At 36.3% G+C, this 138271-nt stretch overlaps 20 protein-coding genes, 1 long non-coding RNA gene and 1 pseudogene across 31 annotated transcripts; 16 read left to right on the top strand and 6 right to left on the bottom strand.

Annotated features, from left to right (window-relative positions):
• LOC18793168 (mitotic spindle checkpoint protein MAD2) lies at positions 14539 to 16328 on the top strand. Its single transcript, XM_007226488.2, has 7 exons — positions 14539 to 14757; positions 14875 to 14890; positions 15022 to 15152; positions 15335 to 15455; positions 15572 to 15675; positions 15771 to 15892; positions 15999 to 16328. The coding sequence occupies exons 1-7, from the start codon at positions 14685 to 14687 to the stop codon at positions 16053 to 16055; spliced, it is 624 nt and encodes a 207-aa protein (XP_007226550.1). The 5' UTR covers positions 14539 to 14684; the 3' UTR covers positions 16056 to 16328.
• LOC18790676 (putative disease resistance protein RGA1) lies at positions 21053 to 25835 on the top strand. 2 transcript variants are annotated; one of them, XM_020559874.1, is made up of 4 exons: positions 21053 to 22288; positions 22987 to 25201; positions 25443 to 25527; positions 25705 to 25835. In XM_020559874.1, the coding sequence occupies exons 1-3, from the start codon at positions 21152 to 21154 to the stop codon at positions 25508 to 25510; spliced, it is 3420 nt and encodes a 1139-aa protein (XP_020415463.1). In that variant the 5' UTR covers positions 21053 to 21151; the 3' UTR covers positions 25511 to 25527; positions 25705 to 25835. The 2 variants fall into 2 exon arrangements, with proteins under 2 accessions (XP_020415463.1, XP_007226821.2); XM_007226759.2 differs by having other exon boundaries at positions 25436 to 25835.
• LOC18789321 (mitotic spindle checkpoint protein MAD2) lies at positions 35535 to 37374 on the top strand. The gene is made up of 7 exons (XM_007224205.2): positions 35535 to 35814; positions 35934 to 35949; positions 36089 to 36219; positions 36392 to 36512; positions 36641 to 36744; positions 36847 to 36968; positions 37081 to 37374. The coding sequence occupies exons 1-7, from the start codon at positions 35742 to 35744 to the stop codon at positions 37135 to 37137; spliced, it is 624 nt and encodes a 207-aa protein (XP_007224267.2). The 5' UTR covers positions 35535 to 35741; the 3' UTR covers positions 37138 to 37374.
• On the bottom strand, positions 38076 to 42373 carry LOC18792114 (trihelix transcription factor GT-1). 2 transcript variants are annotated; one of them, XM_020554348.1, is made up of 5 exons: positions 41438 to 42373; positions 39667 to 39705; positions 39111 to 39257; positions 38713 to 38934; positions 38076 to 38534 (listed from the first exon to the last, which is right to left on the bottom strand). In XM_020554348.1, exons 1-5 carry the CDS (start codon positions 41982 to 41984, stop codon positions 38332 to 38334), a joined length of 1158 nt encoding a protein of 385 aa, XP_020409937.1. In that variant the 5' UTR covers positions 41985 to 42373; the 3' UTR covers positions 38076 to 38331. The 2 variants fall into 2 exon arrangements, with proteins under 2 accessions (XP_020409937.1, XP_007222850.2); XM_007222788.2 differs by having other exon boundaries at positions 39111 to 39242.
• On the top strand, positions 42537 to 44429 carry LOC18792285. Of its 2 annotated transcripts, none has more exons than XM_007225678.2 (2): positions 42537 to 42799; positions 43246 to 44429. In XM_007225678.2, exons 1-2 carry the CDS (start codon positions 42655 to 42657, stop codon positions 44250 to 44252), a joined length of 1152 nt encoding a protein of 383 aa, XP_007225740.1. In that variant the 5' UTR covers positions 42537 to 42654; the 3' UTR covers positions 44253 to 44429. The 2 variants fall into 2 exon arrangements, with proteins under 2 accessions (XP_007225740.1, XP_020411279.1); XM_020555690.1 differs by having other exon boundaries at positions 42538 to 42799; positions 43262 to 44429.
• On the top strand, positions 44931 to 45489 carry LOC109946772. Its single transcript, XM_020555524.1, has one exon. The coding sequence runs from the start codon at positions 45160 to 45162 to the stop codon at positions 45343 to 45345; it is 186 nt and encodes a 61-aa protein (XP_020411113.1). The 5' UTR covers positions 44931 to 45159; the 3' UTR covers positions 45346 to 45489.
• Positions 46555 to 51024, bottom strand: LOC18791552 (F-box protein SKIP14). Its single transcript, XM_007222190.2, has 2 exons — positions 49345 to 51024; positions 46555 to 48205 (listed from the first exon to the last, which is right to left on the bottom strand). The coding sequence occupies exons 1-2, from the start codon at positions 50272 to 50274 to the stop codon at positions 47654 to 47656; spliced, it is 1482 nt and encodes a 493-aa protein (XP_007222252.1). The 5' UTR covers positions 50275 to 51024; the 3' UTR covers positions 46555 to 47653.
• Positions 52684 to 57123, bottom strand: LOC18788147 (signal recognition particle subunit SRP72). Its single transcript, XM_007225087.2, has 6 exons — positions 56733 to 57123; positions 56508 to 56644; positions 55060 to 55412; positions 54397 to 54493; positions 54035 to 54316; positions 52684 to 53914 (listed from the first exon to the last, which is right to left on the bottom strand). Exons 1-6 carry the CDS (start codon positions 56869 to 56871, stop codon positions 52916 to 52918), a joined length of 2007 nt encoding a protein of 668 aa, XP_007225149.1. The 5' UTR covers positions 56872 to 57123; the 3' UTR covers positions 52684 to 52915.
• LOC109946535 lies at positions 57330 to 61209 on the top strand. The gene is made up of 3 exons (XR_002269669.1): positions 57330 to 57404; positions 57491 to 57769; positions 60738 to 61209. It is a non-coding gene; the product is annotated as an uncharacterized LOC109946535 (long non-coding RNA).
• LOC109946890 (protein ALP1-like) lies at positions 74784 to 81018 on the top strand. Its single transcript, XM_020556064.1, has 3 exons — positions 74784 to 74898; positions 80105 to 80330; positions 80436 to 81018. Exons 2-3 carry the CDS (start codon positions 80228 to 80230, stop codon positions 80888 to 80890), a joined length of 558 nt encoding a protein of 185 aa, XP_020411653.1. The 5' UTR covers positions 74784 to 74898; positions 80105 to 80227; the 3' UTR covers positions 80891 to 81018.
• Positions 76926 to 82473, top strand: LOC109946887. Of its 4 annotated transcripts, XM_020556054.1 has the most exons (3): positions 76941 to 77443; positions 81165 to 81526; positions 81670 to 82473. In XM_020556054.1, exons 2-3 carry the CDS (start codon positions 81167 to 81169, stop codon positions 82189 to 82191), a joined length of 882 nt encoding a protein of 293 aa, XP_020411643.1. In that variant the 5' UTR covers positions 76941 to 77443; positions 81165 to 81166; the 3' UTR covers positions 82192 to 82473. The 4 variants fall into 4 exon arrangements, 1 of the variants encoding a protein (XP_020411643.1); XR_002269969.1 differs by lacking the exons at positions 81165 to 81526; positions 81670 to 82473 and adding an exon at positions 78368 to 78984 and having other exon boundaries at positions 76926 to 77443; XR_002269967.1 differs by lacking the exons at positions 81165 to 81526; positions 81670 to 82473 and adding an exon at positions 78363 to 78984 and having other exon boundaries at positions 76926 to 77443.
• Positions 83904 to 92118, top strand: LOC18789331 (probable thimet oligopeptidase). 2 transcript variants are annotated; one of them, XM_020555861.1, is made up of 20 exons: positions 83904 to 84162; positions 84292 to 84413; positions 84648 to 84811; positions 84995 to 85085; positions 85307 to 85486; positions 85778 to 85858; positions 86026 to 86106; positions 86535 to 86627; positions 87296 to 87376; positions 87481 to 87643; positions 87737 to 87857; positions 87950 to 88022; positions 88392 to 88499; positions 89424 to 89521; positions 89608 to 89653; positions 89911 to 90007; positions 90848 to 90921; positions 90996 to 91100; positions 91285 to 91365; positions 91630 to 92118. In XM_020555861.1, the coding sequence occupies exons 1-20, from the start codon at positions 84009 to 84011 to the stop codon at positions 91738 to 91740; spliced, it is 2124 nt and encodes a 707-aa protein (XP_020411450.1). In that variant the 5' UTR covers positions 83904 to 84008; the 3' UTR covers positions 91741 to 92118. The 2 variants fall into 2 exon arrangements, with proteins under 2 accessions (XP_020411450.1, XP_020411449.1); XM_020555860.1 differs by having other exon boundaries at positions 84995 to 85121.
• Positions 93245 to 97668, top strand: LOC18789328 (serine/threonine protein phosphatase 2A 57 kDa regulatory subunit B' theta isoform). 3 transcript variants are annotated; one of them, XM_020555074.1, is made up of 3 exons: positions 93245 to 93476; positions 93725 to 95428; positions 97015 to 97668. In XM_020555074.1, exons 2-3 carry the CDS (start codon positions 94220 to 94222, stop codon positions 97366 to 97368), a joined length of 1563 nt encoding a protein of 520 aa, XP_020410663.1. In that variant the 5' UTR covers positions 93245 to 93476; positions 93725 to 94219; the 3' UTR covers positions 97369 to 97668. The 3 variants fall into 3 exon arrangements, with proteins under 3 accessions (XP_020410663.1, XP_020410662.1, XP_007222861.1); XM_020555073.1 differs by having other exon boundaries at positions 93337 to 93476; positions 93720 to 95428; XM_007222799.2 differs by lacking the exon at positions 93245 to 93476 and having other exon boundaries at positions 93485 to 95428.
• Positions 98162 to 102292, top strand: LOC18793908 (serine/threonine protein phosphatase 2A 57 kDa regulatory subunit B' theta isoform). Its single transcript, XM_007222795.2, has 3 exons — positions 98162 to 98619; positions 98786 to 100519; positions 101432 to 102292. The coding sequence occupies exons 2-3, from the start codon at positions 99314 to 99316 to the stop codon at positions 101786 to 101788; spliced, it is 1563 nt and encodes a 520-aa protein (XP_007222857.1). The 5' UTR covers positions 98162 to 98619; positions 98786 to 99313; the 3' UTR covers positions 101789 to 102292.
• On the bottom strand, positions 102404 to 103973 carry LOC109946641 (annotated as a pseudogene). The gene has a single exon (XR_002269740.1). The product of XR_002269740.1 is annotated as a vinorine synthase-like (transcript).
• Positions 105205 to 106788, top strand: LOC109946640 (deacetylvindoline O-acetyltransferase-like). The gene has a single exon (XM_020555075.1). It carries the CDS (start codon positions 105223 to 105225, stop codon positions 106549 to 106551), a length of 1329 nt encoding a protein of 442 aa, XP_020410664.1. The 5' UTR covers positions 105205 to 105222; the 3' UTR covers positions 106552 to 106788.
• LOC18788965 lies at positions 106941 to 108689 on the bottom strand. Its single transcript, XM_007226393.2, has 3 exons — positions 108167 to 108689; positions 107743 to 107831; positions 106941 to 107257 (listed from the first exon to the last, which is right to left on the bottom strand). The coding sequence occupies exons 1-3, from the start codon at positions 108194 to 108196 to the stop codon at positions 107101 to 107103; spliced, it is 276 nt and encodes a 91-aa protein (XP_007226455.1). The 5' UTR covers positions 108197 to 108689; the 3' UTR covers positions 106941 to 107100.
• Positions 115238 to 118184, top strand: LOC18788518 (glyceraldehyde-3-phosphate dehydrogenase, cytosolic). The gene is made up of 12 exons (XM_007222412.2): positions 115238 to 115396; positions 115518 to 115550; positions 115678 to 115778; positions 115886 to 116001; positions 116131 to 116230; positions 116619 to 116765; positions 116859 to 116919; positions 117004 to 117101; positions 117227 to 117369; positions 117493 to 117576; positions 117677 to 117766; positions 117864 to 118184. Exons 1-12 carry the CDS (start codon positions 115393 to 115395, stop codon positions 117907 to 117909), a joined length of 1023 nt encoding a protein of 340 aa, XP_007222474.1. The 5' UTR covers positions 115238 to 115392; the 3' UTR covers positions 117910 to 118184.
• On the top strand, positions 120117 to 123732 carry LOC18788787. The gene is made up of 2 exons (XM_020554177.1): positions 120117 to 121469; positions 122107 to 123732. Exons 1-2 carry the CDS (start codon positions 120765 to 120767, stop codon positions 123388 to 123390), a joined length of 1989 nt encoding a protein of 662 aa, XP_020409766.1. The 5' UTR covers positions 120117 to 120764; the 3' UTR covers positions 123391 to 123732.
• Positions 125541 to 128288, top strand: LOC18790681 (lysine histidine transporter 2). The gene is made up of 6 exons (XM_007222220.2): positions 125541 to 125716; positions 125860 to 126243; positions 126475 to 126974; positions 127052 to 127143; positions 127254 to 127322; positions 127427 to 128288. The coding sequence occupies exons 1-6, from the start codon at positions 125541 to 125543 to the stop codon at positions 127523 to 127525; spliced, it is 1320 nt and encodes a 439-aa protein (XP_007222282.1). The 3' UTR covers positions 127526 to 128288.
• LOC18790173 (DNA polymerase alpha subunit B) lies at positions 128826 to 134134 on the top strand. Its single transcript, XM_020555038.1, has 16 exons — positions 128826 to 128987; positions 129073 to 129148; positions 129415 to 129546; positions 129843 to 130206; positions 130285 to 130380; positions 130486 to 130565; positions 130934 to 131009; positions 131106 to 131282; positions 131898 to 132002; positions 132102 to 132197; positions 132291 to 132383; positions 132489 to 132527; positions 132639 to 132680; positions 132929 to 133059; positions 133144 to 133270; positions 133444 to 134134. The coding sequence occupies exons 1-16, from the start codon at positions 128912 to 128914 to the stop codon at positions 133600 to 133602; spliced, it is 1869 nt and encodes a 622-aa protein (XP_020410627.1). The 5' UTR covers positions 128826 to 128911; the 3' UTR covers positions 133603 to 134134.
• LOC18789231 (TLC domain-containing protein At5g14285) lies at positions 133983 to 135199 on the bottom strand. The gene has a single exon (XM_007223693.2). It carries the CDS (start codon positions 134914 to 134916, stop codon positions 134179 to 134181), a length of 738 nt encoding a protein of 245 aa, XP_007223755.1. The 5' UTR covers positions 134917 to 135199; the 3' UTR covers positions 133983 to 134178.

The raw sequence follows: 138271 nt of genomic DNA, 5'->3' as shown, positions 1-138271 counted from the left end.
AAAATAAATTTAAAATTAATCCGAAAAATGAACGGCCTTACGTTCTTAATCCGAAAAATGAAGTTTCCGTCGTGGAATATTAAATTTACGTCGGTACTTGTAGAACTTTCGCCTTGGTTTTTCTTTCGACGTTTTATAACGCGCGCGCTCTAAAAATTTTCGCGCGACCTAAATTTTTTTAGATTTGGCTCTTAGTCTTATACTTTGATCCCTGAAACCTAAAATTTCAGATTTCACGCGACATAACATTTCGCTCTCTCACTTCTGCTCTAATTAAAAGTTGCACTCTCCAGGCTCGTCGAATCTGTGAGCTCGTCCAACCTGTAAGTACAAACCCTATCTTCCCCTTGTAAATTCATTGAATGATATTAGGTTGTTTTGTTAAAGGGTTTTAGGTATATGCTTTGCGATCTGTTAATAATGTGCTTATAGGTATGGGTTCATGGATTTTCTGTTTAATGGGTTCATGACAAGATCAAATAAAGGTGTACTTTTGCTGGAAATCAACACAAAAAGACACATCACCAACTTCCAAATGATTTCCAGCAAAAGGACACCTTTATTTGATCTTGTCATTTTCCGCTCTGGAGAAGGTGCAAAGTGCACCAATGCTTATAGGTATGGGTTCATGGATTTTCTGTTTAATGGGTTCATGGATTACATTATCTGTTATGTTGAATTGGGAATGGATTTAATTTTGTCGTATCTTTTAATCACCCTATGTTATGTTGAATTGGGAATGGATTTATTGTTTTCATGCTTGGTTTCATGTATATGTTGGTTTCTTGCTTGGTTTCATATATATGTTGTGTTCTTAATGGGTTTTGTGTTCTTGAAAATAAACTGAGACACGACGAATTTTAAGGCGTACGACGACGATTACACGACGGTGTTTTTAAACTACCGTCGTTGTATTACTTATACACGACGGTTTTTTCATAAACCGTCGTTTGTATTACGTATAATAGACGACGTCTGTTGAAAATCCGTCGTCTATATATGCCAAATACGTCTGTTTTTGATTAAAACCCGTCGTCTCTGTTGTTTATTACTTGCGATTAGATCATTGTATAATCTGCTATAGTGATGGTCATTGCCTGTATTTTCACTTTATTATAGATAATAGGTTATAGTGTCGGAGATGGATAAGTCATGGATGCACTCGGATAGAAGATCGAAGGCATATGAGTTTGGGGTGGAAGCATTTTTGAACTTTGCTGTAGAAAATCTTCTAACTACAACACATATCCGTTGTCCATGTGTTAAATGTGTTAATTTGAAGTTGTTTGGGGTTGGAATTATAAGGGATCACTTATACTTTAATGGAATTGACCAAAGCTATAAGAATTGGACATTTCACGGAGAACCTTGGGAAGCAACTACTAATGCTAGCAGAAATGTTGAAGAAGATGATGGCCATAGTAGGTACAGTTTTGTGTCTGAAGAAATTGATATGGATGATAATGATTTTGGTGATTTTGGTTCGGATCCGTATGAGTTTGCCAATGTGATTGGGGATGGAGATCAACCAGTGTACCCTGGTTGTAGAAAGTACACGAAGTTATCGGCATTAGTGAAGTTGTATAATTTGAAGGCAAAACATGGGATGAGTGATGTCTGTTTTACAGAATTATTGATACTTCAAGGCGATTTGCTTCCAGAAGGAAATACAATACCAACCTCCATGTATGAGGCTAAAAAGACTTTGTGTGCATTGGGGCTGAGTTATGAGAAAATGCACGCATGCCCCAATGATTGCATCTTGTATAGGAAGGAGTATGAGGATTCAACTAATTGTCCTACTTGTGGTATCTCAAGGTGGAAGGAAGGCAAAGATGCAATCTTGAAAGAGGGTGTGCCAGCGAAGGTGGTGTGGTATTTTCCCCCAATTCCAAGGTTTAAAAGGATGTTTCAATCACATGAGACAGCTAAGAGTTTGACTTGGTGGCATGTTGCTAGAAAATCAATTGACGGTCAGATGTCTCATCCGGCGGATTCCCCGTCTTGGAAACTTCTTGATGATAAATGGCCTGAGTTTGGTAATGAGCCGAGAAACTTGAGATTGGCTCTTTCATCTGATGGATTCAATCCCCACAGTTCTCTAAGTAGCAGATATAGTTGTTGGCCGGTTATCTTAGTTACATATAATCTCCCTCCATGGCTGTGCATGAAACGAAAGTTCATGATGTTAACCTTATTGATTTCCGGTCCTAAACAACCCGGAAATGATATAGACGTCTACTTGGAGCCTTTGATTGATGATTTAAAATCCTTGTGGGTTGGGATTAGAGGAGTGTATGATGCACATAATGGAGAATACTTTACACTCAGAGCTGCATTAATGTGGACAATTAATGATTTCCCCGCCTATGGAAACTTATCTGGTTGTGTTGTTAAAGGATATAAAGCTTGTCCAATATGCGGCGATGATACACCTAGTCACAGGTTGAAAAATGGCCACAAAATTTGTTACATTGGGCATAGAAAATGGTTACCAATCAATCATCCATATAGGAGGCAACGTGCAGCTTTTAATGGGAAACCTGAATATGGCATACCTCCAGAGCCATTAACCGGAGAAGAAGTGCTGCATATGGTTGAAAATGGTGACAGAGTTTGTTGGAAGAAGAAATCAATATTCTTTGATCTCGAGTATTGGAAATACCTTCCTGTGAGGCATGCCCTAGATGTTATGCACATTGAGAAGAATGTTTGCGATAGTATCATTGGTACATTGCTGGAGATCCCTGGAAAAAATAAAGATGGGATTGCTGCTCGATTAGATTTATTGAACATGGGGGTCAAAACTGATTTGCAACCCGAGTATGGAGAAAGACGTACTCGTTTGCCTCCTGGGCCTTGGAATTTGTCAAGAGCAGAGAAGAGAGAGGTTTGCAATTCTTTCTATGGTATGAAGGTCCCTGAAGGTTATTCTTCAAATATTAAAAATCTTGTATCTGTACAAGATTCAAGACTTCTTGGCCTTAAATCACATGATTGTCATACCTTAATGCAACAATTGCTCCCTGTGGCAATTCGTTCTGTTTTGGAGAAGCCTGCAAGGTATGCAATAACTCGTTTGTGCTTCTTCTTCAATGCTATATGTGCAAAGACTGTTGATGTTTCCAAGCTAGATAAGTTGGAAGAAGATGTAGTAGTTACTCTGTGTTTGCTTGAGAAGTACTTTCCCCCTTCATTCTTTGATATCATGGTTCATCTAGTAGTACATCTTGTCAGAGAAGTTCGTCTATGTGGGCCAGTATATTTTAGGTGGATGTATCCGTTTGAAAGATATATGAAAGTGCTGAAGGGGTATGTTCAGAATCGTACTCGTCCCGAAGGTTGCATTGCTGAGCGGTATATAGCTGAAGAAGCGGTAGAGTTTTGTACTCAGCATTTATCTGATGTTAGTACAGTTGGAGTGCCTTCAAGCCAAAAGATGGGAGTTTCAAAGCCATTATCAGGTTGCACAGTGAGCGTAGTTGATCAGGACCTGTTGAATCAAGCACATCTATATGTCTTGGAGAATACGGAGGAAGTCCTACCTTATATCGAGTACGTATGAGTTTTATTCTTTAAGTTTCCATTTAAAATTATTTCTTATGTTTATCTTATATATTTGGGACCGTAATGCTTGAATTTTTCGTGTCATGTAGGCAACATATGATCCACATCAAGACTGCTTATCCAAAATTTAGAAAGAGAACAAAGTGGCTGCAGGATAAGCACAATAGCACTTTCATTCAATGGCTACGCTTCAAGGTATATGTTGTTGAATAACGTATTTCTCTTTTAATTTTCTTCTTATTTATATGTTAGGATGAATTAAGATATGATTAATTTGCAGGTTCAAAGTGAAGTTGAGGAAGACAATCATGGCGTATCAGAAAATTTAAGGTGGCTAGCAGCTGGTCCAAACATGTCAGTGCCATTATATAGGAGCTATCTTATTAAAGGTATTAAATTCAATATCAAGGCACAAGATGATGTGCGGACAACTCAAAATAGTGGAGTTTATTTACTTGCACATACCATGCAAGTTGCTAGTGCCAAGGATAAAAACCCAATTCTCTCAAATATGGGTTTCTATGGTGTCATTCAAGAAATTTGGGACCTTGACTACCAAAAGTTTACAATCCCAGTCTTTAGGTGTGATTGGATAGATAGTTCTGGTCTTGTAGTCGACGAACTTGGATTTACCCTTGTAGATTTGAGTAAAATTGGACATAGGAATGACCAATTTGTTTTGGCTTCTCAAGTCAAACAAATATTTTTTGTTGACGACCCGATGCATCGTGGTTGGTCGGTAGTGTTATCAATGCCTAGTAGAGAATATAATGATGTTATTGGTGATGAAGTATTAGGTGATGTGATAATTGAGTGTGAGCCATTTACTAGAGGGATGCCAAATGTTGACACATTTGATGAACTGGTAGGTGAGTTAGGCGGTCAAAATATTCGAGATGGGTGTGAAGATATATGGATTGAATGATGCTTATGTAATTGGCAGTGTATGACATTAATTTTGTAATATATTGTAATGTGATTTCTTCACTTTCTACGTTCAAATAAAACACGACGTTATTGTGAATCAGTTATTCAGCATATTTACCGACGTCTTAAAGCAACGTAACAATGAAGAACCACGACGCTATTGTGAAGCAATTATTCAGGATATCACGTCGGTGAAGGATAAAGAACCGCCATGTAATTCAAAATAACACGACTCCAATCCCATAATACCGACGTCTAAAAAACGAGATATGTAATCTGAACGTTAAAAAATACGACGTCATCATACATTTTCCACGTCGCAAGTTCTTTTATAAACGAAGAGGAACGAAATTAATTCCGACGGAAATTCATTATAACCGCCGTCTAATAACAATTAAACGACGTTATTTGTAATACGGCTCCCATCATAATCTACGCCGTCTATATGTTCTGTAATACGGCTCTCATTTATTTGGAACCGACGTTGTTTAGACGTTCAACGTCGTCTATATTATTAAGTGCGTCGTGAGTAATGAATACATATAAATACAACGTCGACTATATAAATGTATACGTCGTAAATAATGACACTGACAACTATTTCCACGTCATCTTTTTTAGATAAAATCGAAGTGGAAAATTTATTTCACGACGGTTTTTTGTAAATAAGAGACGTTGTAGAACTTTAGCAGACTAAACACGTCTGTTTTTATTGTTTTCCGACGTTGTTGTATTTAACAACGTCTAATATTTATGGTCGTTGTTTGTTTCTGAAAATAGGACGTATAAATTTTTTAATACGACTCTCATATATTTGTAACTGACGTTGTTTAGTTTTTCAACGTCTACTATAGAAACACATACGTCGTAAATAATGACACTGACAACTATTTCCACGTCATCTTTTATCAAAAAATCGAAGTGGAAAATTAATTGTACGACGGTTGTGTTTATATGTGCGACGTAGTAGGTATCAATAACGTCGTCTTCTAATGTATTTAAAGACGTCATATTTTTTATTGTCGTGAAAATTATATTTAACGTCGGCGTATTTTTATTGTCGTCGTTGTATGTCTATCTTGCGGCCTTGTTCTCTTAATATGTGTCATATTTTCCCTTTTTAACGACGGTCTTTTTAGAGAATTGGTCGTCTATTATCATCATCGATTGCTTTTTTTAGATCTTTTGCAGTACAAAGACGTCGTTTTGTATTTTTTGATGACGTTGTATTGTTTAACAACGACGGTTATTTAGCGTCGTGGTTTATGAGGGAAAAGATGACGGTGGATTCCACGACCATTGAAAAACCAAATACACGACGGTGATTTACCGTCGTCTTTTTGCTTTTTTGTAGTAGTGATTGAAGCAAAGAACTTTCACTTCAGAGAGTTCAAGGAAGAAGAAGAAGAACCAGCAAGAAACGTATGGCGTACGTTGTGAAGTTTCAAGTTGGTAAAATGTACTATAAATAAGGAAAGAAGCCACACCCACATGGTTGTGGGCCTAGGGACGAGGGAGGTAGAAAAACAGTGCAAACCCTCTTGGCCATATGACAAACTTCCTTAAAATTATGAAACATTAGTTTTCACGGTATGATACCCCCCAGTCGCCAATTTTATATCATGTCTTCGTATTAAATTGGGATTTTCCCTCCCTCCATTTTAAATCTTTGACTTGTTGTCCACGTCAACATTTCGTAATTTAGATGAATTTATATGCGAATGTTTTATTTGTTATTAATTCCTTTCCCATTTTGTTGATGAGTTACTATTATCGAATCGATAGTTTATTGGTGGATTTTAGGGGTGGGCACTCAAACCGGCAAACCGGAAATCCAAACCGAACCGTACCGAACCAAACCGGAAAAAAACCGAGTTGACCAAAAAGTCAAAAACCGGTCAAAAACCGAACCGGACCGGTTTGGACCGGTTCCGGATCCGGTTCCATGTCTTCAAAAACCGAACCGGGCCGAACCAAACCGGTGAAACTAACAATATATATAATTTCAATATATATTTATATTTAATGCTATATTTTTAATTTCACTAAAAAAAACTTAATATTTATCCAAGTTCAATGTCAAAATATCTCTCTTTTCTAACTTTAATATTTATTTTTTATATGAAATTGAATAATTTGTTAATTTTTAAGTAAAAAAATAATATCTTAGTTGAGAATTGTATTAAATAATAATTTAAAATAATAATTTTTATAATTCGGTTCAAAACCGAACCGGAACCGGAACCGGACCGAAACCGGTTCAAACCGAACCGGACAGTTTTTGAAATTTTTTTTATTAAAACCGAACCGAACCAAACCGGATGAATAGTATCGGATCGGTTCTAATTTGAGGCAAAAACCGGTCCAAACCGAACCGTGCCCACCCCTAGTGGATTTGGCGGGTTTTCGGTTGAAAATGCTAGCCATAAGGCAATATGACATTTTTCTAAAATGATGAAAAATCACACTTTTCATGGATGCTATCAAGCTACCCCTTCAACAGCAACCCCTAGTCCCACTCCCACGTGCTACTTTTCACAAAATTATAATTCTTCCACTACAACAAAGACAAGGGAAGCTGACCATCTTGTGTTTGGATCTAAACTCAAGTTCACTGGCAAACTTTTTCCTTAGAGCAGTTCTAGCGGAGAAGCCAGGGGGCGGGTCAGGGGTGTTTTGAGCTTAAATTATGTTTCCAACAGCAAAGGTTTGTCCGGGCAGGAGGTGGGGGCCACGAGTCTGGACTGGCCTGAGGGGGAGTTCAGCCCAAGTGCGAGCCCGAGTTTTGGGCTGATGTCATCGTTGACGCCAAGCTGGCATCAGCCCACTCATTTGAATTTTTTTTTCTGTTGCCACTTGACGTCGTTTGAGCTCTCCGATCGGATTTTTTCCTCCAATCCAACGGCAGCCAATTTTTTTTGCAATAAAATACTAAAAAAAATTCGGAAAAAAAGTTTAAAAAATACCCAAAAATTAATGAATTGTTGTAAAGAAGAATAAGTAAAGAAGAATAGGTGAAGCCCACATAGCCAACTAACACCCACTAAACCTAACCACACACCCACCAAACCAAACCACTACCCAATTGATTGAAGAATATTAATGATGTTTTTGATTGAAGAATATTAATGATGTTGTTGATTGGAGAATATTAATGATTTTGTTGATTGAAGAATATTAATGATGTTGTCTACCAATTATATTGTGAGGTGAACAACCAATGTCTCTTAGGCCTATAAATAGATACCTCCATCAAGAGAAGTTTACACATATAGAAGAGGAAGAGAAGGAAGAATGAGGGTGAGTGAGTTGAGAGGAAAGAGAGCAAGAGAGAAATTCTCCAAGAAAGAAAATTGAGTGAGCCATACATATTGTAAACACAAAGTTGTAGCCCTATTATTTTACATAGTGGAAAAGTTACTGCTGCTGCTCTCCGGGGATGTAGGTATAGCCGAACCTCGTTAAATACTGTGTCTCATCTACTTTACGTGCAGCTCAATATTCGCACATATACCAGTTCATTTTATAACACGTTATCAGCACGAGAAGCTCTCAGGTATAATTTTTGTGTTGCACTATTATCTATACTACTAACCCTTATGTTGATGTAAGGAAGAAAAGTAGTGGAGGAGCTGTGGTCTGCAAGAGAGATATACGAGCAAACCAACTATAAGGATAAGCTCTATGCCTCTTACTTTTTCTATTATTTTATTATCTCTCTACACAACAAGTTCAACTTAATTGCAAGTGAAAAGAAGAAAAGCCAACATGATATGTCTAGCTTTCCACTAATATATTAGTATAATAATATCATATTATTTGATTGTGGTGTTGATATGAACCCACAAATAATTGTCTTTACTTTATCCACACATTTATTTTATTTACTGTATGATGTAGGTTTATTACCCATATAACAGTATTTATTTAAAAGGGTGGTGCGGGTTTATCGTCCACGCCTTTATTTTTATTTAAATGTATGGAGCAGAATTAGTGCCCAGACAAGCACCTTTACTTTACATTATTTACTGTATGGTGTAGGTTTATTACCCATATAACAGTATTTATTTAAAAGGGTGGTGCGGGTTTATCGTCCACGCCTTTATTTTTATTTAAATGTATGGAGCAGAATTAGTGCCCATACAAGCACCTTTACTTTACATTATTTACTGTATGGTGTAGGTTTATTACCCATACGACAGTATTTATTTAAAAGGGTGGCGCGGGTTTATCGCCCATGCCTTCACTTTTATTTAAATGTATGGAGCAGAATTAGTGCCCATACAAGCACATTTACTTTACCGCACATTTAATTTTATTTAAGGTATGGTGCGGGATTAACGTCCATACAGCAAGCAATTTAATTTATGAATTTACTTTACCGCACATTTAATTTTATTTAAGGTATGGTGCGGGATTAACGTCTATACAGCAAGCAATTTAATTTATGAATTTATTTTACCGCACATTTACATTTATTTAAAGTATGGTGCGGGTTTATCGTCCATACCAGTAATTTATTTACCAGTAATTTATTTTATGGATTAATTGTGCTGTATGATGAGTTTTTTACAGTATGCAGATCAGGACCAGAAGTTCCTTGATCCTCATCATACAATTACATCAGGACTTGAAGATTCTTGATGATGATGTTAATATGAGAGCTGGCAGTCTCTCCGGTACTATATTTGTAAACATGTAATTGGACTTGAGGGTCCTTGATCCCTGACATGTAAATAAGGACCTGGGGTTCCTTAATGATGTAACAGTACCGTATTGGTTCATAATGCCGTACACATGGATGATAACTGTACTGGAAAATGTATTGTACACATGAATAGATACGTATTCATGACTTGATGAATAGTACCGGATATATGAATAGTGACGTATACATAAATATTAATCATTTTGGGTAAACCATCACTATTCAAAAAAGAGAACCTGCAGTTCCTTAAACTCATGGATGAGCAATTAAATGAGATGCCAGAAGTTCCTCAAAACATGGACAATTATGTAAGGGCTTGAAGTCCAGAAATATGTACAGAAAATTGTAAAAATGTCCATACCATGAGAATATGTGATTTTGACCCGAAGTTCAAAATCTAAGGGGATTGAATGTCCATACCATGAGAACATGTGATTTTGGCTTGAGGTTCAAAATCTAACAGTGTTGAGAACCTGAAGTTTCAACAATTAAATGGACAACCCTTGAGGTATTATTGCAAATTGTGGTACGCCACATATTTCTTTGGCATAAGAGAATGATGAATTGAGGCTCCCCTCACATTTTGTTATATCTGGGCCAGAAGCTCATGAACCCAAATATATAAGATATTAGCGTGGCTTTTACTCAATTCATATTTCATGTCTATTTGAAAAGGGTGAATAAATTCTGAGTTTTGCGTTTAGCCCAGGCCAAAAGTTCCATACGTTGAAATATGAAATTTGGGAGAGTCGATGTGGTTATTTGAACCTATAAGGCACAAGGTTCCAAACCGTCATTTTGAAAAGACGTAAAAACCACAAGTGCAAGTTTAAGAATGTGCGCAATTATTATAACAGGAACATACAACAGATAGATTTTTCCACCTGCAATGAAGGTGCAGGCCCTGTAAAATCTATAAAAATACATTATGTTCTGGAAGCCTCTGAAGGAAGAGGACGACGCCTCTTAAGCTTAGCCATGAGCCTCTCGTGGTCTCCCAAAATTCTTTCATTGGAGACCTGCAGCATGTCTAGCCTTCTCAGTGTATCAACAGAGTACGAACTCACCAGTTTCAACAAGGCATTATTCTCTCCTTTAAGTTTCTCAACCTCCTGTTGAGACTCATGAAGCATTCTTTGGAGAGACGAATTTTCAGTTGTTAAAATCTGAACCTCGTTTGCTCTAGCACACAAACGATCAGCCATGTTAGAAACAGAAGCAGCACTCTGAATGCTAAAAGCCATCGAGTCATCAATAGCCTCTTCCTCTGATCTCCCTGTCAACAACATTTCATCCATTGGAATAATGAAATTCCTAGCTACTATGACAGTAGTAGCATCATTCATCATCACAGAATCATTAACTGTGAGATGACGATTTTTGGATACAAAGGATGGACGCCAAACTTGGGCGTCACTGGTTGTTGTGGGAGTATCATTTAAATTGAAATAATTTGGGCAGGAAGAAGAGGAAGCCATTTTTAAGAAGGTTTCGAAGAAAGTCTTAAGAAAACTAAAGTTTCAGAAAATGAAGAAAGTTAAGTTGAAACGCAGTTGCTCCAATCAAGTTTTGCAAAGGCAATATCTATAGGAGGAAATATGGCTACAGTTTCCAGGATCCCAATATTATCTCAGATCCCCATATTCTCTTTTTCTTTCCCAGATTCCAAAACTTCACGTGGCCTCTATTAATGTTTGTCGGCACTTTCGGCGTTTTCAAAGTATTATTTTCGTCAAAAGCCGATCTTGCTTTACGGATTTCACGGAGCTACTTTTTCAAAAGTATCCCGAGAATCTCGCAATTTTCCTATGGTTAATTTGAAATTCACCGGTTCTACCTATTCATTGTATTTGTGTATAAATGTGTTACTAACGAAATTTTCTTTGCAGAAGACATCCAGTTTACTCCAAACCTAGTGATGCGATATCTACTTATTTTTCTTATCAGTGAGCACTCAATATGCCCGAGAAGCAAGACTATCTCTGATCATCCATTCAGGAAGCAAGACTATCCCTGATCACGTTTCCGCTACATCAGGAAACTGTGAAGGCGATCTTATGCTCTAATCTCCGGAAGTCCTTCTAGACTAGGAGATATGAAAGCTTATTGTCTGCTCCCACCAGCTTCCTTCCCTGATTGCTTACCTTCTCTTGCAATCAATATCACAATTTTATTTTTTTTGCATTTTTTCTCTTTTTGTAACTCTCTGAGGGTTATTTATTTTTTGACAGAGAAAAGAGTTGTGATTTTGCTCTTGCAGGATAAAACTAGATCATCAAGCGCTACGTTATATTTACTGGGCCGATACGAGCTTGAATGATACTTGAGAAAAATTTCTCCCACCTAAGGATGTAAGCAATACTTGTATTATTTTTATGCTTATATACTTATTTGATATTTTATCTTGAAAGGTAACCAAATGGGGAGATAAGTCTGTTCCAAAAGAATGGCTTGTATGTATCCATGAATTATTAATGCAAATTTTACAGATTGCAAGTTGGATACATTGATAATACACTGCACAGATTAAAGTCCCATAAGAATAGAATATGGGTATAGCAGTGATCAATATGATGCACGCCTGTTGCGTAGCAAATGATGTGGATTGAAGTCCCGAAAGGACAATCCTTTGACATGTCAATATTGATATTATGCATGCCTAATGCGTAGTAAATTATATGGGTTAAAGTCCCATAATATGGGTTAAGGTCCCAGCAATTAATTGACATGAATGTATTAATCTGTGGCATGCCTTCAGTATGACAGATATATGGGTTCTAAATGTTCCAACTCCCTAAATGGAGATTATCAACGCCCTACTGCTAAATAACGCTCCAATGGAGGTTATAATCCACATTCTCACATAATAAAAGCCCCATGAAGTGGCTTGGGTACCCAAAGGCAAATAAATGCTTATAATTGATGCATGCGCATGCACATGAGAATGGTGGGATCATGAATTGATGAATGACAATTTTTTTTTATTTTGGAGTAGCTACTCAAATCATCAATGGGCTGTGTTGATTGGAACCACGTTCAATTATTAAATGTCAACAATATTATTGGCCAAAATGGAATGAGGTAATTCCATTATAGATGAGAATGAACGTGAAAGAACAAACCCACAGTACGAATCCCAAAAGATGTTAATACTGAAATTTATACTTGGGTGTTCGGAATAAAAGGGAATATACCTGCTTTGTATGACACACTGTTTTTGGCAGAAATAAGGAATGTTGGGTTTTTCTCCATATTTACAGATTCAATTGTGCCCCCCCTTATTACACAATTACGGAGACCAACATATTATCTTTAAGGGTTATTAAATGCACGGAGCATATCGCCAGAAGCGATTTCCTAAAGATGTATAAATAGCTGGGTTAAAGCTATATAATGTGTCATAAAGTTTAATCCCTTTTAAACAAAATCCGTTGAGAGGATTGACATTGCATAAAGCAAGTCCCTAAAGGACATGTGCTTGAAGCACAAAATTTGTACTCAATATTAATATGCATAAATTACCTCAGTGAGTACATTGATTATAATGTGATTGCAACACATTAAAGCTTCTGCAGAATTCACGAAATATTTGTCTCGACTTAAGGATTGAGCATTATGCCAACGAGATTCTTGCTTATACTAAGAAAGTATTGAAGCATTTTTATGAGGATTATCTGTTGGACACTTTAATGATTTTCCGGAAGTATATTGGACCGGACATCATATTTTCCAGATAGGGCTCAACTCCATCACCATCATTTTGGGATGATGTGAGGTATATTTGATGTTATCTCCGCATAACACCATGTACGGGCATATTCTTTCAAGTGAACTTACAAATAGCCCAAGTTTTGTTAGAAACGCGGACTTTGAAAATTTCTATGATTTACATAGAGATAGCTCACTGGAAATATATTTACTTACTCAACTACGAGAATTATTAATGGCTATATCCTCCACTCACTCCGAAAGATTCTCACTCCAAAAGATAGTCATGAAGACATCAGGGGGAGATATTAATCAGGGGGAGCATCCAGAAGTATGCTATACAGATTGCTGTACTCTTTTTTCTTCTTTCCATCAGTTTTCTACCTCACTGGGTTTTTCTCCAAGCAAGGTTTTAATGAGGCAACCAATCTAGGGACATGTGGTCTCCAAGGGGGAGTGTTGTAAAGAAGAATAAGTAAAGAAGAATAGGTGAAGCCCACATAGCCAACTAACACCCACTAAACCTAACCACACACCCACCAAACCAAACCACTACCCAATTGATTGAAGAATATTAATGATGTTGTTGATTGAAGAATATTAATGATGTTGTTGATTGGAGAATATTAATGATGTTGTTGATTGAAGAATATTAATGATGTTGTCCACCAATTATATTGTGAGGTGAACAACCAATGTCTTAGGCCTATAAATAGATACCTCCATCAAGAGAAGTTTACACATATAGAAGAGGAAGAGAAGGAAGAATGAGGGTGAGTGAGTTGAGAGGAAAGAGAGCAAGAGAGAAATTCTCCAAGAGAGAAAATTGAGTGAGCCATACATATTGTAAACACAAAGTTGTAGCCCTATTATTTTACATAGTGGAAAAGTTACTGCTGCTGCTCTCCGGGGATGTAGGCATAGCCGAACTTCGTTAAATACTGTGTCTCATCTACTTTACGTGCAGCTCAATATTCGCACATATACCAGTTCATTTTATAACATGAATTTTTTTCTATAAATACCAGCCAATTTTTTTTTAAATTTATCTGAAATTTAAAACTGAAAATTTTATCCGATTATGAGATATGAATAGTATAGACACGTAGGAACCCGAAAATCTTATCAGAAAATATTATCCAAATTAATTATTGAGGTAAAAAAATTTGTGAAAAAAATAAAAAAATGAATAATAATTGCCATTTGCCATGACAACAGGTGGAAACGGAAATGACTTTTTGCAAGGACAACCACTATTCAAGTGAATAGTGGCTGCCCTAACCCCCCCTTGCCATGATAAAAGACAAATTGGTAGAGTTGCTCTTAGTGATAATTGAATCATTCTGTTGAAGGAAATTTAAATACAACAAAGAAAAACAGGCACGGGTTCCATTTATTTGATGTCGTATTCGTCTAATCTGACCAAACGCTAGATGTCGTTTTCCTTTTCACCGGACAACACATGATCTCGTCTCAGCGTTGCTACGTGGCAGCAAATAGGGGCCGCTGACCCGACTTTCATACCGTATAAATGGTGCAAATTTAAAGAAGTTACCGTTGCGTGGGTCCGCCTGATGGAGCCCAAATTTTTTAAAAACTAGCCGTTGCAATTGCACTACTTTCGTTGATTTTCTCAATCCCCAAATCTATTTCTTCAGCCTCCTCATCCGACGAAACGTAAAAACCCCTTTTCTATCTGAAAGTTCAAATTTTTCTTTCTTTCTTGTCTATTGGTATTGGATAGAATCGTTACTGGGTTTGGACGTGCATAGTGATGGCTTCAAGAACTGCGACCAAAGACATTATCACTCTGCGTGGTTCCGCGGCTATCGTCAGCGAGTTCTTCGGTAATTTTATTGTCTGTTTTATTTGATTGTCATTTGTCTTCGTTGGGTTTTGTTCGGTTTCTAAGAAATCTTTCGCTGATCTCTGTATTTCGTATTTCTTTGCAATTCCTCTTTCAGGATATTCAGCGAACAGGTAATGATCACACGGGATCTTGATCTTTGTTCTTGTTCTTTATGTTATCTTTCGGGGTTTTTCCCCTTTTGGCGATTTACTTCTTGGATCTTGAAACTAATTGTGGTTGGATCATGGGTTTTTTCTTTTAGCATTCTGTACAATCGAGGAGTGTATCCTGAAGAAAGCTTTGTAAAGGTGAAGAAATATGGGCTGCCCATGTTGCTTACTCAAGATGAAGGCCTCAAATCCTTCATCGCCAACCTAACTGCTCAGCTTTCTGGTAACTAATACCTATTTAGGGTTTTATCGTTTCGGGTCTGTTTGTGTCTAATTCTTAATTTAACAACTCAACTTTGAAAGTATGAAACGATTTATTTTTCTGCACCAAATACAATTACATGGGTTGATTGAAATATGTTGTTCTTGGGTGACTGATATTTTATATTCTTCAATCTTGTAAAGAATGGCTGGAATCTGGCAAGTTACAGAGAGTTGTTCTGGTCATACTGAGCAAGGCGACTAATGAGGTTCTAGAGAGGTGGAACTTCAGCATTGAGACTGACAATGAGGTCGTTGAGAAGGGGTAATTCAATTCAACTCTGGATTTTTTTTTAACTGTGTCCCTCATGTTGCATACAGTTATCAATTTTTCTATTCTTTTCTAATCTCTTCTCACTGTTTTGTTTGGTTTGATTGAAGGGAGTCGAGGGAAAAGAGTGACAAGGAAATCATGAGGGAGATTCAAGCAATCATGAGGCAGATTGCTTCAAGCATTACTTACTTGCCGTGCCTTGAAGAAGCCTGTAAGAGCACACTCATTCATCCAATTGAAAAAAATGGATTTCTTTGACATTGGTGTTTGTCAGGTTCATGAGTTCTGTTCTATTGTTTGCTTTAGGTGTGTTTGATGTTTTGGCATACACGGATAAAGATCTTGCAGTCCCATTCACTTGGGTCGAGAGTGACCCCAAACTGATTGCAAATCCACAAATTGTGAAATTGCATTCCTTTGACACCAAGGCAAGTTCCAGAAATTGAATCCCATTTATTTAATCCATTTAGAAATCTCTTACCATAAAAAAAGGGAAATGGCTGCTGACAATATTTTTGTTTGCTGATCATGCAGATTCACAAGGTTGACACACTAGTGTCCTACAAGAATGACGAATGGGATGAGCAGTAGCGGAAGGAGAGGGGAGGCGATATCCATGTTTGCTTGACTTTTGGAACTGTGAATCTTTTATTCACATTTGGTTAGAAAAACTAGTTGGAAAGAGAATGATGACTTGATCTTATCAGTAAGATCTTTTCCGTCTTGGTGTTTGCTACCATTGGATGTTGTATAATTTGTATGTGGTGGGAGGAACTTGTGTTTGAGTTGTATTCATTTCATATAAGACAACTATCTGGCAGTTTTCATATATAAAGGATCTTGTAGTTTCCGTATTCTTCAAAATGCATTCGCATGATTCATGCCGAAAAAAATAAGTTTAATCTGTCCAAAAATGAAGCATAGCAGAAACATGAGAATCACGTATATACCCAAACATAAAGTTTGAATAAAATGCAACTCTGCAATGCCATGGAACTGTACACTTTATGGTATAGCTGTTTAAGCTCGTGCCTCATACAAAACGATATAGGGAAGATCTCCTCAAGAATTCCCCCACCAATTTGGAGAATGCAGAAGAACTATCCTCAAGTAACCGAGCTGGAGAATCATACTCTAAAACCTTGCCTGTATGCATCAAAGAGTTGATAAAATCAGTTCAAATCATGTCACCCAATCAATATCAATCATCCGTAAATGTTATTTCTGAATATTCTTTGCCACTAGATCCATGTTCCAATATTAATATGCTTCAACTATAGTATCTGCTAAAGTGGAATGTTCTATCCATTTTGGAACAAATCTAGAGAGTAGGTTATACTAACAGTACCTTCATCAAGAACCAGAACCAGGTCATCGTCGATAACTGTAGGAGTCCGGTGAGCCACAGTGATCACTGTGCATCCACTCGTTTCTTTCCTTATCATCCCCTGAATAAGAAAATCTGTTGTTGTATCAATAGAAGCTGAAGCCTCATCCAACACAAGAATTTTCCTTTTCTTTAAAAGCACTCGTGCTAGGCAAACAAGCTGCCTCTGTCCAACACTCCAGTTTTCTCCATCTTCAGCTACTGTTTCTGTGTTTGAGCGAATTAAACAAGTTGGTGAATGAAACAAAAACTAATAACTGAACTGCTTATATGATTTAGTAGATTTCTAGATCTTCATACCAGGTCTATCAAGAAGCCTTTGGTCCTGCCTAATGATCTCCGCCATTCGACACTGAACCTGAGAGTTACTGAATCATATAAGACTTTGATCCTAACCTCCCAGATTTCTGGATCAGAATGTTGTTGCGAAGGATCCACATTGGTCCTCATGGTTCGTTGAAATAATGTTGGGTCTTGTGGAATAATTCTCAACCTTGACTTTAAGTCCTGCAGACCTATTTTAGCAATATCAACGCCATCAATAAGAATCCGTCCTCCTGAGGTTCCACTATCCTAAAGAGAGCTTGGATCAAAGTGGACTTTCCACTCCCTGTCCTGCCCACAATTCCTATTTTCTTCCCTCCAGGGGAGGTGAGAGTCATCCCTTTTGAGGACAGTCGGGAGAGCTGGATTATATTGCACACGAAGGTGTTCGAGTTCAATTTTTCCAGCCATTGGCCATTCAAGCACAGCTCTGGAGCTTCACTTGGTATATTTGTGAACTGAAGAATTCTCTCCACTGATATCATTTTGTTTTCAACATGGCATGTATTCCATATCACCCAAGCTTGCAAGACATTTAGGTTCAAACCATAGCTAGCAGCCAAACCTGCCAAACCTGAGACCAAAGCAACATTGACAGTTAACTTTTAAAGCTTACGGTGTTCATATTTCCTCATAGCATAATTGTGAAATACTATGCGGGAATAGTCATCAATCAAGTCCATTGTTTTCATCATAAACCTATCTTCTTGATTGAAACAACGAACTGTTCCAGCACCTGCAATTGATTCTGAAAAATGATGCAGAATGGGAGCCTTTCGAATTTCAACCATCCTGGTGAGTTCTCTGGCAGCGGTAATGTAATAAGCGTGCAAAAAATATAAAACAAGATAAATACCTGTGCACCAAAGTACTTGAATATGAGCTCCAAGAAACATTAACTACCAAATTTCGAAAAAACAATAAACCATTATATTCTTTACGTTGCATGATGCACGTTGGGAAATATGGTTAAGATTCTCCTTGTAGGTAGAAGGAATTTGGTTACAATCTGAAACATGGAAAAATAAATTCAAAATGGGGTTTTCTTACTTGATACCACATGGAGAGTGCAATCACACCAAGGCAAAGAATGAAAACTTGCCAGGCCACTTGAGACATAAGGATGCTGCTGCTTATTTGCTGGATGAGGGCAAATACCAATCCAGCTAATCTATACAGAATGTCGGTTTCTACTGTGCTTTGATCCGTGGAAAACTGCAACCATTATTATTTTTTCAGACAGGAATTTATTGACCAGTATAACTTGATTTATAGTTTTATACTTCAAAGAGTTAATCAAACAGGAAATAAGTTTAAAACTCACCCTATTTAGTATTCGACTAGAAGGTGTGGAATCGATATGTGTGTGTGTGTGTGTGTGAAGGTGTGGAATCGATATGTGTGTGTGCGTGTGTGTGTGTGTGTTAAATGGAATAATAGTTGGATTATGTTGCCTTCGGAGATATTGATGTCGACGGACATTCTGGTTGCCTTCAGAAATATTGCCGCCTTTGAAAATATTAATGTCTACGGACATCCTGGTTGCCTTCAGATTATTTTGCGTTCTTAGGTTGAGTATATCTCCCTGAGTCCTGTGCGGGGAATTGACGGATTTGTCTACGCGTGTATGACATTGCCCTCGAGTATCGGGGAAGCCCGAACAATGTGGTGCGAGGATTTGTGTTCTCGGGTTGAGTGTATTTCCCTGGGTTCTGCGAGGAATGCATCTCAGGCCGACCATGGGTCCCCTAAGTTATGCGAGGAATGCATCTACGGCTGACCTCATGTCCCCCGAGTTCTGCGAGGATGTATCAAATATGTGGCCACATGTGTGGTACTTGGAATTGATGAATTATGTTTGAGGTACATCTATATGGAGATTAGTGCAGTACCAACATGTGGTACAGTTAATAGGATATTATTCACCACCATGCTCTTATTATCTGCACAGGGTTGGCCAGGATCCCTTGCCACATGCCCGACTTGTCTACGCAGGTGGTTAACTAGTTTCTCTTTCCCCTGCTGCCTTTGGATTTGATGGTGTTCCCATATACCCATTCGTGCGTGATTATATGATATATGTACTATGCGCATGATTGCAGGTATGGCTTTCAGGTAAAAGGGTTGGTTATGTAAGTATTTGGATGTACAATGATATACTAATTGAACAGTTAAGTACATAATTTCATGACGTGATATTCAATTATATAGCTGGTTGAAAACAAAGTAAAGAACGATTCTAGAATTTCATCATTGGTTTCACTTTGAATATTTCTGTATTATCTTAATTATGATTCATGGTTTTTTTAAAAAAAAAAAAAAAAAAAAAAGCAAATTATTATTTTCTTTTCAAATAATTTAAATGTTATTTTTAAAAATATATTAAATAACATTTAGAGAGAAAAAAAAGTAGTCAAAAAGAGAAGGAAACCTTCGGAACCCTCAATATTCACCCAACCCCACGACGTCTAATTTGCATCCGTATATATGTTTCAGTCATTGTGGGAAGATATGAATTCTCAGCCATTAAAATTAATTGCTTTAAACATAACACTCTGCTATTACAGTCTTTTTGGAATAACACTTTTGAATTTCGATGAAAATTATGTGTTAAGTAACGCAGAAGACAAATTACTACTTAGAGAACAGGGGAGGATAATTCAGCTCTTCCAAGATTTCATGCCAGCTTTTCAGATCAGCAGACAGTTGCTTTTGAGTCCTTAATTTCACATTGTTAGTTTTGTTTGACAGTCTTATAAATATATGATTGATTACAAAGGCCATGCTGCTTCTCGGTATCCGCAGGTTCTCTATCAAACACTCCTTAGACTCAAATTATCAGTTGGCAAATTCAACAAAGTAGAATATGTGAGTGCATTTGAATTTCTCTATAATTTCCTGGTGGATTCTTGTTCTTTAGGGTTTTTGATTGAAAACCTATTTGCTTGTGCTGCGTCATTAGGGCATACTAGCGCATAAGGGAAGGGAGACAAATGCAATGCAATTGGGGGCTGGCAATAATCTTTACATTACACCTGGGTTGGAAGAGAAATAGCGCATAAGGGAAGGGAGACAAATGCAATGCAACCTGAGATCACTCTTTCGACTTGGAGTTGGAGAGCAGCCCAATATGCATTCTTATCTTCACTTGCAGGAGCAGCCTAATTTGTTGAAGAACTGTCTATTTGCAGTTATTAATTGATTTTTAGTTCACGTCCTCAGTGCATTCCTGGCACTGGTCATGGACTCTTTGCATGGTTGCGTATGATCACACAGAACAGAGGCATCTGTTCCTAAAGTTACAGGACAAAATTTCACCAACATTGGCGAGTCTCAATGGATAGCATGTCATTTACCAATGGGAATCTCATCCAACAATAAAGTATAAAAACACTTTATTAAAGTTCAAAGGATATACTCTAATCAATAAAGAAATTCTGCTGGGATTGCTTTACACATTATTAAAATCACCGGAGATTCTTTAATAAATATTTTATGTTAATGATTATTTACATATTTCTAATCTTAACCGTTGGATTGCATTCATTATCTAATACTTAACCGCTATCTCTTCCGAATAAAGCATTCTTTCTTCAAATCTGAGATGTTGTAAGCACGACACCAAAAAGCAAGGCCTGACAACTTTAGTGATTTCTTTATAATGGAAGATGCCTTGCGTTTGTGGAATCGACAGAAGCTTTAAAAAGCATCGTTTTTTCTTTCCCTGAAGTCTAGAGATAAAGGCATGAAATTTGTTAAATAAAAGCCATCGAAAGTAAACTAATAATGAAAAAGAAGGTGACTGTTACCTCTGAAATGTATTTAAATATGTCATTCAAATTTTAAAGCACATTTTACGATCAACGGGGGAGAGAGAAACACTCAAACACTCAAACACTGTACGTGCGTCTTCAATCATCTGGTTTCCTTAGCTATCTTTGCATTCTCTGCTCTCTCATCTCTGTCTCGCGCGAGTATGGAAGCTGGAAAGGTGTTAGAAGTTCTCTATACTTTTCCTGTCGAGGGAATACTGAACAAGCTGGCTTCACTTGCTGCTCGAGAAATAAGTCTGTTCCGGGGATTCAAAAAGAAACTAACAAAGCTTCGTCAATCGTTACTCGAGATTCAAGAGTTCTTAGGCGATGTTGCCCACCAGCCACAGCAACGGGGCAAGGCAGTGGAGGACTGGGTGAGGAAACTGAAGGACATAGCTGATGATGCTGACAATGTCTTGGATGAAATCAACTATGAAGATCTCCGCAGGCAAGTAGAACTGCCAAACCAAAAGAGGAAAAAGCTAAGCAAATTCCTTTCAAACTCCTGGTTTCGTCGAAACATGGCACATAAAATCAAGGACATCAAGGACTCTTTGGTATATCTCAAATCTGAGGCATCTTTCATTGGACTAGTTGCCAAGAAAATAGATGCAACCCCTCGAGGGATTGCAGGGGATAGAGAAACCAACTCATTCTTTGATGAAGATGAAATCGTGGTTGGAAGGAAGGAGGATCTGTCAAAGATAATTACAATCTTGACTAACTCCAACTTGGATCAAGAAAATCTTTCAGTAATGCCCATTGTAGGAATGGGAGGCCTAGGGAAGACAACTTTGGCTAAGTCAGTATTCAATGATGATTCTATTGGTAGACATTTTGATAAAAAAATATGGGTATGTGTATCTAACACTTTTCAGGTCAATTCGATTTTAAGTTGGATATTAGAATATCTTAACCCAACAAAGGCTGGGATACAACGCCAAGATGCATTGCTTCAAAACCTAGTAGAAGAATTGAAAGAGAAGAGATATTTTCTCGTGCTTGATGACGTCTGGAACGAAGATCCTCAAAAATGGAGCAAATTGATGACTTGTGTGTCAAAACTTCATAGTGCCCAGGGAAGCGTCGTTATTGTCACTACGCGCAGTGCCAGTGTTGCATCAATCACGAAAAAAGTACTTCCAATGTATGTTTTGGGAGGTCTATCTCTTGATGATTGTTGGGACATATTGAAGAAAAGAGCATTTCCGTATGGTAATGCTCCTACTGCAAAAGATCTAGAAACAATTGGAAAGGATATTGCCATAAAGTGTGCTGGTATACCGTTAACGGCAAAGGTACGTAATGATGATATATCAATTTGAAGTTTGTTCCGCATGCATTTCTTTATTTGTTACAAGTACTAAAATATTCAGATCAAGGGCCATTAACAAATTGATATATCAATTTGAAGTCTCTAGTTCTGATCAAGTGCCATTAACAAATTCAAAACATCATTCAATTTGATGTCATTTAATTATTTACCTATCGTTTGAATGCGTGTTAATTTACATGTATGCTACTTTATCAGTATTTGCAAGTACCATGATTAGCATATGTACTTAAAAAGTATAGGTAATTTAAGGTACCAGCATAATATAAGGTACATTTCTCACATAAAAATAATAGGTATGTACTAAGAAAATACTAAATGTTACTGGAATTGGCTTGCAAATAATTTGTTGAAAAAAATGTAATTAGCATCGGGTTTTACTTTAAAAAATTGGGTTTTATTAATGGAAAAATAAGGTGATGGGTTGTAGGTAAGAAAAAATGTGTTTGAAGTGGAAAACCCAAATTTACTATTTACACGCATGAACATTGGCTTAGGATTAAACATTCCAACAAAATACCAGTTTTTGGTGCAATGTTAACATTTACTGGTAACATACAACTAAGTTTATTGAAAAACCAAATTATGTTTCTTGTTAATATTATAGCCAAGTCACCTACTTAATCTTTAATATATACACTAATTTATGTACCAACACAACAGGTTTTGGGAAGCATGTTGCGTTCTAAATATAGTATCGATGAATGGTTGGAAATTCAAAACAGTAGGATATGGGAATTACCAGAAGGAGATGAAAGAATTATCTCGGTTTTGAAGTTGAGTTTTGATAATTTGAAATCACCTTCTTTGAAACAGTGTTTTGCATATTTGTCAAAGTTCAAGAAAGATTTTGAAATGGAAAGAGAAGACTTGATCCAGCTATGGATGGCTCAAGGATTTCTCTGTTCTTCTCCTAACAAAGATATGGAGGATATAGGTCATGAATATTTTGCAATTCTGTCGCAAAACTCCCTCTTTCAAGAAGTTGAAAGAAGCTATCCCCACTTTGGTATATTTATTAAATGCAAGATGCACGATCTTGTACATGATCTTGCTAAGCTTGTATCAAGATCTGAAATGGAAGATAAACTTGAGAATCAACACGTGGCATGGGATCGTTCTAAAAGTTCTGAAAGAAATGCTGAGAAACGGCGATCACTGTTTGTGAATGGTGATCAAGCCCTTAGTAATAATACATCACTTATAAGCTTTAAGGCTTTGCGTGTTTTAAATTTGTACAGGGCTGATATTGAGGAGCTGCCAAGTTCAATTGGCGTCTTGATACATTTGAGGTATTTGAACGTTTCTCGAACAAAAATCAAAGAACTCCCGAAGTCTATTGGCAAGCTTTATAACCTACAAACGTTAAGAATGGAGGATACATGGAATCTTGAAACGTTTCCAAAGGAAATGGAAAATTTGATCAACTTGAGGCATGTTTATTTCCATCGTCGTGATGAGGCAGTTTCATTTGGGATGGGACGATTGAAACATCTGCAAACAATATCTCCTTTTTTTACTTTGGACAAGGAAAGTAATCGTAGAATTGACGAGCTGGGTGGCTTAAACCAATTAAAAGGTGAACTAATTATTAGTGGTTTGGAACATGTGAGGGACGGAGGCCAAGCAAGGGCATCAAATTTAGTTGGGAAAGCAAATCTACGAAGGTTGACATTAGAATGGGGGGAGTATGACGAGGAAAGAAAAGAGAAAGACAATGATGTACTGGAAGGCCTCCGACTCAACTCTGAGTTAGAATTCTTAAAGATTGACAAATTCATGGGTTCTAAATTAGCATCATGGATGATGAGTGGTTTGTTGCCACTGAATTTGACAGAGATTCGGTTAATGAGATGCATAGAATGCGAACAAGTCCCGTCACTTGGCCATTTACCAAATCTTAGGCTTGTTGAGTTCAGTGAAATGTCAGAGCTTAAATGTGTGGGAGTTGAGTTTTATGGTTATAACCATGTTAACGGTGCGGCGAAGAAGAAAGAGACTTTGTTTCCAGCATTGAAAAGCTTAACTATTTATTATTGCCCAGCTCTAATTAAATGGGAGGAACTGCCACCAACAGATGAGAAAGTAGCGGTGTTTCCCCGCCTTGAGGAGTTGACTATAGAGTCTTGCGACAGTCTCGAGTTCATTCCAATTACCCTGGGCAAGGGGAAGGGAATGCCATGCCTCCGCAAATTGCAGATTGAGGATTGTGAGAAATTATCAAGCTTGCCGACTAGCTTAGAATATTGCATCTCTCTTCAGGAGTTGAGTATCAAGGAATGTGATGGATTGACAAGTCTACCGAGTGGGCTACCATCCTGCACATCTCTTAAGAAGTTGAGAATCGCGTCATGCCACAATTTGATATCTCTGGCACATCTCGATGTATCCAGGTTGCAGTCTCTTTCATCTTTAGAAATATTTTATTGTTTGAAATTAAAATATTTGTCATTGGAGGGGCTACGCTCTCTTACGCGTTTAGAATCTATGAAAATTGGTGCGTTTTCGGAGGAGCTCGATTCTTTCCCTGATTTTGAGCTTCCATCACAAATCCAAACTCTAGAGATCGAAGGGTGGCCTAAGCTCAAGTCTCTACCTCAACAACAAATTCAGCACTGCACTTGTCTACAAGTAGTGTCCATAGTCTCTTTCGACAGCGTGGAGGCTCTTCCAGAGTGGTTGGGTAACCTTACATCTCTTACCACCCTGAGTATCCGTCGGTGTAAAAATCTGGTGTCTCTTCCTGCCGTTGAAGTTATGCAACGCCTCACCAAACTAAAAAAGCTAGTGATTGATACATGTCCCCGTCTAGGGGGAATATCCACCCTCAAGAGCGGCCCAGAATGGCACAAGATTTCTCACATCCCACGTATAGATGGTAATTACAATATTCTCAAATGAAATCATTCAATTCCCTTTTCTCACTTAATTTCCCAACGAGTACAAGTTAAGAATTGGGTATATACTTCTGATATCGGATTGCATTCATTAGATGTGTTGGTAGATTTAATATAGAGTTTAGAAATTGTAACCCAATCCTCTAACATAAAATATTTATTGAAGAATCTCCATTCTTTCTTCAGTATTATTGACCAAACACTTTTTTAATTAGTTTCCAGATGAGAATCATCGGAATCTTTTTAGTGATGATGATTCGACCAATGCAACCCCTTCACAAATTAGCTAGCACAGTTGGCGCACAAAGTGAGTCTACTCTTCTTCTCTCATCAGATTAATCGTTAAACTAGATTCTTTTCCAGAGGGGATGAGGATGTGCATGAGGTAGGTGAAGGTGTTCATCAGATGGATTTGTGAAGCTGATCAACGACGATGTGTCATGGCAAGCACAAACTGATAAGGATGAAATATGGTGGTTTGCAGGAATCATGGGATAATATTGATACAGACCATTATGTGTTGGTTGCCAGTGGTAGTAATCTTGTATGAGCTAGTTCTTTGCTTGTTATGGCTGAAGATCACAGGGTAGCCAAAGCTCAAGTCTCTACCTCAACGACAATTTTACACTACACTTGTCTACAAGATTCGTATATACAGGTTTTCGACAGCGTGGAGGTTCTTCCAGAGTGGTTGGGGTAACCTTACATCTCTTACCCATCTGAGGATTAAGGCGTGTGAGAATCTGGTGTATCTTCCTGCCGTTGAGGTTATGCAACGCCTCACCAAACTTGTTACGTGTCCCTGTTTAGGGGGAAGATCCACCCTCCTGAGCGGCCCAGAATGGCACAAGATTTCTCACATCCCATGTATATCAGGTAATTATATTCTCAAAAGAAATCCTTCATTGTTTGTTCAATTCCCTTCTCACTTTTCTTTTCTTCAGTGTTGACCAAACACCTTTTTTAATTAGTTGACCAAACATCTGAGATTGAGCCTACTCTTCTTCACTAACTAATAATGTTCTTCTCTGATCAGATTAATCATTAAACTATATTTTCAGAGCAGATATTCCTGCTCTTCTCTAGCCTCTGCTTAATGTTTTCCACATCTTCCTGTATATGTTTGTGTTACTGATGGCATTTACTATCAGTTGAATTTGGCACAATGTGTTGGATTTCACTTCCGGAAATAGATGATGCGGAATAGGTGCAAACTTAGTCCAGGTACTTCGCTTCAGTTCCCTTTCCCTGCATCATTATTTACTCATTTCTTTGGATATAAATGCAGAAGAAGAAAAAATGGTGACTGGGATTGATTAGAATTACCCTAATAATCATATCATTCATTCACATCTTGTAATCATAAGATCACTTTACTAGCATGGAGAAAACAATTATTCTTCGAAATCATACAAAAACTTTTGGCTCCTTGATCATTTGTATGATATTCCTTCTGTTTCAGAAAAGATTATGTACACATGATATGTTATCGGTAATTAGATGCTAACCTCTGCTCATTCTTAATGCCCTTAAGTTTGATGCTCTTACATGAATGTGAGTTTATTTTACATATCGGTTTCATATGTTTTATTATTGTTGAAATGTAAGTGGTGAGCTGATAAGAATGTAATTAGGCCTCTAAGCTAAATGGTGTATTCACTTGGTCACTAAGTTAGACAAGTGTTAGGCGTTAGTCACGTTAAGTGGTTATAGCCATGTGTAAAAATCCTAGAGAGCAGTTTTGGATGTAAGGCTGTGATTCTCAGTGATGTAAGAGAATCCAGCTATTCTTTCTAACGGTTATAGCTCACACTGAGCTTGCTCTAATTTAGACAGAGCATGCAATAGAAAATTACACATTCGTTTTGATTCAGTAGTGCTCTCTTCTCTCTCTGCGTTTTTCTTCCTTCTTCAATCTATTCAAAACTCTAACAGTTATCACTTCAACTTTTTATACTTTTCTGGGTCAGGTTTTGATCAGCATTCATTTTGCATCTGCTTCAATCAGTGGAGGGTTAGAGGTGCGTAAGCGGGAAAAATAGCAGCTTGTTCAGGTACTTGAGATCCATTTCCTCTGTTGTCCTACATTGGCCAGTTACTTATTTCTTAAGAATTATGTATGTTTGAATTATTATTAGTGAATTGATGTTAACCTTTGCTCATGCTTTAATGGTATGTCTTTTCTTTCAATAAGAATTGTGTTGGCAGCAGCCTTTTGTAATTTGTTTGTTTCATTATCTTACCACTGGATGTATCTTCCACCTCTCTTTGCTTGTTGTGTAACCATTTCTGCAGAACCTGTGTTATTTATGAAATTGATGATACTCATTTGCAGATTTTTGGGACAAGCATCCATTTGAAGTTTAAAGAGTCCTTAGAAGTTGTTTATAAATATTTGATGATCTGGAGGATTTACTCGAGCGATGAGGGAACCTTGCAGCTGTTGATGAACTATCTATTTGTATCTGTGAGGATTTACTTGAGTGATGAGTATCTACTGGTAGTTGAAGGCTCCGAAAACGTCCCCAAAACAAAAAGATGCACCGAGAAGAGCTGCCCAAGTCAAGTGGCAAAGATTTTCTCATATTTCCAAGAGTCAAGTGTACGTTTCATTTATAGTTAATTAACTTAGTGGCCATTAAGTATTTTCTCTACTAAAACACAGAAGAAGAAGAAGAAGAAGAAGAAGAAGAAGAAGAAGAAGAAAAAGAAAGAAAGAAAGAGAAAAAGGGAGTAGTTTTACCACTACTACTATACCCAAAAAAAAATGTTTTGACATTACTATACATTGCAGGAATATGTTGAACTCTTTAGTGGTTTGTTTTCAATATCTTAGACTTTCTTGCATCATGGAAGAATAAAATTTATTGCTTTAAATATGACATTGTGTTTTCAATCTTTGTGGGATAACACTTAAGATTGTTGAGGAAAATTAGGTTTGCTAGTATAGAAGACAAACTTATACATACAGAACAGGCAAGACACTTCAGCTCTTGCATGATTTCATTCCAATTTTTTGGATCATCGAACAGAAGCTTTTAGTCATTAGTTTCACAGAACTGCTTTGTTTTTGTGGCAATCTATATAATTGCAGGTGTTTATGAGTCCTTGGTGTCGTTGCGGCATCTGTAATTTTATGTTTCAAATTTTAATTTTTCTCTTTTACAGGCAAGGAGATACTGCAATCAATACTCATATGCTGTCTAACCTTTTGTGTACAACGTGTGGTTCATAATGCAGGTTTCTGCTACATAAATGGTACATCATTTGTTGATGGTGAAGTAATTTTTTTACTTACATATCTTAGAGTACCCTAAAACAATCATAATATATACGTGTAGTGTAAAAAAATTACTATTTCTGGAAGGTGTTGATCTATTTTCCTTTTTCTTGTTTCTGCAATTAAGGTCATGGACTCTTGCATATCACACAGAACAAAGGCCTCTGTTCTTAGTCTTATTTGATAGCATGTCATTTACCTATGCTATTGCAAGACTCAGGTAAAGGAATCTTCAGTTATAAGCTTTTTACCACCATTTGAAAAGTTGAAGGTTATTTTGAACATTTCTTGCTAAGTTGGTCTTGGTGTTATATTGACCATGCAGAGTCAAGATAGAAAGAGAAACTCATGCATGCGAATCGCGATGTGCCTGTGGTCTAGAACTTATTGTTTTGGACAAAATGGTAAGCTTTTATCCCTTTAGTTTGTCTTCTTGACACTCAGAATCAAATCTGAGTTATATTCTTATGAATTTTGCATCATAGGGTCAACTTTTGTTTGTTGTTATACAGTTTAATGGGGAAAAGTGCTTTAAATCAACTTCTAGAGGTGCAGCTTTATTAAGAGAAGCACTCCTTGTAGAGAAGTCAAGCTCTGCGTCCTGTCTCTTCGAAGAAAGATAGTTGAAGTGCTTTTATGAGTGACCTTTTATGTACTTGCTACTTGGGGTTCTATTTCTATAGGGAATAATGGGATGAGAGAAGAGAGATAAATTTAGTTTGATGGTGAGAACCTATTTGTTTTTTTTTTTGTCATACTCTTGGTACTCTTTTTCTTTTGATTAAGTGAATTATCATTGGCATTGTCACCCGTAGATGTAGTCCAACTTTGAGTAAACCATGTTAAATATGGTGTATCATTTTGTGTTTACTTTTCTTACATTTGGTTTGTGGTCTCGAACTAGAGAGTTAAATTAAATGTGACAAATTCCTTACTCTGTTTGGCATTGACACATCAAAAGTGTAATTGCAACTTGCATTGGGTTGTTTTCAGAATCACAAAAATGACTCACGTCAAACTTATTAGCTTATATAGTCCTGACATAAAACTTATCTACAGATTGCTTCAAAATCTCCATTTATACATACATTATAAATGGAGAAATAGGGGGTCACTACATACATTATACATACATGATTTTACTTGTTATCTATCTATACGTTCACGTTGAAAAGATGAAAAAAAATGCTGGTTTTTTTGTTTTTTGTTAGAAGATAAAAAAAATGCTCGGCCCACAACTCACAGAACCGGTGGCATTTATGTGGCCCAAATAGAAAAACTACAACCTTCACTTTTACTCGCCCTGCATTCGACTTGGAGTTGGAGAGCAGCCCAATAAGTATTCTTTTCTTCTGTTGCAGGAGCAAGTTTTGAAATTGGAGATTACAGTGTTAAGCATTCTTCCCCCGGTAAATTTACAAATCCTAAACAATACAAAATTCTTTTACTTTCTATATCTCAGAGTAAAATCAACAAGGTAAATCATTTAGGATTACGTCAGTTATTCTTATTGAACTGCAAATGAACTTCTTATAACCAACGACAATACAAATGAAAGTCTAAATTAAAAAAAGGAGGGCGTTTATCATAAACATACTATCAATGTGTCATGAGAGTTCGAACCTAAGACTACTACTATGTAAATCAAGGCTCTTTTCCATTAAGCTAAACACCATCAGCCTTATTACAATAATTTTTCGTTACTAACTAATTTTTCCACTTCTCTTTTGTCCACTCACACTCATTTTTAATAATAATTATAAAAGTAATAAAAATCATAAAGCAGTGTAATTGGAAAGAAAAAAAAAACTCCCATTTTTATGTTGTAAATAAATAATTTTCACATTGAGTCTAGTCATGAAATAAATAAATTACGGATACATTAGTTAGTAACCAAATTTTGCAATAATAAACAAATTGCAGGATATTTCTGAGTAATAGATAGTAAAATCATGCACCGCAATAGCAATAACTGAAGTAAATCCTCCTAAATCATAGTTGGTAATGAAAAACTAAACTAAGAAAAGTATGACTAGTTGCCACATGTCACACACCCTTTGTTCCTTACTCAAATAGGCAACAACCCCAAATACACGAACCATATAGGTGACATGCAACTAATTCAAAAATTCCAAGTCATGGCCTTGCTCTTTGTCACATGACTCAATACAAAATAACCCTTAACAATCTATTAACAGAAAATTAACTATGCTAATCACTTTTTGTCCACAATTACATAAGCTTGGATCTTGAGATTAGAAGACAAGATAATTGTGTTTTTTTCTTCTCTCATTTTTCTAGTAATAGAGAGCATGAGATGAGAGAACATATCGTGTGCCACTACCATACAAAAAATAAATAATTTAGTAAAATAAAATATTTGAATCATTACTTAAGTTAGGTCAAAACAATCCAAATTCCAATAGAATATGTCGTGAAAAATTATATGTGTTTTTTTAAAGAATTAGTTTCATGTATTTTAGCAAATTAAAAAGAAGATAGGCCCCTTTTTTTAATACTCAAAACTCGGATGCAAGAAGGGAGAGAGAGAAGCAAAGTTTGGATTGGATTATTATAAATAAACAAAACCCAATTTAAAAAGTCACTGTATTGATGCTACACACTTTGTCCCACTTTGTGGACCTTTCTTTCTCATGCATTTTTTTTCTTTTAAACATCGCACCGTCAAAAAATAACTTAACACAAAAGCTTGCTCTTCTCTTTTTTTTTTATTTTTCAACTATTGGACTCTAACTCATAGGCTACAACATTATGGTTTGTGGTCCACATGGCTTGTTCACACTGAAGGTTGTTTGTATGAGAATATACCCTAAGTTTGCTTTCATATACAAAATTTTTGTAACCAATTTCGCCTGAAACGGATGTCTGACAATGACGAAATTACCGTTGGAAATTTGCTGCCTCACGCAGATGAGATAGAGAGAAGAGAGGCACGTGGAGAGAGAGAGAGAACTTATATGTTTTTAATCTAATTTCGAAAAAATTACAATTGTGCCACTGCACTTTCGTTGACCACAACTTCTTCATTAAAACTCCAATTTGGGCCCACGACATGTCTACCAACTCATGAGAGCAAGCTCTATGCAATGGTGCTACTCATTTTTCCAAAATCCTTCTATGTTAAAAAGTGACCAAAGTACCCCTACTCCCAATGGCAAAATTGTAATTTCACCAAAGAATGAAATTGGATTAAATCGATTAAATTGGGTCAGGGATGTTGCATAAATTGATTAGGAATAGAATACCAAAGAAATTGGAGTGAGATGCCAAATTGCTCTGCCTTCCTTGCAAAGCAAGGGACATGTGGTTAAATTGATTAGTTTCGGAATGTGTGCATATTAACCCTCCAAAGATGCCACCAAATTGATCTCCATGATCCAAGGTTTTGCACCATCCTAGCTGGACCAATAAGGTTCAGTTAGAAAAGCTTTTGACTTTAGATCATTACTTTTAAATTGCTACACTTGTTTTTCAAGTTTGATTGTTTGTTTGCACAAAACCTTAATAGATGATTGAGACTTAATAACAACTAAATTATGAAATACGGGCATGAAAAAAAGTCAAAGGGCCTTCATTAAAATTTAAAATTTTCAAATGTTTAATAATAAAATAAATAAATAAAAGGAAAAATTCTAATTTTTTAGCACTTGGGATGAATTAGACAGTGAGAAGAGTGTTGTTGGAGGAGAGAAAGAGAGGGAAGGGAGAAGAGGAGTGGCTAGGTTAGAATGTATTAATGCCATTGACCTATAATGCCTCATTTTATAAAAACAGGTATCGGGCTAGGCCTTCTAGGGCTCAAATAGGCCGGCTGGGCTTTAAACACCCAAGCCCAAGCCTAGTCCACTGAACAATGGGTCGGGCCAGCCCATGTCCCATAACTAGTCAGGCGGGGCTTTTTCTCAATGGGTCGGGCTAGCCCCCATTGGCCCATGAGCCCGTGGGCCAAATGATGACCCCTAATTTTATACATTAGTTTCCACTTTCATATATTTTATACATTATCTTTCAAATAATAGGACATTTTTAATAGGGTTTGAATTCCATAAAATAATAATAAAAAAAAGAAGGAAATAAAGAGGATAACGCATGTGGGTTTGAATTTATTTCTAGTCTTTCTTGGATTGGAACAAATGACGATTTTGGCCAAAAGTTACATGTGGGTTAAATTGATTAGGTATAGAATACAATTGCTTCCCTTTCTTTGTTGTATTGGAAGAATTTATGATTTTGGTCAAGTGTCACATGGATTAAATTGATTAGGTACATAATACAAAAGCAATTGGAAGGAGATGCCAAATTGCTCTGCCTTCCTTACAAAGCAAGGGACATGTGGTTGAATTGATTAGCTTCGTAATATGTGCATATTAGCCCTACAAAGCTGTCACCAAATTAATTTCCATGATCCAAGGTTTTGCACCATCCTGGCTTGACCAATAAGGTTTAGTTAGAAAAGCTTTTGACCTTTGGATCCTTACTTTTAAATTGCTACTCTTTCTTTTTCAAGTTTGTTTGTTTGTTAGAACAAAACCAATTCTAGTCAATTTCAAAAATAATACGGGCATTTAGATTTAGGTGTCTCAGTTTTAGATGGATTGAGACTTAATAACAACTAAATTATGAAATGCTAATATGAACAAAAGTCAAAGTGCCTTCATTAAAATTTAAAAATTAAATTTGTTTAATTATTATTATTACATTTAAATAATAAAAAAAGAGGTGGGGGGGGGGGGGGGGGGGGGGGGGGAGGAGAATTCTAAGTTTTTGAAAAATAGCACTTGAAATGAATTATACAGTGAGAAGAGTGTTGTTGGAGGAGAGAAAAATAAGGGAGGGAGAAGGAAATGGAAAGAGAAAAGGATGTGGCTCAGTTAGAATGTATTAATGTCATTGACCTGTAATGCCCCATTTTATAAGAAGAGGTATTGGGCTTTATTTATTTTTTTTTTCTCGCCAAAGAGGTATTGGGCTCTAAACAGCAGCACTATTATACATATATACTGGCCTATTGGCCGGGCTTTGATGGGTGGGTCGGGCTGGGCCTTCTTGAGCCAAAATGGGTCTGCCCTATGGGCCTGGCTAAGGTTTAAACACCCAAGCCCAAGCCTAGCCCACTGAACAATGAGCCGGTCAAGTACAAGTGCCATAACGAGTCGGGCTGGGGTTTTTCTCGATGGGCCCGACGAGCCCCCATCGGCCCATGAGCCCGTGGGCCAAATGATGACCCCTAATTTTATACTTTAGTTTCCACTTTCCTATATTTTATACTTTATTTTTCAAATAATAGGACATTTTTAATAGGGTTTGAATTCCATAAAATAAAATAAATAAAAAACAAGGAAATAAATAGGATAACACATGTGGGTTTGAATTTATTTCTAGTCTTTCTTTTATTGGAAGAAATGATGATTTTGGCCAAAAGTCACATGTGGGTTAAATTGATTAGGGTTAAATTGATTAGGTATAGAATACAATTGCTTCCATTTTCTTTTTTGTATTGGAAGAATTTATGATTTTGGCCAAGTATCACATGTGGGTTAAATTGATAAGGTATAGAATACAAAAGCAATTGGAGGGAGATGCCAAATTGTTCTACCTTCCTTGCAGAGCAAGGGACATGTGGTTGAATTGATTAGCTTTGCAATGTGTGCATATTAGCCCTCTAAAGCTGCCACCAAATTAATTTCCATGATCCAAGGTTTTGCACCATCCTGACTGGATTAATAAGGTTCAGTTAGAAAAGCTTTTGACCTCTGGATCATTACTTTTAAATTACTACTCTCTTTTTTTAAGTTTGCTTGTTTGTTCACAAAACTAGTTCTAGTCAATTTTAAAAATAATAGGGGCATTTAAATTTGGGTGCCTCAGTTTTAGATGATTGAGACTTAACAACAATTAAATTATCAAATGCTAACATGAACAAAAATCAAAGTGCCTTTATTAAAATTTAAAATTACAAATGTTTAATAATAATAGAAAAGAAGGAAAAATTTCTAATTTTTTGAAATAGCACTTGGGATGAAATGGTCCCTATGCTTTACCTCATCGGCCAATTTAGTCCCCGTGTTATCAATTTGGCTAATTTAGTCCATTTGTTTGTATATTTTAGCAAATGTGGTCCTTTGCGTCCAAATTCTATTGAAACGGGAGGAAAAAAAATATTTAAATTGATTATAAATATTCAAATTCAAATAATAATAAAAACTTAATTATTAAAAGACATGCTCTTGCATTCTATAGCAAAGAAAGTTATTGAGTCAATCATATTTTCTTGCTGTAATCATCTTCCTTCTCCACCACCAGCACACAATGTGTACTTTTTGGAGTTGAAGTGGGTGTAGTGAGAGTAGCTATGGGTTTAGGAGATGGTTGAGGTCCCAGTGTGAAATTGAGGGTGACAAATTTTTTTATTTTTTATTAATTCCATTTTTAGATTGAATTTGGATATTTAATAATTAATTACAATTTTTTATTTATTTTTAGTTTTAACAAAATTTTGACGAAAATGATCACATTTGCTAATATATACAAACACAGGGACTAAATTGGCTAAATTGATAACACGGGGATTAAATTGGCCGATGAGATAAAATACAGGGACCATTTTGACATTTAAGCCAAAAATTTTTAATTATGTCAGCCCATTAACAGACCTACATATAAATAAGGAGGTGCAGCTGCACCTTTCATAGTCGAAAAATCCTTTGAGGTGGTCGGAATAAGTGTCATATATGTGAAACCATAGTATTACAACTAATTAATAAACCTGGGAGAACGAGGGTGTGGATCCTCTGGAAAAATTGCTTTCTTTATGGAATTTGGATTATTAGTTTGTTGGTTACTAATGGCATCATCACGTATCTTACATGCAAGTTTAATTTGCTGGTCTGTCTCATCACCGGACAACACATCCCTTCTCAGCCTTGCTACGTGGCAGCAAATGGGGGCCGCTGACCCGACTTCAAAACCGTAATGGTGCAAATTTAAGGAAGTTACCGTTGCGTTGGCCCGCCTGACGGAGCCTAAAATTTTTAAAAACTAGCCGTTGCAACTTGCAATTGCACTACTTACGTTGATTTTCTCAATCCCCAAGTCTATTCTTCGTCCTCCACATCCCACGAAACGTATAAACCGCTTTTTGATCGGGAAGTTCGCAATTTTTCTTTCCTGCCTATTGGAATTGGATAGAATCCTTACTGGGTTTGGACGTGCATAGTGTGATGGCTTCAAGAACTGCGACCAAAGACATTATCACTCTGCGTGGTTCAGCGGCTATCGTCAGCGAGTTCTTCGGTAATTTTATTGTCTGTTGGATTTGATTGTCATTTGTCTTCGTTGGGCTTTGTTCGGTTTCTAAGAAATCTTTCGCTGATCTCTGTATTTCGTATTTCTTTTTGCAATTCCTCTTTCAGGATATTCAGCGAACAGGTAATGATCACATTCACACCGGATCTTGATCTTTGTTCTTGTGCTTTATGTTATCTTTTGGGGGTTTTCCCCTTTTGGCGATTTACTTCTTGGATCTTGAAATTAATTGTGGTTGGATACATGGGTTTTTTTCTTTTAGTATTCTGTACAATCGAGGAGTGTATCCTGAAGAAAGCTTTGCAAAGGTGAAGAAATATGGGCTGCCCATGTTGCTTACTCAAGATGAAGGCCTCAAATCCTTCATCGCCAATCTAACTACTCAGCTTTCTGGTAAGTAAGGGTTTTATCGTTTCGGGTCTGTTTGTGTCTAATTCTTAATTTAACAACTCAACTTTGAAAGTATGAAACGATTTATTCTTCTGCACCAAATACAATCACATGGGTTGATTGAAATATGTTGTTCTTGGTTGACTGATATTTTATAATCTTCAATCTTATAAAGAATGGCTGGAATCTGGCAAGTTACAGAGAGTTGTTCTGGTCATACTGAGCAAGGCGACTAATGAGGTTCTAGAGAGGTGGAACTTCAGCATTGAGACTGACAATGAGGTCGTTGAGAAGGGGTAACTTGGGATTTTCCCTTTTTATAAGAGCCCTTTTTTTTAACTGTGTCCCTCATGTTGCATACTGTTATCAAATTTTCAATTCTTTTCTAAATCTCTTCTCACTGTTTTGTTTGGTTTGATTGAAGGGAGTCGAGGCAAAAGAGTGACAAGGAAATCATGAGGGAGATTCAAGCAATCATGAGGCAGATTGCTTCAAGCATTACTTACTTGCCGTGCCTTGATGAAGCCTGTAAGAGCACGCACACTCATTCACCCAATTGAAAAAAATTGTTTATTTCTTTGACCTTGGTGTTTGGCATGTTCATTTGTTCTGTTCTATTGTTTGCTTCAGGTGTGTTTGATGTTTTGGCATACACGGATAAAGATCTTGCAGTCCCATTCACTTGGGTTGAAAGTGACCCCAAACTGATTGCAAATCCACAAATTGTGAAATTGCATTCCTTTGACACCAAGGCAAGTTCCAGAAATTGAATCCCATTTATTTAATCCATTTAGAAATCTCTTTACCATCAAAAAGGGAAATGGGTTTGGCTGCTGACAATATTTTTGTTTGCTGATCATGCAGATTCACAAGGTTGACACTCTAGTGTCCTACAAGAATGACGAATGGGATGAGCAGTAGCGGAAGGAGAGGGGAGGGGATATCCATGTTTGCTTGACTTTTGGAACTGTGAATCTTTTATTCACATTGGGTTAGAAAAATTAGTTGGAAAGAGGACGATGACTTGATCTTATCAGTAAGATGTTTTCTGCCTTGGTGTTTGCTACCATTGCATGTTGTATAATTTGTACGTGGTGGGAGGAACTTGTGTTTGAGTTGTATTCGTTTCATATAAGACAACCACCTAGCAGTTTTCATATATAAAAGGATCTTGTAGTTTCCGTATTCTTCAAACATAGATCACTTAATTCGCATGAATAACCATGCTTAAAAACAGAGATATCTGCAACTGTTTGATTATTTATGAGGAAATCAATGGACTTAAAACATTTTAAATGGTTTGATGGTGAGATTGAACCCCTCAAATAAGTTCCTCACTCCAAACTCCTCGTTGTAGAAGTTCTTGATATTTAAAGATCGTTTATGAACATTCACCATAGTGTTCGGCCAAATAAAATGGGCTGGCCTCAATTTGGTCTGGTATTTAAAGATCGTTTCTGCATTCATTCACCATAATGTTCGGCCAAATAAAATGGGCTGCCTTGGTTTGGGCTAGGAGAGTAGAATCAAGTTTGGGCTAGCACGAACCCCTAAAGTTCACAAAAGAAAAAATATTTTGGCATGAACAATCTGATTCCCTTTGCCTCCTGGAGTAAGTGGAATGGAATCACTCCCATTCCCTTTAGTAAACGTGCCCTAAGACTTAACCATGGTCCCTCATCAGCAGAAGAAAAATAATACAGCGCCAATATTAGTGGTAGAGAAACGGAAAATTCCATCACTTTGGTCAAATCAGTGCACACAAAAGATACATTGTAATTAATATAAAATAAAATGTTTAATCTGTCCAAAAATGAAGCATAGCAGAAACAAGAGAATCACGTATTTACACCCAAACGTAATTACTAGAAAACGATATTTTTAATCTGCCCAAAAATGAATTGTAGAAGGCTTGAAACTTCTTTATATTTTGAAAAGTACATATTTACAAACATCAAAGTCCAGGCCAGTATGTGCAATATTAAAATCTGTGCCTAAGTGCTTTGTCCTTGTCCTTGTTCTACCATAACATAAAGTGCAGCATTAAACATGACTTAACAATACGGATCATCCGCACTTACATTAAGAAGGAAACGTGATAAAGACCTGGTTCCCTCAACTCACACCACGGTATATTGCACCAGGTCGAAGATCATCCATATTTTCAATATTTCTGTACCCATCAAACTCCCTCAGACATGACCACCCCCGGCGGGTCAGAAAATCACGATAATCATCTTCAGTGTAGAAAATCTTCTCCTCTGTATGTACTGGTATATGGTCTGACTCATCATAGAGGCACAGTTTGATGGCCACCCCTGAAATTAGGACTCTAGCATCAAGTTTTCATTATAAAAGGGGAAGCAGAACATTATTAATTTTTATGAAAATTCTATTAAATACTGTGAATAACATTTGCTACTTTTGTACCACTTTTTCATTTAGCTGATGTCAAAGGAACATTTTAAATCATTATGGCCATTACGAAACCTATACCTTCATCAAGATGAAGGGTGTAATTCCCCAGAGGCATGTCCCTGTCAAGACTGCGGACTATCTGGTCTTCATCCTCCAACCAGAAGGCACGTTTTGTTCTCAACCTAAAAGCAGACTTAATTGCCTCCTTAATGGCATCGGCAGTTCCATCAATACCAATCCTTCTAGTATAATCACCCCAAGTGACTAATATGACTCTACCACATGATTGACCCTCCCCACCTGCCAAAAAGGCGAAAATAATTTCAAATAAGTGAACCATCTTACCAGTGACTCATATCTGAGTAAGAAAAATGAAGATTTGAGTGCTAATCATCCATACAAAACATTTGGAGCATAAACACTCAAGACATATGTTGAGAAAATTTCACAACTACAATTCAATTTAGTTTTCTTACCATTTCCAGGGGTTTCTCTCCAATTCCAAGGTGGAACTCCACTCGCTGTAACTGCATCAGCTGCAGTTATGGCAAGAGGATGACCATCATGATCCAAACGTCGTTCCAGATTGAGCGTTGGCCTCCCACTAGCTGCACACCAAGGAACTTAAGAGAGGACAGACACCTCTTTGAAAGAAATTGACTTTTAAAAAAATATGATGAAGCAGAATATAGAAGTAACATGCAGAAGAGTTCATATTATCCTATTTTGCCTTACTCCTTGCACTTCAAGAACTTAGCATTTCCGGCCAAAAGGAAAGTGAAAAACAGAATTGGTAATTGAATCATGAATTCTATCTATTATGCTAATATCCAACATTAGCCTTGAGATCAGCCATTTGAGATGCTTGTACCTGAATAAATTGTTCATTCCTCAAAAGATGACAAGTAATAAGTAATCATATTCTAACAGATTCAAACAGTGGTCATGAGTTATCCGGCAAACTAATAATTAGGAGATCAAATGGCATAAACATTAACCAGAATACAAAAATTCAGATTACATTAATAATACCTTCAACAGGTGCAAAAGAAATGCTTGCATCTTCAATACCTGCATGGGCAGAAAATCAGTCAAATGGTTGTTCTAATGTTATCAACACAACATAGATAAAGGATGGGTGGGGCAGAAGGGTCACTTATGAAACTAGGAGACAAGAAAGCAGCGGTTTCAAAATAAAAAGACTGGAGAACAATAATGCACTGCCCAAGTGAAGGAAAAGAAAAGGAATGACTTGGAACATAAAAGGACATTCAAGTGAATCATCTACAAGAATCCCCATGCAGCATTTGATGCATAGGGAACGGGGACGGAACACTTCCTTCTAACAAGTGGCTGCAAGTTAGCAAGCAACCTTGGCCTCTTGGCTGTAATAATAATTGGGCCATGAGAGACCTTATGGCAGGGCTCACCTGCGCTGCAGCCCACCCCAAATTAGACACAAAATGGAAGAAACCTCTACGAAATTAAGGGAAGGGGGAGCGGGAAGGAACGAGTCCACCCAGGCCACCCCATCCCTAACCTTCCCCACAGTCAGGGCCTACCCCGAATTGCAATGCTGGTTGTTCCTGATAGGGAACATTAAAATAGCATAACTTAACTGCTAAGTATCCCCATGGTCAGTTACAAAAGCTAAACATGACAGGTTTTCTCCTAACTCCAAGACACGTGTAGTTATTTGATAAAATATGCACAACACACTGCAGAAAATGTAACAGGAAACGGTTTTTATACAGTCTATAATGTGTCAGGAAAGACTGCCAGAGTACCATGAGAGGGGGAAAAAACAACTAAGTCACAAAATAGTGTAACTACACCTGAAAACTTCCTCGTGTATAAGATTTGTTTTGTACGAAGCCATATCATCGATATTTTACAAAATACTATGCAACTCTCATGCATGTTCAACACTCTATAAAACCTAGCATATGACATCTCCATAATCAACAATTATAAGCAAAAGGACAAATTCAATGCTTTACCACATTAAGCTAGTACCTTATCCATCTTTTATTATATCATGCAATTGCAAATGGAGTACATTTCCAAAACAAAACCACTTGACAATCCAAATATTCTTTCTTGCTTCTTCTCTCATCTTTCCGTTCATTTAAGTTAAGCACTAGATTTAGGGAGACAATTGCTATTAAGTGCATTTCCAGTCTCAACATAAGTCTAGGAGAAATTGACTATTCACTAGGTTCCACTAATCTGTTAATCACCATCCACTGGTTTATAAGATCATGACCCCAAGCCTACCCCAACTAGTATTCTAGATATCTAAGCAATAGGTCTGCAACATCCTCAAAAGTAACTTACCGTACAGTCCTGTTTTCCAGATAACATCAGATTACTTATTGAGATTTTTGTATCTTCTATTTATCTTTAACCACACTCCAAGATGTTCCTGTAGATTTATCATATCTGTGTCTAAACTAAATGCCATTACTGCAGGAAGCACTCAAATCAGCAGTTTGAAGAGGATGACTTTATTAAGGTAAAAAGGACTAGAAGTTTCCTCAGTCCTCAATGATCAATTGTTACAAACCTTTTATACTCCAAATCCCAAATAATACCCATTTCCAGATACAGAAACATTTATAAATTCAAAATACTAAATGAAACCCTCTAAATTTAGCTTCTAATACATTAATATGGTACCCATCTCTTTTTCAGGGAAACAGGTAAGACTACAAAAATGGAAAACTAATGAAGACCAACATATACATAAAAGGTAGGCAATCATATTTTAGTCAGAAACCAAAAATCCAGAAAAAGCAAATACCTTTGTCCGAGAATTGCATAAAAGAATCAACCTTTGGAGGTGTGGGACTTTTGTACTGCGCGTTCTTGTTTCGCTCTTTCAAAATCTCCTCAATCTCCTTGTAATATGACATCTTAGCTGACCCACTTCCCCTGTCATGGTGCTTAGCCTTTTTGAACTCTTTAAGCAAGTTTCTCCACTTGTCGGTGCACATAGTAGGAGACCGATCGAACCCTTTCTCTCTCATCTTAGCCGAAATCTGCTCCCACAAGTGCTTGTTAGACTTGGAAGTGTTAAACAAACCGTCCATTTCACGGCGCAGAGCTATCAAACTCCGAGTCTCGTCTTGGACCCAAGTCTCGGCTCGCTTCTTCGGGGCCTTAACTTCATGGTCCTCGCCGCTGCTTTCCCCCAAAAGCATCTGCTGCTGCTGCTGCTGTGGTTGATGGTTGGGGTGATGAGTTTGAGATTGAGAGAGGTCGTCATTGGAAACCACCTCAATCATCATGTCTCGGCTGCCTTCCTCTTTGTAAAAATCGATTGCTCGAGGCTTTTCCGACAAGTACATGGTGGTTGGTGACTGGGTGTTGAAATTGAGAAACTGGGTTTACTCAAAATTGGGTCTTTAAATCCGTTGGGCGCGCGCTAGAAAGAGAGAGAGACTGTGAGACAGAGTTTGATTAGAAGGGGATGAGGTTCAAGAAGAAAGTGAGGGTCTCCATGAGCAGCAGCAGCAAGCCCATTATTAGAAGGTCTCTTGTGCTTTCTTCAGCGAGAAAGAGATGGAGACTTGGGCCTTGCTTAGGATTATTGCTTCCCTTTTGGCAGACGGAAGTTTGGGTTTTTAGCTCAGACAGAGAGCTAGAGAGAGAGAGCTAGAGAGAGAGAGCGTGAAGTAAAAGCTTTGCTTGTTATTAGCGAAGAAAGGAGAACGAACTCAGCTGGAACTCTCTCTCTTCTCTCTCTTCCACTGTGGTTAATGGGCTTTTATAGTTAGTTACTTCTACTCAAAGTTCCACACTCTAAACGCTGCGTTTGGCAGCCGTTTTATACTTTTATAGTATCCTGTAAGACGACGACGTTTTGAACTAGCTATAAAAGACGTTGCATCTTGTAAAATGAAATGTTATCATTTGCTACCCGCCTTTCTCTCTCTCTCTCTCTCTCTCTCTCTCTCTCTCTCTCACACATTGTGGAGTAGCAAAACCCTAGTAATGGTTGCCGGAAATTTGTGATAGATGAAGCTCCTTCAAATTTCTTCCTCTCATTCCGTTGCTTCTCTTAAATGTCTCCATGGAAGAGTGCCCTCTCATAATATCAAACCAGCTTCTGCTTCCTTCGCAACTCACAAAGTTGGAGTCTTTAATTCAAGCCGTCTCTCAGGTATAAAATCAAACGCCTTTGGTCTCAATTTTCCCCCCCATTTTTGAACCAAGGCATGCCAATGATGTGGGTTTTTGTCACTCAAATTGAATTGGGTAAACTTAATGTTGAGGCCTAAAGTTGTACGTTTGGGTTTTCTTTGTTTCCTCATTGAGCTGAGCCATCTGCATTTTTTTGTGTTCGAGCGTTTTGCCACCCACATAGGGTTGGCATAATGCAGTGAGTAGGAAAAGCATTGAATTTTAAGTTCCTTCTTTGATAGAAGGATCAATACTTGTCCTGAAGGAGGAAGAATAGAATATGCTTCCCTTTGAGTTTTTGATTAAGGAGAATATCACTGCCTGTTTGTGTAATGTTATATGTGTCCAACAGCTTTTGTAAACAAATAGCTCAATATTTTGCATATGAAAATTTAAGGAGGTTTCTTCAACTAAACTTTCAAGCAGTGTGTGGCTTTTGCAGGACCTCTCGTCCAAACAAAGTGGCCATGGGTGCCATTGTCATATCAGCAACGAGCAATACCTGCTGTACCAGATTCTGCAGCTTTCACCAGAAAGCTGTAGAATTTCTATCTTCAAGGAAAATAGGTGCAAATGTGATTGTGAGACCTTTTTCCACATGCACCTCACCGGTGATCTCTCCAATTTTCCCTCTTGTCATGCGTCCCCCATCGTCCTTAGTGATGGCCACCCAGCTTTCACCATCTGATGCTCCCCAACGATCAGAGGAGTGGTTTGCTCTACGAAGGGACAAGCTCACCACAAGCACCTTCAGCACTGCCTTGGGATTTTGGAAAGGGAACCGTCGGCCGGAGCTCTGGCATGAGAAGGTATTTGAATCAGAGAAACAAATTGTGGAAGCTTCTAAAAGAGCCATGGAATGGGGCGTACTCAATGAAGAAGTGGCCATCGGCAAGTACAAAAGCATCACAGGTCGTGAAGTGAATTCATACGGATTTGCAACCCACACAGAGGAGCGACTTGGTTGGGTTGGTGCCTCCCCTGATGGTCTTCTTGATGGTCTTATCGATTGCTTTCAAGGCGGTGGGATACTGGAAGTGAAGTGTCCATATAACAAGGGCAAGCCTGAGAAGGGTCTGCCCTGGTCAACCATGCCGTTCTATTACATGCCTCAGGTGCAGGGTCAAATGGAGATAATGGACAGAGAGTGGGTTGATCTGTATTGCTGGACACCAAACGGAAGCACCATATTCCGTGTGTGCAGGGACCGTAGTTACTGGAACTTGATGCATGGAATTTTAAGGGAATTTTGGTGGGAAAATGTGATTCCTGCAAGGGAAGCTCTGTTGTTGGGGAAGGAAGAAGAGGCCAAGCAATATATCCCAACTTCTACACACAAGCAAACAGGGCTTGCAATTGTTAAGAGCTTGAAGTTAGCCAGTGAGGCTAAGTTGTTGTGTAGAGAAATTGCAGGTCACGTTGAATTTTTCTAGTGATGATGCGCCTCGAAGTAAAAGGATGAGTAAAGCTTACCCTTCTCTTGTTGTCCCTCCCCTTGAGGCTTAGATTGTAGTCCATTGGTTCCCAATGTATTTGTCAATTGAATTAGATCTCATGGTGTATTTATACAGTTCGAATGTTTTGATGCATAATATACTTTTGATCTGCAATCTTTGACTGCTTCATCTGCAACTTGCTTAGCCAAAAAAAAAAAGGGGGTAAAACTTATGGTTCCTGATTTGCAGTGTGATTGTTAATGACATCACTTCACTGGTGCTTGAACCTATTACATGTAAAACCTAGTGCACCGAAGGTCCTAAGTTAGAATCCCCTAACCTCAATGTATTGTTTGTTATAAATAATAATAAAATGGAACTAAAAAAAACCATATTTGACTGCCTAAGAGGAGACGATGTGCATATCAGACAATAAGAATAACAGATTCTCCAAAAATGTGCATTGACTGAATGGCTATAACTTACAGGGCTTGGCATGGCATGCGTATAGATTTTAGTCTTGACTTGACTGCTCGTTGCCTCCTGTGAGACTTGGTCAACAAGAGGTTATTTACCAAAATATATCCCGGCCAAAAAGAAAAAAGACCGAATCTCTTACTCTAGTCAAAATAAAGGACATAACCAAATTAAGAATCGAACTTGGTTCGAGAAACATCGAGCTACATAATAAGTAAAAGACCGTTAGACAAATTTCTAAACTTGTTCATCAGAAATAACTAACTTCTGCCAAACCTGTCCTTTCACTGAAATTTTAAGGAAAAGCAGATTTGGATTAAAATAAGCAAATAACCCTTTTGCAACACATTGCCAAAGCTTTGTATCTAAAAGAAGTTCCAAACCAAGAAACGCAGAAGAGAAGAAAAGAAAAGAAAAGAAAGAGGACATGGATTCTGGTTTGTCCTGGGCTGATCAATGGGATAACAATCCCGACCCACCACCACCGGGATCATCAGAGAATGACAAGAAGAAGGGCAAGGATGGATCAAAGAGCAGTTTCGGGAAGGCAATTTTAAGCTTCAAGTGGGTGGAAAAGCTCCGGAAGAAATCTGCGAAAGAATCAGATTCATAGAACACTACATGTGTCGAACAATGTAGCCTCTTCCATCTCCTTGCAGCAATAATATGCCACTAATAACCAGTTTAATCCCATTTGTCTTCATTTAGTTTTGCACTTTTATGGCTGCATTTGTCACCTCAACATTGATTTAATAATAAAATTTACAGTTTTCTCATTTATTCCTTCACATGGTACATAATTATTCAAGAAGCCAGATGAGAGAGGGCAAGATTTGGTTAACGATTCGTCAAAAGACATGTATGCAAAATGAAGATTTGCAGGAACCAAAATGCCACTGGCAAGAGAATCTGATAGCAGAGTTAGCACACGAAAGAAATGCGAGCATATAATCATTGTCTTTGATGTGCTGGGACTTGGACCATGCATGCCATGAATGACTCTCATTCTCAGCACAGCAGATTTCTGAAGTGCTAAAGAGAGGGGCATTGAAAACGTGACTTATGGTTTTGGATGATGACTTGATAACCACTTTTTTCCGAAGTTTGCATTCTCGTTTCTAAAAAGAGCCTTTGAAGAAGAGAGGAAGAATGCTGCCTTAGGGAGGAAACAACACAACACTTTAATATAACAATTAAAAACTCATATTCAAAAGCTTTTCGATATATGAACAAGATTACTATAAAAGAGTTGGTGAACATTGTTCCGACTCATAGCTCTAAGATGACTAGCATGAATAAGCCAGCTTCAACACCACCTATACTCTTAATCATCTCTTAATCATAGACAGACTTGCACCGACCTCAACATAAAAGGATGAGCCCGGCCTGTCTATTTATATGCATTGGCTTAACTCATTCCTATACACTGCAAAGAACACATAATTAAAACAGCCTGGTAAGGGCTGTACAAGGGAACGAAAAAGGAGTTTGTTTGATAAGAAAGAGTTTGTGCTTAGTTAACAAACATCGAGTTTGGAGTGAAAAAAAACCTTTCAATAAAAATGACTGCCCATCAGGTCAGGACTCAGGACAGACAAACATGCACCATCCACTTCAAAGTTGAACAGAGTCACAAAACATACTTATCTGCCATGCTTTGCAGAATAAAGTCGAGGAATGAAGTCAAAATCATTTCTTAAATAACTCTATTGAGACCTATCTGTCAATCCCACAATACAAATACAAGATCAACAATGCAAGGAGCTTGTGGTCTGATTGAATGATAAGTCTTAAATATGTGACTGCACGCATGCTCAAAAAGTTTATGCAATGGCTTTCTCCACTTGAAATTAAAAGCACAAACTGATTATCAAGTACATTTTACAACATTCAGATGCATCAAAAGAAGCATACATAACTTGTGCTCAGTGCACAGAGTTTTAACTGCCAGTAACCATAACTGAAACCAACAAAACCCTCATCGAAAGAAATAACATGGTACAATTCCCATTTGAAAATAATACAATTCCCATTTGAAATCAACTAAGTGTTTCCGTTGAAGGAAACATTCATAGCTACATCCATGCGCTAAGCAAGAACGAAGCCAGGAAATTACATTAAAAATGACACTGGAAAAATATCAGAGTATATAAGCCAGGTAGAAGAGGAGCGGTCCTCTGCATGGGGCTTTAACCCAAATAGCGAGTCACAGATGACACTGCCACTAGAACAGCAATCTTCATAAACCGCTGCACAGCTGGAACACTGATCGATAGACATAATTCATCACATGACTGGAACAATCAACACAACACCGCTTCAAGGCAGCATATGAGTGCTTCCATGGGCCAGCAAAGAGTTTATGGAGCACGATGGCAAATGCTTAGTACAACAAATAAGTCACCTTTCCACTTTGCTCTTTACAATTAGTTACTCCTACTGTTGAATGCGCTGGTAGGCTACCTCACATCTGAGTCAGATGCCAACAAACTTCACAGCCTAATATTCACAGGCGAATCACCCAACAAACTCATAAAACTTTTATTTGTGCCAGAGCCAACAAAAAGAATCACCATTAACAAAACTTCATGCCCCGGACGATGGATGCAGAACTTTGCGTATAATGATCCTTCATCCCTCAAATTTCCATCTCCTTTGTTTTTATTTTTTACAATATTTTTTTTTCTATTCATCTTGAAGCAATAGCAGTGGGCTCAGAGCTTCAGATGAGATACAAACAACCAAAGTTGAAGTCAACCAATTGGGCTAGACCCAACAAAGTCACTTGACCAAGCAATACGAGGTAAAGGAACCATAATCTTAAAGTTTGTCATGATTTTTCTTGGTCAGATGCCCTAGTTACCACTTGCAATTTTCTTTTCCATAACATGAAACCAGCAGATCTACAAAACGAATAGTATCTAGCCATGTTGACCAAAGCCATAATTCTGTTCATGGAGAATGACAGACTTGGATGGACCATACTTTCTATCCTGCCTCTCTTGAGACTTATGCCCCTTCCCACAATCTGAGCAAAGCTTTTCCAGACAAAATGTTTCCTCATACTCATCATCCGTAATGCACCGACCACACTGAACACACCTCCCTATGCAAAGTGTGCAAGCCCTGCATACCTGAGTTGGATGTCTTTTCCCTGGACAAACCTCAGCAGGGCAATCATAAACCAGCCTCAGGTTCTGACATCTAGGGCACATTTCAATATCAATGTCGCTATCATCATCATTGGGCAGATAAAAGTTCCCTCTGTGATAAAAATGCAGCTTTCGGGGATTCTGCTTCATTTGGCTATCAGTGCCCAACAAAAATTTCAGCTCTTCAAAATGCTGCTGTGTCACACCATAGAGTCCACCAATTCGTAAATGCTTCAGATCTTGTGCACCCTTAGACTTGAAAGCCTTTAAGTTATTCACGATGCCCTCAATACTGAGTTTAGTACACCCAGGCACACTCAACTGCATAAATGAAGGAAATGCTTAGGAAGGTCATTGAATGAACAAAACCATTATGTAGAACTAGAAGAAAGTACTCCATTCTCATAAAGAATGATAGAGTGAATTGAGCAGAAAAAAAAGAGGTTCTGGATTTAGGCATAAGAAAACCTGAGCTACCAAAAAAATTCAGTGCCAGAATGGCTAATGGGGTTTCAAACCATAAGGAGCAAGATACAGAAAAAGAATGGGAGAGAAAATAGAGAATAAAACACAACCCAAAACAGTCGTCAGAGCATTAGGATAGTACACTACTTCTTGGTTTGTTCCATTTAATAACTGCTAAGCCAAACGCAACTTAGCACCAAGATCTTAGTTTGGTATATCTTCCATGTATGTCTTGTAACAACTCCATTTAATATAGTCATGAACAGATGACTCAAAACATTAACAAATGAGATTTGACCTTCAAACTTGGTCATGAACAGATGACTCAAAACATTAAAAAATGAGATTTAACCTTCAAATCCAGAATAGGGAAGGGGAAAAAGTAAACCTCAGCTAGGGATTTATTCGATTTAGTTTATTTCAAGCTTACTATCATATTGGGGTTAAGATATGACACTGTCAACAAGAAATGAGTGGATCTCTATTCCTAACTGTACATTCATGTGGAGGTAGAATGCAGGCACATTTGCTTGAAAATATAACTAACCATTGGTTAAAAAGTGTATCACATCCATTGGTAAAAGACAAACTTGCAGGCAAAAGATACCACGACCTATCATCTGGACAACTTGCAAAAGCAATTACTCTAAATTAAGTATTACGCATAGCAAAAACTACGATTCCAACTTCATCAACGCAAAGAACAGAGGATAACCACCTCTAGGGGGACTAAGCTGCATTTTATAGATAAAAGAAAATATAAAATATCTCAGCAACAAACTGTATACAGAAAGTCACTTTGAGCACAAAGACCATGAAGTCTAAGGTAGAACATTAATAACAAAAAATGATTTCTTTTAGAGAAATGTGGTCTGGAAAAATATACTTCCTATAAAGAGACAATAATTAATAAAACACTGACAACAGTTAAGGTAAAACGGACCAAACATTTAGGAGTCAGTCCATAAGCCATCAATGATAAAAGTCATACTAACCTTGGCTAGCCTAGGATTACTTTCAAGCACACGCTTCAGACCATCATCAGTGATCTTAGAGCACTCCACCAGGCTCAAGCACTGCAGACTTCCTTGAGCCCTGTTCGTTAACTGCAAAAGAATATCATCGGTAATCTTCTCATTCAATGGTTGATCTATGTGAATACTTCTCCACAAAAGGGGGTCACCGTGAACAGTTGAACGGAGAGACCTGCAAACTTTTTCTACAACAAAGAGATCCCGTACACCCAGATAACCAAGGGCAAACATCAAAGCACAAGGAGGAGTTCCTCCATCTCCATCTTCATCAGTTAAAATCCCATTTCCATCCTGAAACTCTACATTTTTCTGATTGGAAAACCCACAACTTTCGTTGCCAAAATTCAAAATGTCAGCCACTGCACAAGCTGATCCGAAACCACCGTGGCAGGAAGCATCACCAACTCCCTTCTCTTTTGAACACCCAGCAAATCCATTTGCTACATTAGACTTGTGATCAACCCCAATATTCCCAGGGAAAGCGTGGAACCTCATAGCATTATTCCAAAAAAAATTCAATCCTGCAAAAAGTTCATAATTACCATTACTTGTCCCCACATGGTGCCTTCCGTAACCACCATAGTCCACTTCCAAATCCTCAAGCCAGCCCGATATCGCCGTAAACGTGGTACTCATATCCATGCCGAATGGGTCCGAAGGCAAAAGATCAAGAATGTCATTTGAAACTGGGTCCTGTAAGCCACCCCTATCACATCTATCAAAGAAATCTTCCACTTGCCTGTTCGAATGCCATGGCCTACCGAAACCATCTCCATTCCTTTCTGGCATACCCTCCACGAGGTACCCATTGGCAATCCTCATTGGTGAAACCAAATTGTCCTCAGACAGATGTCCGGGAAAGATTGGTCGATAAGAAAAATTCAAGGCCATTGAATATACACCACAACCCAATTTCTCTACTATACACAAACCCTAGATATCCTAAACACTTTTTCTCTCTCTCTTTTTTTTTTTTTGGTTGGTTTTCTCTGGAAAGAAACAAGGGGAAGATCTAACAAGCAAACCCTCAATTTCTGATGGCAAACTAAAACGACGCCCAAAAATTTCACGGAGTTTCTTGAGAAGAACCTAAAAGCAGCTAGAAGGAAACGAAAATGAAAACAAAGGTACCGAAATTTATCTACAGGATAAGAATCAAAGAATTTACTCTTTTTTTAAATTTTTTTACTCAACTAACCTAGGGTTTATACGAAACAAGGAAAACAAATATTGAATATAGAACAGATCAAAGTAGCAATATTTTAACAGAATGAAAGCAGAAATTAATAATACGAGGGATAATCAAATGAATAAAAAACGAATCGAAACAATTACCACAACCCTAATTTGCACATACGAACGCAATCGACAAAGCCAAGCCTCTTGGTACGGAACCCTCACAGAAGAAGAAGAAGAAAAAGATAAAAACTTTTTGTTCGATTCGACGGAAACTCTAGTGTTTAAGAGATTTTGGTCTTTTCCTGAGGTGGGAATCGATCCGAATAGAGGACGAGCGCTTGTCGATCGAGTTCAGGGAGAGAGACAGAGAGAGAGAGAGAGAGAGAGGGGACGAGAGGGAGACGAGGACGAGAAACGCCGAGAAAATTGAATAAAACTAAAGAAATAGTAAAAGCCCGAGAAAAATATTGAAAAAAGAGAGATAAAGTGAAGGGTAACGGTGAATTGTCCAATTTAGGACAGAGGGACGTGGGGAGAAGGACACGTGTCGGTTACGGCGGGAGAATAAATTCTTGTTGTTTCGCTCTGATTCTGAAGATCACAAAGCCACAAGAGCCTCCCCGTCCATTTTAAGTCTCTCCCCCCTACCCTTTAAATTAACTTTTAACTAAATTAATCACTCACTTTTTATTTATTTTTAATACAAGCGATATTGTGATATTCTAACACGGGACTGTGGTTAGGACCGGCACTAAATTGATACATATGGGAGAGCCAATTGGCATAATTTTCCAACCATTTGTGAATTGTTACATATTATATATTTTCTTTTAGACAAACTATTGGTGGGATAGAAAATCAAACCTAGAAAACTTTGCCTCTTCGAGTCAAAAAATAATATTCTTAGTCACATGAGCTAAAAACTCTTGTTTCTTAATCTATTCTTTTGTTTTGTAGGATTTAGATTTGAACTTGGACTTGTATTTGTGGCCGTCTGATCTCGATCGTGTGGAGGGTAAATGGGTCATTGTGGGTTTACGGTTTGGTGGGTGAGTGTGACTTGGAGAGGGAAGATAGAGGAGGTTGTGTATGTTTGGGAATGCGTTGGTAGAGTTGTGTTTGGGTCTTTGTGTCCAAGCGGTCAGGGTTTGGTGACGTGTGACCGGGACCCACTTTTACGCGTGGTAGATTTGATTGGGCTTCGTTGGCTTCAGGATAATCCGAATCCGACTTCTTTCACAAGTTTTTTCTTCTTCTTTTTTCCCCTTGGTCATATAAACCACTTTCGCAAGTCCTTTTCTCTTCTGGGTCATAAATGACCCCTTCCACAAGGTTTTTTGCTTCTTCTTTTTTCGTAACCCCCTTTCAGAAGTTTTTTTTTCTTCTTTTGAGCAAATCCCTTCCAGAAGTTAGGACCTTTTTAAAAAAAAAACCATTTTCTCTGTTAATTAATTTATTTGTTTCTTTATTTATTCCTGCGGTATTTTTTTAATGAATTCGGATCCGTTGCTCTCATAGGTGGGGTTTGAAAATAGAGTACACGCTTAATAACTTAGTTGTATATAGTCTAACCAGATATAACTAAACTACGTTGAGTTTTGTATAATTAGAAGGAGAATCTTTATGTGAAATGTGATATACAATGTCATACGTGTATTATTTACTCAAATCAACGTGTTCTAGGAGGTTTTGAGCCAAGATCAAAGGGACTGTACAGATATTATTTTTTTTGTTGATTGGTCATTATGATTGATCTTCACTTAAAAGAGCAAAAATTAAAGCATATAAATAAATATAGAATATTTTATTCCCAAGCAAACAGAACACAGTGCATGAAGCCCAAGTGCCAAGAATTCTTCATAACTTGGTGGAGTTCTCAAAGAAGATGCTCCTCCTCTCCACGCATCTCTCAAGGAAATCCATAGATACAAGGCATCTCACATTTTATGCCAATAAACAAGTCCATTCTCCGTTGAAGCACCAAAAATGCTTGTGTCATTTCTGGTACATTTACACGGCATATAACGCATGAGAGAGAGAGAGAGAGAGAGAGAGAGAGAGAGAGAGAGAGAGAGAGAGAGAGAGACAGACAGACAGACAGACAGACAGACCGAGTTGGAATAAACAAGAGAAATTATCAATAGAACAGCTGAATTTCAGAGTCAAAGTCTGAAACAATTTCACTATCAAACTATTTCGTTTTTTATTGTCTTGAATCAGAAGTAAGCAGCAGCAAAAAGGCCGAACATTAACTACCAAATCTCAGTTTAGTCACTAGGGAACCAAAATTAAATCATCTAAAATTCTGCAACATTTAAAAAGAGAAACCAACCAAAAAATTGGATCCTTTAAGCTAGTTCCTAGACTTTTTTCTCGACTTAGATGAAGAAGGCTTGGATGGCTCTGCAACTGCATTCTGAGAGGCTCCTTTGGAGGTAGTTGTTTGGTTTGATTTTGAATTTGAAGTGTTGGATGTGGCACCAGCTTCATGTTTATCTCTAGCTACGGAACCCTGAGAGCCTCTTACCTGAGCCGCTCTCTTATCCTTTCTCTTAGGCCTGTAGCTTGACCTTTCTCTCTTGGGGAGCCACCTTTCTGGATCTGGTGGTGGCCCTGGGTTTGCAGGGTCAAACCCTTTAGGATACTTTGGCTTTCTCTTTCTCTTTTTCTTTGACTTGGCCTTACTCTTCCCCTCTTCATATGTCTCAGTGATCCTAACATGAGAAATTCCCTCATCATGTTTAGCCCCAGATGTCTTCTCCAAACTATTCACATCGACAGCCTTCAAACCTGGTAAAGGTTTCAGCTTCTTTTCATAAGCTTCTGCTTTCTTAACATCCACACGAGCAACTGTAGTTACAAGCCCAACCAATGCTTCCACACTTCCATGGCTTTTCACAAGCTCCTCATATAGACGGGCAGCATCCTCTTCTCGGCCATGCCTGAGCTTGAAGGAAGCAGCCTCTTGCATTAAAACAGTAAGTTTGTTGTCCTCGGTCATGGCATTTGACCACCAGTTGATTGCAGCATCAAGCACGGCAGCTGCACCATCAATGTCGCCGGCACGCTCTTTAAGAGACACAAGAGTAGCAACAGTCGCAGGCATGTGCTGGATATCAGGTATCTTAGCAAGGGACTCAGCTGCAATATGAGGATGGCCAGCAGCAGCTGCAACCTGTGCCCTCGCCAGGAGAACAACCTTGGACTTGTCAGGAAACTTCTCTGAAAACTGCCCTAAAATGTCTTCAGCTTTCCCAGCCTTGTTTTCTCTTACAAAAACTGCAGCCTGAAGTAATGCAGGCGTCACACTGTCAGGAAACATGTCTGGCAGTGCAGCAACAAGTTCTCGAGCCTGGAAATTTTCAGCAATAAATAGATGTCAGCAAGGGGAGCTGGGGCACCCACAACGGCTTACTTTTGTTATATATTCACTGTATAGTGCTTGAAAAACATAAAGAGCTAACAGAAAGACCTGATCCATTTTATTTGCATGGAGAAGTAAAAGGACCCGATTCACATATATTGATTCTCTTTGTTTTGAAAAAAGCTTCAAGTCTACTCCAGGAGCAAGGTGGAAGTTTTGTTTGTCTTTTTCTCTTAGTCGATCAAATTTCCTTAGGCCATCAGAAACATCTCTTGGACCTCTCAAAGCAATGAGGTTGTTGACTGCCACAGCAAGTGATAACTCATCTGCCAGATCTTGTTTAATAATGTCCGTGTAAGCTTCAATGGCCTCTTGTTTGTGCCCAAGAAGCTGTTGGAAGAAGCTAATTTGCATTAATGGCTATTGAATTTTCAACTTTGCAACAAGTACAGAAATGAGTACAAAATTACCTGCTGAACATAAGCCAACTGGACAGATATCGGCGCCAATTCATTTTCTATTTCGTCTTCAGGGAAGTTATCGGAGACCATTGTTTCCTGGCCAATTCTGAGAAACCAAGTGCATTACTTCCACCAGTTCATTCTCACTTTAACACAAGAGTTTTTTTAGCAGAATAGGTGAGATGGCATAAATACAAATAAAGGGTGCTTGGTAATAAACTGATTTGTGGTTATAAGGACATCATTAAAGGGTGATGTCAAACTAACATACAAAAACAATTGATGAGGAAGGGCATAATCAACATTTGAACATAAATTAAGTCTTTATAAAGGGCTTAGTGGAGAAAAAACAAGATCCACACAGCAAACCTTAAGCAGTTGTGACGCTAGGTTGAGTTGAGAGGATAAGTCTGTATGCCTTAATGCTGTCGAGTAAATCCATTGGGCTAAATTTTTCATTAAGAGATAGTCTTTATAAAATAATAATAATAATAATAATAATAAAAGTCAAATAAATGAAAAAAAAATTGATGCCCACCCAAAAGTTTAAAATGTTGCAATAAAAATTAAAGAGTGAGAAATAATACTAATAAACATAATACAAAGCCGTTACTTCCTGAAAATATCTCCTCAGTGTATCATCAATTTCAATAAACAAAAATGGCATATTACCTTCTGGCTACAAGCAGGAGCTGTTCAGCATCTGTGTACTTATTCAGTTCAATGAGAGAACAGGCACTGTTGTATGCCAGCTCAAAGCTGTTATTTGCTTTAACCCCAAGTTTGTCCATCATGCGTTTCACTTCAGAAGCCCTCCCAGCTGCAACCAAACCAGCTACAGAATTTACCTCTACAGACTCAATCTTGGGCTTCGGAAGGTTCTGATATATATCAATGCAAGCATCCATCTTGTTTAAGCGAAATAATATCTGGGATTCTAATAACATGGTTGCAGAACTTCTCTCTTGGCTTTTCAAGGACTGAAGAGCTTCATCTAACTTGTTTTGTCTGTATAAGCAGTACGCCTATTTAGGAATAGAAAAAGTAGAAAAGAACATTAATGAGAGACATCATGTATGTATTTACAGTATTATACACAAGTAACATGCAACCAGGACCATTGGATAAATTCGATAATGGAAATCCTTCAGATAAGTGGGATGCATCATGTAACATTGTTTTTATCAGAATAACCACTTATTGAGTAAGAGAGCAGGCATTTAATAATGTGCAAACAGAAGAAGAAGAAGAAGAAAAATAGACAAACATGCTAATTGGTTTTCAACTTTGAATAAATTCCTTTTAGTAAAAACAATTGCAAATCATGCATCACAAGAAAGCACAAACCTAAGAACAGAAACACTCATACTTAATTTCTAGGAAATATTCAATCTACCGACTGTCCAGCAATAAAAAAAACACAGAACCTGCAACCGTCTGAAGAGGACTTCTATGTTTATTCAACTCAACTGAACAAAGCACCAACCCACATCTTGTAAGCATACATAACCTGCCATTATTTTACTTTATTTCCTAAACATTTCAGCACACGAGAATGTCTTTAGAAAGTTAGAATTGTGATAATTTTGTTGAGCATGCATAACCTGCCGTTATTTTACTTTATTTCCTAAACATTTCGGCAGACGATAATGTCTTTAGAAAGTTAGAATTGTGATAATTTTGTTGAGCATGCATAACCTGCCGTTATTTTACTTTATTTCCTAAACATTTCGGCACACAATAATGTCTTTAGAAAGTTAGAATTGTGATAATTTTGTTGAGCATACATAACCTGCCGTTATTTTACTTTATTTCCTAAACATTTCGGACCAAGGTACAAGTATTCATCATGCAAACAAAACAGAATTGCAGCTCAACAAAATAATCACAATTCTAACTTTCTAAAGACATTCTCGTTTGAAATCTGAACCAGACCTCGATTAATATTCTCATGCACATTCACACAACTGCACCCCTGAAAATTTTTATCATATCCGTACGATAATTGTCCGAATAATACAATGCAGCGAAAGTGTCTCAATAATAAACCAACATTTACACACACAAATATGCATAAAGATATACAGCTAACTGCTACGGAGTGGTTGAGGTTACTAAACCTCGAAGAATCTGAAATCCGCAGGAGGACTCTTAGAAGATCGAATTGTGGAAAGGGCGCCATCAACGTCATCGGCCTTCACCAAGGCCACGACCTTGCACCGAATCGCGTCCTCATCGCCACGGGAAATTGAGAGAACTGCAATTCATTTCGAAAATCAAAATTACGTAATGTAATGAAAAATGAAATTTCAAAATTCGGGGCAAAAATACGAAATTAAATTAACCTTGATCTGCAACTCTGACGGCTTCTTCGAATTCAGATCGCTCGATGTGCCTATTAAGAGAGGCGAAAAGATCTTCCAGTGAAGGCGGAGGCGGCTGCGGCGCGGGGGCCTTCTGCTTGTCTCTGGCTCTCGGAGGCATGGATTTTCTCGCTGGCCAAACAGAAGAGGGAAAGGTGTGCGGATGTGAAGAGAGGTTTCGGCTGAGTTTTGGTTTCGACTAAACTCGACTGCTCTTTGCAGGTGAGGTTCCCAGCGGGTCGGGTATGGCCCAATTAAACTAACCCATTCCAGATGAGGAAGGGAGAGTCAGCCTTTAGGCCCAATTTGAGGCGACTGTCTGCGAACAACACGGCCCGTGTAAGAGTTCCTTTTTTAAATGGAAAAACTACATGAACTTGGACCAAAGTAGAAGCCGATCTTTTACGGAATTACACTGATGTTGTCTTCCACTTATAATGATTTAATATGAAATTTTGACGAATTTATAAATTGTTATATAACTAAGGAAATTTGTAGAGAGAAATAATGAGTACCAGAAGACAATAGAAATTCTATATGTACTAGAATCCAACTTAACTGATCACTGTAGTTAAATACAGTGAATTTACGAAAATACCTTTATTTTTAACTGTTCAACCAGCTTCTTATCTTCCATTGCATAGTAAAATCACGGTTTTACTCTTGGCTGATTGTTTTGTGTTTTCCTATTTTGCCCCATTTTTCCTTCAAATCTAATGATGCGGCTGTTTCTTCTTCAGAGGCATCTGGTTTGATTTCAACTAGCTAGTTCGACAACTTCAAGGGTAAAGATGGGAGAGCTGGGTTGGTTTTTCGATGTCTACATCTGGAGGCTTCGACTTTTTTACAGACCCATCTACCCAAACCATCAGTTTTGGTTTCCATTGTTCACCGACTTCCTTGTCTTCTTCATTTTCGATTTGAAGATCAATCTCCATCTAAACTCATCTCCGTCTGCTACTTGCCTGGCCTTAGCCTCTGATCTTTCATCCGTGTTTTCTTAATCCCCTGCTTCTGTGGTTAGTTCTTTTATCTTAACCTCTATTGAATTTGATTTTCATTCATTGTCTTTTTCCTTTTTTATTATTGGGGTTTTTGTCAATCTATGAGTTAATAATCATGTTATTTGGGTTTATCAATTATATTGTTTGATAATTAAAATATAAAAAAAAAGAGCTTTCTAACCCTAAACCGTCTAATATCTGAGTATGTTGTTGAATCTTTTGGGTGTTTTGCCGAGGTTAATTTTAGGGTAGAGCAATAGATTGAAACATCTTAGCATGTTGTTGAATGTTTTGAATGTTTTGAGTTATTGAGCTTTGTTGAGTGTTGTTAGAATATAGATTCGAACCCCTGTGTTTTTGTGAATACAGGCAAATATAAAATAAGTCTAATGACGTTGATGACTGATGGAGAGAGAAACATATAGGAGAATAGTATCTGTATAGAGTTCTTTTTTTAATTGAAATTATGATTTGGATATGTGGTAGGATTGATTTTTGATTCAATTGATGAACTGAGTATGTGTTATATTAAAATTGTCACTATGGTTATGAACCAAACATCTTCAAGCTTTAGTAATTTTTTTTAAAGAAAATTTATGAACTTCACATGTTATTTTTTTTGTTAACCAAACTTTTGTAATGTGCATTGTCTTTAATTCTTATATACTATCATGGCTGAATGTTGAGAATAGTATCTGTATAGAGTTCTTTTTTTCATTGAAATTATGATTTGGATATGTGGTAGGATTGTTTTTTTATTGAATGGATGAACTGAGTATGTGTTATATTAAAATTTTCACTATGGTTATGAACCAGACATCTTCAAGCTTTAGTAATTTTTTTTAAAGAAAATTTATGAACTTCGCATGTTATTTTTTTTGTTAACCAAACTTCTGTAATGTACACTGTCTTAAATTCTTATATACTATCATGGCTGAATGTTAAATGATTTACTCTGTTTCATACATTGGGATTGCCCGTTTTATCGTATAGTTATGACATGTCAAATGTAAGTTTATCAGTTTCTAATTTCTAAAGGCAAAAGTTATGTTGCATGGTAAATTTGTAGTTCAACTATTTCATTTCTGTTTTTGAGATTTTGGAAGTCATTGTTTAGACTGTTGTTTATGAAAAGTTTGATGATTTGCAGCATTAGTGATTACAGACAATTAAAGCACCGTGATTATCATTTATAGTTTTGTCTTTGGTTTTTCCTTTTGTATTTTGTAAAAATTTATTTTAGTTAGAAATCTTGATTTCCATTTTAAAAGTTTTGTTATAGAAAATACAAAATCAAAAACTCATTTGAGCCTTTCTAGACACCGCCATTCTTGGTGTGCCCAAATGGTATACTCTTGAACTTATTGGAATGGTTGTGGTCAGGGCATGCATTCTTCTGTTGGATCGGTTCACTGTGGACCTGATTTTGTAGAGGGCAAAATGTGTACTGTTGACTATTAAATAATGAGTCTAATTTGAGTTATTTAATGAGTGGAGTCCAATGTTTTCTTGATTCATTAATAAAAGCCAAAATAAGAAGCAAATATATTTAATGAGTGGAGTCAAATGTTCTTAACATTGATTGGATTTTACCAAGATTCTCATAATGTTCAAATAGGGATTGATTTGAGATTGGGAGTCTTACACTCTAGGTGGTCCAAACCTCCAAGGAGATTGGTTCCTATGAAGTTAGGTCAAAGGCCAGTACATGAATAAGGTTCAAAGTCAATGCTCTATATAGTTGTTTACACATAGAATCAAGTTAATTACTTGATAGAATAATAGATATTTGTGATTATGAAGTTGTTTACATAAAACTAAATTCATGTTGGTGTTAAAAATATGAGTAGCATTTTAGATAGTGATGAAAATTTTGTTATCTCTTTAGTCTTCTCAGCCTGTGATATCCTATACTTCTCTTTAATCTTCTCTTTAGTCTTCTCTTTAGTCTTAGTTGCACTAAATTCATGTTGGTATTAATAATAGCTAGAAATTCCTAGCATTGTTGTAAACAATCAGTTTAAGTGGAGGATTATTGTATGAAATTTGGTAAACAAATATCTAGAAATTAGCTTCATAGTTTCTTAGGTTCCATTTAATTTGGTATTTATTTTTGTGTGATATATTTCTCTTAGGGCATGTCAAATGGTAAAGCTGCAAGTAAGCCATCTATTCCACGACATAATGCAATAGACTTATTCCAAAACATGAGTCTATTGTTTTGATTGAGTGTTTTAGTGTTCATATTGAAGTCATTTTTAAACTATATATCCCTAATTGATGATAATTCCTAATATTTTTAATTAGTTGAAATTTTTATGATGAGTTATTGGATGAATGTTGATGATTTTATTTGTGGATAATGATTTATTGGATTGGATTAATATTGATGATTTTGTGTGTGGATAATGATTTGTTGGATTAGGTGACTATATATGATTATTTGATTTGTTAGAATTTAGGGTTTATGATTTGTTGATTAAATTTTGTGATGGACTTCTTTTCCTCTCTTTGTTTGTGCATTTGTCTTAGGGCCAGTTTGGCATTGTTGTGTTATGAAAATAATCGCTATCAGATTTGTTGTGAGAGAAATCAACTGTGAGAGAAAGCAGTTTGGGGCTTGGTAAAATTTTTATCAAAAGTGTTGTTGGTATTGATTTTAGGTGTAATTAGAAAATGATTGCCGCATAATCATTAAACTCAGCGCCTCTTCAAAACTGATTCCTGCATAATCAGAAAATGAAAGTACCTCATTAGCTGCTTTCCCTTATAGCTTTCTCTCATAGCAATTTTTAATAATAAATGATTTTCTCACAATTTACCAAACGGGTTGGGCTTCTCAAAATTTTTAAAAAATCACTTATTACTCCAAATAAGTAATGCCAAACTGGCACTTAATTAAATTTGTTTATAAAAAAAATGATTTGTTGATTAATTGATATGATTGTTTGGTTTGATTGATTCATGTGTATGACATAAAAAGTTAGGAGCTGCATTTGGAGCCTCATTTATTTAGCTTGCGAGCTTGATTTACTTCCGCAGGTTTTCATTCTCTTCCCTCTCCATCTCTGATTTTAATCTATTGGTTTGGAAAAGCTCATATTCAAGTAATTTTTAAACTCTAAATCCCTAATTGATGATAATGCCTAATATTTTTAGTTAGTTGAAATTTTTTAATGAGTTATTAGACGAATGTTGAAGCCTACAAGTTTTCCACATGGTTAAAGCCTACAAGTTTTGAGTCTAAGGCAAGAAGGAGAAGAAGGAAAAGAAGGAGAGAAGAAAGATGAAGGAGGAGATGGTTAAACTGATGATGAAAAAGATAGGTGAAAAGGGAATAAGAGGAGAGCATGTGTTTTGTAGAAATGAATAGTGAGCAGAAGAATATATTCTCTTTCTTGCCCAAATTGATTTATTTGCTATTTTAATGATAACTTTAAATGATACATCTTTAAGAACAACTTATTATTATAATTACTAAATTGCTAATGTTTCGAATTACTTAAGTTTTATCTATAAATTTTAATTGATGTATAAAGTTAAATACTTTTGCTTTATCAATTTGATTATTTGGATTGAAAACTATTAACGAAAATTGTTTCATTTTGAATAATATATTTTTAAAATTTTATATTCCGTATTTTAATAAATTATCTATTAATTATATTGCTTTCATGGATTCAATCGTATTGAAAATAGTATTAAACAATTTTATTTAAATTAAGATATACATGTATATGTGTTAGGTGATTAAATTAATTTTTTACAACTTTTAATTCCAGTTTCAGTTCTTTTTGCAAATAATTAAAAATTTCTTCTTAAAGACCTAAACTCTAAACCTTAACAATTGCTTTTGACTAAACTTTTCTATTAACAGACAAAACCAAATTTGTATTCTTATTTTACATACTTTGTAGACCCATTTTTGTATTGCGTATAAAAGAAAAAGAGATTATTGCATATGAGAGAGAGAGAGAGAGAGAGAGAGAGAGAGAGAGAGAGAGAGAGAGAGGACCACAACATAAATATTAGTTAGAAGTTTGAAAATCTTTTATACAATTTGAAACAATTTATTCATTTACAAAAAATATAAAACAAATTTACTTTTTGGAAATCTTTATGGGCAATTGACTAATTCTTGATAACCATTTTTTTGGGGGGGTTTTTTTTTTTTTTTTTTCCTTTTAATCCTTTTTAAACAATTATTAAAACAAAAGAGAATCTCACTTTTATTAATTATAATTTAAGATAATAACAAAAGATTCACAAGTGGGCTTTTTTTTCTTTATCTATATGTCATAATAAATTTTACTCTATACTATCAAATATTAACATTTACTCAACATATATGAATTACACAATGATATACCTCTTTGTTAACAAGTATTAGTTCTAGAATAATACACATTTAACATCAAGTTTGCATATATGCCTATAAAATCGTTTATTTTAGAGAAAACCCTTTTTCTTAATCTTCCACATTTTAATAGATTTATTATTTGCTTATGTTAGTTTGTTATTACAAATGTCAATCATTTTTCTCATAGTTTTTCTAAACATAGATACTTTTATATATCTACAAAAACAATCATTCATTCTAATCTATATCATGTCTTTACATAATATTCCAATTTATCTTCTTTTTTTCTCAATGCTTATTTATTTAATTCATGCTATTCTCCTTTTTGTTCAAATACAAAACCAAAATCATTTTTATCAAACAATTATCCAAATTTTGTATTTTTCTTTATCGTTTTAACTTAATTCTGTTCTCCTACTTATGTATTTTAGGTTGTTGTGTCATCCCGCTTTTGCATATGTGTACAAGTCAGTATTTTCTAACTTTAAAAAAAACTGTGCATAACATTTATAACTAATTGATTAGCAAATATTATATCATTTGAAGATTCGCATTTATATAATTCTATCATTATATTTCTACATTTATTTTGCATTCTTAGAATTTAAATTTTATTAATTCTATCATTTGAAATATTACTTTGATATATATATATTTTTTTTTTTCTTTTATAGACATCAACCTGTTTTTAGGAAATTGAAATCTTCGTTCATGATGTCGAAGAGAACTAGAAATATCATGAGAAAACAAATCATGCAGGAACCTCAGAATCTCATCATTTCAAATGATATACAATTCCCAAATAAAAATGTTTATCATATTGATGATAAACATCCAAGTGAGAAAATTCCTATCACCATCCATCAAAACATTTCTCAAGCTGATAACAAAAGACAAAAATGTGTTGGAAATACATCATCTATCAATGTGAATACAGTTGAAACAACAACATATGAAATTGAATTTCATCATTAATCAAATGAGTGAAGGTCAAACGATCTTTCAAAGAAATAGGCAAGGTGGGTGTTTCCCTTTGCTCCAAATTTTTCTATTAAACTTGAACTACATTGTTCTATTACTAATAACCTGCATTTATGTTTTCTATTCTCTCCATTCTACATTTTTCCCCTCCATAGAAATAATTCAAGAATATGCGGATTTTGGAGAGAAGAATCATAAGTGCATTTATTGTAGTGCACTTTTTTGGTTAAAATAATCCATTAAACAAATATCAAAATTCAATAAGCCTCTCTTTACTCTTTGTTGCCAACAAGGAAAAATTAAACTTCAAAGTCCAAAACCAACACCCTGTTTTTTAGAAAATTTGTTTGATCCTAATAAAGGGCAAAAAAGTGTATTATTCAGTGAAAATATCAGGGTTTACAATTCTATGTTTGCATTTACTTCAACGGGAGAAAAATTTGATAAATCAATTAACAATGGATTAAGCCCTTATATTTTCAAAATCAGTGGTCAAGCTCATCATTTAATAGGCTCTTTACTACCTCCTGAAGGTCAATGTCCAAAATTTGCCCAGCTTTATATATATGATACCCATAATGAGGTCATGAATCGCCTTGATGCAATTAATAGTAATAAAATAAAATAAAAAAAGCTTGATCAAAACATTGTGCAATGTTTTATTCTAATGTTTGATCAAACAAATGAATTGGTTCAACTTTTTCAAACAATTAGAGATAAATTTGAAGAAGGTTCTCTTCCTCCTCTAAATATCACATTGTTAGGCAGGCAATCTAATAGTAGCAAACAATATGAACAACCAACATGTGATGAAATTGGTTGTTTAATAGTAGGAGATATAGGCCTTTTTTATTCAAATAGAGATATTGTAATAGAATTTGAAAATGGAGAGTTAAAACGTGTGACAAAATTACATCCAAAATTCATGTCTTTACAATATCCTCTTCTTTTTTCTTTGTGAAGATGGGTATACACCTAATTTAAAATGGTATTGTACAAGCGATGAATCTAAACGAAGAAGAATTCCTATGAGAGCTTTTATAGCTTATCAAATATAAGAAAAAGTCTTTCAATTAAATACATTATTAAAAGGTGGAAGATTGTTCCAAAAAAAATTAGTAGACGCTTATGCAATACTTGAAGAAGATCAATTAGATTATATTAGGAAATATCAAAAAAAATTTAAGAAGTGAGGTTTATAAAGGCATTTATGATGCAATTATAAAGGTTGACAATGATGCTAATAACATAGGTCGAAGAGTGATTTGCCTAGCTCATATACTAGAAGTGCTAGATATATGCTTAACAATTATCAAGATGCTATGACAATTTGTAGACAATATGGAAATCAAGATTTATTTATAACTTTCACCGGCAATGTGAAATGGCCTGAAATTGTAAGAGAGTTTAATACAAAACCTAGATACAAACTAGAAGATCGGCCTGATATAGTTTCAAGATTATTTAAAATAAAACTTGATTATATGATCAATTATATCAAATCAGGAGAACCTTTTGGAGAAATTGAAGCAGGTAAATTTTAAAAACACACCATTTATACTACTCTCTATTTTTATCATTTTATTAAATGATAAAACTAACTAAATTTTTTTTCCCTTTTCTCACCCAATCAACAACAGATGTTTGTACTGTCGAATTCCGAAAAAGAGGATTGCCACATGCTCACATGTTGATCTGGTTGAAACAAAATTATAAATGTTATTCAGCAGTTGATATAGATTCTATCATTTCTACTGAATTACCATACATAACTATAGATTATGCTCTTTATGATATTGTTGCTCAATTTATGATCCATGGTCATGCGGACAAATAAATCCTAATTGTCCATGCATGCGAGAAGGCAAGTGTTCTAAATCTTTTCCAAACAATATAAAAGCGAAACAATTTTTGAAATAAATGGTTACCCTGTATATAGATGTCGTGACGACCCAACAAAATTTGTGATAAAAAATGGAATACAAATTGATAACAGTTTTGTAGTACCTTACAATTCTAAATTACTGCTTAGATACAACGCTCATATAAATGTTGAATCATGTTGTCAATCAATGCTTATAAAATATCTTTTCAAATATATAAACAAAGGTTCAGATAGAGCTAGAGTAGTTTTCCAAGAGAATTAACAAGATGAAATACTAGCCTATCTAAATTGTAGATACATATCTCCATATGAAGCTGTTTGGATGTTGTTTCAATATCCTATTCATTTTAGAAGACCCTCAGTTGAATGATTACCAAAACATTTACTTTTAGAACAAAATATTATTTTCAATGGTGATCAATCGCTTCAATCAATTGTTAACCAAAAAAATATTGAATATACAATGTTAACAAGTTGGTTTGAAGCTAATAAAACTTTTTGTGCAGCACGAACATTAACTTATGCAGAATTCCCTTCAAAATTTGTGTGGGATTCTCGCATTAAGATGTGGAAGCCTAGGAAAAAAAAAAAAGGATCCCTTGGTAGAATAGCTTATGTACATCCTGCATATGGTGAATTATATTATTTAAGAATGCTTTCGAATTTGCAAAAAGGGGCCTTTCACTTTAATGACCTAAAAACTGTTAATGGTATCATAGAATCATCATACCAAACTGCATGTAAATCCCTAGCTTTGTTAGGAGATGATAAAGAGTGGATTGAATCCTTAGCAAATGTTGTAAACACAGCCACATGTCCTCATTTAAGATAATTATTTGTCACAATCATTTTATTTTGTGATGTAGGAAATCCTCAAATTCTTTTCGACACTTATTGGAAAAATATGTCTGATGACATTTTACACAAATTACAACAAACTTTCGCAATGCCAAATCTAATTGTATAAAAATCTAAATTAAAAAATTCTCTTTTATTTGAATTAGAACAACTTTTTAATGTATCTTCCAACTCCTTAAAAGAGCATCACGATGAATATAAAATGTTAGAACTTATGATTGTAATAATTTAGAAAAAGAACACTCAATTTTAGTTACACAGCTCAACAAAGGTAAAAAAGATGTATATGATTGTGTTATAAAAACTGTTGAAGAAAAAATATCAGGCCTCTTTTTTGTCCACGGTCAGGGTGGAACATGAAAAACTTTTTTTGTGGCGTACTATAATAAGTAAAATTCAATCCCATCTTGTTTTAGTTGTTGCTTCATCAGGAATAGCATCATTATTATTACCTGGTGGTAGAACGGCTCACTCTAGATTTAAAATTCCCATAATTGTTAACAATTGCTCAACATGTCAAATAAAAAAAGGAACTCATCTCGCCAAATTAATTGAAAAAGCAGCTTTAATTGTTTGGGGCGAAGCTCCTATGAATCACAAACATTGTTTTGAAGCATTAGATAAATCACTTTCTGATATTTTATCGCATATAAATCCTTTAGATAACAATGTTCCATTTCATGGCAAACCTTTACTGTTAGGTGGTGATTTCAGACAAATATTACTAGTTATTCCAGGAGGAACAAGAGAAGAAATAATAGATGCCTCTCTCAATAGTTCTTATTTATGGCCTTTTTTAAAAATATTCAATTTAAAAAAAAATGTGAGACTATCTAAAACAAAAAATAAATGATTTTGCTACGTGGATTCTATGTATCAATAATGGTCAAATTGTTGATATAGATGATCCAAATGATAAAAATGCATCTTGGATCGAAATTCCTCAAGATTTACTTATTCATTCAAACACACATCCTATTCATTCCATTTTTTTAGCAACATACCCAAATTTTGAAACAAATTTCAATAATTTTGCTTATTTAAGAGAACGAGCTATTGTAACACCTCGAAACACAACTGTAACTTAAATAAATAACTATGCAATTGATTTATTACCTGGACAAGAACGCATTTATTTATGCTCAGATTCTTTATGCTCATCGTCTGAAAATTCTGAAAACCTTACCATTTTATATCCTACATAATTTTTAAACAAACTTGAATTCAATGGTTTACCTTCATATTATTTAGCTTTAAAAATAGGAATGCCTATCATGCTGTTGAGAAACTTAAATCAATCTTCAGGTTTGTGTAATGGAACACGATTAGTTATCACACAATTGTGTGATAAAGTTATCGAAGCAAAAATACTTGCTGGTAGTAACATTGGCCACAAAGTTTTCATACCTCGAATAAGCCTTACAGCTACTAAAAACAAATGACCTTTCATTTTTAAAAGGCGCCAATTCCCAATTAGACCGTGTTATGGAATGACAATAAAATAAAAGTCAAAGGCAATAATTGAAACAAGTTGGACTATATCTTTCTCAACCTGTATTTACTCATGGACAACTTTATGTTGCATTATCCAGGGTTACATCAACTAAAGGTCTTAAAATTATAATAGAAAATAATAAAGAAGCGCCAAATAATTACACTAAAAACATAGTGTATAAAGATGTTCTTCAAAATTTACAATGAGGTTCCAATTTTGATATATCCATAATTAAACATTTTTATATTTTTTCCCATTACTTTTAATAAATATATCCATACATTTTTATGCTAATAAAAAATATATTTTATTTGCATATTTAAAGTACAATGAGTTTCATTTATATCCGTAATTTGCAACCATTCCAATTTAACAAGAAACTCAAAGTACGTATCCGTAGAATGTGGCGACCAAAACTTATTGGATCTAATGACCAATTCAGCGACCTTCAGTGTATACTAGTTGACCAAATGGTAAGAAAAGCTCTTTTTCTATATTATTTCAATTTAATTAAAATAACATCACTTAAAGAAAATTAGACTTAACATAGTTAAATTTGTCTAACGCATTTTCTATTATCTATTATCATATATTTGTATTCCTTTCTTTTAAATATAATTTCCCCCTTATTAATTTTTCTCTTACTCTTTTTTTCAATTATGTAGACAAATGCAATACAAGCTAGCGTCAAAGAGATCGACTATGATTTCGTAGCTCCAAAAATAAAAGTTGGTTACATTTATGAAATAACACATTTCTACACTAGTCGCAACAAACCATCACACAAAGTTGTACCACATGTTGCACAATTGTTCTTCAAAGCGAGAACAACTTTCAAAGAACTACCAACCATTCACCCACACATTCCACGACATCGATTTTATATGGTCGATTATACTCAATTGTCTACTCGCATTGACAAAACTGACATCCTAACAGGTAATACTCTATATATTATTAAAAACTGTACATCTATATATAATAAGTATTCATAAAATAAAAAAAATTACACATTTTAATATCCTTATAATATTTCTTTATCAAATTGCAAGATATTTTTGGACACATTACTGGAATACAACCATTGGAACAAAAAATGGTCGACAATGAGAGGCTTGAGAATAAATGTGAAGTCTGCATTCAAAATATCAGGTACAAATATTCACAAAATGTTTATAATTAAAATTTTAAAGCATTATGTCTCTTTCTAAAATATTTTTTTCTACACATCTAATCATTCAGAAAAGAAGATGTTAGAATAACCCTGTGGGAAGATACTGCAAAGACTTTTGATTCCCAGGATTTACAACAATTGACATCGCCAATATTTTCAGCTTTTACAAGCCTGAAAGTTAAACAATTTCAAGGTATCCAATGTATTTTCACTTTTTTCTATTATTTACACTTCATCTCAAATAAAAACAAATCTAATTTATTATTTATCAACATGTAGGGAAAACTGTTCTCAACAGTAGTGTCTCAACATTAATTTTTATCAATCTATATATACAAGAATTGGCGGCCTACAAAATGATGTATGAATTTTTATCATTTTTGTTTTAACATATACCTTTATGTTCCCATTTTTCTAAATTAACACCTCTTCTTTATTATATAAAAATAACAATAACCACAACTTTAATGACTCTACACATGTCATTAAAATAATGCCTTCTTCCGCCACTCAACTAATGACATCTCAACATTTAGAATTTACTTAAAAGCTATCTGTCCAAGAGTTAAATGTTCTTGACCCATATACATATAAGGTAAATACACTAACTTCTTTCTTTAATCTCTTTATTATTCATATTTTACCATACAATTTTACAAATTATTTAAACTAAGTTTCACTTTATTCTTCTCTTATCACTATATATTTTATAATTATTTTTGCTCTATTAACAAATTTCTTTAAATATGTTTTATGACACTTCCATTATATGCTGAGCAGCTATTACGCGTTTTGACACACATAACGGCTGGAGATATAAAGCATGTCCATCTTGCTTTAAACAACTTAGAACTGCTGCCCACCATAATGAACTTTTGTGCCCAAAACACAATAATCAAATTCCTCTCCCTTGGTAATACAAATCTCAACAATTAGTTTCATTTTATCTTTCTATAAAGTTTAAACACAATTATTTTAAATTATTAAAATATTACATAAATTTTACATACAGGTTCAAAGTGAGCTTAGTACTTGAAGATTCAACTAACGAAATCAATGCAATCATAATTGGAAGAGCAGCAGAACAATTGTTTAGAATTTCTTGCAATGAATTGGTTGTTCAAAGAGATTTTACCGACCAACAACAATTGCCAAATGCAATTCGGCAAACAAGAGGACAATTCAAAAAATTTCAACTTCGATTTGGGACCATACGAAGTGATTCCAACATAAATGATCTACTCATTCAAGCAATCTTCGACGACACAATGCCACTTCTTGAACCAACATCGCAATCATCTGACAAAAGTTTGGCTACACATGACAAAGAAAACATTGCTACCCAAATAGTTCAACCCATTACCTCGCTTCACTCAAAGCAAATTCCAAGTGAGCTCAGCTAATGCTTCTATAACAGAGGCTACCCTAATTTCAAAAAAAAGATATAAAAACGCTATCAAAAGAGCTCTCTTTACCTTTCGCCCATCAAAAAATCCAAAAAAGGATAGAATTTATATAACAATTTACTCTTTTATATCAATATATACGCATTTTCTAACATTTACCAATATATTTCTTTTTCTTCCATTTAGCATTTCTCTAAGTCATGTTCGAACCCAAAACAAATCTGAAGAAATTATTGCTACAAAAAGTATGGAGGAAATTATATCAGATTCTGATTTACCAATCATTGGCTTAAAGAAGAAAACAAGCGAAGACAGTTTGGCAACCAGTTCTCCTACCCCGAGATTAGAGTTTGTATTCTCCCTTTTACAATTCATTCATCTCATTTAAATACATATTACATGCATAATATTCAATTATTCATATCTTCATTCTTCACTCAATCTTTATATATTAAATTGTAACTGTAAGGGCTTTTTCTTCCAGCAACTGTAAATGGGTTGGGTTGCCGTAAAGAGCAGATGGATGAAATTATCCCCTGTGTCTGAGTTCAAAGATCAAGCCCCAAAAATGCTTCGAAAGGACAAAGATGCCTTAGGAAACACCTTGATTACCTTTACCAACAAAAATAACAACAGCTTACAGATAGATTATCTAGCTTGGCATGAGAGGCTTGCGGCATGGAAGCAAAATTGACATGAGTTTAGCACTGAAGAGAAAGTTATGCGTTCTTGGGGGGGGGGGGGGGGGGGGAAGGGTTTAAAAAAAAAAAAAAAAGGGTTGCAGGAAGGGTTTTGCTGAGAATGAGGGAAAAAGAGAGGAATGGGTGGCTTGAGTGTTTTTTCGGCAGCTTGACAGAGGCTCTGTCAAGTGTTAGAACAGTCTGCCATAAGAGGAAAAATGGGGGAAAATGATGAATACAGCACGAATTTGCTGGATTTTGCAAGTGAGAGAGGAAGCTTATTATATGGATGTGGTTGTTTTAGCTAGTGATGAAGTAGTGGGTGTGCTGGGTGGTTTCTGGCAGCTTGACAAAAAATTTGTCAAGCTCTGGAACTTTTTAACAGAAGGAGAGATGGAGGAATAGAGCACGAAATTGCAGAGGTTTCAGATATGAGAGATGAAGCTTGCTCTCTGAATGTGTGTGTTGAGATGATGGGTAGGAAATACCTCTTTTTATAGGTGCTGAAAGCTACTTTTTTCCAAGAAACCCTAATGATTTCCATCCAATTTGGCCAAGCTTTTTCCTTCCTTTGACTTATCCTATTTGGTGAAATTCTCTCTGCCCAATCTCACAAAATCAGGGATTTTTTGGAGCTCAATGCCCTTCCCGCAGCTACCTCAGTGGAGAACTCCCATTTTCAGCCATCTTTCTTCCTTCTTTTCTCCCATCTTCTATGGCTAAATATGATAGGGGAAAGAAATGGGTATGTACACTAGTTTGAAGGGTGTTTTGCTCAAGTATCCTTTGATTTTTGGATGTTTTTGGTTGAAACTTGTTCCCTTCTATGTGCTGGAGCCTCCCAGCAGCTCTACGCACATGGACCTCCAGGCTCCCTTCGTGGCTTTTGTTCTCCAGCCAAGTACTAGGGCTTTTGCAGCTTCTTGTTCTAATTGTATGGGCTTCCTAAGACAACAAGTTAATTTATCAAACAAATGGGCTAACTTCATCAAGTATTGGGAGTAGTTTGGTTGAAGTGATTGGCTATTTTGGTTGGAGTGATGGGCTATTTTGGTTGGGCTACTTTCTCTTTTGTGCTCACCCATATGTTTGGGCCTAGGACATGGGCTTGAGTTCCTAGGCTCCCAAGCAACCCCGGGACTTCCATTTCTCGGCCCATCAATAGGCCTCATGTTAACTTATTACCATTCATACCACAACCCACTCAAGCAAGCCCCGGGCATTTGAGTGGCTTGGGCCCACTTAGGCTTGCAGCGTGATTAGGTGTGAAATAATGATTTCCTGCTTGGCATGCTTTAATTTTATCGTCCCTGAAGAGGGACATGACGTTCAATTTAGCATGCGCTTGTAGAGCCAGTGCCTTTTATAGGCTCATTTCAATTTTTAACATGACGAATTGCATATTTATTTGGCATGGCACGTGGATCATGACTCATGCAAACGCGAATAACGAACTTTTACATGCTCCAAATTGGGTCTTTTCTTAATAAGGCATTGCGCTGGGCTGAGAATTTATTTGGGTCCAACCGTAGATTTTTTGGGCCTTAACAGTAACAAATTGTGTTGAATTTGACAAAATCATCATTTTTGTGATATTTTGATTGATGCTTTGTTTTAATATTGTGTTCCTTTGAATTAAGGTATTATAAGATTATCTCTACTTATCATATAGGTCTAAAAACCATTTAAACCACTATTGAATTATGTATAAATGAAATTTTTGCATGCTAAACGTTTGAGAATACTATTAAATTGTTATATTTATAGGTGAATTTTTTTAGAAAATGTCCGTTTTTCAGGGGAGGCTCTGCCCGTTTTTAGCATAAATATGAAACCCTTAAGTAATTTTAACTTTAAATAAGGGCAAAAGATATTTTAGTCATATGTACCTAACACATAAAAGAATTAAAAGCTTAAACATTATATTTACATCCCTTTCTTCAATTTTTCTTCAATACATCCAACCATAATTATTTTACCTCTTTTCAACTTTTCCTTTAGATGAACACAGAATTTAAAATATGTTTACACTATGTTACTTCAATTGGAAAACCATCTACAACTTGCTCATTAGTTCTCTTACTCCAACATTAAAGTTTGTATTCTCTCTTTTAGATTATTCATCTCATTAAAATACATATTACATACATAATATTGAATTATTCAAATCTTAAAAGAAAAGAAAAACATTGCGTTCTTATTGAATTTCGTTACTTTGTGTTTTTTCGATTGGAAAACCATTTATAACTTTCTTATTAAATTGTTAAAATTATATTATTCCAGTTTATACATAATTAGATGTTTATGATTATTGTCCTAACTCAATTTTCCCCATTCATCAACATTAACACTTGCCATTTTCCCTTTTTTTTTATAATAGGGTCAAGATCTCCATTAAAGAAAAGAAAAGTCATGAAGAAATTGCCAAACAAAACCCACCCAATTAAACAACATGCTACTCAAAACTATCCAAATTTTGCTATTTTGATAGCTGCTTCTCACTATTAACATTTCAATGTATATAAATAACAAGCAGCCTGTAAAATATATTATTACTTTCTTTTTTGCCACTTATACTACCTTAGTTAAGCATAATGCTACAAGTTAAATCTCATTGTATATATAAACAATCTTATTTTGTCTACGTAATTTCAAAATCCGTAGCATCGCGCGGGCTTTTTTGTTAGTTAGTCTCTAAACTTGTTCTATCCATCTTTGATAAGCACCTATTTATAGGCTTACAACTGTAGGTATTTAACCCACAAATTATAACTACTAATTACAATAATAAGAGTATAAGTTACAAACATGAAAAGGTGAAGATAATGGGTGTTATGGTGGTCATCCACATTCCCATATATTTATAATACTCCCCCTTATATGTCTACCATACAATGACATAGTTGTTTCATTAAAAATCTTGCTCAGAAAACCTAGTGAGACAAAACCTAAGCGAAGAGAAAAAGAGTGCAACATTCTTGATATGGTGTTGGACGCGCTTATATTGCCTCGTTAAAACCCTGTTAGGAAAAACTCAGTGGGACGAAAACCTAGTCATAGGAAAAAAAGTACAACACGCATATGTCATATAAGTAGAAAATTGTTAAATGCTCCCCGTGATGAATTACTCCCATGATGACCACAAACGTGAATTATTTGAAGATACAACACAAATGATATTTATATCTCATTTTCCTCATGCAGAGCAAGTTTTGGTAATGCTTGTATAAAATTTCTTCAATATCATCATTAGTGTGTCTTTGCTTTGAATCTCTGTTGAGGTTAAAGTAATACCAAAAATATCTAGACTATTTTCAAAAATCTTTTCACATTAACAATTTTCAAAATAACATCGTATTCTATAATATCATCAAAATAATAATATAAGCATATTCATAATTTACTGTTACGAGGACAAGAGTATAAAAATTGTACGATGTAATAAGCTATTCATTTAAACTTTTGTATATTATACTAACATGTCATAGGCTCTTCAAGAGACCTAAAAATTCTGATAACTTCTTTAAAAATTGAACACGTTGCAATGATATTGAAATTGAATTCAAATTCATAACTCAATCAAAGTACTCACTCAAGCAATTATATCATTTTCATGTCATATAAAATTGAGTACATACATTGAGCTTCAGGCTCCTTAAGGCCTGTTTGGTATTTGATTTGAGTCCAATTTTATAAACTAAAAAACATATTTTAAATTCAAAGGCCCAAAAACTCATTTGGTAGGCCCATTTTTAAAAACCCAATCCCAAAACAAACTTTAAAAAACCCATATTATTAAAAACAAAACAAATGCTTTTTTCTTGAATTTTTTTTTCTTACGTTGTTCGCTGCTGGTTCGCTCTGTGCTACTGGTTTCTCGCTCAAACTTCAAGCTTCCATGGGAGAAGCTTGAAGCTCGCTTGCTCCCTCTCTCTCCATCTCTCTCTTCATCTCTCTCTCTCTCTCTCTCTCTCTCTCTCTCTCTCTCTACCTCTCTCCTCCTTTCTCTCATCAGTTCAAACCCTAGAAATTGGGGATTTCCAAATCAAATACCAGTTTGCTTTTTCTATTCCTTTTTTCTTTTGATTTCTCCAATTTTTATGGATAGCTGGGTTTTGTTTGTTGGTAATGTGAATTTTTGTTTAAGTCTGATAATGGGTTTCTTTTGTGTGGTAAATAGAACCACCTTGCTTATGGATACCAAGGGCTTTCAAGGTTGAGAGGTACAAAGACAAAGAAATCTCTAGGGTTGAAGCTGAAAGGGAGGATTGTAGTGGATCCAAAGATCTCGGCCGTCGTAGCAAGGTTTGACGACAATCATCTCTCTTTCTCATTTTACAATCTATTTGGTGCAAAGAACATTTTACAATCTCTCTTTCTCATTTTATTTTTATTCCATATCTTGTTCTTTGATTTTATAATCAGATGTATGCTTATGAATGGGCATATTGCTTCTAAAATGTTCTCCATGTGTTCTATTGTACTCTATTGTGAAACACTTAAACCACTGGTATGTTTTGTCATGAAAAGTTAATTAAAAGCTAAGTCTTATTTTGATCATTGTGTATCCTCAATTGTGCGCTTATTGATGTGTTGATACTGTTCAGTTACAACTATATCATGGAATCAGGCCCAATTAAATGATAAATATTTTATGTTATGGTACTACAGAAATTGCATTTTTACCCAAAAATGTATATTATTGTGAAACACGTTGTCTTCTTTAGAATCTTCGACTTATTGACATTTGAAGATGAAGATAAGAGGTGCCACGTTGCCACAAATCAAATCAAAAATCTGGATAGTTGCTCCTTGACTGACATGTGTCACTCAAAAATCATATTCGAAAAGTTATTAATATTCCTTGAGGATAAAAGTGTCACGTGGACACAAAATCTTATCAGAAATCTTGTTAAATGCTTATCAATGTACACGTGTTATATATGGAATATTGTCTCTAAATAGTAGTTTAATTAAATTAAACAATACATAGTTGTGGAATGTATGAGTGTTGTGCCATAGTTTTTCTCAAAATAATAAAATATGAAGGGCCCTAAAATATAGCCCTGCATGACTGGAGATGGAAAAATTTAACCCTACATTCATCTTTAAAAAATTACTATTTTGAAGGGCTAAATTTATAGCCATGTACTGCATTTAGCCCTATGACTAGAGATGACATTACATGATTGAATAAGAACTGAGAAAATTCTAGTCCTCCATTAGTTGTATAAGAATTGAGATTCTTGAGTCTCTCACTTGACCTCACAAAGATTGGTGACGTGAAATATCATGTTGATATTGGTCTTTGCTCCTTAATGAAAATCTTGGACTTATGACAAATAATAAAATACAATTGAAATCTTGTAAGTAGATAGACAAGATAGATGTTTATAATAAAAAAAGCCAATTTCTTTGTAAAATATCAAATTTCACATGCACTAGATATCTAAACGAAAATAAAAATAAAATAATTATTATATGTTTGGAACTTGTTGTTCAGCTTTTTTGTTGTTGATGTGCTTCTTTCCATTTGTCAAAGCCTAGGTAACAAGAGTTCTGTATTTGTGATATATAAGAGGAAACTTTTCTATTTCTCTAGGATGGAAAAATAAAATATCAAGTGGTTAGAGGCTCGTGTTGATAACGTGTTATAACTAAGGGAATTTGTAGAGAGAAATGAGGAGTAGAGGAAGACAATAGAAATTAGTCTCTAAACTTGTTCCATTCATCTTTGATAAGCACCTATGTATAGGCTTACAACTATAGGTACTTAACTCACAAATTATATCTACTAATTACAACAATAAGAGCATAAGTTACAAACATGAAAAGATGGAGATAATGAGTGTTATGGTGGTCATCTACATTCCCATATATTTATAACATAAATGAAATAGTTCTACTATTAGTATTATTTTTCTTCAATCTCACCAATTTTTGCGCCATAGATTGGTTGATTTATTTATTTAGGGTGTCGTCTGTAAATTGCTTCGATTACCTTCGATTTTGATAAAATTCTTTTTTCTACTTTTAAATTTTTTGACATAGCTACTCATTTTACAATATCAAAAATTTGAAAGTTAATATCTAAAATTTAAGCAAAAAACTTGTGCTAAATGAAAATTTGACATCAATATAATAACTCAACTCATTATAAATTGTCTCTTTATCATGTATTAGATGGTTGACACACATCATATTTGTATAAACATAACATATATGTGTAAAAAACTTATAACTTAAATAGGTAACATATACTCAGATACTTAACATGAATGTATGTAGACTAACTCATGTGCTAGCTATGACTATGTTGTTTAGAGCTGAGCTACTATGTGAATTATGAAAATGTGATTCTTCCACTCCCTTACCTACAAGTCTTCCACCATTCACTAAGCTTTCAATTCATGGCAATCACAATTGTTGATAACTTTACTACATATTTACCTACTTACCTCCACCAACTCTTATATTTGTGGTTTCACCTAATCAAAAAATCTACACCCATCCTCAACAACAACAGAAAACGAAATCATATTTATAATTAATAGTCATTGGAGACTACATTAAGGGCATGTTTGGTATGGCTCACTAAATGGGACTGTGCTATATTAGACCTGAAGCCCATGTTTGGTTAGCAAGAGGACTAATGTAAATGGGATAGTAGAGCCCAACAGTAAAAAAAACGCCTCACTCGTTCTCCTTATACAGAGAAGCTCAAAATGAGTTCGCAAAATAAGCCTTCGCTATATTGAACACGCCTCTCTCCAGTTCACTTCTTCTCTGCGACTCCACTCCACCTCTCCTGCGTTCAACATCGACTCATCTTCTTCGAATCTTGACGCAGGTAAGTTTTTTCTGGTCTTTCCCTTTGGATACCTCTCTTATTCCTTCTTCCATCTCTTTGATTTTTGCAAATCTCCTCAACAATTTTGACTGTGCTATGAGAATCTCTCCTTCCTTTTCTCTGTTATTTTCTTCTTCTCTTCTCTAATTTTCGTAGAATCTGTAGGGGCATATATATACATGATGTTAATTGGCAATTAATTTGCAATTGGGTATTTCAGAAAACCTAGAAATTCAGAAGTAAAGTAGACTTTTGGCATGAATCTTGAGTTTATTGAACTTGCTGTTTCAGTTTTTATGGTTTTCATTACATATCGATATAATATAATATAACAAGGTAGAAAATTATTACCTAGATTCTTCGGATGGGTGCTGTAGAATTGGGTTGCGTCAATGTCCTGAATTGCCTCAGCAGCTGGCACAGGCCTATCAAACACCTTGTTCATTAGATAGTGAGTGACCAACTCCTTATCTGTTGGCATAAACCTAAATCCCACTGGCAGCTGGCCTGAGCTCATCATTGCTTCTTGTCCATGTTCTGCTTCCATGTATATATATCGTGGACCGTTTGATCATCACTTGGAAGAAATGATCAAGAAAATGGCTGGCAAAACAGCTCAAGTAAATCAAGGCTGAATTAACTTATATATATGTATAGGTGGTAATTGAATCCTAGTAGGACTTTTTTTGATTACAAAGACAGAACCCAATTCACCTTTTTTCTCTTTTTGTTGTTTATCGTTCTTGTGTATGTGTGTATACTTGGAAGATGTTGAGCTTAGAGTGGTGTTTAGTTTTTGACTCTGTTTTGCCAATGCGATATATGTTAAAAAAAAATATGGATGCAATAAAAAATAAAAAATGGATGCGATGGTGTCCAGTATGTGATTACAGTTTGCAGTTTGGCAATTTGATTTCAGTGCAGAAAAAAGCCAGCTACTACATGACCCAGAAAATATTAGAACACCATACTACTTTGCATTTGTCAAACTCAAGCTAAAGTCCCAGAGTCTGGTTGCCAAATCTGCATCTTTTGCCTGAGAGCTCGGTTTGGCGATGTTACAGTCCATAAAGTATTCACCGCCTACTCCCTTAAGCTGTGGATGGAGTGCCACAAAGATATCGGACTTACCTTGAGTTTTAGTGTAGATTGAGTTCAAATTTGACTTGTGATTTTTTCTCAATTTTTTCAGCTTTTTCTTACTTGAATACATAATTGGGCTCATATAGCTATTATATAGAGTAGCTAAACCGACTCAAAAGATAGCAAATATCTAGTGAAGTCGGTTATTGCATAGTAACCGACTTCCAAAGTGTTTTCCAGCCACTAGTTGTAATATAAGTCTAGAATTTTCTAGTTACAATACATTATATAATTAATAGGATCTTTCTAGTGTAGAGATCAAATTTGACTAGTCATCTTTTCTCAATTTTTCTGTTATATGCTGCTGTCTTAAATTCAATGTGATAGTTTGAAGGTCAATGACTCAAATTATACATACTTTAATCAATTAACATGGTGATGGTGTTGACATGACAATGATGTTTAAGGTTTAACAGTGAGTGCAGCACATGCAATGTTTATCAAGGCCATGGTAGATCTAACAAAACAACACATATGACCCGTTTTTTCCACTTTAATTATTATTGGGCTTTGTATCTTGCATGGGCATCAAATTCAAATATTTGAAGTGTATCTGTCATTTGACAGAGCAATTTGCAGCATGAATATAACTTGGTTTTGATCTCTCAAATAAGGAAATGCAATGAATAATATGGTGTGAATCAGCAGCAACATCTTTTGGCAAAAAGTGAAATAATTCTAGAACTTTTTTCTTCATATTTGTTGTGGTACTAGGCACACATTGGTTGATAATTTTTGGTCTATGGGATGAATTTTCTATACTTTGTGAATGGTATTAATTATGGCTTTGCATTAATTACACTGTTTCTATTTGCATATATGAAACTTTTTGTTTTTAATTTGGGGTTATTTTACTTTCAGTAGGATTGGTTAAGTGGAATAATTCTTTTCTTTTTTGATTAATAGATATGGATCAAAGACGAATATTGTTGATATTATTGTTGGAGATGTGGCATTTAGAGACCATGTGTGCTTGCACGATTCTTATGCTTATGATGCTAAAAAATATGAGAAGAAATCGAGGACTTATAGAAAGACGTTCCCTCAATAACCGTTCGTTTGTTAGACATGAGAATCGATTACGTTATTTGAACAGTATATTAGGCAATGATAGAGAATGTGTGAGTGAACTAAGAATGGATTTAAAGACGTTTGGTTTATTATGTGATTTGCTTCGCACGGATGGAAGGTTAAAGAATGACGGTTTGGTAACTGTGGAGGAGCAAGTATGTATGTTCTTGCATATGCTTGCTCATCATGTTAAGAATCGTACTATTAGAAATAGATTTGTTCGATCAGGAGAGACTATTAGTAGGTACTTCAATTCTGTGTTACAAGGCATTTTAAGATTACAAGGTAGTCTATTGAGAGTACCAGAACCTGTAGGTGATAACTGCACAGATCATAGATGGAAATGGTTTAAGGTATGTTTATTATACTTTGGCTTTCTTTTCTATGATCTGTGCAGCATATAAACTTAATGAAAGTTTACCCTTTTTTTTTTTTTTTTTTTAATAGAATTGCTTGGGAGCACTAGATGGAACATACATTAAAGTGCGAGTAGCTGAAACCGAAAAACCGAGATATCGGACTAGAAAGGGAGAGATTGCAACAAATGTGTTGGCTGTTTGCTCACGTGATATGCAATTCATATTTGTGTTGCCGGGTTGGGAGGGATCCGCATCCGATTCTAGAGTCCTTCGAGATGCCATAACTAGGCCTAATGGATTAAGAGTTCCTACCGGTAAGGCCATTAGCTAGTGTCCACTTTATAAATAATTGTAAGTTTATACAATTACCACACAATAATAGGAATTGACTTCTTTTATTTTTAATTTTTGGTTATTAGGTTATTATTACCTTGTAGATGGTGGGTACACAAATGGTGAGGGATTTCTTGCACCATATAGAGGAACAAGGTATCATCTATCGGAATGGAGAGAAGGAAATACACCTGTAAATCATCAAGAATATTTTAATATGAAGCATGCTAAAGCAAGAAACGTAATAGAACGTTGTTTCGGGTTGCTAAAAGCTAGATGGGGCATACTAAGGAGTCCATCTTTTTATCCAATAAAGACACAATGTCGAATCATTACGGCTTGTTGTCTTTTACATAATCTCATTAGGAGGGAGATGTCTAGAGATCCGCTAGAGCATGAAATAAATGAAATTGAAGAGACGGAAAATGTGATAGAAGGTGATATGGTTGGCACCATTGGAGCATCGGATGAATGGACTACTTGGAGGAATGACTTGGCGTTCCAAATGTATAATGAGTGGCAAGGAAATGCGAATAACTAGCCAACTCTTGTTATTTATGTTTGAGTTCTTAAAGTGTTTTCTTTTTTATGTGATTGTAATTTGTATTTGAGGCATGATAATTCGGCCTTAACAATGTATTGATTGTGGTATTAAAGAAAATTTATCAATTTGTTTGCTGATTTTATTTTTCATTTTGTTTTTAAGGTTATGTGATGTACCAAAGAAGAGTCATGCCTTGAAACAAAGCTATGTTTTCTTTGCAAATTTCAATTATTGATTGTGGTATTATTTTATTTGTGTTGATTATTCTTAGGGATGGAAAGTGAAGGTAACAGTCAAAACTTTGAACAAGGAAAGAAAGGAACTAGGCGGTCATGGTCCAAGTTTGAAGAAGATTCGTTTTTGACCGTGCTAGATGATTTTGTGGCTGCAGGCCAACGCTGTGAGACTGGTAGTTTCAAATCTGGTACTATGGTCCAAATGGAGAAGGCTTTGAATATTAAATGTCCTGATTCGGGGCTAAAGGCATGCCCTCATATTGAATCCAAATTGAAGAAGTGGAAAAAGCAATATAGCATAGTCTATGACATGATAAACACAAGTGGATTTGCTTGGAATGATATAAAAAAGTGTGTTGAGGTTGACAGTAATGATGCATGGGAAACTTATGTGCAGGTACATGATTACATATTTTTGCTATTTTTCTTACATAAAGATGTTAAGTGGGTTTGATGAGTGTAGATTTTAAACTTGCTTTTGTTATTATTTTTTTTTTAACATATTGAAAATAAGCTAAGTGGTGCCTTGTTTTATCATAGCACCACAAGGAAGCAGCCGAATGGAGGAGCAAGCCATTTCCTTTGTTTGATAGACTTTCTAATATCTTCGGAAAGGATCGTGCTAATGGACAAAGAGCTGAAGCCCCCGCTGACATGATGGAAGAGCAAAGCAATAATGATGTCAATGCTAGTGATAATTGTGTCCAGGAAGATGCATCTCCTATGTCTTTAAACATAGAAGGAAGCCAATCTATGAACAGTCAAAATAAGAGGAAAAGAGCTACAAGTTCAAGTGATGAAGAGAAGATTGTGACTGTATTGGAGAAATTGTTTGAGGCATCTGGGAAAAGGATGCAAATGGTGACTGAGGCTATAATAAAAGGTAATGAAGATCGATCTGATATTGCCAAAGAACTCAAGAGAATGGGATTTTCTCCTTTAGATCAAATTGCAGCACTAAAGCTCATTTTGGAGAAGCCACAAAACATCTCTATATTCATGTCTTTGGATGATGATATCAAGAAAGTGTTTGTTGAGCAGTTGCTTAGTGACAATGCTTGAGGACATGGCCTAGCTAAGTTTGATGCATCTATCTTTTTGGAAACACCACAAATGATGCATTGATAAGATTGGCTTCATTTTGGAAACACCACAAATTGTATAACATTTTGCTAGCATTAAAGCCATATGGTTCATGGTTGTGGGGTTTATTAGTTTCATTTTGAAATTGTGGATGTTTATTTGTATGTATTAATGGTAGAATTGTGTGTAGCGAACTAAACCTCTAATTTCTGAGTCATGTAGATGACTTTGGCATATATGAAAATTTCTAACTTTTGCACATATGAAATGTACATGTGAATTTGGTTTGGAGGAAAAGAAATGTATATTGTCAATTTGGTAATTCTAATAACAAAAAAACTACATTTAATTATTTAACAATTATTATTTTTAAATATAAAATAATTATTTTTTAGTCCCACACAGTACCAAACATAGGTCTTCACTATTTTTACAATCCAGCTTCTTAGTCCGACGCAGCACCAAACGTAGGTCAATACTTAATCCAGCTTAGTCCAATCCGAGCTAATCCAAGATAGTCCCAGGATTTAGTCCAGTCCATGACAGTCCGCCGTTCCAAACGACCCCTAAGAGGTCAAAGTGTCCACGCATTTTTCTTTTCCGTTGGTTATAAATATCTCAACCTAACTTTTACTAAATAAACATACATTGAACTTGATATTATCTATGAAGTTATTAAGACAACAACCGAACCCTAAGCTACAAACCCCACAAATATCCCTTGTATACAAAATGATATAGAAACCTTTTTGGTCACTCGGTTTTACACGAAAAATCAATTTGGTCACTCAAAATTTTTTTTAGCCAAATTGATCACTGTGCTTCTTAAAGTTTACAATTTATAGACATTCCTTTATTTTCCGTTAATTATATTAAGTGCAGTTTTTTATTTCTATTTTTTTAGGAAGCATGTTTAGTCTTCTTATTCTAACTCAATGAGTTAAGGCATATTGTGCTATTAGGGTTTAACAAATTGGTCAGAAATCTTATGTCAAAATCGAAATTGTGAGGTATAAGGTCACAGACTGGATGCTATATTGAGCCTAAATCGATTGAGTAAGAACAACATTGTGACTTCGGATGGCAAGAAGAAGTAATCAAGGAGATAGAGCACCAAAATATATTCATAAATTGTTGATTTCATTTTAATTTATTTTCCTTATAATTTCGATTCAACTATTTCCCCCAATTTGTTAAACCCTAATAGCACAATATACCATACTTGTTGAGTTAAAGGAACAAGATTGAAGATGTTTTTAAAAAAATAATAATAATAAATGCACTTAACGGAAGATAACGGAATGTTTATAAATTGTAAACTTTGGGAAACATAGTGACCAATTTGGTTAAAAAATTTTTATCAATAACCAAATTGAATTTTCATGTAATACCCAATAACCAAAAAAGTATTTAACCCTATTGAAAAAGTAATTTATTGTTAAATATAATTAAGAATGTTGATTGAAAAATTTTAATTTGGACAAAAATTGGGTTTTGAAAAAGTATATGCCGGTCCACACATACCTTAGGGCCCAAGCCCACTTCAATTTAATAATCCCCAAATTGAAGCAATCAAGGGCCGAGATAACGATGGACCTGATAGCGCCATTGATAAGGATAGACCTCCAACAAATTTTAAAATTTTGAATTCAATAAATGCAATTTATCGTACGCTTCCTGCTCATAAAAAAAGTGGTCAATTGCCTCTCTTTTCCGCCTATGATAAATTCCCAAATTTCCCTCCCTCGCAATTGCCGGTTGGTGAGAGAGAAAAGAAACAAACTTGAGCAAAGAGAATGACGGAAAGTCAAGGAAACAGTGAAAAAATGTCCAAACAGAAGCGGGAACGTAGCCTGCTAGCCGTCAGCGGAGCCGCTGCTCTGCTCGTTCTCGCTGTTAACCTCGGAATCAACGCCTTCAACTCCCACAGGAAGAACAGGAAGAACAAAGGTTTGTTCATTACTTATTTGATTTTCTTTTCACTTATAAGACAAACAAACAGTCTTATTCGCTTACTGTAGTTGTTAATTCTGCTTTCGATTTTTGTCATCACTTTCTCTGTGTTTATGTAAGTTGCAGATCTTCAGGGCTCTAAGGTTCGAGTTAATCTATCGGCATCCGAGATTTTAAAATTGGCGGACCGAATCATTACCAAGTCGAAAGAGGTGCACGATGCGGTTGCTTCAATTCCACTCGACAAGGTTGTAAGCAATTCACACAGTAGCTTTTGCATTTGAATTTTTAAGACTAATTTGGCTTGTAATGTTCTTTAAGTTTTTAATTTCTCAAAATCAATTTAGAGAATAGTACAGTTCGTAAAATTAATGCTTTTAGTGAATTAGCATATTAAGAATGTATATTTGTGTTGGAAAACTATCATTTAATTTTTTTTAATTATTATTTGAGCTAATTTTATTAACGGTTACATTTTACAGGTTACATATATGAATGTTATTTCACCTCTAGCGGAATTAGAAGCGCAACAATTTCCACTTGTCCAGTCTTGTGTGTTTCCAAAGATGGTAACCACTTCTGACGATGTCCACAAAGCAAGCGCTGAAGCAGAGCGGAGAATAGATACCCATCTTCTGGCTTGCAGGTACGATTAATTTTTGGGTGATGATCTCTAATTCTCAAGTAACTTGAACTTTGTATAGAGTATTGTTGGCTTTAACATGCATATCATCTGCAATGAGATTGAACTGAACTAGAAATCTATTTTGAAGATCTTTAAAGAATTATGGAAATAAATAACACATCTTTATTTACTAAAACTGAACAGCAAGCGTGAAGATGTATACCGTGTCGTCAAAGCTTTTGCTGCTAGAGGGGAGTGGGTGAATGCTGAAGCAAAGAACTATACTCAGGCCTTGGTAGGGAGTAAGAATGCTTTTGCAGTATTCCTATGGGTCTTTCTCTTTCTCACTCTCTTATATTTACTTGAAAATTTGTAGATTTTATTTTAATTACTATTTTCTTTGAGAAGGGGTAGGGGGTGGATGGGTGGGTATATATCGCTGTTGTCTTGATAATGTCACTCTAGGTTCTCTTTTTGGTAAATGCTAGATGTTGATTCTTTCCTGATCAGTGACAGATGAGAGACTTTGAACGCAATGGTTTGAATCTTACCTTAACTAAGAGAGAGGAAATGCAGCGTGTGAGAATCCAAATCGATAAGCTAAGCTTGCAATATATCCAAAATCTAACTGAGGATAGTACTTTCCTTCTCTTCGCCGAGACCGAGTTGGCTGGGTTACCGCCAGAGTTTCTCAAGGTGTAATATTCTTCACTCATTTATTTTCAAACTAACCTTCCTGGAATGCTACTTTATGCTAGTTTACTTGGGCTGCAGTTATGGTTAAACTTTCAACATATTTCTTTTGGATTTATATAGTTTCTGGTAACTGTGTAACTACGTTTATAAATTTATTCAAATACACACGGGCAAATCTTTGTAAGTAAAATGTGAATAAGCTCGTTATAATTGAGGTACATTGTCTCTAAATAAATCACTGAACATTATACAAAAATGTGGCACTTATAAAATAAATTTATTCATGTGCAGAGCTTAGACAAAGTTACAGATGGTAAATTCAAGGTGACCCTGAAAAGTCATCATGTGGGAGCGGTACTGGAACTTTGTGAGGTATGATCTGCTGAGTTCATATTGAAGGCAATGCATTATTACTGAAATTTTCACCCCAAACACCAGTGACATTTTTGTCAAGATTGACATTTAGTTTGTTGTGTTATTCGATAACTTCAGAATCACTACTAATGTCGTTGAAAAATTCATTTGGAGCATTTTTGAAGGTTGGAACAACAAGGAGGATGGTAGCAGTGGCATATGGAAAGAGGTGTGGAGAAGTCAATCTTTCAATCTTAGAAGATTTGGTAAATCATTTTTATTTTCTTCCCCTGGTTATTGTACCTCCTATTAGATCTAATGAAAAACTTAATTTAACAGTTATCCATTAATTTAACTCCAAATTGTCTATTTTTAAAAGTCTTTTTAGAAATTCAGTTCTTTTGGTCAACAGATAATTCTCTTTAGCCCCAACACCACCCACACAACCACCCCCCCCAAATATTCATATCTTCCGAAGTATTTGTAATTTTTAAATAGGTGACATGGTTTTTTTTTTCAATTATAAAAACTAAAAGCTATAATGTTCTTATTTGCTCCTTAAAAAAGTCTTTTGTGGTTAATATTCTATTTATAATTGTTTTTCTTTGTCTCCCAATATACCTCACTAGTGTTATGTTATGAATTATGATGAAGTATATACAAGTCAGTTGACTCTGATATTTTGTTGGTTTAGGTCCAACTGCGCCATAAATTTGCTCGGTTACTTGGCTATTCAAGTTATGCTGACTGTGCAGTTGATCTTAGAATGGCAAAAACACCATCAAAGGTTTGTATGGCGTTGCATTTTTCTTATGATATTCAACTGTTTTGCTCTGAATTTCATGACCTGATAGGTTGGTCAACTGGGGATATTTTAACTCCTTAATAATCAATTAGAGTTAGTGTAATAACAATGGAAACAATGAGAGGTGCTGTCTTCTTTTTTGGCCTGATTGATAAGAGATGAACTGTTTAAGAGGTTATTTCTGGTGGCCCTCAAGATAAATTATTATTTTTGCCATTTGCCTCTTCTCCACCAAGCTCATAAGCCTAGAGAAAATTATATTCTAAGAAAGATGTATCGTGCTTTCTTTTATTTTCATCTGAAAAGATTTATGAGGTCCATTCTTTTGTTGCTGCATGCTCTTTAGAATTGCAAGGGGCCTCAGGCCCTACTTACTGACAGTGACGAAGGATATTGACTTATTAGGGAAATTCAAGTCGATCTTCATGAGGCTAATTGGTTGTTTTGATCCTTAATCTGTCTGATATGACCCTGCTTTAAAATTGTATCATACTTTCTGCTCTTTTTCCCAGTTAAAATAAATTATGTCAAGCAGCTTAGTAGGCATATTTGGGATAATTTTGTTTATTGCACGGGGACCAACTTACCATTTAGGTCCATTTGCACACAATTGTTTCTTGTAGCTCATACTTGTGACGGTGACTATTTAGGTTTTTGAGTTCTTAGAGGACATCTCAAATAGCTTGACTGACTCGGCTAACATGGAGCTTTCCATGTTGAAGGATTTGAAGGTTAGAATACCTTTTGTATTCCCAATACTTTGGTTTATTTCATTCTTTTCCCAATGATTTGGTTTATTTCGTGGCTGATTGTTTTTTGTCTAATGTGGTACCAGAGAAAAGAGGAAGGAGACCATCCGTTTGGAATTGAGGATCTGCTATACTATGTAAAGAAGGCTGAAGCACAGCAGTTTAATGTGGACTTTGGAGCTCTTAAGCAATACTTTCCAGTAAATTTGGTTCTATCCGGGGTCTTCAAGATAGTGCAAGACCTTTTTGGTAATTATTCATGACACTTTAATATTTCCCATACACCTTTTCACATTTTGAATTATATAGTGATAGTTGAACTGCTATTTTTATTTTCTGCAGGTTTAAGATTTGAGGAAATCGCAGATGCTGAGGTTTGGCATTCTGATGTTTGCGTATACTCAGTTTTTGACTTAAGTTCTGGTGAACTTTTGGGTCATTTCTACCTTGATATGTACATAAGGTTGAAGAATGACTTCTTTTAAAGATTTAGTTCTTCCTTTATGTTATTTTCTTTGAGTCACGAACAAATGGGTTTATGTTTTCTGTTAACAGGGAAGGAAAATATAATAATACCTGTGTGGTGGCTCTTCAAAATGGTGCATTATCATCCAATGGATCGCGTCAGGTTGTGTTTTCAATTTGTGACTTAAATATTATTTGTGTAATATAAGGTTTGCTGTCAGATGGAAATTAATGTTTAATAACTGTAGTATAAGATACATATAATTGCTTTCGGTGATGTTGAGTTGAGTGACCTACTCTCTTTGAGGTAATAATAGAAACCTCTTTGAGTGTAAAGTTCCAATTTTGATCTCATTTTTATGTGATCCTTTGCATTTATTCCTTTTGCGCTCAAATGAAAGTAGCTCTGGTTATTTTAAGTTCAGATATTTAATTATCATATTGACATAGGGAATCATGTGTGGATGGATTGTTATTTGCATAAGCCATTGATCTTGTGTTATTGACTTACCATTTCATTTTTTGTAATTAGATCCCCGTGGTGTTAATGATAGCTCAACTACAAAAGGATGTTAGTGGTCATCCTGCATTACTGAGATTCTCTGAAGTTGTGGATCTTTTCCATGAGTTTGGCCATGTGGTATGTTGTATTTCATCGTTCACATTTTCAGTAATTATCAAAACTTCCAATATCTTTTTCTGTATGTTATTTTGTTTATGGAATAATACACATGGTAATATAAATAAATCATTGCAATTCAAAATGCTGCACCTTAGTTACCTCACCTTCATCCTTTATTAGTCCCATCTTTACTAACTGAAAACAGAAAATTAGTCTTTGCCAGGCTTTAAAAGACTTTAAATAGGGCAGTAACTGCATACTTTTAGGGTGGATGTCATAGGAAAGATGGCTACGCCTGAATGGTAAGAACTGCATTACTGAGATCTAGAGATTAAGGTCTTTGGCAGTACCTTCCACAATGTTCTCCATGAGTAGATTGTAGTGAAATGGGAACTTTGAGAACGATGGCTTTGCCCTTATGGGAAATGCCTGGTGGTAAAGTCCACATTGGATCAGTCCTAACTTTAAGCTTGGGTGGTGTCCTTTAATTGGCTAGCAGCAAGAATATAAAAAACTGCATATGCCTCCACTTGCCCTGTGAAAGATGCATGAAATAATGACAGCCACTAACATGCAACCTGCATATTTGAGAAGACCCATTAGCCAAATCAGAAGATGAATAAGCTAAGGGCCTCCAAGATTTTTTGAATAAGTTAATTGAATGTGGTCTCAATGATGCCATACTTGAACCTTCCCTTATTTTTACTTTTATTTTTATGTTGGTTTAATGAATGGATATCCTTTAAGTTTCCAATAACGACTATTGAGGTGATGTTTAGATAATTGGGATGAACTCCTGTTAGCTAATTGATCGGAGAAACAGATTTAGTCTGGAATATTATTCTTCTTGGTATGTTATATAATTTTGGCAGTTAATAAAGTTTTCTAGTGTGATATGTTTCCCATAACTAACAGGTTCTTTTGTGAAATATGAACCTTTAGGTCCAACATATATGCAATCGTGCATCATTTGCCAGATTTTCTGGGCTGGGTTTTGATCAAGATTTTGTGGAGGTTCCTGCTCTGGTGCTAGAGAACTGGTAATTAATGGATTATGGATCACAGTGTTCCCTTTTATGAGGACACATGGCCTAAATTAATGCTTCTTAACTGTGTACAATTTCAGGTGTTACGAAAGCTTCACTTTGAAGTTGATATCTGGCTTCCATCAGGTGACACACGCTTTATTATTATTATTATTTAAATTTAAGTAATAAATGCTCCCAAAATCAGTGTGCTCTTTTCTTTCTCTCTCCTCCCCAAGTGAAACCTCTCATATTTTCTTTAACATGTTTACTTTTGGTTTTATCCTTATTATGGGCAGTTATTGTTGATGTCATGTCTAATTTAAATACTCTGAAAAAAAATAGTTGTTTTTAAGAGATATAAGATGAGTTAAATTGCTAATTACTATTGAATTTACATGCAGGATATAACAAAACCTATCAAAGATGAAATGTGCAAAGCCATTAAAAGATGGCGGTGTTCCTTCTCTGCACTCAAGATGAGGCAAGAAATTCTTTATAGTAAGTCCTCTTACTATTTCTACACTTCATTGATTCTTTGAAGAATCATCTTTAAGGCTGTCTTTGTTTCATAGGATTTGCAGACGTTTTTTCCCCTGGAAAATATTTGTTGTTAGAACTTTTGCTTTTTGATTTGTGTTGATTTGGATTTCTTGGAGTTGATTTTAAAAAGAAATCACTGTAGACAACTGATTCTTAGTTATACTTTTAATTTTTAAAAGCTCTGCTTCCTAAGGGCCCGTTTGATAACCATTTCAATTTTAGTTTTCATTTTTCATTTTTGTGCTAGAGTTTAGAGGAAAATGAGAGTGAGAATGTGAGTCTAGATGAGATTGAGAAAGAGAGGGGAGGATGAGAAGGAGTCACAAAAGTGAAAACAAAAACTTAAAAGTGAAAACAATTTCAAATAGATTTCAGTTTTGAATTTTTGTTTTCACTTTTGTTACTCATCCCTCCCATCCTCCACTCGCATGTTCACTCTCAATCCCATCTCCACTCTCATTCTCACTTCCATTCTGCCTCTTTTTCCTCTATACTCTAGCACAAAAAATGAAAACCAAAAACTGAAATTGAAATGGCTATCAAACGGGCCCTAAGTTTCTCATTGTTATATTAATAGCCATTGTTTTGAAACTGGACTGGTGATCAATGGATAAGGCTATTGCCTAATAATTGTAGACACTATTTGTATGTTAAAATTGATGCCAAGGTATATTACGTGAGACTGCTGTTCTTTCTGGGAAATGTACAATGCTGGAATGTCAAATTATCATTTAGATGTTGGTAAAGCAGACATTTCGACTTATCATGTACAGAACTGAAAAACATCTATTTTGTCAGGTCTTTTTGATCAAATTATACATTCTGCTGAAAATGTTGACATTGTTGAGTTATTCAAGCATCTTCATCCAAGGGTATGTGGTTGTTTCCAGTAATTCATTCCCTTATGAAGTTGCATTTTGGGGTATTATTAACTCTGTTTCCTCAGATCTTGTTAGGTTTGCCAATGTTAGAGGATGTCAATCCTGCTTCACGTTTTCCATGTAGCGCCATTGGTCATGAAGCTGCTTGTTACAGTCGTATTTGGAGTGAGGTTTGTCACCCATCCCTTATCGGAAAAAGTCAAACAACACATCCCTGTTACTTAGTTTCCCAAGTTTGCAATGACAATCGTTGTTATATGCAATAGTTGCTCAATGATTATGTTTGCGGGATATCATTCTAATAATCTGTGATTCTGTGACAATTAGTGCTGATGCCTTGAATTTTACATGCAGGTTTTTGCGGCTGATATATTTGCCTCAAAGTTTCATGACAGTTATTTGAACCAATATGTTGGCATGCAGTTCAGGAACAAGGTAAAGAATTTGCTCAATAGAAAGAAGTGTTGCCATAATGTTTCCAAAACTTTTTTGATTTCCTCTCTTACGAATAGTATCCATGCATTTCGACGTGTAGTCTTAAGGTGTGTCGATTTAGGTTTTACTTCCCATGCTCTTCATAATTCATATGGGACAATGGCATACTTTTTTTGTCTCCGTCAGAAATGTTTTGCAACAGTCTACTCACGTCAAATTTTGTTCATTTCTCTATTTATTTATATTGAAGTGTTCTCTTTGTAGGTTTTGGCCCCAGGAGGAGCAAAGGAACCAATTGAAGTTTTAACTAGCTTTCTTGGGAGAGAACCATCAACTCAAGCGTTTATTGACAGCAAATCCCAATACAGATTGTGATGCAGACAGAACTTCCTGTAGTTACAACCCCATTCTCCGATAATAGCACTCCTCAGCGTCTTGCGATTTTGTTTGCCGGTAATGTCATCAATTTCTCACGCTTAATCAGCAGACAAGGTTTCATGTTCAAAATGGTGACACCTCTTGTGTTTATGTATTCGCAACTTTTATAGCAGCACGGAGTTTTTATATATTGAGATTAGGGCTAGACTTGCAGTGCAGGTTCGTTAAGGACTTTGCAATTTTGGTAGCTCTGGAGAAACTAGCAAGTTTCGTTGTAATTATTCTTCTCTCTCTCTCTCTTCTTTTAATCTTCTTGTTTAAGAGACGACCCCTTCATATTCATACGTAATAAATTATTTGCATGTTTAAGGTGTTCGCGTTACATTTTTGACATAAGCTTCAGTGATTTTACTTTGCATTATAAAAAACATTAAAGATGGACCATATCGTTTTATATATAGTATTTTTGGAAGGAAGAATATGAATGGAAATATAAAAGAAAAATAAGTTTTCTAATGTACGTTATTTCCCCCTACAATCCAAACAAAAAGGAAAAGAAAAAAAAAATCCAGTACAGTTTGATAAAAACTTGCAAGCAATTTCTGACCAATCTAGAATATCTTGTGCTTTGACGTTTGACTTAGTGTTCCACGATGACTTGAAGATTGAATATTTCTCGGCTGCTATTTTTTTCTCCCTTCACATAAGGAAACCTACCCTGGTCGCAGCCTCGTCGCGTTATGAAATCATATGGCAATAATTTTTTGGTACTTTATTATCTTACCAGTATTCTTCTGCTACTTGAGGTCGACATCTTTTTTAACATACTAAACTCACACACTACATTAGATGTTAGGAATAGGAATCAAATCGAATTGAGGGCCTTTTTAGAGAGTAATTTCTCCGAATTACTACATTAATGGGTTATTTGCTTAAAAATTGCATGTATAAACCTCTGTTTTCGTGTTAACATAAATAAACATAGATAAAGTGGCCACCTGATAAAGGCAAAACAATAGAAGGGCTTTCTGTTTATTTTTAATTTAGGACTTGGGGGAGATTCGAATATGAGTTTTCTTCCAACATTGTGAAATAGGATTGAACTAATAGTTAAATTAATCATTTCGTGTTTCGCTTTTTGATTAATCAACACCGGTTATTCATGATATTTAGATTTGGGAACATTCGAACATTCGAATTTGAGTGTTTTTCGATCAAAATGAAATACTACTAAACTGATTGTTAAAATAGAAACTGAATGTCACTAAATTAAATAATTACCACGAACTTAGGTTTAATTCAAAATTCATTTCGAGAAATATATCGATTTCTCTGGCCGAATATACAAGTCATACCTCACAAGGCCCACCCAAACAAGAAATTTTTCTCTTTTCCCAACCCGAATGGGAAAGAGTTTGAAGGAAAGACCAGATGTAGCATAGAATCGGTGTCGGTTTGGAGATTGACGTATTAAAGGTGCGGGTTGGTCCTCGTCGTGGGTATTGGGTTCCTTCCCGTGGTTGTTTCGGTTTTGACTTGACTTTTCCAAAGAGCCCAGATGGGAGTAGAAAACCAAAGAAGAGAGAGAGAGAAATTGACCGAAATTTTCCAAGGCAAAAGAATAACTGAAAAAATCACGAGCAGAAAATAATAAACAACAAAAATAATTTCTGAGTCAACAAACTACAACGAGAATAAAGGATAACAAAGGCTGAGTCTTTCCTTCGTAACTCGTAAGTATTATCGAACCCTTTTCTTCATTGTTCCCATCTGGGTTTCCCTTTGCTCATCTTGATCATCTCCTCTGCTTTGTTGCATGTGCTTTTGCTTTTTTGTGAATTTAAAAATGTTTCACGAGCACTTCATTGTATTTAGTTTATCAATATAGTTTTTGAACATTGGGAAGGAGAATAATGTGGTGAATATACCTCTAATTTTCCTCTCTCTTTTTTTCATTTCCTCTTTTGATTTGAAAGAACAGAGAAGGGAGTTAGAATTCGTGGATTAAATTCAGAAAGCTGCTGCTGATTTTTTAGTTTAGAGTGACTTTAGGCATCTGGGTTTTCAATTTTTGAGCAAAAAGTTCAATCTTTTGTGGGTGAAAAGCGAGGAGATTTGTGGGGTGTTTTTCTTTTTCCTAACAAGGGCACAAAGCTGAAGGGAGGGTTATCTTTTCGGTGGTTGAGATTGGGTAACTTAGAGCTTGGTCTGATCTGTGGTGTTAGATAAGTTAGTTGGAGTTTTCGGATGAGAGGGGGGTATATGGCCCCCTTTGTTGCTTTGTTTTCAGAGAAACAGGCGTAAAACAAACTTCTGTATGGTCTCAGATTATAATTATATTCGCCAACTGTTGCTCTTGAAATCGGGTTTTGCTCTGTGACTCATTAGACCCAAGAGTGTTTATGCGAATTGTTTCGGAACCTAAGGTACTGGTGTTGTGCTTTTAGGGGCGGCATTTTGTTTGTTTGTATGAATTATGTTCAAACAGATACTAAGTAAGCTTCCCCGGAAGTCTTCTAAGAATTCCGAAAGTCGTGATGGAAGCCATACAATGTATTCGAATCCTCCCACCAGTTCAAGAAGCAGTGATTTCGGGATCAGTAAGTCTGGCAATTTGGTTACATCTTTCCCAGCCGGAAATCCTGTTTCAGATGTGGGGAAAAGTTATGGCAACAAGAATGTGAGGGGTGCAAATTTGAAGCCGAATGGCTTTGTGCTCTCTTCTTCTTATGAAGCATTGCCTGGATTTAGAGATGTTCCCAATTCTGAGAAGCAGAGCTTATTCATTAAAAAGCTGAACTTGTGCTGTGTTGTATTTGACTTCACTGACCCAACAAAGCATCTGAAAGAAAAGGAGATCAAGCGACAGACACTGTTAGAGCTGGTGGATTATGTGACTTCAGCAAATGGTAAATTTACAGAAACTGTTATGCAAGAAATTGCAAAAATGGTATCTACAAATTTGTTTAGGTCGTTCACCCCGCAGCCACGTGAGAATAAACTTGTAGAAGGCTTTGATTTGGAAGAGGATGAACCTTCAATGGATCCTGCATGGCCTCACTTGCAATTAGTGTATGAGTTTTTGTTAAGGTTTGTCGCATCACCTGAGACCGATGCAAAATTAGCTAAAAGATATGTTGATCACTCGTTCATTCTCAAGTTGCTTGATCTTTTTGACTCCGAAGATCCTAGAGAAAGGGAGTATTTGAAAACAATTCTGCACCGAGTTTATGGAAAATTTATGGTGCATCGCCCATTCATCAGGAAGGCTATTAACAACATCTTTTATCGTTTCATCTTTGAGACTGAGAAGCATAATGGGATTTCTGAACTCCTGGAAATTTTGGGCAGTATTATAAATGGGTTTGCTCTACCACTGAAAGAAGAGCATAAATTGTTCCTTGTTCGAGCTCTAATCCCCCTGCATAAGCCAAAATGCCTAGCTATGTACCATCAACAATTATCTTACTCCATTATACAATTTGTAGAGAAAGATTGCAAACTTGCTGATACTGTCATAAGGGGTTTACTGAAGTACTGGCCGATCACTAATAGTTCAAAGGAAGTATTGTTCCTAAGTGAGTTAGAGGAAGTTTTAGAAGCAACTCAGCCATCTGAATTCCAGCGCTGCATGGTTCCCTTGTTTCGCCAGATTGCTCATTGTTTAAACAGTTCTCACTTTCAGGTAGCGGGTTCTTTCTTTATAACTTGCTTTTGTTCTACAACATGAATGATTTCAAGTTCTGCTGTTATTTCATTATAATGTTATTTCATTATTTTTCTTGTCCATGTTGACTGTGATACAAACTAAGCACACTTGTGTTAATATTCTTTTCTCTTTCCATCTTTGGTTAGTAAGTTTAAAAATCTCATTAATCTAAATTGTTCTGTAGTTATAGCTTAGGTTCCCATTTTGTGGGTGATCCATTTATACTTGTCTTTCCATCTATGTTGTTTTTAGTTGAGGGCTTCTCTAACTATATTTTTCTTTCTTAAATGTTGCTTTACTAAATTTCCAATTAAGCCATCTGAACCTTGGGTCCTGTCTACCAGCCAGAAAAAGAAAAAAGGACCCTGAAATCTCTTCTATTTGCATTTTTCTGTTCTCTTTTGTTAGTCCTTTCCTTTATTGTCATTTTAATACACAATTTGGAGGAGAATGATCGAGTTCTTTCTTAGTTCTAGCAGCAATTGGTTGTTGAAGATGAGGACTCATTTTTTTATGCTCCACCGCGTTGGGGTAGATCAAAGATTGAAATAAGATAACATAAGATAATGACTAAAATGCAGTGCACAGCCAACTTCATGACTGATAGTGCAGTTTAATCATTATAGTCAATGGTTTGTTAATGCATGGGAGGTGCAAATTAAGTCTGTACAAAGTTAGGAAGAAAATTAGAATATCATAAGAGTTTAAAGCTCAGTCTTTGTAATATCTTATAGATCCCAAGGGTCAAAGTTCGTCCTGCAGTACTTGATTAGTCTCTGTTTTTACACAAATGGTTTTAGGATTTTAATTATGACAACGAGTGTGCCTGTTGAGAGGATCTTAAGATAATGTCTTGGAAAATTGGGGGGCTTGTTGGATGTTCCATTTTTGTAACATTGAATATTTTTTAAAACGTTTAGGGAACATTTTAAATATCTACTGGGTTCTACTTTTTTTCCCGAGTCTTTCAAGATTAGTATCACAATGTTCCCGCTTAAAAAGTAGCGTCACTGTTAATCCCATGTAGTAGCAATGTGGAATTCAAATTCCCATCAATTTTTTTGGTTCGTCGTCTTGAGGAAATAGTTATGTATTAAACGAATTGTAGCTTATCAGGAAAAAAAAATGCTACAGGAATTGTGAAAATGTTCCATGAACAATAAGGTGCTCAATCTCTTTTTTCTAGACTATATTACTCCATATAACCAAATGTTCAATACAAAATAGAACTGAAGTGAACTTATGAAATGGTTATGCATATGAATTCTCTTTGCAGTGGATCTCAACTGTCAAATGTATTTTGACCAAATATTCTCGGGAGGTTTTATACCAGCCAATTGTATTGAAGTTTGACACTAGTCTGTATGAAGTTAAGCCTATTCATTTGTATTGGGAGCCCTTCAGACCGAAACATTCACATTTTTGTTTTGAGAAATAAGTAGAGTTCCATGCCAGTTGATTATTTATGTTTTAGTGGTCATGTTTTCTCTTTAAGAAAACAGCTTCCTCCCTTTGCAGCTTTTGATTCTTGAATCTAATGCAATCAATTCTTGTTGTGCCAGGTGGCAGAGAGAGCTTTATTTTTATGGAACAACGATCACATTGAGAACTTAATCAGACAGAATCGTAAAGTTATACTGCCCATTATCTTCCCTGCATTGGAGAAAAATGCTAGAAACCATTGGAATCAGGCTGTCCATAGCTTGACCTTAAATGTCCACAAAATCTTCCAAGATCTTGATCCAGAGCTGTACAAGGAATGCTTACTCCAGTTTGAGGAAGACGAGTCAAAGGAGGAAGAGGTTAAAGCACGACGCGATGCCACATGGAAACGTTTGGAAGAAATTGCTGCAAAGAAAGCTGCAAGCAACGAACCTGTGCTTGTTTTCGGCAAAGCACCTCCCCGCTCTAGTTGAGTTTAGCTGAAGAAAGTTGACCATTCAATGACATCAAATTTTTTTCTCTGATCAAAATGGGATTGGTAATACTACTGGCAAAATGGTTCAGGTGGTGGAATGCTCGTACTTTGTTGATTGCTCACTGCTACTGAATATTCCAACATCATATGCATGTATGTTGTAGTTGTAGCTAGGAAAAGGTTCTGGCAGATGACCACATAGTCCAACAAACATTCTGCCTCGTTTGTTTCTTGTATTGTTATTTCATAGCTGTTCTTTTGCTTAAAATGATATACAGATATGCAATTCTACCACCCCTAGACTAGTGTATGCAACAGCAGGACACAAAGTTTTGACAATGTTCTCCTTCGTTCAGCTTCAACAAGAGATGATGGACAACAGAAAACTCCTATCAACCTAGGCCTAGCTTAGCTTGTTCACAGCCGGTTTGTTGTCTGTCTCTCTTCGTTGAACCTGAACATCCTCGGGGCTTAGACGCGAAACCTTCACGTTATGGACTTTTTATGTATCTTAATTTTTAAGGTTTTTTACCTTGATCAACATGCCTAACTCACGTGTGTTAATATTTAATCTAGTTAAGGAAAAAAAAAATTTTGAATTTTGTGTGTGCTACGTCGTTATTTAAGGGATTGGGATACCTAGTACTAAATTGAAATTACCTTCAATAAAAAAAACGCAAATAACGACTAGGAAGCATCCAGACAAAAATAGAAAAAATAGAAAAACAGAGACTCTGATTCTGATTCGATGGGTTGGCAGTGAGTTGGCGACTTTGATGTTGCTCAAATGTTCTGTGGGGAAAATTCTCCATTTAACGTTGGGTAGAAGCTTAATACCATTGAATGCGTCAATCAAAACACAAAGAACCAAACAATATCTACAAAGACATACATATGATACGGCACACATTCTCTCTCTCTCTCTCTCCCTCCAAGTCCAACTTGTGTTTAACAAAATAATGTCTTGAGTTGAACCTGCTTACCGGGATTGGACAGAGAAGGGGAGGGAGAGCTTTGGCTCGTTTACCTTTTTGCTTTTTTGCTAAATTTTTTTTTCTTTTACCTTCTCTCTCATAGGCTTAATATAATATGATAGGGAGTATGAAGTTGTGAAGGTTCTGTTCTTTAGAGCTGTTCTGGCAGCTTGTCTCGTTCCTCTCTCTCTCTCTCCTCTCTCTGACCCAAAATTGAATAAAGAACAAAAGAAAAAAGCTCTTTGCTTTTTTCCTCTGCTTAGACTCCTGCTTCTGTAAGTATACAAATTCATCTATTTTCTTTATTTTATTATAATCTCAGATTACTTCATTATCCTTTTGCTTTTTGCTGGCACCCTCTTAGATTTTTCTTTTATGAATCACTTTGCCCTTTTGAGTTTTTTATTGGTAATGATAAGGAATTCTATCTTTGTGTTTTAGATCGCATCCGGATCGTGTCAGCCAGTGAGCCAATTGGGTAGCTGCTGATTTGGTAAATACAGTCTTCAAGCTGTCCTTAACTGGAAGAAGATTGAAGACGAGCTTCTGGTGTATATATTCTACTTCGGGAAGTTGTTATTGATCTTTGACTTGAGGGTGCCAGTGTCTGCTTCTGGGTTTCTAAGTTTGACTCTCAAGGTGTTAAATTCTTCTACTTTATTGAGATTGCTACAGATATTTAGAGATTCTGAAATTATTAGAAGAGAATGATATATGAAAACAAGAGTTTTGCTTCCCTTGATTATTGATTCTGGGATTACTTTATCTTCATATGGAAATGGGTGTCTCTATCTGGATTTTTGATTTCTTATAATATCGATTTTGTTGTTCATTGTTTTGAAATGGGTTGTATGTATCTGGGTTTTGACTCTGTTATTTGAGGTATCAATTGGGTTCTACTTTGAAGGAGCTTCCACCCATAACTGGGCTTGACTGGATTTGTGTTTGAGGCCATTTCTTTCTCAAATCATGATCAAGCAAATACTTGGTAAGCTTCCACGGAAGCCATCTAAGTCAGCTGAGAATCGTGAGTTTGGGGGTTCATCTGCCTCTTCATTAAGTTCAAGAAGCAGTGATGTAGTAAGTAATAGGCCAATTAACTCAAACAGCGTACCTCTGTTGGGTCTTGATTCTGCTTCAAATTTAGGATATAGCCATGGAAGTAACCTCCCTCAACTTGTAAATTCAAATCTAAATGGAAGTTCTGCTACTGCTTCTTATCAAGCGTTGCCAGCATTTAGGGATGTACCAAGCTCTGAGAAGCAGAACTTGTTTATGAAAAAGCTGAACTTGTGTTGCGTACTGTTTGACTTCACTGACCCAACAAAACATCTGAGAGAAAAAGACATCAAGCGGCAGACGTTGCTAGAGCTGGTAGATTATGTTACTTCTGCAAATGGAAAATTTACTGAAACTGTCGTGCAAGAGGTTATAAAGGTGGTAACTGTGAATTTGTTCAGGTCGTTCTCTCCGCAGCCCCGTGAGAACAAGGTTTTGGAAGCATTTGATTTGGAGGAGGAGGAGCCCTTGATGGACCCTGCATGGTCACACTTACAGATTGTGTATGAATTTTTTCTGAGGTTTGTTGCATCGCCCGAGACAGATGCAAAGTTGGCTAAGAGGTACATTGACCAGTCTTTTGTACTCAAAGTATTGGATCTCTTTGATTCTGAGGATCCTAGGGAAAGGGAGTATTTGAAAACAATTCTGCATCGCATCTATGGAAAGTTTATGGTGCATCGCCCATTCATTAGGAAGGCAATCAACAATATATTTTTCCGATTTATTTTTGAAACAGAAAAGCATAATGGGATTGCTGAGCTTTTAGAGGTTTTGGGCAGTATAATCAATGGATTTGCTCTTCCACTTAAAGAAGAACACAAACTCTTCCTTGTTCAGGTTCTGATCCCCCTTCACAAACCAAAGTGCTTACAAATGTACCATCAGCAGTTGTCCTACTGCATTTCACAGTTTGTGGAGAAAGATTGCAAGCTTGCAGATACTATTATAAGAGGCTTATTAAAGTACTGGCCAATCACAAATAGTTCAAAGGAAGTCATGTTCCTAAGTGAGCTGGAGGAAATTTTAGAAGCAACTCAGCCAGCAGAGTTTCAAAGATGTATGGTACCCCTCTTCCGCCAACTATCTCGTTGCTTGAGCAGTTCACACTTTCAGGTAGTGAGCTGTGTCTTCATCTAATTTAATGTTTCTTTGTGCTTTGCATGTTCAGACTTTCCAAGTCTTTAGCTCTTTCCTTAGTAAGTAAATTTAGTCTAATTCTGGAAACATGTCTTCGTTGTATTTAAGAAAAAGTTATTGAAGAGAGTAAAAGAGGTGGGGAGAACCAATCTCTCTCTTCCTCTTGCGCTCTAAAATGTTTTGCATCTCACCTTTCATTAGATCTGATAAGAATTGTCTGCTATCTGGTTTGTTTTTACCTTTTTATAGACCTTTAGTCATTATTATTGTAATTCCATCCATATTCGAGTACCAGGTACTTCTTCTGAATTCTTTTCTTGGACAATGTTATAGTTTTAGAAAGGTTAAGCTCACAATTAATGCTTCTTTTCACTTTGATATAGTTTTCAGTACAGATAAAATGTTTCTTTGGCACAGACGCATATCTATATGTTTCGAATGAAAATTCTAAATAGTGATTGCTACATATAACTGATCGCTGTTGCTGGATTGCATTGCTTAGCAGTTATCTTATTATCACTTGGATGATTTTGACTGATGGTAGTGGCATAGAGGATCAAATGCTATTATGCTGCTGAACCCCTAGGTGGAGAGGCTGAATAATTATGCATGTCTGAGGTCAAACCATTTAATAGGATTAACTGTTCACTCGTGTATGTCAAATGTCAAGCAATGTTTGGAAAATCATTTGGCATATTGACCGAATCTAGGAATTAGCATCTAGTACTATTTCTTCGTTGCCTTTCATTTACTGAATTCCAGTTTTCTGTATGAAATCCTGATCTGGTATATACTCAGAATTACGATCCTAGTTTTACTTGTGATAACAACACATTCCCTACCTATCCTGACCAAACACCTTGAGCTGACTGATGCTTGCTTTTATAGGTGGCAGAGAGGGCGTTGTACTTATGGAACAATGATCACATTGAGAACTTAATCAGACAAAACCGTAAAGTCATAGTACCCATCATCTTTCCAGCTTTGGAGAAGAATGGTCGCTACCACTGGAACCAAGTGGCTCGGAGCTTGACATTAAATGTCCGTAAAATTTACTCTGATGTTGATCCTGAGCTATTTGAGGAGTGTTTGCTCAAATTTCAGGAAGATGAAGCAAATATGGAGGAGATTAAAACAAAACATGAAACCACGTGGAAGCGCTTAGAAGAGAGTGCTGCTTCTAATGCTGTTAGCAGTGGAGCAGTTGTTCGCCGCTTGAACCCAATTGAAACATCTTCAAATTAATGATAGAGGGATATATTCATGTAGTTCGAAGGTCTTGTGTTTCTTTTTTACTGCTTTTTGGCTCGTTTGGGAGGGAGCATTGCGTGGTTGTGTGCATTGAGAGGTTGAACACTATTAGATAGTTGTCCATACACTTTTCTGTTTGTCCCTCTATTTTTGGCTCTTTTCACCCTAACGTTCAAGAGAAACTCTACACAGCAATGAAGTTCGTGATTCTGGAATTTGCACAGATACCATATGCTGGAAACTACAAAACAGGAGTTAGAAGCTGCATTACGCATTGAGGATGGCGAACATAGAGCTATGGTTGATGGTTATAAGGGTTAACATGAAAGAAGCTACAAAATACAGGTAATTTTATCCACTTGGAGTTGATTTAATTGGTTTGAAGTCCTTACTAAACTACTTAGTTTCGTTTCTGTATGTGTATGTATTATAATATCTAAACAATCCGTTTGTGTTTGAATTTTTTGAATTGATACTTCTGAATGCCTTTTATTGGAATGAATGTTCTTAATTGGTTTGCTTTGGGTTTTATCTTCCTAAGCAAATGATTCCAAAATACTAGATAACAATGACTCTGCCTTCATGTCATTCTAATCTATTTCAAAGTTGAAAATGAATGAAGCAATTCCACTAAAGTTATAATAAGTACTAGGAAAGAGAGCAGGGTCTCCAAGGCATGCATGTGCCAAAGACAGTGGAGAAACTACTTGAACCATAGGACTAGACTACTAAAGAAACTAGGTACGTAATCCTAAGAGCTTGATGCCAGGAAACAATATTCCAGAAGCTCATGATCAGATTCAAATTTAGCCATATCTTCTACTAAAGAAACTAGTTATGTAGTCCTAAGAGCCTTTTGCAAGGAGACAAAACTCCAGAAGCTCATGGTCACATTCTAATTTAGCCATATCTTCTTCTTCCAAGGTCACCCATGCCTCTATACCGTCGCTAGAGCTACTACTCATCAATATGACAACATTTTTAATGGGCACATTGCTAATGCATGCCCAGCTGGGTTTTCCCCATCCAAAATCAGTGTTATAAAATGGAAACCTAACCCAACTGCTGAACCTGTAAAACTCAACTTCTCCTTGAGAGACCAACTCACTTGTTTCTTTTAGAGGCTTGCAAGCATGTGAAAACCCATCCTCACCTTGAAGTTTCCTCACATAATCATCATTGATCTTCCTTATTACTTTTCTTAATTGAACCACAAATTCATGCAGCTCTATATTTCTTTCATCTTTCATTATGGATGCAACAGCAAACCGCCAGATATTACCAAAAGAATGCTCTGGCAAAGGTGGAACCGTTCTTTCCCTTAAATTCACCACATGGCATATCGCCATTGATGGCCTACCCTTACCAGATGTACCATTTTTTGTATTCATGCTAGACTTGCATATGAGGGCTGTCATGGCTTCCACACGAGTGGGAGCACGGTCGTCCATGCCCAAACCCTTGGATGCTTTGACTTTCATCCTGGCTAAACTGGAAGCATCAAACTCAAATCTCTTTGTCACAATCTTTTCTCTCTTAATCAAATTGGATGGCATGAAAATTTGCTTGTCCCTAGGTGGAAAGATGGTGGCTGAATTTAGGGAGGGAGTGATGTTTTCAACAACACCACGTGATCTTGTAGCCCACACAACCAGGAAAGAAGACAGTGTTGCAACGTCTGCAATCTTGTGTGAAATGCAGATTCCGATACCCATACCACCACAGTCAAAGAAGTTTAACTGGACAGCCATGGCTGCAACCGCCTTGTCTGTTCTAATATTGTGGGGATCAAGTGGAAGAAGTTGTTGCGCTAAATTCATATCTGGACTTTTTAGTATCTCAGAGAGCTGAATGTTAGCTCTAGCTCTTGTGAAGACAACATCCCCATCTTCACAATCCACAGATGTATTGCCCTCAATCCTTCCAGCCAAAGGGTAGAAACAGGTCAAGGTTTCTGATAAAGATTTCTTCAGCTTATAAAAAATTGTCATATCATCATCAATGTCTTCAGGAGCTGAATAGAAAAGAACGACGGGCACATAAAATATAGGAGATATCTGATCTAGCAGAGTCTGTAGCTCTTAAGGTGGTGTGGGGTTGGAATTGATGGTTTGCAGTTATCTTTAGAGACTATCTCAATCTTCATCTTCATTTTCACTTTCTCTGTAGGAAATGCAGTCTAAAGAAATGAACAATCTATTACAGAGGCTGTGTATATATATCTGAAGCTTTAACAAATTAGAGCTGGACAAACTAATTGCAGCAAGATTAACTGCTTACAGCTAGGCTTAACAAATAGACCTATCTGTTGCACCAGTTCAACCAACCAACTCCTTATTTAACTTTGAGTTTGAGATAATGTGGAAACTTGTCTAAGCTATCTAGAAGCTTTAGCTGGTCATCCACACATGGCGTAGGTTAACCATACGCATATGTAAATCATGTATGTCATACCATACCACTACGTACGCCTACTGCTTGTGTTTAATTTTTATTTTTTTGCTTAATAAGTCTTTAGTTATAGGACTTTCTTCCTGGTTAAGTCACTGTCACTTAGGACTTGAGCTCCACAGATGAGTAGATGAAGTTTTGAGAAAGGGAGCAAGGCTGATGAAACTGTTGATCAACAAACCTATGGAGTGAGAGTTAGGAGTTTGAACAAGTTTTTGACAAAAAATATCGAATTGGGTATGGGTTGGAGAGTTTATATTAAGTTGAAAAATAGTTGATCCAATATAAAAATAAGTCATTCAGCCAACTGCAGGAGGACATGACCAAACTAAAAATAAAAATAAAAATAAAAATGGTAATACTTGGACTGGTCAGAATTGGCCCTGCCAGTATGCCATTATCCCTATACATTCTTGTTAGGCACACAAACTGTTGATAGGGGATGCAAAATCCTTGATGGGCCTTTCTTTATTCGATATACCTTAAATTAAGTGCGTAATCTAATTCAATCCAATTCTAGACGCCAATGCACAAGTTAAAAGTACCACCACCAAAAGGTTTATTTTTTATTTTTTAAAATCAATGCTACCACCAAAGGTTGTATTATTTTAGTCATAGCCTATTATTTCCAGCTAATCAAATCAAACACACCCTCATTTCCCCTTGTCTCTTTGCAACACCCAGCTACTCCCTAAAGAAACCCCAAAGATTCCTTGTTTGGCCGTTATAGTTTTGGCCTTCCCCCCTGAGATAGAATATATTTTTCTTTCGTCCTTAATTTTAGTTAATTAGGATCATCCTTTCACTTTCAAGTGTTCAACTTTATACTGTACAGAAATTTGAATAAATGACAATAATTCATGTGGTCCAGCCGCATTATTGCCAGTGAATTTCAAGGTCACTTTATTAGTTTGCATCCTCTGCATAACACATGAACTCTGCATCTAAGATTTGTGATTTTAAATCTTTACAATTTTATGACGACCATGGAAGTTGAAATTATATCCAGAGAAACCATCAAACCTTTCACTTCAACTTCACCACACAATAGAACATACAACCTTTCTTTCCTCGAACAGGTTAATCCTCGTACTTATGTTCCAGTTGTTTACTTCTATCCCAAGGAGGCCTCTGAGACACCTGATTTCTTGACTGGTGGTGATAAATCCAACCAGCTCAAGAAATCTCTATCAGAAACGCTAGCGAAATACTACCCTTTTGCCGGTAGGATCAGAGATAGAGTCTCCATTGACTGCAATGATGATGGAGTCACATTTGTAGAAGCAAGAATAAAAAACATTGAGCTATCTGAGATTCTTGAGCACCCTAAAGATGAGGTGCTGGACCTGTTATTTACAGACAATCTGCAGTGGAACGAAGATTCGAATATCAACGTCCTCTTGGCTGTACAAGTAAGCTTCTTTGACTGTGGTGGGATGGCAGTTGGCATCTGCATGTCACATAAGATAGCTGATACCTCCACCATGATCAACTTCATCAACGACTGGGCAGCAGTGGCCCGTGACAACAAAAAATGTGATCAATATGTACCATCTCCTGAGTTCATCTCAGCAACTGTCTTTCCCCGATGTGATCTGCCACTGTCGCCAGAAGCCATGATTGAGAAAAGCAATTGTGTGACCAAAAGATTTGTGTTTGATGCAACAAAGATTGCTGCCCTCAAAGCCATAGTCACGGAAAAATTGCAAAACCCCACAAGAGTTGAGGCTGTGACTGCTTTTATTCATAGCCGTGCCATTTCTGCATTGAGATCAACTTGCGGGTCGTCCTCAAACCCAACCACTTTCATCCAGACGGTGAACCTCCGCGCTAGAATGGTCCCTCCATTGCCACAAAGCTCTGCAGGCAGCATGATTTGGTTCTTTACCGTGTCCACAGCTGAGGACAGTGTGGTTGAGTTGCATGATCTCGTGGGTCAAATGAAGCAGAGAATGACCAAGTTTTGTGACACGTATGTCAGAAAGTTTCGTGCGAAAGATCAATGGCCTTCCATCTTTAAAGAGTGTATCCAAGAATCAAGGAAACCATTTTCTAAAGGGAATTTGGTCATATATAGATGCAGCAGCTGGTGCAGATTCCCAGTGTATGAAGCGGACTTTGGTTGGGGAAAGCCAATTTGGGTCACTATTGCTAGCTGTGCCATGAAGAATGCTGTTTTCATGATTGATACAAGGGATGGCGAAGGGATTGAAGCTTATGTGAACTTGGAAAAGCAGGAATTGGATGTGTTTGAGCGTGATGCAGAGCTTCTTGCTTTCGCTTCTTTGAATCCGAGTGTCATTTGAACTCCATCCGAGCTTCAAATCTGTTTGTGCGCGCGCGTGCACGCATGTGTTTGTTTTTATAAATGTTCTTGAATGTATTTATCCACTCTAATGATGTCGAAAAATAAATATGAGGCTTTGAAACAAGATACCCTAATAAAAAAAGCAAGCTATTTGAAAACATTTCAAGTATAGTTGTATTTTCAGGTAAAATCAGAGGAATATATTTAACCCCCTCCCCTTTCTTTTTCTTTTTGATAACATTAGCCCAAATTTGAAGCCTCTCATATTTTGCAGTGCACATTTGGGTTCATGTGAAACTTTAATGTGTATTTTACTCACATGAACAATTGATGGTTATATTTCTTAACCTCTATAACCAAAGCCGGAAATTTATTTCAGGCCTGAGTTTGAAAAAATATGAATTTTATTGATGAATTAGATGGATTATGCACCAACAAATTGGCAACTTTGTAGTAGATAATTGTCTCACAACACTTTCATGAAACAAACTTGTGCCCTACATTCTTCAATCAAACAGATCCAGAGCCGAATCGCATAATCCGTTTTTCAGTCTGGAATCTGTGGGTCTGAGAAGAATTTGTTGATGGTAGGCATGATCTGGGGGGTTTTGTTGCGAACATATTTCCTCAGTCCATGTTCTGCATATCTCTCTCCCTCTGCATGGTTATCAAGCACCCCAGCAGCTCTGTTCTCCTTGTTAACCCTGAAAAACCATATTCAAATTTAGGTTAAATGCAGATAAGCATGTGCTTTTATTCTTAACCCTTTTTGTGTAGATTCCTGTGATTTTAATACTCTTAGGTCTCGTTTGGTAGGTAGGATAAGTAGTAAGACTGGATTAACTTAACCCAATACTATGTTTGGTGCTCACAAGCGAACGTGGATAGGATAAAACATAACCCCGCCATAATACCATTATGTGCATTTTTGTAGGATAATTCATCCTTACCAAGAATGTGGGATACATAATCTCACTACTCCAACTCCTTGACCTTGGACCCAAGACCAGGAGCCGTGACACAAACCAATAACACTAGTGTTAATAAATGATACTAATTATACTTTCCAATCAATCCAATCTTACTTTCTAACCCAATCCAATCCAATCCAATCCAATCTTAGTTACCAAACATGGCCTAAAGATTTATTTACTCATGGAATTGCAGTGAAATTTGATTTTTGATATACCTGACGTCAGGGTTGGTGTAGATGTTTCTAACAAGCTGCATGCCACATATTCCAACAGCTGCACCAACTGCAGCAAATAGTGGGTATACCTACACATCCAGGGCAAAAATAGCCTGTGATTAGCCCATAATTGGAGGGTTAATTAAACCTTGCACTACAAGTCATATAAAAGGCAGCGCAACAAGCACACCCTACTTTCATAGACAATCATCACACAAACCCTTTTGTTCCCTTCTTCTTTTGAGGCCAAAACAACATGAAAACATATCATTCATGAATCATGATCATGACCCTTGTTCTCTTACTTTCTCAGTTTCTCACCAACCAAACAGAAAGTAAAAGTTTTGATAAAAACTACCACAGAAAAATATAATTTAAAAAAAAGTGGGGTGGGGGCAGGGAGAAAGAAGGAAAGTAAAAGTACCTCAGGCTTTAACCATCTGGAGGAAGCCATGCTGAATCTGTGGAATAAAACAAAGAGAAGAAAATAGAAGATGAATATTCTTCTTCTCCTCTCCAGCAGGAGGATTGAGAGAGAGAGAGACAGGGCAGAACAGGGCAAGTTTTTTCACAATTATGAGCTCTGTATTTATTGCAGGCACTAATTACCCGAATTTAGACTTCAACAAAAATGGAAGGTTGAGCGTGTACGGAAAATGAAGAAAAACAAGGCCTATCATCCAATTTTTGCGACCATTTTGGGCATAAATTTTTTTTTTTGGTTGGAAGAGATCATTTTGGGCATGATTACTTTTTTTTGTTTTTTTTGTTTTGGCCTTTCTAATTTCCGTGAAATGTGTGTAACGCTAATGTGATTATTTTCGCATGCTGAACAAAAACATTGTTTTCAAAGGATTTGATTATTAGGGTAATAACGGGTCTGTTTGAATGAGGGAAAATAACTCGGAATTTAATTACAAGTAGAGAATTTAAGAGGGAAAATTGACAATTCCCTTATTTGGCAACTTAAAGCACGGAATTTATTAAATGACATGAAGAAAAAATCGTGAAAATTAGGACATCAAATTCCTGAGTATATTTTCCACCAAAATAGACGTCATTTCATAATTTCCATAGTGTCATTTACAAAATTCGACATAAATAAATCCAAACACTAAAATTTTCAATTGCTAGAATTGAAATGATGGAAATCTAAATTCCATCATTTTAGAATTCTATATAATTTTCAATTTATTCATCCAAACAAAGGGTTATTCTGAAAGATATCAAAGTTTGTATATCAGCAACAAAAAAAAAAAAAAACAAACAAAGATTGTTCTTAGATTGTACGAAAAAGGATAAGAATTATTCTTAGATTTCGAATGGTGCTGAAGCCAAAGGCTTCAAATGGAACGGCCCAATTCCCACATAGGCACAAAAAACCTCTAGCCCAGCTCAAACAAATCTAATCTGCCAGAGATGAGGATCTGAAGATCGCAAGTATACTTGTGTATGTGGGTTAAGTCAGTTGGTTAATACAGTGTATTCAGTGTCCGCCCTTTTGTACTTTAGTTGAATTCATCTTCTCATGCATTAATTTAGAATATTGTTTCGTTTAAAAAAAAATCACAAATACTCGTTAAACCCAACCCAAATGAAGTACATAAAACTCTCGCATCTTTTTTTCTTAGTTGGTCGTTTTCTTTTTATGGTAAATATTTTTAGAGTTATTAATGCTTAGTTATAATTAACTTTTTTTATTGCTAATTCATTGAAGATGAAGAGCGAGAATTGAAATATGACTATCGAAATAAGACGACTACGAGAATGTGAAGATAAATACTCTACACGTTTGAACAAAAAAAAAAAAGATAAATACTCTACAACTTCTACTATATCATAATTAAGAAACGTCAATCCAAATTAAGTAAATCATGAGAATCTCTGTATCAATTTCTTTTCCGTCACTCTATCCATTTAAGTTATGATGAGTTGGGCATTCGGAGGAACCTAAAGAGCTCATTAACAAAACAAGACAAATTTATAATTGGATTGGAGGAGCACGAGTGCGAACAAACTTGAAACAATGTCAGTCTAACATGTCCAGCTTACTATTCCGTATTGTTTTTCCCGCTTTAGTTCAATCTTTGTTCGGTCGGCTGCAAATGTTTCTTTATTTTTAAAGAATTATGGCATCTGGGTTTGACTTTATGCATACGTCCCATTCCAGTTTTCTTCAAATTCATCATATATATATATATTTTTTTTTTTTTTTTCTAGTTGTAGAAAATAGAAAGGGAAGTCACCGGATCTGAACTAGTTTTTAATCAAAGCCACTGACAAGATTGGATCACTGTGTTGTCTGTATCCAATGTGGGTTCCTCTGTCATCGTGCAATCTTGATTTTTAATTTTGTAACATATATATACAGAAGTTCTCTTATGCAGATATCCGGATGTTATTATTATGAGGATGTTATATATTTTGTCATATCCCTTTTTACTTCTCTATCTATTTATAATAGCATTCACACGATAATAATATGCGGACATCCAAATAAGAGGATAAATGTATATATATTGAAAATAATAATTCTGTTTTTAGGAGCATAATTTAGTTTCTTTGTTGTTCTTTAGCCTGTCATTTCAATTGATAAAAGTTGTGGCTGTTGTTGACTTTCCTGAAATTATTTGAAAAAAGCTTACTTACGTACCTACTATTCTCCCATCAATAATATTTCATGCTCCTTGGCCTTGGCCTTGCCTGGTCTGGCGGTTGATGACTTCATGTTTTCATGCACGCCTGTCCATCATATATTAATTTAGCTATTTTATTTGGTTGAATTCCATAATTTTATTATTATTATTATTTCATGAATAATTGACAGCACGATTGTAGCATTGCCCATGCATGATGGGATAATGTCAAACTTTTTCCCACTTTATTTGTACGGACCCCAACGAAAAACGGGTGCAAGGTGAAATTGATCTTCAAATTTGGTTTGTTTGAGTTGATGTTGGGAATGAAGAGTGGATAGAAACTGTTAACAATTATTTTTGGTGCTATTGGATGAGTGAGATACATTTCTTGTTTGTGGTCAATAACAATTTGGTCACTATATTTTAAAAGTTGACCAAAAAAAAAAAACAACCATAAAGTTACAAGTCTTTACATTGTTTTTTTGCGGTAAGTAATAATTGGGTCATTATATTTTAAAAATTGACAAAAAAAAACAACCACAAAGTTTCAAGTCTTTACATTATTTTTGGCTTATGTAGACGTTAGATTAATCACGTAGGTTAATAAGCGTCACATGGACAACATTTAATAATAGCAATAAACTTGATAATCAGACGAAAGAATGAGAAAATTGGTAACTTTCAAATTTCCTTTTTACTAATTCATTAAAAACAAGGGTCAAATAAGGGACGAATTCATGTTAAGACTAAAGGCTCGTTTGATAACTATTTCAATTTTATTTTTTATTTTTTATTTTTTTGTGTTAGAGTATAAAGGAAAAATAGGGAGAATGAAAGTGAGAATGAAAGCGGATATGAGATTGAGAGGAGAGGATGAGAGGGAGGAGTAATAAAAGTGAAAAAAAAATGCTGCTAAACGAACCTTAAAATTAACTGAGTACATCATACTACCAAACTATTTATTTAATTACTAATTTATTCTAATATAAAATGACCAAAATGGTTATATTGAATTATAAAATAAATTATTTTAATAAGTACACCCTACTCACCATATTCAACTCTAATCAAATGCAAGGGAATGCCATGAAGTTGTTTGTTTGATACAAATCTTGGTCATTGGTGGTAGATAACACTCTAGCAGATACATGCTCCATGAAGTCCACTCCGACAGGTTCTTTAAGGAGTTGTGGACGATTCATACGAGGAGGAAAAATAAATAAATAATTTATTGCATGAAAGTTGAGTCCTTCAAACTTAGAACATTCTCTTGGTTTCTTTTTTCTTTTTTTTCTATTTATTATTTAGTTCTGGAACTACAAAAAGGAAGAAGGAAGAGTAATTAAAAAATGGGACCTACGAAATGGATTTAGACAACCAGTATGAGCATTGGCTGCCTATGTAGAAATTTCAAAGGGTAGTAGGTTAATTTTAAATTCATCCAGTAATAACTAAAGATCGGAAAACAAATCCAAAACATCTTACAATGGCTGTAATATATTCAACAAAATCATCTCCAGCTGCAGAGGAGGCATTATGTTTGGTGTTGTGTGATAGAGTGTATAGGTTTTTTGGTAATTAATTTTATATTTTGATTTAAATATTAGGGTGTACTTAGATTATAGGGTGTACTCAGTTAATTTTAGGGTTTGTTTAGCAGCACTAAAAAAAAAACTAAAAAACTAAAATCTATTTCAAATTGTTTTCATTTTGGTTACTCCTCTCTCTCATCCTCATTCTCTATACTTTAGCACAAAAAATGAAAATGAAAATATAAATTTAAATGATTATCAAACGAGCTCTAACATGGGCCCATGTGAATTTTTTTTTTTCCTTTTATGTTCTTATAGTTAGTATATATGTTTTAAAATTTGCTTCCTCCAAAATCGAACAGTTCAACTCTAGGTAAATTTAGCCCACCTCATTTTGAAATATTGAATCAACTACATTCGAATATGAATCAAAATAAAAATCATATTTATTGTCTGGTCGCCTCATTAATTAGTATATTGATTATTCTAACCTTTCTATTTTGGGTTACTTACTTTTTTTATCATTGGGGTTTGGCTCGAAATCATTTAATCATATTTGGTCACTGTGATTTCAATTTTTCTGATTTAGTCACCGTATTTACAGTAATTAACAAATTAAGTCCAATGCCTCAATTCTATCGATTTGTTTGATTAACAAATATCTAATATTTAATTTAAAAATAATTAACTTAAATTTAAAATTTTAATATTTACCCCACCTCCAAAAGTACCCAGCACCCATCGCCACACACCTACACCTCATCGCCATCAAAGAGGGTGGTCAGAGTTCACTGCTCAGATGATTATTGGTGGTGTTGGGCAGAAGCAAGACGACGGCAGCTTCGAGATGGGGAAAATTGGGTGGGCAAGGAAGGATATAAGTACAAAGGAGAATAACAAGATCGAATGGGCTAAAAATCAAAAAGGGTTTCTGGAGTTTGGGGTTGGGAAGAATCAGAGATAGGGCCTATTGGGTCATGGGTTGAGAGATTGAGTGATTTCCAAGGGTTGAGATGTTAACAATGTTTGTGCAAATTTCTCATAGAAGAATATTCGCTTGTAGATCCTTCATTTTTTGAGTTTCCTTCTTTCTCTTTCTCAGTTCCTGTGAAACAAACTTCTCAGTTCCTGTGAAACAAACAGGAAGAAAAGACCACACCCGGGGTGGTGTTTACTAAAGGCCCTCGGATATGGAGCTTTCTCTCATGGGGAGAGTCGGGTGATCGGAGTTATGTGTGGTGGCACTTGGCCATGTAGGAGAGAGGAGAGTGGAGAGACCGGCGACTAGGGATGCCATCGGCTAGGAGAGGGAGAGATGTTTTGGGGGTTTTGCTAGGTTTTTGCAATTGAGTCTCAGATTACCTTTTGTGTTTTGTGGCCATGTATTTATAGGGTTTAAGCTATCTATGGTTTTTCAAAGAATATCTTCCTTGGTGGAATTTGATTGAGTCAATTAGGGATTTGATTGGGATCAAATCACTAATTGATGATAATATCTCTTAAATAAGATAATATCATAAATTGATGATATCATAAATTGATGATATTATCTTTTAATTGGTGATTATATTCTCAAATAAAGATAATATCCCTATTTTTAGTATCAATTAATTGGCCAAATAAATAGGCTCAATTAATTCACCTACGATATATTTTTCTTGTCCACGTAGCATCTCATGATTAGAAGCTGTATTATTTGCTCCCACAAACAACACAATGTTCATTTATTCTCAATCCTTAATCCTTTGTGTTTCAATAATTTGGTTGTTGAAGTTGCTGTTATTGATATTGGGTTGTGTTGGCGTGACTTGTGGATATTGACTTACTTTCGTTACACACTAAGAATTCCTATTATAATTGTAATTGATTTACTTTAATTCCTGATTTCCTACTGCAAATAGATTTAGGAATTTATTATTTACTTGCCCATTCAGGTTTCGTTGTATTATAAATATGACCTCCTACAAGGAGAAGAATACACAGAAAATTCCCACAAACAAATATTCTCTCATAGTTTTCATATTTTAGCATGGTATCAGAGCGGCGATCTTGGAATTGCTGACTCTAGTTTCAAACCCCCGCCGCTGCTATGGGGGTTGATGATTTTTTCAACCCTCATGGAGGTAGCACCACCGACTCCTTCTCTCATTCTCCACCAACCATCATTGAGTTGAGTGCCCAGATGGCTCCGCTCCTACAGATGCAGACTTTGACCCTGAACCCGATCCAGAATCAGGATCCTTTTTTGACGACCCCGACCCCGACCCTTGAATTTGTTAATTACTCCAAATACAGTGACCAAATCTGAAAAATTAAATGACCTAAAATGTAATTAATCTTCTAATTTTTGTGATGTATTGATTTTTTTTTTTTTTTGGGATAACAGATGTATTGATTGTTCTAACTTGAAATGAATTGCTACTCACGCCATAAGACTAAATATATTGTAATGGTTGTGAGTTAAGAATTCATATGTGAATTTTATTAGTCCCTTGGCACATAGTATGTGACCGAAATTAGTTGATGCATCATCGACTGGTCAGCCATGACAATAACCACATCTCATATTCTTCTATGGGGCTACATCTAGAATTCTGTCTTTTTAAAGTGTATTCCAAGTTTTCAAATTCAACTTTGACATAAATTGTTGTAGGAATTCGACTTCATATTATTATGTCACTCGATCAAATTTTATTTTTGTTACATGCTGCGATATATAATCTAAATATATTTTATAAATAAAATAAGTCAGTTAATCGAGATAGTGAACATATTTTTTTATATTAAAATTTGAATCTTCTTAATTAAATTAATTCGTGTAAAAAAAACATATAAGCGTGCATGTTTTATTGTCATTACTAAAACTTACACGAGATTTGAGTAAAACATTAAAAAAAAATGGAGGGGCGAAAAGGACAGAACTCTCTAGAACATTGCGAAAAGAATATATTTACCAATTTGACCGGTAATCCCTGAAGCTCAAGCTCACGCCAAGCCCTTTATTGGGCCAACGTCAAACCTATTCTAGTTGGACTTTTCTTTCAGAAGCCCACACCAATTTCACCACGTCTCACCTACTACCGGATCTGGGTCCGAATATTCCAGAACGCAAAAGTGGGAACCCCACCCCATCACACTCATGCACGTCACGTGCCCCTCGAACCACCTTGCTCTCCACGCACTCCCTTAAATGCGTGATCTCCTATGGTAAATCCGCTCGTGACCCCACCGGCGAACAGGAGGTTCATAGTAAATCTGCGGCTAATACGAAGCCCTAAACATAATCCGCGGCTAATAAAAAACCGCTGCACGTGATCAAAACCACCCATTGGTTTTACGATTCTAGACTTTTTTCTCTCTCTATATAAACTCCTACTCATCACTTTCTCTCACACTACCATCTAAAACCCTCAATCGGTTTTTCTCTGCCTCCTTTATCTCCACCCAATACTCTGTTTTTTTCGCTCTCTACAATCGCCATGGGTATTTCTCTCAATTATTGGTTTCGCCATTTTTGCCGTAGATCTTGTATTTTCATTTTATTTTTTTTCGATTTGTTTTTGTTTTATTGACTTTTTTCTTTGTTCTTGTTAATATCGATCAGGATCTGACAAGAAGATCAAGATCGGAATCAACGGTAATGATCTGATCCTTCTCTTTTTCTGTTCACTGCTTAGGTTTTTGGTTGATTCATCTCGGATTTTAGGTTATTTTGTGGTAAATGATTTGTAAATTGATTGAGTGAAAATTTTGAAATGGTTTAGGGTTCGGAAGAATCGGTCGTTTGGTTGCTAGAGTTGCTCTTCAGAGAGACGATGTTGAGCTCGTTGCTGTTAACGATCCCTTCATCACCACCGACTACATGGTCAGTATATGTTTCCGTGGATGTGTGTATAATTGGATTTATGTTAGTGTTTTTGGTTTTGAAGTTTGGACTCGATTAGTGATTTGTGTGGTTATGTTTGTTTTTAGACCTACATGTTCAAGTATGACACCGTTCACGGCCCGTGGAAGCACCATGAGCTCAAGGTCAAGGACTCCAAGACCCTTCTCTTTGGCGAGAAGCCCGTCGCTGTTTTTGGGATCAGGTACTCTTTTATCTATGATTCTTAGGCTCTTGAACTTATCTGTGAACCCATCGTGTTGCTTTGGCAGTTTAGTACAGTGAGGGCTAAGAGATTCAAATCTAAGTTGTGTTTTGTTTGATTTTTGTACAGGAACCCAGAGGAGATCCCATGGGGCGAGGCCGGTGCTGATTTCATTGTGGAGTCCACTGGAGTTTTCACCGACAAGGACAAAGCTGCTTTCCACTTGAAGGTAACTTTCGTTTCATTAGTTTTGTGATTCTGTTGCATTGGCCAATGAAGTATGCTTTCATTCAAGAAATAGCATGTGAAGTTTATGTTGGTTGTCAGAATTGGCCGTACAGTGATTGCATCTTATTAATTGAATCTGAATCTATATAGGCATTTGGAATTCTTAATGTGCATCTGTGTATTGATCTATATCTATGATAGGCCTTTGGAACTCTGATGTATTACCTTTTATTTAATTTGGGTCCACTTGTATTGTTTCCTTGAGCTACCGTGGTTGCTCATCTAATGATTGTGTCTCGTAGGGTACAACTTATGGCATTCATTTGGGTAATTTTCAAATGTGAACTTTTTAGTTTAGTTGGGTTGAATTGTTTTGTTTTCATGTCCAGGGTGGTGCCAAGAAGGTTATCATCTCTGCCCCAAGTAAGGATGCTCCCATGTTTGTTGTGGGTGTCAATGAGAAGGAATACAAGCCAGACATTGACATTCTTTCTAATGCTAGCTGCACTACCAACTGCCTTGCTCCCCTTGCCAAGGTTTGAGTCTGTTTATTTCTGTTGCTGCTTACTGATTTGTGATATCAGTGAATGTTTGTAATTTACATAATTTTACTTCTCAATTGTCCATAGGTTATCAATGACAGATTTGGAATCGTTGAGGGTCTTATGACTACAGTGCACTCCATCACTGGTGAGATTTAGCTTTGAACTCTACAAAGTTTGAAATACATGTTTTGAAACTAAGCGAAGTTGGTTTTACCTTTTCATGATTCAGCCACCCAGAAAACTGTTGATGGCCCATCATCAAAGGACTGGAGGGGTGGACGTGCTGCTTCCTTCAACATCATTCCTAGCAGCACTGGCGCTGCCAAGGTAATTGATGACATATTGAATGACACTTATATCTATCACTAGCTCTCTTTTTTAAGTAGCTTACAGTGCTCTTGTTTCTTTAGCTGTCTTGATTAATGTATTTTTGTGTTGTGTGTCATGTGAAGGCTGTTGGAAAGGTGCTGCCACAACTTAATGGAAAATTGACCGGTATGGCCTTCCGTGTGCCAACTGTTGATGTTTCAGTTGTTGACCTGACTGTCAGGATTGAGAAGAAGGCAACCTATGAGCAGATCAAAGCTGCCATCAAGTAAGCTCTGTTATTTATTTTTTTGTTTTGCTCTGTAATTGGTATTGTTATTGGCTATATTCCTCAATGTAACCATGCGTTTTTGTTAGTTCTAATTTTTATCTTTCATTCTGTGATGATCAGGGAGGAGTCTGAGGGCAAGCTTAAGGGCATCTTGGGTTACACTGAAGATGATGTTGTCTCCACTGACTTCATTGGTGACAGCAGGTAAAATGAGTGTTCGGACTCTCATATTGCATTTTATTTTTGTTCCAGTGCTTTATGCATACCATGAATTTAGCTAATTTGATGTCTGGTGCTTTTGTAGGTCAAGCATTTTTGATGCCAAGGCTGGAATTGCATTGAACGACAACTTTGTCAAGCTTGTGTCGTGGTACGATAACGAGTGGGGTTACAGGTAATTTCATCGTCCTCTTGCTAACTTGCTGCTTGTATATTTAAGCTTGCTTGCGCCCTGTACTGACATCGTCTTATTTCCAATGTTTTCTTTGCAGTTCTCGTGTTGTTGACTTGATCGTGCACGTAGCATCCACTCTCTAAATCCCGGACGGACGAGATCGAAGGCGTTGATTTCTATGTTTTTGGTTGAGTCTAGGGTGTTTTTAGGTGTTATGGTTTGGAGCTCTGAATAAGAAGTCTTTATCTTGTGCTCACTGCGAGTTAAATCTGTCCAGGTTGTCTATTTTTGATGTTCGACATTTCAGTTTATCATGAACTCCCCCCCTTTTTGCTGATTTAAATTAAACATGACATTGTAATTTAGTTTTACAAGTTTGATAATATAAGCAAAGGTTATGGGGTTGCCAATGCCATAAGGATGTGTTGAAGTTGCGTCCGTTTCTTCCTTGGTTCTTTATATAACATCCGCCATCATTCTCTTTGGTTATTTTATTCGAGAATCGCTCTGGTACAGTTGACCTGAATGAACTAGTGGTTGAATACCCACAACAATGTTGGCGAATCCACTCTGCTATGTGGCCGCCAAATGCTTAAGCATATGTCGCCCTAATTTTTCAGACCGGTGTCTCCGCCAAATGCTTAAGCATATGGTTGCCCCAATTTTTCAGACTGGTGATATAAATTCCAAATTAAGATCTTTACAAGCTTCTTGTAATGTTGTACCGTTTGATTCAACAATTAAGATATAGGGCTGTTTTGATTCAACAGTTGAGATATAGGACTCTACCATTTGATTCAACAGTTACGATATAGGGCAGTAGATAAATCCCTCAGTATAGAATTCTTGAGGCCTGTTGATATATACTTGACTAATTCCTTGTGGCATGTTGATGTACTCGGGTGCTAAATTAATACATTCCTCAATCCACAAGGGTGAAAAGCCCCTACACATGAAGTATTTGTATGCTTTCTTATATGCATTGCATTGCAAGAATTTAAAACCATGCTGCTAATGAAACTTAGCCGGGCGCTGGCGTGTTTAAAAATTTTGTTTTGGTTTTGTTTTTGTGAATACAAGCAGCTATTGTCTAAATTATAAAGAGAGGATGTTTCTCACCTTCGCATTACCACGGTGCTATTTATGAAATTCGAACTTGAGACTACTAAAAACAATCCGAATTGAGGCAATATTTCCGAATTCACTTTTTTTTTTATTGAGCTAGACTATGTTGGCTTTAATTTATTATATTTACCAAGACCAGTTAGGGATGCTTTGCACTTGTCGTTCTTCTTGTCTTCAATCTTTGACTGTTGGATGAATGCAATGCAACGCATTGAAGAGGATTATATGTGGGAGGAGATCCATTTCTCATTAGAGAATATCAGTTATCGTGATCCAATGAATGAATGAATCAAGTTTTGATGAAACCAAGAAGAAAATGGTGGCAAAGCTCTCTCTGTCTCTATCTACCACCAGTACTACTGACTGTCTGCACTCTGCACAACACCCACAATCAAAAGCCAAGGCCATGTGCAACCACCATGGACCACGTCGTACCCTACCATTCTACCTAATTATGTGTAGCTTTGATTAATTGAGTTGTTAGTGACAACATGTGCCTCTTTACTCATTTCGCTGACCACTGTCTGTCTGCTATTACTTATTAATTGAGTTGTTAGTCACAACATGTCCCATAATTACACAATAGAGACCATATTATGCGTTTCTCTTCAACCATAAGCAACACTCACTTACCCTATGAGTTGATAGATAATGTTAAGATTCAAACTTAAACGTAAAGAGGCAAACAAACTATCTTAACTAACTGATTTATAATTTCAAAGATCGGATTCCATCGTTGACGAGGATCCCACTAAATTCAACCCAACTTCCCATTTATGCACGCAGATAATTAGGCCAAGCCTACCATATGCCACCGTCGGTGACCCCATTACCCATTATGCCCTATAAGGCCTATAACAATATAAGTATGTATGTAGTCCCACAAAATTAACTTTTTTCTCTCTCCCTTTAAATAGGGGTCTCTTTGTCACAAGTCTACAGTCTATTTCACCAATTCCTAAAAAAGAAAAATAAAATCACTTTAGAAAAAAAAAATCAATTGACGTGAGATCCTAACTCAACCGCCATCGCCGGTCCCTTGATTTTTGTCCCTCTTTCCTTGCGAAGTAGCTAAAAAATCCCATTAAAATTTCATCAATACTGTGAACCTCATAGTTTGGTCCGTCACCACCAGTCTCCAACGTAATATTATAACACTCTTTTATCTCATTTCACTATCAAATCTACTTTTCTCTCACGGACCCAAACGAATCTTTATCATTCTATGTTTTGGCTCTAACTTTCCCTCCACCAGATAAAATACCCTCCAAAAATCTGATAATCAAGTGGCCATTTTCCTTTTGTTATCTTCTAAATGTTGCTTCCTCTTTACATTCGCTCATTCTACTGTTCCTTTTATTCTCTTCCTAAAAGGCTAAAAGGCTAAGAGTCCCCTGTTTATCTCTTTATCTGCTGCATAATAGCTTCATCTGGTCTGGGCATATAAATAATGACTCTTATTGCTTACTCTTCTCCTTCTAATCCTCCAATCCCCATTTCTTAGCATCAAATCTATTGGCTTTCATCTAAAACTTTATGTCATTCTCAATTTCTCATATGATGGGTGATGGGTCAGTTTTCCCATCTGTTTTAGACTTTTCTATTAATTGAATGTTTTTGGTTTAAGAGTTCAGTTACATCGATTCTTATATCTTCATTCCAAGAAAAAGCCTCACTCTTTTAGCTTTTCTACAATTTTCCCATTGAAGAGAACAAGTTCCCATATTTGCCTTTCTGGGCCTTTCCACTTTCACTTCATATATCATCTCTGATTTTTTGTCGTTGTTATTTTGCTTGATGGTATAATTTGAAAGCTTTGTGCTTGACTGAGTTCTTGTAAAAGTTGGTGTTTTTAGTCAATTTCAGGGTTACAATGCCTCCCTCATACTTCCCACTTAGATGGGAGAGCACTGGAGACCAATGGTGGTATGCATCACCTATTGATTGGGCAGCAGCCAATGGCCTATATGATTTAGTCAGTGAGCTTCTTCACCTTGACACCAACCTCCTCATCAAGCTGACCTCTCTTCGCCGAATTCGGCGCCTTGAAACTGTCTGGGATGACGAGGCTCAATTTGATGATGTTGCAAAATGCCGCTCTCAAGTTGCCAAGAGACTCCTCCATGAGTGCCAAGCACAGAGGGGTCACAACTCTCTGATCAGGGCTGGCTATGGTGGCTGGCTTCTGTACACTGCTGCCTCAGCTGGGGATGTGGGTTTTGTCAAAGAGTTGCTAGAAAGAGATCCTCTTCTTGTTTTTGGAGAAGGAGAGTATGGTGTCACTGACATCTTTTATGCTGCAGCCAGGAGCAAGAACTCTGAGGTTTTTAGGCTCTTGTTTGATTTCTCAGTCTCCCCAAGATTTAGTCTTGGCAATGGAGAAGTGGAAGAGCGGTTGGGTGATATTACTTCAGATTTCAAGTGGGAAATGATGAACCGTGCGGTTCATGCTGCTGCTAGAGGTGGGAATTTGGAGATATTGAGGGATCTCCTTGGGGATTGTGAAGATGTTTTGGCTTACAGGGATGCTCAGGGATCTACTATTTTGCATACAGCCTCTGGCAGAGGGCAGGTTGAGGTGAGGCTCTTGTGTTATATGCTTGTTAGATGCTTCATGTATACAGCTATTCAAACATGCTAGTTGCTTCAGAACAATCTTTTCATTGCTTAGATTTCAGTTACTCTCTTATCGTTTCTTAGAATATTGATGCAATTGAAGGTATTGCAGATCTGATACTCAGTCATTCATGAATTGTGGGGGGCTTAATTAAGAAAGATTCTTAGAAGATGGAAGATTTCTTGCTCACTTATTTTTTATTACTTGAATTATGTGAGTGCCTGTTTGTTTTGAGTTATAGTACTGACATATTTTGGTTGCTCTTTTCATTTGAAAGCGCATATAGAAGGGAGTGAGCACTGATTGACCTAAATTCTAGATAAACGGTTATGTGGTTAGTTGCTTGCTTGGCCTTAACGTCCACTCGTAAATAGTTGGCTTTATGATGTTGATGGCTGCTCACTAAATTTAATGGCCTCACAGGCACTGCAACTTGACTGAAATACTCGTTCTCTTGCTTGGTTAAATTTGAACCTAAGATATATCATTCTTCTGTTGATGATCAAGCAGATAATTGTTGATATCCGTAATTTTCAAATTATCCTTTTGAACATTGAACTACTACTTATAATGTTAAGTTCGATCATTCTTTATGCAGGTGGTTGAGTATCTAATAGCATTCTTTGATATCATCACCATTGTAGATAATCAAGGGAACACAGCTTTACATGTGGCCGCTTATAGGGGTCACTTAGCTGTGGTGGAGGTCCTAATTCGTGCATCTCCCTCATTAACCTCTTTATCAAACAACTATGGTGATACCTTTCTACATTTGGCAGTTGCTGGTTTCCGAAGCCCTGGTTTCCGGAGACTGGACAAACAGATTGAGCTCACTAAGCAATTAGTATGTGGTAATATTGTGAACACGCTGGACATTATTAATGTTAGGAACAATGATGGACGAACCGCTCTTCACATGGCTGTAATTGAGAACGTTCAATGTAATTTGGTGGAACTCCTCATGATTGTTCCATCAATTGATTTGAACATCCGTGATTCTGATGGTATGACCCCACTAGATATTCTCAAGCAAAGGCCAAAGTCAGCATCTTCTGAACTTCTGATCAAGCAATTGATTTCAGCTGGAGGGATCTCCAAGTGTCAAGATCATAAAGCCAGGAGTGCCCTTGTTTCCCATTTGAAAATGCAGGGTATTGGGAACAGTCCTGGGACGTCCTTCAGAATTCCTGATGCAGAGATATTCTTATACGCAGGCATTGACAATGCTTCTGATGCCAGTTGTGAACAGTCAAGTGTGCGATTCTCAGGCGAGCTAAATCAGTTTGGCTCAGTCAACTCAGTAAACAATAAGAAGTCAGGTTCTGTAAATTACACGGCAAGGCGCCTTAAGTTTCTCCTTCAATGGCCTAGGAGGAAAGAAAAAAAGGAATCTATCAGAGACTTAGGAGATGGTGATTCTTTGGAGTCATTTAGTACATGTATAGATTTGGACGACAATCCAATCCCACTTCGGCAGATGTATTCGAAATCTTCCTCCCTTCCAAACAACAAAAGGACGCTATCTGTCAGGAGTTTTCTTCCAAGCCCATACACTAAGATGAAATTTACTGCTGGTCTAACACATGGTGTAATTCAGGCAAAGCCTCATTTAGCTTTTCCAGCTCATTCATTTTCAAGTCCTCTGTCAAGGTCATCTATGTCTTCACCTACTTTCATTGACAAAGAGAAGAGTGTTGACATTCTAGGACCCTCTTGCTCAAATGGGAAAGCGTCACAAGTGAACTTCAAACAGAGTGAGTTCAACAAGAAGATAATAAACCAATATTTGTGTGTTGGCGCGCAAGGCCTGGACAGGGAAGAATCAATTAGCTGCGCATGGTCAAATCAGAGTTACAAACATTCCACTTCTCTAGTTGCTTGATCAGACTGTACAAACGAGTTGGTGTTCTTCCTTAGACCTATAGATATAATAGAATTATGGTGAGTTCTCAAAAAGTTCTTTTCTTTATAGATATGGTTTCTTTCTTTCTTTATCCTTTTCTCCCCTCTTTAGATCACATGTTTTATAATATCTGTTAAGTATATGCATAGTTGCATACAAGTGTAAAAGCTGTCTGAATAATGTTAAAAAAATGTTATGAAGGGATGTGTGTTTGGCATATTTGCAAACCCCAATACCTCTTGTGTTGTATGAATTTTGGCCCTTGCACACTGGTTGTAAGATTGTTAAGTCAGCTAAGTTTAAATTTATGCTGCATAGTGATCAAATGGTTTCCCCTATCTTCTCTGGTTACCCTTAACAAGTGACTTCCAGATGACCAATTTATCTTTGTTGAAAAATTGACATAAAAAAAGCTACGTGGTTTTGGCTCAACCAAGTGTTTAGGTTCGTTAGGCTTTGAATATCCCATCATAAGACTACAGAGGGCCATAAAATGCTTACATGGTTGCACTTTCCCTGTTCTCACTGCTGTTCTTGTTATTCTTTTCATCTTTTATATGTCTTTTCATGCCAACTTGTGGTTAGAAATGTGAAGCGTTTCTTGGTCATTCATGCCTCTTTGAACCTTTGATATCTGCTAACAAATGCAATCTGATCTACCACCTACCATTGTATATAATCGACTTCAAACTTAGATTGGCTTGAAATTGATGTTCATACACACAATGATGTGGTTAGGTGTGGCTTGAATTGTTCTGTCCACTAATTTTATTTCTTATTTTGATTGGACATGTTCTCATACTCGATACGCCAGCCACAATGCATGCATGCCTTCTTTATAGAAATGCTTGGTATCCTGAATCCTGATCCTCACAATCAGGATTCAGGAATTTGATGCACGAAAAAGCTTGGTATAGGAAATTTTTGACCAAAAGGACAACAAGCAACTCATGTGCCATTTGAGATGGGCTGACTTCGTTCTTACCTATTATGACATTCTCAAGTCAGGACCACACGCTTCTCCTATTTTTCCAATTCAGTTATCCAAATTTCTAAGTTACAAACTGGAACTTCGAAAAGTAGGAGATTGCAGTGTTAATGTGGGCCTCAACGCTCACTCTCGACATGACTCGTGGACATGCGAGCATAAAATTTAGGGAGACTTTGGAAAAGCCCAAAGGAGAGAAAAATTTTAAAAGAAGCCAAAATGGACAAAATTGCCCTTATTTATTTTTTGATTTCCTAAAGAATCTTTTACATTTGCATGTCTTTGGTTTGAAAGTTGAGAGGTTTTTCTGTCTTTTTTGAAAAAGCTTTGGCTTTTTCCAAAAGTAAAAGTTTTTTTATGGGTAAAACCTAAATTTACTTAAAATTTAACTTCGGATTAACAAAACTACCTAAGTATATCCTAACTTTCGACTCTCAATCACGTGTACATAGTAACATAAAAATGGTTAGAATTACGATAGATTAAGGATTCGATCTATCAAAAAAAGATAACATAATAAATAAATAAAATATAAACATAAAAAGAAATGCTACTAATAAACTAGCGAGTGGATATAGGAAGCCTTGAAATGACATAATGGTGGGAGCCATGTCTTAAAAGACAAGAACATGAGAGTCTCCATGGGACCTTGGTCCAAGGGTCTAAGGTCTCCCCTTGGTCTTTGGAGACGTCAAAGTTTGTTACTTGGGGTTGGCTTAATGTATCAAGACATGGAATCCCGCCATGCTCGGTTTTATTTTTACCATGCTGAATCTTTGAATCCGTACAAGTTCTCCCCACTCACAATTTTACAGATGACACCTCAGGAGGTTACAAGTAAAGCAAGTTTGTTAATGTTAAGAGTGAGATAATAGGGGCTTGGTGGTAATTTAACCCGTGTTACAGCTCAACTCCGCTAAATGGATGGATGGCTTTCCTATCCTAGAGTACAAAAGAGAAACTGAAACTTACTAACTTGGCCAACTTTGCTAATTTTGGCTTTCTTTCATGTCTCCAACAACAAATATAAAGATGATGGCTTCGGGTGAGTTTACAGGACAATTGCTTGCTCTTCACTATTTGCTTTTGCCCTTCTTTAAATCTGTTTAGTTTTGTTGAAGCCTAGAAAGAAAATAAAAAAATGGTTCAAGCAAGGGATGTTGAAGATGCCGCAGCCAGGCAGAAGCAGATTGATGATTGGCTTCCCATCACTTCTGCTAGGAATGCCAAATGGTGGTACTCTGCTTTCCACAATGTCACTGCCATGGTGGGGGCTGGTGTCCTCAGCCTTCCTTATGCCATGTCAGAACTTGGATGGTATGTACATGATATATTTATTTACATATGCATGTGTTTGCTTCATTTCATGACTTTCATCCCTATAATTTGCTTCATTTCATGGCAGAACTTGGATGGTTTTGTTTTTGTTTTTTATTTTTTATTTTCTGGGAAAATTATAGGGGTCCTGGTGTGGCTATTATGATTCTGTCATGGATCATCACCCTATACACACTGTGGCAAATGGTTGAGATGCATGAAATGGTGCCCGGGAAGCGGTTTGACAGGTACCATGAGCTGGGGCAGCATGCCTTTGGAGAGAAGCTGGGTCTGTGGATTGTGGTACCCCAACAGCTAGTTGTGGAAGTTGGTGTCAACATAGTGTATATGGTCACAGGAGGAAAATCATTGGAGAAGTTCCATGATGTGATTTGTCCAAGTTGCAAAACAATCAGGACCTCCTACTGGATTATGATTTTTGCTTCTTCCCACTTTGTTCTCTCCCATCTCCCCAACTTCAACGCCATCTCTGGTATCTCACTGGCTGCAGCAGTCATGTCCTTGAGGTAATTCATTTCTTCAAGTCAATGAACCATCACCACAATTGTATACATGGAACTTTTGTCCTTGTGGTAATGCTAGAGATACCAACTATAAAACATATCCCCAAAATATTTAGACACCGGCACACACGATCATTTGGTGACTAAAAGTGGAAATTTTGTTTGTGACTTTAGTATAATCGATTATCTGATTTCTTACTTACAATTATTGTCTTGGGGATGGATCATATGCAGTTACTCAACAATTGCATGGGGAGCTGCTTTACACAAGGGGGTTGAACCAAACGTGGACTACAGCTACAAAGCTAAAACCAATTCTGGAGCTGTCTTTAACTTCTTCAGTGGATTGGGAGACGTAGCATTTGCCTACGCTGGTCACAATGTGGTTTTGGAGATCCAAGCAACCATTCCCTCTACACCGGAGAAGCCTTCCAAGGGTCCCATGTGGAAAGGAGTGATTGTGGCATACATTGTGGTGGCTTTGTGCTACTTCCCTGTTTCTTTTGTTGGCTACTGGGTTTACGGAAACAAAATTGAAGACAACATCCTCATCTCATTAGATAAACCCGTTTGGCTAATTGCAACTGCTAACATGTTTGTTGTGGTCCATGTCATTGGAAGCTACCAAGTGTTTGCAATGGGAGTGTTTGACATGGTTGAAACTTTTCTGGTCAAGAAGATGAACTTCACGCCTTCTTTCGCCCTTCGATTTGTTACTCGCACTACATACGTCGGTAAGTCCATTAATTAAGTGAACTTTGTTCAATTTCCATGCCAATAATTCAGTACTGACCATAGTTTGTTCTTAAAGCATTTACCATGATCGTTGGTATAGCCATCCCTTTCTTCAGTGGCCTTCTGGGATTCTTTGGGGGATTTGCTTTCGCCCCAACCACATATTTCGTAAGCAAATTAAAAGATTCATTGCTCTGCATTATGTGTGCTGTTTATACAATCTAAGTCTATAGATCCAAATAGAGCTTAACTTTGTAATGGTTCTTTATAATTTGAAGCTTCCCTGCATCATGTGGCTTTCCATCTACAAACCGAAACGATTCAGTCTATCTTGGTGCATGAACTGGGTACGTTGCGCTGGTTTTGCTTCGATTAATTTCCTCTAGCTATGATCTTTAGGCTCATTCACAATGCTGACCTTTCTTTTTTCTTGTTCATTCAAACATTTCAGCTATGCATTTTACTTGGTCTTACGTTGATGATTTTAGCACCCATTGGAGCCCTAAGGAATATCATTCTGCAAGCAAAAACCTACAAATTCTTCTCATGAACTACAAGTTTATATATGCAACAAGAGTTCATCTTAATATATTCAAGCTCAAAAGTAGATGATCATGTTGATGAGGCCATCATCACAGCAGTTGGCATTGGAAGTTTGACTTTTGTACCTCCAAGGAACATGATAGGATATGACTCATGTGGGCTTCCTAGAGCTGTTGCAGAATAATTATGGCTAAACACGTCCAGCAGCCTTGTTAACTTCATTATTATTTATTTAATACGAATTAGTAGTCTGTGTAAACACAATAAGAAAAGGGATCAGATTAGTTGAACTGCAAATATTATTGAATATGGTAGGAGAAGTTGTTGCATGTGAGAGAGGAATAAATCGGTTCTTTCTTTCCCCTTGATAATTGTTGTTGCCACAATCAACTCTATTTATTTGGTTGTTCTTCATCTCTCAAAAGAACAGGAGAAATTGGAATACGTAAAGTTTTTATTTTTTATTTTTCATGATACAAGCCATATTGAAGGAGAGAGATATTCGAATACAAGACCTCGAGTGCAAAGTAACTGCATTTAAACGCTTAAGCTGCAAATTAAAGTTTATTGAGTTCAGGTTTTTACAAATTTGAGTAAGAACATGGAGGGTGTCCAAATCAATATGAATCAAATTATAACCAAAGAGGATAAGAATCCAACTTTTGCCTTTGATGTCATGTTTATAGGAATTTTTGTAGAAATGTCACCTGAACTTATACATTAGTTTTAATTTGTCACCTTAAAGAAAAATTTAAGCAAAATGTCACCTTAAGTTTTCAAAATCTATGATTTGTTGCCTGACTTTAACATCATACAATTTTCCATTCATTTTGAAGGGTATTTTAGTCTTTCCAATATGTAAAGCCTCTTTTTATATATATATATATATATAATTTAAATATAAAGCTATGTAAACCCTCTTGCTTGGAAAGACTAAAATACCCTTCAAAATGGATGGAAAATTGGATGATGTTGAAGTCATGTGACAAATCATGCATTTTGAAAACCTAAAGTGACATTTCACTTAAGTTTTTCTTTAAGGTGACAAATTGAAACTGATGTATTATGTATAAGTTCATGTGACATTTTTACAATTATCCCCATGTGTTTATATAATGAAGAATTAAGGAATAGTTCTGTATGGTTTGGGCCTAATATTTTGGGCTTGGGCCCCAACCGAAACCCAAAAACAATTAGTCCGAAATGAAACGACACGTCGTTTATAGATCACCTGCGGTTACGCAGCGTTGGAATCCACAAATAAAAAGAGGGCAGTATAGGAAATGCAGAACGGTTACCCACCAAAATCTCGACTCTTCCCGCCAATTCCCTGCAACTCTCAAAAGTGGCAGCTTCTGAAACCCTAGAGGGATAGAGTGAACCAGAGCGCCACATGGAAGACGAAATCAAAGCGGAGTTCAACAACAGTGGTTTCATTTTCGACAAAGAAAAGGAAATACTTCAAAAATGTAAGATCTTTCGCTTTCTGTTCCCAATTTGAACTTCACCGCTATTTACAAATGAGTGTATATTGATGCCACAATTTTCGATTAGGCTCCACATTCTGCATAAATTTCAAACTCACGCCTACGGATCTCGTTTCAAGCTGGGAGATTTACTACCTCAACAGGTTTTTTATCACTCTCCCCCTTTGTTTTGCCTTGAATACATTTACCCTTATATTGCTTACAGAAAAAACCGAAAACTTAAACCCATTTGCGTTTTTTACTAAAACGTTTAAAATAATTCAATTTTGTGTTTTAGTTCTTAACTTTAATTTTTAGCTTATTTTCTTGTGTGTATTTTTCTTTTATGGCCATCGGAGAGAGGGATTAGATTTGTGTATAGACCTTTGTTGCCAATTATTATCTGGTTTGAAATAGGATTTTATGGCAGGCAAATAAACGGAACTGTGGTAGAAGATGCCGAAATGGATGGGTTTTTAGGGTATTTGCAAAGTCAGCAGAAAGTTGCCATCGATGAAAAGGAACTCGATCTGCATATCTACTCAAGCAGAGATGTGGACATGTAAGCACAATATATGATTTTCAGCTTTTTTGTATGGGAGCTTATCCAGTAAGGATTGGTTAAGGATTTCTAATCTCAGCCATCCATTAGATGTGTTAGTGGGTTACATATTCCATATATGCGATCCAATGGATAGGTTTAGAAATCCTTAACTAATCCTCAACATAAAATCCTTAATGGAGCATTTCCCTTTTTGCATATAATAATTGTTAATTTGTGGTGGCATAAATGTTGTGGTTGTGGGATCGGTATGACTAGTTTCAGAAATTCAGTATTTGATGAGAAACCAAGTGCAGGATTTTGAATGATGAAGATGAAGATATAAGGGAAGACGTTCTTGGCACTCCACCACCATTCAAATCTCAGAACCACTACTCAGAGCCATCTGACTCAACGCCGCAAACAATTGGGAACATTTCTTCTGGGAAACCATCAAAACTTGCAACTCCTTTTGGGCGACGAACTGACAAGTTGGTTGTGAAATTTAGCATCAATAATAAGCCAAATACAGAGAACAGGGAAAAGGAAGATGATAATGAGAATCATGAGGATGATGACGTTATCAGGAAGGTTAAGCCTGGAAAGAGGTGTTCTTTAATAGTCCATGGTTCAGGTCCTGAAATAGGCTGTAGGTTTATGTATGATAGGATTGAAGATAGGGTAAGGAAAACTTACTATAGTATGTTGATCTTCACCTCCATATGTATTCTCCACTAACTTAAGCTTTTGGTGATTTAGTTTAATGCACTTGAAAACCGAATTAGTAAGTATGCAACTGCACTTGTTTCATCTGGGCAGTATGAGGAACCACTGGATCCTACAGTTTCTTCTCAGGTATGGTACCTGCACCCTCTCCCCCTGGTAGGAAGATTTTTCGGCAACTCAATCTCCTCAAAGTAACTCTGAGACTAGTTATGATCTAATCTTATTATGTTTCAGAAAATCATATTTACTGTTGGCATGATCTATTGTGATGGAGAGGGCCATTTGAACGAGAAGTCCACCTTGTTGCAAAGCAGGTAGAAATTCCTGGATTTTCCTTTATACTCTTCATGTGAACAGTTTACTAACAGGCCTACAGGCTAGTATTCTTCCTGTTTTGTCAATGATGTCAGTAGACTGAGAACATTCATGACTACACCTTCAAACATGAGATCAATCTGTGAAGGGCTAGAAAAATGGTTTTTACCTAAGTTTAGCTATGAACAATATTGTCTCAGGATCTTAGCCTTCTTTTAGGCAACACTTAGGCCCAGGTTGGGCTCCACAGTTATTCTATCAGGACTGAAACAGGCCTAAGCGTTGTTGTTTACTCTCTTGAAAACTGCTGGTTATATATTGTTATTCTTTATATAAACATTTTTTTTTTCCTTTCAATCTTCGACAGCGCAGAGCATTCTGGAGGCCAGCGTGTTCGTATAGAATTACAAAACTTGAGCCAGTTTTCAATCTTTCCAGGCCAGGTATGGAACATGAAAAAATAGAACCATGGTCTGTTCCAAATGTTGAAATAGTGTTCCGATTCTAAATTCTGACTTGGAAGGACTGCATTCCTGCAGCTAGTAGGTATCGAAGGGATCAATCCTAGTGGACACTGCTTTATTGCTTCAAAACTGGTAGATTCAATCCCTTTGCCTATTGCTGATGATGCAAACTTGCCTCCTGCAAAAAAGCAAGCTTTGGATCAGGAGATTTTGTCAGTTGGTGTGTCCGGTACACAACCAGAGCTATCAGTGGTGTGTAAGCTTGTAGCCTGTGTTACTTTGTGCGAGTAAACTGTAGATATTATTATAATTTTTTCTTTTGTGTGAAGCTTATGTTATTTGTCAGTCAACATTAGTGTAGTACTGTCCAATACACCACAGAATTCATTTATCATACAAGACTTCAACCTGAGTTGGAAAGCAATATTTAAATGTGAATGTGGAGAACCTAAGAGTAGGTTGTCTAGTGATGATTTTTAATAGAGGCTAGATAATTTAGAAATGTTTTAAGGAATCCAGTGCCACACTGCTGTACAATTAAAAGATTACTAAGCTAGAGGCTTAATGGATAAGAACGACTTAAAAATACTTGAAAATATTAGCTTTCTTACTAGAGAAATTGTTCATTAACTGAAGAGGCAGAGGAGTTGGGTTGCTAACTGAGATAGTTGAAGCAAGGCAGCATACTTTCCTAGATTTCTGGACACAAGCAAAAAATTGAAAAAAATCAGGGTTTATGTATATGATGTTTTATATAGTACTTGCTCATTGCTGATATGAAATCAATGTGTGGAATGATTGAACTTTTCACAATTCCATGCAAATCTCTGATCCCTTTTGGTAACGTATAATTTTGTATTTCAACAGATCATCGCCTCAGGCCCTTTTACCACAACAGACAACTTATTGTTTGAGCCTCTAAGAGAGCTGCTAGCATATGCAAGCAAAACACTGCCTCAGTTGCTTATATTGGTAAGTATCTACTGTTCTTCAATTGAATATTTCTTTTAAAAAATTTAACTGCGTGAACCTTTTATGTTGTTTATGTATAGATGTTTTTTTTTTTCTCAGCTAGGACCATTTATTGATTCTGAACATCCAGAAATTAAGAAAGGAACCGTGGACAGGAGCTTTGATGAAATTTTCCGTTCTGAGATTCTTAGAAGGGTATCTACTTGAAGGGTTGTGTAATTGTCGTTATGACGAACTATATAGATCGATTCAGTCTTCATGCCTTTTTCCATGTTATCTTTCTTTCAGTTGCAAGATCATGTCGAATACATGGGTTCACATGCACGCATTGTTCTTGTACCATCTATACGGGATGCTAACCATGACTTTGTTTTCCCTCAGGTAATGCTACTTCTGAATCAAGTAAATATAGGATATATCTGCTCAATTTCCTTACACTTCATTGAGATGATAAATTAAGATCATATGTTTTTCTTGGTTGTGCAGCCTGCTTTTGATATTCATCCAGCTAATCTCAGGCATCAGGTACATGTTCGTAGATTTCGAGCTTTCATCTTTCAAACTGGTGAGCAACTCCTAAATAAATTTATTTTCTACCGTTATGCTTACGAAGTGATTTTACATGTTCTTACTCAGATAACCAGTCTCACAAATCCAGGGATTTTCGAGGGAAATCAGGTAACCAACGGCTTTTGTCCTGAAATTATGACTACCTTTGTAACTTTTCCAAAATGAGTTTTGATGTTGGAATTATCAATCTGTTGGTGCCAAGATTTTATTAATATAAAAGGCTTTGGATTCCAATGTAGAAGGCACATTTGGTTTGGTCAACAAAGATGGTGGATTAGAAAACAAATAATCTATACTTAACCCCACGAGTTTAATTGAGCTCCATCCTTGACCAGTTCACAACTTTTTGGTTTCAGGTCAAGATAGGTTGCTGCTCTGTGGATATTCTCAAACACCTTAGTGGAGAGGAGATCTCGCGTAATCCAAAGGATGGAAAACTCAGTGATCGCATGAGTAGACTTGCAAACCATATAATTAGCCAGCGCAGGCACGCTCTAATTTCTTAATACTATATGGTCAGAGGTGCTCTACTATCTAAAATTCTAAACATACTCTATAATTTTTGGGACAGCTTTTATCCTCTATATCCACCAGCGGAAGGCATTCCATTGGATTTTTCGCTTGCTCCTGAAGCTCTAAACATCTCATTGATCCCAGATATTCTCATCTTACCCTCTGACATGAAGCATTTTGTGAAGGTAAAATGGTCGTACCAGCTTCAAGCTAAATCAATTCTAATAAGATCATAAAGAAAGGTGCCTGTCACCCCAATAAAGAATGGGTTTTAAATTTTGTGACTTTGGCATATTAAAACCAAGTTGGTGTTGAATGTCACCAATAGACGTTAACAGAAATTTGACTTTGGGTCCAGGTACTGCCCCTTGGTGAAAGAGGTGAAGAGAAAGAGCAGGTTAAATGCATTTGTGTCAATCCGGGAAGACTGGCCAAGGGAGAAGGAGGAGGTACTTTCGTCGAGCTTAACTACTATGGTAATCCTGACACATGCAATGCTTCGATCATAGGCATATAAACAACATTGGATTTCTTTAACTTTCTGCATATACTTCAAGAACGATCCGGTAAGCGGCCTATAGCATAGAAGTTTAGGATCAAAATGATGCTAAGTTAAAATTTATTGTATTCAATGAACAATAAGTTTCGAAAGCTCCATAGGCCGCCGTAGTAAGTGGATTACCATCCCATTTGTGTAAAAGGGAGATAGATTTCTTTCTGTATTAGGTTTGGTTCGATGTCAATACGTGGTCATCATTTATATTCTCTATAATGAAAGATAGTGATGATTTACAGTGCATTTGGTGCAAATGTCAATCAGACTCACTGTGTTAGGCCCCCGAAAAAGAATCAAACTCATTTTTGGAAACCAGTGAGTTGATGTGAGACCCCTCAATGTGAAGTTTGGAACCTTCTCCATAAATGAAAACATCAATAAGTGAAGAAGACACCAGCCTGTCTAATGGTTACACGAGTAATGATACAAAGACATGGATGAATCTTATCTTGGAAATATGAACATTATACAACCCCATTTATAATTTTACCCAAAAAAAAAAAAAAAGTTTTTGAAAAAAAAGGCATCACACTTGTTCTACCTCTCTTTCTTCTGTACTTTGTTTCTGTGCCAATCGATCCAAAGATTCAAAACCCACAATATGCTAAGGCCGATGGCAATTAAAATCACAACCATCCAAGAAACCCATGCCCATCTGGGAATTTTGGGTTCAGCTGCCCCACTTGCATAAAACAACCCCAACTTGAACATGAACAGGGGTCCAAGAAACCCTCTGAAAACACTGTAAAAAACATAAAAGCGAGGAGACAAGAAGTCGTACAATTTGGCAGCAGCCGGTGAATCAGCCCTGCGATAACTTGCAAGGGTCCAAACGTTCTGGCAGCCACTTGTAATTTCAGCAAGAAAGAGAAGCACAAGGATAGCGTAGGCCCCATGATGAACCACGTAACGACAAGTCGTAAACACGTAGAGTGTGGCTAAATGGTGGAGGATGAACAGGACATCACTGGGGAAGAAGAGTAAATAGTGAAGGAGGTCAAGGAAGAAGTAAGCTATGCTGAATTCAAGTATGGTGTTTTGTAAAGTGTCGTTGGGAGAGGCAAAGGTGGGGGCTTTGCGGCTGTGGAGGATTGAGTAGATGGACATAATGGCTGCTGTAGGGCCATGAGCTAGAGAGATTAGGCAGCTTGAAGCCTCTGGTCTGTGTTTTGGACCCCAGTTGCGGAAAACCACAAAATAAGCAAAGAGATAGATGAGCAGAAATATGGAGAAGAAGGCTGGAAGTGTTGGGATGCCAAGAATTGAATTCTCCATGAAAATTAAACCCAGCTGCAGAGAGAGAGAGAGAGAGAGAGAGAGAGAATTGTATGCAGAAATCAAGGTTCAAACTTAGAAATTATTGGGCTCCAAAAGAGAATGGAGAAACTAGATTCTGTTTAACCACATACACACACAGATTCTGAACTGAGGAGAGGAGATAGAAGGAAGGAAGGTTACCTGCTTTTTGAAGCTGTATGTGAGAGCTTTAAAGTGAGGGGTAGGGGAAAAGTAGATTGAAAATCTCGTGTGGATCGGTACTACGGTATTAATAAATGAAATCTTGTATTTGTATATTAGAGTCGTTTCGAATATTGGTTTACCAAAAAGTTGGTAAATACGGTATTATATTTGAGTTCACATTTTCGGTACATGAGAGTAGTTTAAAATATCGATCTAAGGTTAGCGTATCATGCCCATTCATTGCACTCGAGTTCCCATCCATTCGTATATCAGAGTAATTTAGAAGGCCGTATTGTCGAAGAAAAAGAAATTAAAGTCCTAGTCCTGATTGTACTATGTAGTCACATAACGTAAGACTATTATTTTTGATGTTATGATGACCAAAAAGGGCCAACATGCAAAAACAAATTACAAACACATGCCAATGATCAAAACAAGGGAAGGGAGACTAATTCAATTTGAAAGTGAATAAACGAAGGCTACGAGGGTATTTATATTTCGTTGCTTGTAAGGCTTTGCTACCTTTGCTTAACTTGAGAAGATATACATGCCCATGTTTCGCGGTGGAATCGTTTGGTGGGATATTCGGATATGAAATTTGGAACCCTCCTGCACTGCACCTAGTAATTTTATGCTTGCAAGGAAGAACTTGCATCTATTTTATGGAGTTATCCAATGACTTGATCAAATATTCTGGCCTTTATTTTTCTTTTTTCGCTTTTCCAAATAGCTACACAAGGCTTTAGGGCCCAATCCCAATCCCATCCCATGCAGGAAAAATTAGAGGGAACATATTCGCCGCAATCAAGTCATCCATAGTAATAAGAACTTTAGATGAGATTCTATTTCTTAATCGTTGGATCAAACTGACCAATTTGATTCAACAACTAAGAGATATGGCCTCATCTAAGGGCCTAACGCCCTCACTGTAGAATTCTTGCACTAGAATATGCAACTAGGCTAGTTTTTGTGATCCAAAAATGTCCTTCATGCATCTCTTGTCCTTTTAGAAGGAAAACATGACAAACAAAAGAACTTTTGTGGATTATGATCTTTGAGAGAGGAAAAAGAAAGGTGAGGTCACAATTATAACAACATTTAAGACCCCAACTAAGAATAAAATCCAACGACAACCAAGGCCAGCCAAAATATAGGTGCAAGAATGTACATATTCAGTCCTATCCTAATCCATATAGAGTGGCGAACCTATTAAGGCGCAAGTACAGCTGCACCTTTTTTCACCGGAAAAATTATTGTTGGTACTTCAAATTGCCTTTTTGCTCAGGTGATAGTGCACAGATTACCTTATTTCCATTTTCAACATTTAAGTAAATGTCTTTGTCCTTTTACTTTCATTTATTTTTATATTACTTCATTTACTTAAGTTTACAATGTAAATAAGGAAGTACCCCCATTTGGATTCAAATAAAAATACTAGAAAATTAAATTCCCACTAAATCAAAATATAAAAAATCAATTTTAGTGCAAAATATGATTTAGGCTAAAAATGATTGCTCATTAAGTCAATATATACTTCATAATAAAATCTCATAAAAACAAGTTTTCTTATTTGATGTGTAAGGAATAAAAGCCGCCAAAAATTATCTTGAGAAAATGATTATTTCGAAAAAATTATTTTTCATACTTGGTCAATATTTTTACATAAAATAATTTTTCGTGTATAATATGAATGCATGAAGGGACCTAAGGTCAATCTAGGTATAAAAAAAACTTAGATGTTCAATTCACAAAGAGTTTTTAACCTTTCAAAATTGCACATTCGCTAAAAAATTCATGGATCCGCCAGTGCCCATACATCATAGTCCAAATTACTCAACTAGTTCATATTGAGCTCCACGGAAGGAGATATATTAAGGTAAAATTATACGAGCCCCCAAAACAATGACAACACTTTGATCAAGTATACTTGGAACAAAAAATTTGACCCGAAAAATACATTACAATATTGAGTATTTCTATGGAATTATTGATTTTTTTTTTTTTTGTGAAAACAAGCGACAGTCTAAACTACAAAGAGAATGAGAGTTTCTTACACATAATACCAATGTATCATGAGAGTTCAAATTTGAGATCACTAGTCTGCAAGACCCTTTTCTACTGAACTTGACCTGTTGACAATTCAACCATTATTAAAAGGTACAAATCTTCAACTCCAAAAATTATTACATTTTGTTGTAATTCTTCTAGCGAAGTCAAATTGAAACTGCACTCTCTAGAGAATGGCGTGCATGACATGGTAGCTAGCAAACGAGCTTTTAGGGCCCAGTACCATACTGGAAAAGGTAAACGGCCGAAAACCCCCTTGAACTATAATGCTTGTCGAAATATCTATCATGAATTATTTTTTCTGTCAATTTAACCATCAAACTATTTTAAATGGCCAATTTAGCCCTTGCCGTCACGTTTTTAAACTTCCCCAATTTTCTGTTAATTATAAGGGTAAGTTTGTCATTTTACAAGAACAATATAAAAAAATAATAAAGAAAATGTTTCTCTTTCTTTAATTATTTTTCCTTTCCTTATTCTTCCGCCCTCTCTTTTCTTTCTTCTCTCCCCGTCTCTCTCCAGATCTGCCTCTCTCTCTCTCTCTCTCTCTCTCTCTCGTTTTTCCTTCTTATTCTTCTCTCCCTCTCACTTTCTTTCAAGAATCCGATTCTAGTGCAACCCATATTCTGATATCCTTGTGCACCCGCCCCAGATTCAACAGCATCAGCCAGTTCAATCGTGAAGAATTTCTTTCCAGCCCCGAACCATTGTCCACTGCACCTCCAACCAAACCCAGAATGCGTTGGACACAAGAACTTCATGAAGCCTTTGTGGAAGCTGTGAGCAGAGCTTGACCGATATCCAGGATCCCCGAGTTGTTTGAAAAATAGGGGTATTATCTGAAGATCCGAATGATTTATTAATGCCCAACCATGCGAGCGAGTTGGGCATAGATGCCTTGATAATTGAGTGCTGTTGGGGCATGAATTTCAGGGTCTGAGGCCTACAATTCCAAGGCACACTAATCTAATGTTGATGGAATTGACGGAGAGATGCTGGCACCAAGAGCCATCATTGAGACTTGAATTCTCAGAAATTGTAAAGATGTTGCAGCACATAGCCAGGAGTTCATCAAGCCATCTTTTTTTTTTTGTTTTGTTTC

This window comes from Prunus persica, chromosome G1 (assembly GCF_000346465.2).
Source record: "Prunus persica cultivar Lovell chromosome G1, Prunus_persica_NCBIv2, whole genome shotgun sequence".
NCBI lineage: Eukaryota > Viridiplantae > Streptophyta > Magnoliopsida > Rosales > Rosaceae > Prunus > Prunus persica.
This window is presented reverse-complemented; position numbering and strand designations above follow the sequence as displayed.

What these genes read in the sequence shown, in the direction of transcription:
- LOC18793168 (XM_007226488.2), top strand. Translation starts at nt 14,685, where the DNA reads ATGGCTTCAAGAACTGCGACCAAAGACATTATCACTCTGCGTGGTTCC. An exon ending in AATGAGGTCGTTGAGAAGGG is followed by an intron (nt 15,456 to 15,571) that starts GTAATTCAATTC and finishes GTTTGATTGAAG; the next exon opens with GGAGTCGAGGGAAAAGAGTG. An exon ending in GCCGTGCCTTGAAGAAGCCT is followed by an intron (nt 15,676 to 15,770) that starts GTAAGAGCACAC and finishes TGTTTGCTTTAG; the next exon opens with GTGTGTTTGATGTTTTGGCA.
- LOC18790676 (XM_020559874.1), top strand. Translation starts at nt 21,152, where the DNA reads ATGGAAGCTGGAAAGGTGTTAGAAGTTCTCTATACTTTTCCTGTCGAG. An exon ending in GTATACCGTTAACGGCAAAG is followed by an intron (nt 22,289 to 22,986) that starts GTACGTAATGAT and finishes CCAACACAACAG; the next exon opens with GTTTTGGGAAGCATGTTGCG. An exon ending in TCACATCCCACGTATAGATG is followed by an intron (nt 25,202 to 25,442) that starts GTAATTACAATA and finishes ATTAGTTTCCAG; the next exon opens with ATGAGAATCATCGGAATCTT.
- LOC18789321 (XM_007224205.2), top strand. Translation starts at nt 35,742, where the DNA reads ATGGCTTCAAGAACTGCGACCAAAGACATTATCACTCTGCGTGGTTCA. An exon ending in TCTAACTACTCAGCTTTCTG is followed by an intron (nt 36,220 to 36,391) that starts GTAAGTAAGGGT and finishes AATCTTATAAAG; the next exon opens with AATGGCTGGAATCTGGCAAG. An exon ending in GCCGTGCCTTGATGAAGCCT is followed by an intron (nt 36,745 to 36,846) that starts GTAAGAGCACGC and finishes TGTTTGCTTCAG; the next exon opens with GTGTGTTTGATGTTTTGGCA.
- LOC18792114 (XM_020554348.1), bottom strand. Translation starts at nt 41,984, where the DNA reads ATGTACTTGTCGGAAAAGCCTCGAGCAATCGATTTTTACAAAGAGGAA. An exon ending in TTCTTTTGCACCTGTTGAAG is followed by an intron (nt 39,258 to 39,666) that starts GTATTATTAATG and finishes TCCTCTCTTAAG; the next exon opens with TTCCTTGGTGTGCAGCTAGT. An exon ending in CACCCTTCATCTTGATGAAG is followed by an intron (nt 38,535 to 38,712) that starts GTATAGGTTTCG and finishes TCCTAATTTCAG; the next exon opens with GGGTGGCCATCAAACTGTGC.
- LOC18792285 (XM_007225678.2), top strand. Translation starts at nt 42,655, where the DNA reads ATGAAGCTCCTTCAAATTTCTTCCTCTCATTCCGTTGCTTCTCTTAAA. An exon ending in TAATTCAAGCCGTCTCTCAG is followed by an intron (nt 42,800 to 43,245) that starts GTATAAAATCAA and finishes ACTTTCAAGCAG; the next exon opens with TGTGTGGCTTTTGCAGGACC.
- LOC109946772 (XM_020555524.1), top strand. Translation starts at nt 45,160, where the DNA reads ATGGATTCTGGTTTGTCCTGGGCTGATCAATGGGATAACAATCCCGAC.
- LOC18791552 (XM_007222190.2), bottom strand. Translation starts at nt 50,274, where the DNA reads ATGGCCTTGAATTTTTCTTATCGACCAATCTTTCCCGGACATCTGTCT. An exon ending in GTAATCCTAGGCTAGCCAAG is followed by an intron (nt 48,206 to 49,344) that starts GTTAGTATGACT and finishes TCATTTATGCAG; the next exon opens with TTGAGTGTGCCTGGGTGTAC.
- LOC18788147 (XM_007225087.2), bottom strand. Translation starts at nt 56,871, where the DNA reads ATGCCTCCGAGAGCCAGAGACAAGCAGAAGGCCCCCGCGCCGCAGCCG. An exon ending in CGGATTTCAGATTCTTCGAG is followed by an intron (nt 55,413 to 56,507) that starts GTTTAGTAACCT and finishes ATTCCTAAATAG; the next exon opens with GCGTACTGCTTATACAGACA. An exon ending in ATGCAAATAAAATGGATCAG is followed by an intron (nt 53,915 to 54,034) that starts GTCTTTCTGTTA and finishes GAAAATTTCCAG; the next exon opens with GCTCGAGAACTTGTTGCTGC.
- LOC109946890 (XM_020556064.1), top strand. Translation starts at nt 80,228, where the DNA reads ATGCAATTCATATTTGTGTTGCCGGGTTGGGAGGGATCCGCATCCGAT. An exon ending in TGGATTAAGAGTTCCTACCG is followed by an intron (nt 80,331 to 80,435) that starts GTAAGGCCATTA and finishes TTTGGTTATTAG; the next exon opens with GTTATTATTACCTTGTAGAT.
- LOC109946887 (XM_020556054.1), top strand. Translation starts at nt 81,167, where the DNA reads ATGGAAAGTGAAGGTAACAGTCAAAACTTTGAACAAGGAAAGAAAGGA. An exon ending in CATGGGAAACTTATGTGCAG is followed by an intron (nt 81,527 to 81,669) that starts GTACATGATTAC and finishes GTTTTATCATAG; the next exon opens with CACCACAAGGAAGCAGCCGA.
- LOC18789331 (XM_020555860.1), top strand. Translation starts at nt 84,009, where the DNA reads ATGACGGAAAGTCAAGGAAACAGTGAAAAAATGTCCAAACAGAAGCGG. An exon ending in ACCCATCTTCTGGCTTGCAG is followed by an intron (nt 84,812 to 84,994) that starts GTACGATTAATT and finishes AAAACTGAACAG; the next exon opens with CAAGCGTGAAGATGTATACC. An exon ending in TACCGCCAGAGTTTCTCAAG is followed by an intron (nt 85,487 to 85,777) that starts GTGTAATATTCT and finishes ATTCATGTGCAG; the next exon opens with AGCTTAGACAAAGTTACAGA.
- LOC18789328 (XM_020555074.1), top strand. Translation starts at nt 94,220, where the DNA reads ATGTTCAAACAGATACTAAGTAAGCTTCCCCGGAAGTCTTCTAAGAAT. An exon ending in TAAACAGTTCTCACTTTCAG is followed by an intron (nt 95,429 to 97,014) that starts GTAGCGGGTTCT and finishes TTGTTGTGCCAG; the next exon opens with GTGGCAGAGAGAGCTTTATT.
- LOC18793908 (XM_007222795.2), top strand. Translation starts at nt 99,314, where the DNA reads ATGATCAAGCAAATACTTGGTAAGCTTCCACGGAAGCCATCTAAGTCA. An exon ending in TGAGCAGTTCACACTTTCAG is followed by an intron (nt 100,520 to 101,431) that starts GTAGTGAGCTGT and finishes TTGCTTTTATAG; the next exon opens with GTGGCAGAGAGGGCGTTGTA.
- LOC109946640 (XM_020555075.1), top strand. Translation starts at nt 105,223, where the DNA reads ATGACGACCATGGAAGTTGAAATTATATCCAGAGAAACCATCAAACCT.
- LOC18788965 (XM_007226393.2), bottom strand. Translation starts at nt 108,196, where the DNA reads ATGGCTTCCTCCAGATGGTTAAAGCCTGAG. An exon ending in CCAGATGGTTAAAGCCTGAG is followed by an intron (nt 107,832 to 108,166) that starts GTACTTTTACTT and finishes CTGGATGTGTAG; the next exon opens with GTATACCCACTATTTGCTGC. An exon ending in TACACCAACCCTGACGTCAG is followed by an intron (nt 107,258 to 107,742) that starts GTATATCAAAAA and finishes ATGGTTTTTCAG; the next exon opens with GGTTAACAAGGAGAACAGAG.
- LOC18788518 (XM_007222412.2), top strand. An exon ending in AAGCTGCTTTCCACTTGAAG is followed by an intron (nt 116,231 to 116,618) that starts GTAACTTTCGTT and finishes TTTCATGTCCAG; the next exon opens with GGTGGTGCCAAGAAGGTTAT. An exon ending in GACTTCATTGGTGACAGCAG is followed by an intron (nt 117,577 to 117,676) that starts GTAAAATGAGTG and finishes GTGCTTTTGTAG; the next exon opens with GTCAAGCATTTTTGATGCCA.
- LOC18788787 (XM_020554177.1), top strand. Translation starts at nt 120,765, where the DNA reads ATGCCTCCCTCATACTTCCCACTTAGATGGGAGAGCACTGGAGACCAA. An exon ending in CTGGCAGAGGGCAGGTTGAG is followed by an intron (nt 121,470 to 122,106) that starts GTGAGGCTCTTG and finishes TTCTTTATGCAG; the next exon opens with GTGGTTGAGTATCTAATAGC.
- LOC18790681 (XM_007222220.2), top strand. Translation starts at nt 125,541, where the DNA reads ATGGTTCAAGCAAGGGATGTTGAAGATGCCGCAGCCAGGCAGAAGCAG. An exon ending in TCGCCCCAACCACATATTTC is followed by an intron (nt 127,144 to 127,253) that starts GTAAGCAAATTA and finishes TATAATTTGAAG; the next exon opens with CTTCCCTGCATCATGTGGCT. An exon ending in TATCTTGGTGCATGAACTGG is followed by an intron (nt 127,323 to 127,426) that starts GTACGTTGCGCT and finishes CAAACATTTCAG; the next exon opens with CTATGCATTTTACTTGGTCT.
- LOC18790173 (XM_020555038.1), top strand. Translation starts at nt 128,912, where the DNA reads ATGGAAGACGAAATCAAAGCGGAGTTCAACAACAGTGGTTTCATTTTC. An exon ending in TTTCAATCTTTCCAGGCCAG is followed by an intron (nt 131,010 to 131,105) that starts GTATGGAACATG and finishes GCATTCCTGCAG; the next exon opens with CTAGTAGGTATCGAAGGGAT. An exon ending in ACATGAAGCATTTTGTGAAG is followed by an intron (nt 133,271 to 133,443) that starts GTAAAATGGTCG and finishes CTTTGGGTCCAG; the next exon opens with GTACTGCCCCTTGGTGAAAG.
- LOC18789231 (XM_007223693.2), bottom strand. Translation starts at nt 134,916, where the DNA reads ATGGAGAATTCAATTCTTGGCATCCCAACACTTCCAGCCTTCTTCTCC.